General features: G+C 51.7%; 7 protein-coding genes across 15 annotated transcripts; 3 read left to right on the forward strand and 4 right to left on the reverse strand.

Moving 5' to 3' along the window:
* Window positions 1-5,415: 5,415 nt before the first annotated feature.
* HIGD1B (HIG1 hypoxia inducible domain family member 1B) lies at window positions 5,416-9,445 on the forward strand. 3 transcript variants are annotated; one of them, XM_027625567.2, is made up of 4 exons: window positions 5,416-6,392; window positions 7,251-7,399; window positions 8,021-8,155; window positions 8,795-9,445. In XM_027625567.2, exons 2-4 carry the CDS (start codon window positions 7,300-7,302, stop codon window positions 8,857-8,859), a joined length of 300 nt encoding a protein of 99 aa, XP_027481368.1. In that variant the 5' UTR covers window positions 5,416-6,392; window positions 7,251-7,299; the 3' UTR covers window positions 8,860-9,445. The 3 variants fall into 3 exon arrangements, 2 of the variants coding, with proteins under 2 accessions (XP_027481368.1, XP_027481367.1); XM_027625566.2 differs by having other exon boundaries at window positions 5,418-7,148; XR_003525240.2 differs by lacking the exon at window positions 8,021-8,155 and having other exon boundaries at window positions 5,419-7,399.
* Window positions 9,298-52,049, reverse strand: EFTUD2 (elongation factor Tu GTP binding domain containing 2). The gene is made up of 28 exons (XM_027625565.1): window positions 51,973-52,049; window positions 48,823-48,931; window positions 40,643-40,808; window positions 39,315-39,393; window positions 37,579-37,654; window positions 37,033-37,098; window positions 36,227-36,262; window positions 34,162-34,252; window positions 33,151-33,233; window positions 30,199-30,365; window positions 27,021-27,145; window positions 21,383-21,446; window positions 20,915-21,005; window positions 19,305-19,440; window positions 18,056-18,183; window positions 16,982-17,175; window positions 15,651-15,762; window positions 15,124-15,264; window positions 14,366-14,467; window positions 13,324-13,406; window positions 12,654-12,740; window positions 12,344-12,470; window positions 12,059-12,146; window positions 11,296-11,414; window positions 11,046-11,140; window positions 10,410-10,563; window positions 10,168-10,275; window positions 9,298-9,842 (listed from the first exon to the last, which is right to left on the reverse strand). Exons 2-28 carry the CDS (start codon window positions 48,925-48,927, stop codon window positions 9,747-9,749), a joined length of 2,919 nt encoding a protein of 972 aa, XP_027481366.1. The 5' UTR covers window positions 48,928-48,931; window positions 51,973-52,049; the 3' UTR covers window positions 9,298-9,746.
* Window positions 52,050-52,135: 86 nt separating this feature from the next.
* CCDC103 (coiled-coil domain containing 103) lies at window positions 52,136-55,713 on the forward strand. 4 transcript variants are annotated; one of them, XM_027626303.1, is made up of 4 exons: window positions 52,136-52,237; window positions 53,543-53,694; window positions 54,031-54,250; window positions 54,933-55,713. In XM_027626303.1, the coding sequence occupies exons 1-4, from the start codon at window positions 52,229-52,231 to the stop codon at window positions 55,383-55,385; spliced, it is 834 nt and encodes a 277-aa protein (XP_027482104.1). In that variant the 5' UTR covers window positions 52,136-52,228; the 3' UTR covers window positions 55,386-55,713. The 4 variants fall into 4 exon arrangements, with proteins under 4 accessions (XP_027482104.1, XP_027482108.1, XP_027482105.1 ...); XM_027626307.2 differs by having other exon boundaries at window positions 52,214-52,237; window positions 54,118-54,250; XM_027626304.2 differs by lacking the exon at window positions 52,136-52,237 and adding an exon at window positions 52,318-52,436.
* A 525-nt stretch (window positions 55,714-56,238) lies between these two features.
* Window positions 56,239-58,024, forward strand: FAM187A (family with sequence similarity 187 member A). Its single transcript, XM_027626302.2, has 2 exons — window positions 56,239-56,252; window positions 56,427-58,024. Exon 2 carries the CDS (start codon window positions 56,429-56,431, stop codon window positions 57,665-57,667), a length of 1,239 nt encoding a protein of 412 aa, XP_027482103.1. The 5' UTR covers window positions 56,239-56,252; window positions 56,427-56,428; the 3' UTR covers window positions 57,668-58,024.
* A 344-nt stretch (window positions 58,025-58,368) lies between these two features.
* Window positions 58,369-67,774, reverse strand: LOC113907962 (glial fibrillary acidic protein). Of its 2 annotated transcripts, XM_027567785.2 has the most exons (10): window positions 67,286-67,774; window positions 66,253-66,313; window positions 65,963-66,058; window positions 65,055-65,216; window positions 63,475-63,600; window positions 63,051-63,271; window positions 62,446-62,489; window positions 61,964-62,083; window positions 60,588-60,673; window positions 58,369-59,946 (listed from the first exon to the last, which is right to left on the reverse strand). In XM_027567785.2, the coding sequence occupies exons 1-10, from the start codon at window positions 67,750-67,752 to the stop codon at window positions 59,905-59,907; spliced, it is 1,425 nt and encodes a 474-aa protein (XP_027423586.1). In that variant the 5' UTR covers window positions 67,753-67,774; the 3' UTR covers window positions 58,369-59,904. The 2 variants fall into 2 exon arrangements, with proteins under 2 accessions (XP_027423586.1, XP_027423587.1); XM_027567786.2 differs by lacking the exon at window positions 61,964-62,083.
* Window positions 67,775-75,722: 7,948 nt separating this feature from the next.
* Window positions 75,723-95,093, reverse strand: KIF18B (kinesin family member 18B). Of its 3 annotated transcripts, XM_027626462.2 has the most exons (17): window positions 94,966-95,066; window positions 89,188-89,257; window positions 85,632-85,958; window positions 84,860-85,017; window positions 84,413-84,517; window positions 84,126-84,236; window positions 83,847-84,044; window positions 83,513-83,689; window positions 82,867-82,941; window positions 82,635-82,735; window positions 81,985-82,165; window positions 81,522-81,637; window positions 78,711-78,910; window positions 77,951-78,473; window positions 76,907-76,996; window positions 76,318-76,421; window positions 76,000-76,118 (listed from the first exon to the last, which is right to left on the reverse strand). In XM_027626462.2, exons 2-17 carry the CDS (start codon window positions 89,228-89,230, stop codon window positions 76,006-76,008), a joined length of 2,622 nt encoding a protein of 873 aa, XP_027482263.2. In that variant the 5' UTR covers window positions 89,231-89,257; window positions 94,966-95,066; the 3' UTR covers window positions 76,000-76,005. The 3 variants fall into 3 exon arrangements, with proteins under 3 accessions (XP_027482265.2, XP_027482263.2, XP_027482264.2); XM_027626464.2 differs by lacking the exons at window positions 81,522-81,637; window positions 81,985-82,165 and adding an exon at window positions 92,191-92,315 and having other exon boundaries at window positions 75,723-76,118; window positions 94,966-95,093; XM_027626463.2 differs by lacking the exon at window positions 89,188-89,257 and having other exon boundaries at window positions 94,966-95,062.
* A 9,409-nt stretch (window positions 95,094-104,502) lies between these two features.
* C1QL1 (complement C1q like 1) lies at window positions 104,503-111,710 on the reverse strand. Its single transcript, XM_027626341.1, has 2 exons — window positions 110,856-111,710; window positions 104,503-105,187 (listed from the first exon to the last, which is right to left on the reverse strand). The coding sequence occupies exons 1-2, from the start codon at window positions 111,450-111,452 to the stop codon at window positions 105,008-105,010; spliced, it is 777 nt and encodes a 258-aa protein (XP_027482142.1). The 5' UTR covers window positions 111,453-111,710; the 3' UTR covers window positions 104,503-105,007.
* Window positions 111,711-138,116: the final 26,406 nt, after the last annotated feature.

The following is a 138,116-nucleotide window of genomic DNA, read 5'->3' on the forward strand; positions in this document are numbered from 1 at the left end:
CCCAGGTGCCCCCATATTAAGATTTCAACAAAAACCTTTAAAGTGGTGGGACGCCTGGGTGGCTCAGTTGGTTGGGCGTCCAACTCTTGGTTTCTACTCAGGTCGTGGTCTCAGAGTTGTGGAATCGAGCCCTGCGTCAAGCTCTGCGCTGGGCAGGGAGTCTGCATGACGTTCTCTCCCTCTGCCCCTTGCCCCACACCCTCTCTCACTCAAATGAATAAATCTTAAAAAAAAAAAAAAAAAGCCCAGGGCACCTGGGTGGCTCAGTCGGTTAAGTGACTGCCTTCGGCTCAGGTCATGATCCTGGAGTCCCGGGATTGAGTCCCACATCGGGCTCCCTGTTCAGCAGGGAGTCTGCTTCTCCCTCTGACCTCTCCCCTCTCATGCTCTCTCTCTGTCTCATTCTCTCTCTCTCAAATAAATAAATAAAATCTTAAAAAAAAAACCCAAAACTTTGAAGTGGTGTGAAAACATTTGATTATATATGTATATTTCATATATTAATAATACCTATTAAATGTTCATTAGGTATTATTTTCCTATAAGTTCATGGATGAAACTGCTGAGGAAGGCTTCCTATCTTTTACCATTGACCATTCTTCATGGAGATTGGGAACAATATACTTTCTGTATTTGTTACCTTACTACCAAGCCTGTAGCCCCGTCTCTCTTCTGGTAGAGAAACCTTTTAAAGATGGAAATAATAAGGGGCGCCTGGGTGGCTCAGTCGGTTAAGCGTCTGTCTTCGGCTCAGGTCATGATCCCAGAGTCCTGGGATCAAGCCCCACGTCAGGCTCCCTGCTCAGCAGGGGAGTCTGCTTCTCCCCTTCCCTCTGCCCCAGACCCCCGCTCATGCCGTCTGTCTCTCTTGCTCATTCTCTCTCTAAAATAAAAACATGAAATCTTAAAAAAAAGAAAAGGAAATAAGACCCGTGGAAGCTAAGCACCTGCAGATAGTTTAAAAAAACAAACAAACAAATATAACTCTTCTTTTATCACCTTGCCAGCTAGTGACATCTTTTAATCCAGTTATAGGTGGTAAACTGAAGCCAGAAACCTAAGCCAGAGGATCTCTGATCCAGACAGTCATCAGTGATGTAGGAAAGATGTTAGGGTTTGAAGCCGACAGCCAAGAAAGAATTCTTGAGATGTCTCTGGTGCAAAAAGATGGTTTTATTAAAGTACCAGGACGGGATCCTTGGGCAGAAAGAGGGGCACTGGGGTTGTGAGGAGCAATTGATGATATACTTGGGAGTTGGGGGAGGTAAGGGAAAAGGGAGGTTTTCAGAAGAACTTTCATATGCTAAACAGGACCTACAAGATAGTGGAGGCCTTGCCCTTGTCAAGTTAAGATTGTTTTTCCCTCTAGCAAGGCATTACCATTAAGACAGTTGGGAGCTTCCTGGAAGAACTTTATACTACGCCTGCCTCAAGTATTGGTCAATGGGCTGCAGGTTATAAGGACATTTAATTTTATCTACATTTCCTCCTGGAAGCTAGGTTATTGATAAGAATGCTTTTTTTCTTGTAAATCACTAAGACAATTGTAAACTGAGGGAGACTCCTGCCTTGAAGGAGTGTAATCTCTATAAATTGACTGTTTTGTTTTTCATTCTCTTGGCTTTAGGGCTGAGGAATGTCACATATATCCCACCTGCGGGGGAGGGGGGTGTCGGGTGTCAGCTTGTGCCTTGTCCTCAGCTTGCCTTCTGCTCCCTCATCAACCAGGATCTAGCAACCGCTAGAATGTGAGTTCCCTGAAGGCAGGACCATTGCCTCTCAGCTTCTAGAGCAGAGCGCCGCACATGGTAGGTGCTTAGCAAGTACATGCAGAGTGAATGAGTGACGGAGAGCTTGCCATGGCTAGCACAGAAAGGGTGCTACCCGGGGGAAGGAAAAAAAAAAAGCCCCAGGCTTCAAACAGGGAAGGGGTCTGGTTTCCAAGCCTCTGGCACAGAGTGGTGGAGGCGGGTGCTGTGAGAACCGCATCACTTTTTATTCACATGGGGCCCAGGCAGGAAAGGATCAAAAACCAGTTTGAGAACTTGAGAGTCACCCTGGGGCTCTGTGGTTTGGGAACTGCAGGGTCAACTTGAAGACTCCAGTGTGTCACTATTTCCATTACACATTTTCCAGGGTCCCCACTTGGCTGATAAACTCAGAGTAGATTGCTATGTCCTGGGGGATGGGAGCAAAGGCTCAGAGAGGTAGGATTTTCGGAAAGCTCCCTGTTGGCAACAGAAAGGCCTGTGGGCCCCAGACTGGCTGGATAGGGAGGAAGCTTCTCGTTAAAGCAGCTCTTGATCGCATTGATCGCATGTGCTAATGGGGGAGGCAGGTATGAGTAGCACACCCCTTTTCCCAGAACCCCCAGCAGTTTTAGTTGACCTGTGGGACACATTATACTGTTTCTTTCTGCCACAGGGGTGGTGGGTGAGGCAGATTTTTTTGTTGTTGTCAAAATTTTTTTTTGAATATGTTAATACAAGTAGTATAAGAAAGAACAGTAGGATGACCCCCAGCAGTGCTTCGTGGAGCCCAGTTAGCAGTTCCTATGTATTAAGGCAGAATTTTAAATTAAGGTCAATTTACTTGCAAATGAGGGATAGGTGAAGTGTGTGCAGGAGATGGGGGTGGGGGGACGTGTATGGGAGAGGATCCATTCTGTGCTGGCTCAGGAACTACCCTGCGTTGGTGAGAGAGGACCCATTCTGTGCTGGTTCAGGAACTACCCCGCGTTGGTGAGAAGCAGTGCAGTAGGTGCAGTCTTTGAATTTCTGGAAGTTCTCTCTGCCCAGCTGTTTGTACTTGTTTACTCATATTTCGACGATGGTGTGAGAATGTGATGGTGAAATGTACATGAAGTCCCATTATTACTTGCTATGTTAACTTTCCACTGTAAGCTGGTCTATAGCGGTTAACATTATTGGTTGGATAGCTCAGCCATTTATTTACTTGCTGTGCGATCTGGCTGTTACTTCACCTCTCTGAGCCATGGTTTCCTCATCTGTAAAATAGGGATGAGATCCATCTGTTGGGATTTTTGTGAAGATGAAATAAAATATGTGAAGTGCCTAAAACTTGTAGGCTCCAAAGGCATTAGTCCTCTCCCACAGTGTTCTTTGGAGGAAGCCAGGTAATTTGGGTATTCAAAAGCACCCAACACAAGGATCTTGGCAACCCATTTCAAATCCCTGTGCATCCATTCATCATCTGAGACAGGTGTGTCTTAATACGCAGCTCAAAATTGGTCCTTCACAAGATGTGATCCTAGGACGTCAGCATTACTACATTCGGATGCAGCCTTCCAATCACTACCATCCACACCCTCTTTAGAAGCTTTTTAAATGTGTGAGTAGTCTCCCCAGAAAGATTAGTGGTAACAAAGGCAGTTTCCTGGCCCCAGGCCTGTGGCTCTTGGGGCTGTCCTTGGACAAAAACTGCAGGGTCCTTTGAACTTACTGCCTGCTTTTAGGGGAGAGGATGTCTTACCCTCCCTACCCCAGGCACCTTCTAGAGGCTGCCTCAGCCTAGTCCTGTTATTTGGAAACTTCCAGCCCCAGCCTGCTCCTGTTACCCCCACTCCTGGCACCTCCAGTCCCTGAGACACTACTATATATGGCCTAATGTTTCCGCTCCTGTGATTCCCCCAGTCCTTCAGCCTGGGTCCTCCCCATTCCAACCCCAATTCAAGCATCTTCTGTTCCTTGTCCAGTTCATTCTTCAGCATCTCCTCACTCACAGCACTCCTTTAGCTCAAGGCAAGAGTTGCTGGCCCTCCTTTCCCTGCCTGGTCCCTCAGCTCCCTTGGGCTATATATAGCATAGCAATGCCTTAATTTGTGTAGCGCTTCAAGTTCTGGCCACCCCCTCCCAACACAATAGGGAGAAAAAGCCTGAAGAAGGTTGGAAAGGGACAAGGGGGTGCTGAACTGGGACCACCCGGAACGTGGCAACCTTTTCATCTGTTGTCAGGGAACTTCTACTTCTCCCCCAGCCTGCTACCCGTTTCCTGACACTTGCTCATTCTGGAGGGAAGAGGAGCAGGCCATGTGCAGGGGAATTCTAACAATCATCTTATTTAACTCTTACAATGATCCTGTGGGGAGATGCTACCTCCATTTTACAGATGATGGCATAGACTCAAAAGACATTGAGTGGCAAAAGACCAAGTATTCAGAGAGTGGTCATTCAAGCAGCTAACTGATCCCATGTCTGCCCGTGGCCTACGCTCCGGATCCATTAAGTCTGCCTGCATCACTCAATTAGACCCTTCTAAATTAGAATGTCTATGAGTGTGACATGACCTGGAAGGAAAAAAGGTTTACTAAGTAAATTACTAATGTAGAAATGCTTAAATAGAAATAATTATTGAAGACTTGGCATAGTAACAAAAATATTATAATTTGTCTTAGCTGTTTGCTGAAGCGATAGTCTACAGAAATCTGTTCTTGAAGTTTTAGTGTGTTCTCAAAAGTAAAATGCAATTTTATTTCTTCTATTTCAGGACTTTCCCTCCAGTTTGCAATACTTCTCCCATTAGTCCAGAGCAGTGAGCTTTGATTTTAGGAAGTTATTAGTCTGGTTCTTTCTTCTGTCACTTACTGTGACCCGGAGCAAGACATTTAACCCAAGCCTGTTTTTCATCTGTGAAATGGGGATAATAGTACCTACCTTAGAGAATTGTGAGGATTAAATAAAAATAACCTACTTAAAGCAACTAGCACATTTCTTGCCCCATAGGTGCTCAGAAAATCGTATTCTTTTCTCAATTCTGGGCTGAGATGTTATAGGAGCATCAACAGAAGCCCAATAAGGGAGAACCTCTCGAGGAAGTTGAACTTCACTCTGCATAGCTTGGACCGTATTCTCCAAAGGGCTTGGAGTTGATCCTGATTCTTGCTCTGTCTCATCCAGGCATTTCATCCCCCTGCCTCTGGCCCAGACCATCCATCTCTTGAGAATTCAGGCCACCGTTGGGACCAGGAGAGGCAGCCTGGGAGAGTGTGTGTGAATGACTGGGAGGAGAGTTCCCATGGACGCTGGGGATATGTGAAGGCCCTGGGGAGCTGCTGTGACCCTGGGTCTTTCCCTAGGGCAGTGAGTGCTGGGGAGAGAAAAGAAAGACTTCAGCTGCTGGACAGATTTCCAGTGCCGAAAAGCCCCTTTCAGATAGACACATGGGGCTGCGGATCTAGGGAGGGAACAAAGGCCTGGGATGGAGTGGGCCTCTCCATAGTGTACTCCAGTCTTTTTCCACTTGCTTATCAACAAGAAGGTTCTTGGGCGCCTGGGTGGCTCAGTTGGTTAAACAACTGCCTTCGGCTCAGGTCATGGTCCTGGAGTCCCGGGATCGAGTCCCGCGTCGGGCTCCTTGCTCAGCGGGGGGTCTGCTTCTCCCTCTGACCCTCTTCCCTCTCGTGCTCTCTCTCATTCTCTCTCTCTCAGATAAATAAATAAAATCTTAAAAAACAAAACAAACAAACAAAAAAACCCCAAGAAGGTTCTTTCCTCCTCTTCTCTGAATCCAAGGTGCCACACTTGATTAGCATTCCTAAGCTTCAGCCTGGATGGAGAGGTTCTGCTTGGCCAGCCTATGGGAAGCAGTCTACAAGTACAAACTCTGGAGCCAGTCAGACCTAGATTCAGATGACACTGCCATTTACTAGCTGTACACCCCTGGATAAGTCTTTTAGCCTCTCAGAAGCTCAGTTTCCGGTCTATGAACAAACTACTAATTACTGTATAGAACAATTGAAAAGCCTGAAATGTAAATACCTCAAATTAGGTGATAATGAAGGTCAATTGTCATCTCTGTCCTGAATGAGCATGAGTGAGCATCTCACCCCTGTAGGCAGTATAAGGAGCACTGGAGATGTGAGGAAGTCCTAGTGGTTATAAACTGGATGCATCTCCTTGGTCCAGAAAGCATTCTTGAAAGGATCAAGACCGCAATTGGGAATAGGGTCATTTTATTTACATCCCACATTGTTCGTGTTTGAAGCAGTATAGCTTGCGGGAGAACAGAGGATCTCTCTCGTTTCTTGCCTCTGTATTTCCAGCTCAGTTCTCCGTAGCAAGTCCCTGTTCTGATCCAGCCCCTTACATCCATGAGAATTAACAGACTGAATCTAGTTAAGGGCTCCCGCCATCTGATCTTTCATTACTTTCCGGTGCTTGGAGCTTTGGCCTGGAACTCAGCAAATGGGGGGTTAAGACTGATGCCCTGGCCTATCTCCTCCCCTCTCCATTCCTGACTTCAAAGTCCCCATTAAAGCTTGCTTCCCTGACCCTACAGTGGCAGCTCCATCATCAGCTCCTGGCCGGTTCAAAACAGCAGATGCTGAGCCCTGGCCGGACTGCTCGCACTCTACTTTCTAGCCATCTCCTAGGGTAAGCAACAGCATGCTGAGAACCTGTGGGGCTGACAGTCCTTGCTCCTCCAGGAGAGAAGAAGCAACTAAGAACAGAGGTCACCTCATGTAGGGAGTCTGTCTTACGGTCGGACCTAAAAGGCACCGCGTAGGCAGAAGCCCTGGTCTATGGACCAGGACTCTGGGGTTCCGTCTAGTTTGTGATCAGAGCAGATGTTTACTGGGGTTAGCAAGTAGAGCAATAGGGGTCACCTGCCCAGAGAGGGAGGCAGGGGTTCGGCAATGGCAAAGAACCTGGCAAGAGATGGAAATGTGAGCAGTTCAGGGACCAGAATTAGTTCCATTAGTACTAATGTCCAAAATCTATGCTAAATTATTCACAAATCAATCTTTGGCTCCGGTGATTCAGTAACCAGAGCTGGGACACTGGGTTGGCTCTGGCTCTCTGGGGCCAGATCCTTTTCTGTAGCTCCCTCAGGGAACTGTCACAGATTCAAGGCCAGTGGGGTGCCCAAGCCTCAAGGCCTGTTCCTCCCACCCTCATCTGTGGATTTTTCCAGCTGCTTTTCTTGACCCAAGGATCACATAGGGATACAGATGGAAGGGGGGGAGGGGGAGCAGGGAAAACAATGAAGTCAGAATGAGATGGGGAAGAGGCAAACGTTAGAAAGAGATGGGAGAGAAAAAAAAAAAAAGAAAGAAAGAGATGGGAGAAATGGCACTAGTGGTCCAGCCATCTGAGACAGGACACTTGGGACAACTTTTCAAGTAGCAGGTGTGTTGGGGCATGGTAAGAGAGGGTCTTAGCAGGCAACTCCCTCCTTTACCCCAGACTGAGGGGAATCGGGAGTTCTTATTGTGGGGTGCCTCTTTCTAGGACTGTGCTGAAGCCTCAGAGCCCCAGCTGATAACCCTGGGGCCAGATCATGTCTGCTAACAAAGGCTGGTGGGTACCACCTGAGGGCGAAGACAGTGTGTCTCAGAAGTTCCTGAGGAAGACCAGGGAGTCTCCGCTGGTGCCTGTAGGTGAGTAGGAAAGTAAGGAAAAAGGGCAAGAAGGGTCCTTCCCTCAGAGAACAGGTCTCTTAGTCTTTTCAAATGAAGCAGAGAACTCAAGTGTCATACTCACTGAGCAGTCACCAGCCAGGAAAGGAGTGAACCAGCAGCAAAGCTGCCAAGGGACGAAGGGACACGCCTGACAATGAAATAAAGGAATCTGGATGGGTGGAGGTGGTGGCCGAGGGCTTGGGGTGCGGGAAAACACGGGGCATCAACACCTGCGTGAGGAGAGGGAGGAGCAGTTTGGGGTCTCCCAGGGCTTCCTTCAAGGTCTTGGGAGAGTGGGAAAGTAGCTGTGGGAGCCAACAGCAGTTGGAGAAGGGCCTGAGCAGAGCCAATGGGTGTAGGAGGCTCAGAACGGGCTATTTGTACACAGAGGAGGGCTCATTGGAGGGAGGCAGCCACTTTGAAAATGCCACAGAGAGGAAACAACTCAATATTCTGATGATGGTCCCCCCCTCCTGCCATGAAGTGGCAGGAAAGTAGGGGTTTATCCAGATGCCCAGGATACCTAAGTGAGGGGGTCTGTCATCAGGGGAACCATGTGATTGGTGACTGAGGCCCAACAGTCATGTTCTCTGCCCACAGGCTTAGGAGGCTGCCTGGCAGTGGCAGCCTACCGGATTTATCGGCTTAAGGCCCGTGGTTCCACCAAGATGTCCATACACCTGATTCACACCCGAGTGGCAGCGCAGGCTTGTGCCGTGGGTGCAGTCATGCTAGGTGAGTGGCTGCCAGGGTCCCAGGAGAATACCAACAGAGCTGATTAGGCAAAATCTGGCTGTGAGTCCTGACAGTTAAGGGATGGTGATTTTAGTCCCTGTTCCCTACAGTAAGCTCCACAGCAAGTCTTGGGTGACGCTCTCAAACCAAGCCATTTTCAGGGTTCCTTGTTTTATCTCTTGTCCCGGGGCCTGTGGGGATGGTGCAGTTGGGTGTCGTGAGAGTTTGTTCTAGATGTGAGAAAAATCACACAGCAGAACATATGCTTAACTTCTTTTCCTCTCTGGGTCAAGAGGCAGGCAGCTACGGACTAGCTGTGTGACAGTGGACAAATCCTTCTCTGAGCCTCAGTTTCCCCATGTCCAACATGCTGATAAGCACCCTGGCTTGCCTACCTCAGAGGTTGCTGTGAGGTTTCTCAGATAGGTAATCTATGTGGAAGGGCTTTGTGAACTGTCAACGGGGTGTTTGCCTAGGCCGTGTGGTCAGGTGCTCATGGCAGCTGGTGAGACCCAGAGCAAAAAGATGAGCAGAGAAGCTGGACTCTCAGGGGAACGGCTGGAGTCAGACTCCTGGGAAAGCCAGAGGATGGGTGCAGGGTTTGGTGTTACGGGATGTTTTCCCTTCTTCTTCCTGCAGGTGCTGTGTACACGATGTTTAGAGATTACATCAAGAGAACAGCACAGGATCCCAGGGAGAAGTAGGACTCTGTAGAGCCTGGGGCCACCAGAGCCTCCTCCACCAATCCCTGGTACGTTCCTAATAAAGCCGTTTTGAGGAAAATCACGTCTCTTCTTCACATGGAGGACAGCAGAGAAAAGGACCAGTAGCGGGGTGGGTGGGTGGGTGTTAGTTTTAGAGAAAGGGCTAGAAATCAGAGTTCTGGCCCCCAGCTCCAGGGCAAGGGAGGTTCTCCAGAGGCAACAGCTTCTGGTTCCAAAAGCCTAACACCTCCAAGGCCAGCCCAGGTCCCACCCAGCAGCAGCAGAGTAGAGAGGCAGGAAGGTGGAGGCAAGAAAGTGGCCTCAACGTTCATGGGAGCACTGAATTGAGAGGCAGGCATCCCTCCCATCACAGGCTGCTGCCCTGGGGACCCAGGCAGGAAGACTGCAGCTGGGAGAAGAGACACAGGAGACAACATATATTCAGGACCCAAGTGCCAGGGCCAGACTGTGTTGGAGGGAAGGGGACAGGGGTGGGGATGAAAGGAACAGAGCAAGGCAGAGGTCAGAATGTTCTGTTCACTTAAAAACCATGTCTAAGGTCAAACTTGTAAAAAAAAAAAAAAAATTCCACGTAAATCCTGAAGACAGGGCCCCTTGGGGTTAAACACTTTGTCCCCTTCTTCTCTGAGTCCAAGCTCCACTCTGTTCCCTGGGAATGGAGCCAGGCAGAGGCCACAGAGGAACCAGGAGGCCAAATACTCCTCCCTTGCTGGGACTCTGGGTTGGAGGGTTTGGGGTTGTTAAAAATGGCCACAGCAGCTCTCAGATGCTCTCTGACAACATGGAGTCCGGGTCACACCAGGTCCCAGCTTCAAGTCCAGGATACAGCCCGCTGCAGGGAGCAGGGCCGCCAGGAGTCCCAGCACTCACATGGGGTAATTGAGCACAACATCCTGCTTGGCGAGCTCCAGCAACATGGGATCATCGAAGAACTTGCTGATGCTTACGTCCTCACTCAGGCCCTGCAAAGAGTGGGAGCGATGCAGGAAAGAGCCCTATGTGGTGACCAACAGAGCTGAAAGGCCGTCCGAGACCTGTGCTGGAGGGGGAGGCTGATGGGGGTGGAACTTGGGTCCAGCTATTTCAGGAATCGCCACTGGGGAGAAGGTGCCCACTTGCCAGCCAGACTGGCGGCCTGAGGCCTGTACAGACTGCACCTCTCTGCACTGTGCAGTGAACTGCTCTCAGTCTTTGGGAGAAAGGTCCCAGAGGAAGAAATGAAGAGATCCAACTCCTGCCAAGAGCCCTGGGGACTGAGGGTTGGCCATGGGCCCCAGGGACGCATACCTTCCTGCGACGGGTTTTGATCATGAATTCCCGGGCCAGGTGAGGAGCAGGCTGTGGCTCCAGGGGACGGATGACAATGCTCTTGTCCAGAGGATCGCCGGGTACAATCTGAAAGGTAAAGTGATGGTCTAGGACTCTTCTCTAGGATATTAGAAATCTCACCTGAGAAGGGGAACAGGCCAGAGGGGACTGGCTTTGAATGGGTGGGAGGGCACACTGGCCAGCCTGCACCATTTTCTCACCTGCCAATGGTGGAAGACAGACAAGGAAAAGGCCTGCCCTTGGGTGTGAGTTCGCAGATCAGTCTCAAAGCCAAAAGAATCAATGGCGGGGATGAAAGCTTTGATGGTGTAGAGAGGGGAGCCTGGGATAGGTGCATCCTGAGTCACATGCCCCCTGTGACAGAAAAAGAAAGGCTGAGACCTTGTCCTACAGAGACCAAAAGCAAAGAATCTGGCCCCAAATGTACCATCAAGGAAAGTTACCATCAAGGAAAGAATAACCACAATCATACTATAGTGGGCAGAAAAGGCTTGGGGCCCTCAGTGTCATTTCCAGGGGCAATGACCTCTAGGCAAGAGTGGAAACACTGACGAGACAAGGTCCTATAGACATTCCCCCCACTGACACATTTCAGTACTTTCCCCAAGGGCTCTCCAAGGAGAGAGGGCCCAAGAAGGAATCTCAAAATTTTTATCTGCAGTGAAGCTGAGGATTGCCTCAAATCTTTCCTACGTCCTTCTGAAAAACCAGCTCAGTTGGTTTTTAGGAGCAGAAACTGTGCAGGAGGCCCATCTCCTCCCCCACGGGAGCCCAATAATTTCTTGCTGTGCTCCTGCTCTCTGCACCCTCCCTAACATGCCCTGCTGGTGGCTCACCTGCGCCTGGCCAGGACAGTGTACACAGCAGAGACACAATCCGCAGGAGCCTGGACCTCCACAAAGTAGTAAGGCTCCATCAGGCGAGGAGTGGCCTGCAATGGGGGCAATAAGAAAGGCTTCCTCAGCTTGGGGAAGGCTGAGGACTGAGGATCCGGGTAAAGAAAAGGCTGGAGGGACTGTAGTCCTGATGCCCCCAAAGGCTGGACCTCCACTTAATGTCCTGGAGCAGGTCAGCCCCACCACTCACCATGAGGAAGGCAGAATAGACGACTCTCCTTGCTGTGGGGATGATCTGGCCCCCGCCCCGGTGCAGGGGCTCTTGGGCAACCACTGCATCGAGGATCTTAAACTTGACATTTCGAATCACTGAAACAGAGATGGGGGAGCTGCTGAGTGAGGAGCAGTTGCAGGGCTAGTCAAGGGCCCAAGGGCAAAGCAGCAAGGAGTCTCTAGCTTGCACGGCAGCTGTCTTGAGGCCACAAAAGATATGGCTCACAATCACCCTGCAAATGGGTGTTGTGATAGGATGCCAAGGCCTACAACAGAGAACGCAAGTTAAGCACACATTCTTTGTGTTGGTTTCAGGTCATGCTCAGGCATCGTAAAGGCTTCCTAGATGTGTATGTGTTCTTCTTGCAGATATTTAATAATTTTTGAATGTAGAATAAGTTCTAGGAATTGCATATTTCTTCCCACTAAATCCAATCGTGGTCTATAAACCACTCTGATCCCACCTCCCTCCTGATACCTCTCCTCGAACACATTCCTTCTCAGGACTGAGGAGCAAATGTCAGCCTAGAAATAACTTCATTTCGGACGTCCCGAGCAATAGCACTAGGACAGGGAGGGAGAGGAGGAGAGGACGCTGCTCCAGGACAAGGGATGGTCCCGTGTGCCCCGAGCTGCTTCTCCTGCCAGGGCCCATAGATGAGCCCAGCCCACCCCACACGCCCAGGCATGAGGACCCTAGAGGGCTGGGCAGGGGAGGCCGAGGCACGGGTGGAACTTACGCTCATCACAGAGGGGCCCCTCCCGGGTTCCCCACTGGAAACCTTGAACGATGCTGTCCTTCACTGAACCAAGAAGAGCCTTGTCCACCTGCACAGAACACAAGGGCACACGTGAGCAGCGACTGTGGCAGCAACCAGAGTTTAGAGGGAGGAGAAGGTAGGTATACTGGTAAGAAGATTCACCAGAAGCCACAAAATACTTTGGGGAAAAGAAGTACACTTTGTAGTTTCTTCCACTCAACGGTGAAGAAACCACCCCAGTGGCTCCCATTAGTTCTGCTGTACCTCAGAGGGCAGGGTATCATCCACCAGGATGTTGGGGCCGGTGGCATCAGGGCCGAAAGCCCAGATAGAACGTGCAGCCAGCAGATCCCAATCATACTTGGTCTGGAAGAATTCTCCCAGTTTCTTCCTGCAGGGGAAAGAGGAGACAAGGAGGTATCCAGCAGCTCTGCGGTTACTGCCTGCTGGGGTCACAGATCCGGCCTTCCTGGAGGACAGTTCACTTCCCAGGACAGGTGGCATTAGAGACTGGGCGGGCAGGCTGTGGCGCCTCGTCTCCTTTCAAGCCTTGGAACCACAGCCACATTCTCACCTGTTCCAGGTGATCTGGACCACCTCATTCTCTATGTCCTCGGCGAGGCCCTTCTCAAGAGGCTCGGCAATCATGGTGATCTTGTTCCTAGTCAGACAGGACACGGGTAATGATGAGGATCAGCAGGACTCAGAGAAGGCGCATTCCTAAGAAAAGGCTGGCAAGGCAGTGACACCAGTAGAAGCCAGATGGGCCAGAGTAGAGCAAAAAGGGTTCATCTTCTGTCTTCTTCATTCAAATCTACCACTCTTTAAAAAAGTGAGGTCTCAGGGCGCCTGCCTGGCTCCCTCAGTGGAGCATGTGGCTCCTGATCTCAGGGTCGTGAGTTTGAGCCCCATGCTGGGTGTAGAGATTACTTAAAAATAGAATCTTAAAAAAACAAAAAACAGTGGAGCTGCTGCTAGGGCAAGATTTTAAGACGATCATATTACAAAGAAAGAAGTGGCAACGTGGACACTCATCCTTGGGGTACTTTTGGCAAAGAATCCCACAGCATCATGTCTACAGGCCTAAGGAATGAGAGTGCTGGGGTAAAACTCCAGCATCCTAAGACCCCATCCCAAGACTCAGGGGGTCTCTGTTTCCACAATGCTTGTGATTAGGGTGGAGTGGCGCAGGGAGAGGAGAGTGTCCCCTGTCAGTCCCAGGGTCACTCAGACCCCCAGCTCACTTCTTATTGGGCGTTTCAGCAAAGCACTTGAGGGAAGATGTTTCCACCACCGTCTCACAAAACGTGACAACAGGGTCAGCCACCTGGGAAACAGAATAAATTGTTAGGCAAGGTCTCGATTTGTTGGAAGGACAATCTTCTGCCAAAGGGAATTCTGAGGTCCCCTTGGCACCACCCCTGCAGTAACACCCCGTTCTTAATCAGCATCAGCAACAAGTCCCATAGTGGGCTAAAAGTCCGTACCAGCACTAAGTAGCCTGAGAAAGCTTAGCCGAGTGCGGAGTTGGTGTTCCTCAGCCAAGAGTTAAGTGCAAGTCGAACCTGGGCCTAAATGATAGTCCCCCAAGGTCTCTTCCAACATCTGTTCAGCCACCCCCCCCACCGCTCACTGAACAGCTCCCGTGGCTGTCACAGCGGGCACTAGGGACTGCCTGGACCTGCCAGGTCCCTGTTCCATTCTGAACCCCTGGCTCTGGGTAGCACAGCTCCTCCCTGAGGCTCCCACACGGCCTGCTCCCAGGGAACTCAGTATCTTCTAGAGCACCAGTCCTCGGCACATCAGAAGGAGCATCTAAGACAGGTACGTAAGGGCACTCACTCCCACCACCACAGGAACTAGGAGAAAATGTGTGTACCAAGAAGGCGCACTTGAACTGAGGGGCCACATCATGACCTGACAGCAAACCCAGGAGGGCCAGTCCTCACTCCCTGAAATGATCCACTGAGCCCTAATCACCAAAGATGGGTTGTGTAACAGTTTTCTTAACAAAAAACCAAGAATCATTTTGGCTTGGGAGCCTTGACTTTAAACATATGACATTGAGAATAACCCTGCAGGAAGGGGCAAACCAGATCTCAAATACCTTCCCATATAGGGAGCAACAGGTCATGCTTTTCCCAAACACGTCTCTTCTCCTGGTGCCCCCCTCTTCCCTCAGGCCTTCCAGGCCAATCAAGGGTTTGGCTGCCTGTAAAATCAGACTGGAGCCGTGAGTCAAGCTCCTGGCCGGGCAGGCGCTGAAGAAAGAGGACGCCGATTTACCTTGATGTCGATCTCTGAGTACATCTTCCGCAAGTCGTGCATCACACAGTCCAAGTAGAGCTCCCCAGTACCTAGAATCACATGCTCCCCAGACTCTTCCACCTGAAATGCAACAGCTCTGGCAGTCACAGCCTGGACCTCCTGTGCCAGCAACAACAGCCAGCACCAGAATCAACATGAGACCCCAGGCAGCAGTGCCCGAACCCACTCTGGAAAGCCACTGCTCAGCAGCAGTTCTAGCCTCTTCAAGGACCACTGCGGAACAGGGACCTATGAGTTAATCCTCAAGACATCTGGACCATTCAGCAACAGTGCTACTGGGCATAAGGTCACCAATTTATTTCTGTCACAACCGTTTAGGGAACACCCTGCCCTATGTCTACAGACATAAGTTGACGTTTTAGCCCTGGCCAACTACTCAGAAAAGTATGCTAGAAGGCTCAAGAATGTAGAAGAATCAGAATGACTCACTTTTCCCTCTATATTTTCTGGAAAAATCAATTCAAAGTGTACTCTCCAGGACACCTCTCTTTCCCATTGAAAGATACTGTGGGATATGAACACACACATGTGCACTCTCACTGCCCCCCGCGCCCCCACGTCCTGCTTTGAAATGATAGCGGCAGACGGGGATACTTGCTCCTGACATAGGCTGCTGGAAGCAGATCAGGCACACCTGGTGGACAAGAGGCCGTGGGCAGCACAGAGCCATCAGCTGGGCAATGGGGCCTGGCAGCTCCCACACACCCTGAGCGTACCTTGGTGGTGAGGGATGGATAGCTCTTGTTGACCTTGCGCAGACCATCCAGCATCTTGGGCAGCTCTGAGGGGTTGACCGGTTCCACAGCAATCTTGATAACAGATGTGGTGTTGAACTTCAAGGGCCGGAAAATCTGAGCCTGAGATTCAAAATGCAGAAGAATGTGGGCACCTGGACTGAGTAGGCACCAAAGATGCAGAGGTCAGAGAGGAGCAGACCATTGCCCCAACAGAAGCCATAGTGCTGCTTGGAGGCAGCCTGAAGGGCTGTTTATTCTGTGCATTTGGGCAGAATAGAGAGAGAGGGAAAGATAAAGGAACTCCTCCTAATTCCTAGCATCCGAGCAGAGTGCAGGGAGAATTGAGCAGGGTCAGATCGAGAACACTGCAGAGGCCCGGAACCAGGAAGTGGTCATGACTCTGGGTTAGTACCCCGTGAGTTCTGTTGCTGGTTGCTCCCGTGTGGTCTGGCTCCGTGTGACCCTCTAGGTTAAACTAATCCAGCTGCTTTTTCAAAAAACTCTACCTCCTCATTGCCTCGGGGTTCAGTTATGGTCGCTGTCTTCACAATTGGTTGATCAACACCTTCAATCAGAACCCAGTTGCCAGCAGGAACACGATTCACCTCAATGTGGTACCTGGAGCAACAGATATGTGAAATAAAGAGGGGTGCCAGGCACTGAGCCAGGCGCAGGGCTGAACCAGACAGACATATTCCAGCAGGGAAGGACACAATAAACAACCAATCATATAACCTCACATATACGTACAGGTAACTCTTGAACAATGTGGAGGTTAGGGGCGCCGACCCCCCATGCAGTTGAAACTCCACGTGTATGTCCTGACTCCTCCCAAAACTTAACTACTAACAGCCTACTGTTCGCTGGAAGCCTTATTGATAACATAAACACAGTCGATTAACACATATTCTGTGTTACATGTATTCTACACTGTATTCTTACAATAAAGTAAGCTAAAAAAAAATACTAAGTCCTAAAGAAGAAAAAATATGTTTACAGGACTATAGTGTATTTATTGAAAAAAAAAATTACCCACATTAAAGTGGACCCATGTAGCTCAAACCTGTGCTGTTCAACTGGAGTTACAAACTGATTAGCACATGAAAGAAAAGTGCGTGGTACTGTGAGAGGACAAAACAGGAAAACCCAGTTCCAGTTGGATACTAGTGGTAAGCAAGGCACTGCCCAAGGGGTAGAATGTAAGTTAATGCCAGAAGCATCCTAGAAGACACTGTGACTGTCCCAGCTCATCAGTCTTCTGCCTTCTAGGGAACGGGTGGATCTGGGAGAGGGGACGGGGGCTGGCGGCAAGGTGCGGCAGCAATGGCAGGAACAGGACTGCCTCCACTCTGCTTGCTAGCTGAGAAGCCAGGCTTAGGAACTCACAGGCAGCCCAGAGGCCCAAGCTAACTCTGATTCTGAAGATGGGGAAGCTATAAGGGATCCAGCAAAATCTTCTGTCTTGGTCAAAGAATAGTCAGTGGAGGCTGGGAGACAACTTCTTTTGGGAAGGAACATAAAGGTTATGACTTAGGAACACAGAAAAGGAAGAGAGAATTAAGAGTAAAAATAGAAATCCTGTTTCAAAAGTTTATACAAGCCATTCAAAACGCGAAAGCAAGGCTCTTGGCATTATCCCAACAGTAGCTGCCTTTTGGCCCTAGCAACTCTGGGTAGTAAGAACTGAAAGTCAACAGATGTGAGGGAGGGTCAGCTGATCTACTGTAGGGGGCCACGCAGCCGCTGTGCTTCCAAGGAGGACTACTCCTTCCAGCTCCTTGTGGCAGCTCCAGTGACAAGACCAAGGGATGCCTCTATAGGCTGTGGTTGGCGGTACCTGGCCACAGAGATCCAGAGGCGGCCCACGGTGCATATCTGGGAGTCTTCCTCATCCTCCAGGGTGTAGTTCTCCCCCAATACCTTCACAGGCTGCCCAGCGTGGATGGTGCCACTTAGCACCCGGCCGAAGGCATGAAACTGAACTCCATCATCTGTGCTGTACATCTTGGTAGTGTGGCACATCAGGGGACCCTGGAGATGGGGACAGAGTGTGGGCTCAACCACACATATTCCCATGGTAAATACCACGGTCTCTATCTCCCTTGACAGCAATGACATGAGCTCTGGGAAGAGGCTGCCCAGACCTGGAGGAAGATAAGTCAATCTCCTGGGAAAATCCCAAACCATGCCCTACCCCCTGCTTAGTTAATAAATGTCACAGGCATAGCAAGAAAACTCTTTTCCTTTTCTCTAGGGGGATGAGGGCAATGGCAAAGAAAAGTAGGTTTACGATAGCAGCCTGGCACTGTTAACTTGAAGATTACAAGACGTGCTTGCCCCAAATTCCTGCCGAAGACATAACTCACAATTCTCAACTGGTTGTATGTTTATGCCGAGAAACTCGACTGACTTAGGAATGGCTGGGAAAGACTGTTCTATTTTTTAATTTTTAGTTTTATTTATTGACTTATTTTTAAAGTAAGCTGAACACTCAATGTGGGACTTGAACTCATGACCCCAAGATCAACAGTCACACGCTCTGCTGATGGAGCCAGTCAGGCGCCCCTGGGAAAGATCTTTTTAAAGCCCAAGGCTGACAAGGTTAGCTCCCATTTGTTGACTCTTTACTGTCAGGCACCATGCTGAACACAAATGTAATACTTTCTCTTATTCAATTCTTGTAACAATCACATATGTATTATTACCTTCATTTCATAGACCAAGACTCTTAGAAAGACTGAATAATGTTCCCAAGATCATACCATTAGGCTTTGAATGCAGGTCTGTTTGGCTTTGCTCATGGGGAGTGAGTGGCAAACAAGGGTAGAAAGGCGGCATTCTTCCTATGACCAGACAACAGCATCCCCACACAGGAGGGGAAAAATCAAGACAAATGGGGGCTTTCCCTTACATCAGGGTCACAGTCGCTCATGGCCTCGCCGAGATCAGAATCCACACCACCGGTGTAGGTATGCTCTATCTTGGGCTTGGCGCCCACCTTTGGAGAGGGGATATGCTGCACACACATGTCCACAAAACCTGTGGAGGGAGAAGAGCAAGCCATTACCATACACTCTCACAGGGGGAAGTGAGCAGTGAGTTACGGATGTACTTGTGATAGCCAGAGCGCTAAAAGCCAGAGGACTGATGTTCGGGTCTAAAAGTTATGGCACCACACCTATGTCAGAGAAGAGCAAGAAGCAGGGCTCAGTGGTTCCTTGGAACTCAGCTGACAAAAATTTTCAAGTAGCTCTACCAATCCACGATCTTTTATTGAATATGAGCACTTACTGAGCGCTTACACTAAGTAAGTACCCTCTCTCTTTAAATCTACTTAGAACAATCCCTAAATTGACTCTTTTCCTTTGGCAAACACTGCACACGTCTCCGTTCTATACACGATCCTGTTTTTCTAATGGCTAATGAGCCATGCAAGAGAGGACTCCATGAGCACCTTGGGGAAGGCAGATGTGTTTTCAGTTGGTATCTCCTAGGTCAGACTGATGGCCAGCCCATAATAAACTGCTAAAATTATGTACTTGGGAGGATTCAGACATCTAATTCCCACCAGACTGCTGAGGGGGCCCTTAGACATTACCTTTCCCGCCTCACTTATTTTACAGATGAGAAATTGAGTCACAGAAGAATTGGGTGGCTGCCCCAGGGTCTCACCACATGGAAGGGTCAGGGCCACAATAGGAGCAAGACTCAGGTCTTTTCTCAACTGGTCTGGGTCTTGTTCTACTGTATCACCTGCCTTCCCTGCCACTCAAATAGAGGAGACAGGAGCTCGGAGGAAAGAGAAATCGGGCCTGGTGTTTTCCCCACTACTTCCCATCACTCATGAGTCTATCTTCCTAACACCCTGGCAAAAATACTAGAACCTCAGAATCTGCTTCCCCATCTCTTTTATTTAAATGCATGCTCCTCCTGATAGGGAAATTTAATTGCTTCTGTTTTCCAAGACAGACTTCTTGGTACCGTCCACTGAAGAAGACAGCTAGGAAGAAAATCCAGGTGCTGGACATCCCGACTTGCAGTTTCTTTAAAAGAGCCTCACATCTCTGAACACCGCCGTGGGATGAGGAAAAGCTCCACAGGATACATGTGGCAGAACATGATGATGGGGATGGGAAAGGGGCCGTGAGCTCTTTTGTTACCTGTGAACTCGCCAAAGAATTTTTTGCAGACCAGCCTGAGCAGGGGGCGGATGTTCAGCTTCAGCTCCTCCTTGGTCAGGTGAATGCCAAGCTCGTCCAGAGTCCTGGGGAGGCTGGTGTCCACGTCACCTACAACCTGTGTGGGTAGCAGACACGTCAGCTGTAGTGACAGCCCTGGTGTGGTGCCTGCCATAGAGGGCAAGGGCAGAGGGCAATTTGAAGGGTCACTGCACTAAGTTCTCTTCTACAGGAAGAGCTCCTGGCAAGGACAACTATTTGGTTTCCCAGAAATCTTTGGTACCCACTCTTCAAACCAACCCCGGGTGAAAAGGGCTTGGTTAAATGCCCACACCAGCCAATAAACCTGGACCTCTCAAATGGACCTTCAGTGCTGCCCCCTGGTGTCTGAAAAGCAGCACCTCAGCCCACTCAGGAGATCCTTACCCTACCCTTCCCTATTTTAGAGACTTCTCAGATTTAGAGGATCACTGCACCGGAAGGAACCAAAAAAGGTCACCAGCAGTCCATCTATTGGTAGGGCAAGGCCAAGCTAAATCATCCTTAGCAGACTCAAGGTCTCTACCGAGACAGATTCTATAAATTTCTTTTATTAATCCATTCCAGTCTGACACAGGATACTAATTATTTTTCAGCACTAATAAATTTTAATCATGCTCTTTTGTCTTTTTGCTATGTTTTATTTTTTTGTCAGCTGGAATGGCCACACATATTTTGTGTATGTGTGTGTGTTCACTGTGCCCAGGGCTTATTAAACACTTGAATATTTTATAACTGTCTTGGAAAAAAGATCTATGAAAATTCCCATACAATGTTACCCTTCTACTTCTGCCTTTTAGGTAGCACAAATTCATGTAACGCAACACTATGCTCTCTTCTTCGAAGCATCCCACATGTTTAACTACATCCTTACCACTGTCTGACGCATCCTTTTTTCTTTTTTCAAGTCAGCTCTATGCCCAACATGGGGCTTGAACTCATGACCCAGAGATCAAGAGTCGCATGCTCTACTGACCGAGCCAGCCAGGTGCCCCATGATGCATCCTTTTCAATTTGATAAACATCACATACATACAGGCCCAGAAAAGTCATTAAAAGCAAGCTCATACACCCATTCTGTTAATGGATGCAAAACACTTCATTTGAGAAGTACCATAATTCATTTAATCAGATTCTCATTGGTAAACATTTAACTTATTTCCAGTTTTTCCCCCTGGTGTTGTAAATAATGCTTTAACATATATGTTACATATATGTTAAACCTGGAGTACCTTCTTAATTTGATCTGTAAATCAAATCCCCACAGCTGAAATTATTAGTTCTCAAGTGTCATATTCTTTTGAATAGACAAAATCTTTACACAAATTTCTCCAAGGCCTTTTCCTTCTTCCATATCTTCTCCCTTCACTCTGAATTCAACAGCATTTAGAGGACTATAGTGTTCTAGATCTAGAAGACTGGTGATCAACTAACCTCACACTTAGTAATATGAAACTGAGCAGGTTTAGGGGCAAGGGTAAGTGTGAGTTCACTAGCTTTTCCACCTCATGCTTACAAAGGCAGACCTGAACCAGGCAGCCTGACACACTCACCTGAGCAAGGATCTTATAAAGGGGCTCCAAGATAAACTCCACAAAGCTCCTCTGGGAGCTGCTGGTTGGGGCCTTTTTGGTGAACTTTCGTCTAAAGAGGAAAAAAAAGAGTTATGGGTGAGCCAGCAGGGAGAAGGCATGTCACTGACCCCAAGGGTGAATCTCCTAAGTTCTGAATCTGAGCAGGGTCAAGGGGAAGGAACGTGTGTGTGATCATATTTCCAAAGAGAGATTCCTGAGAGGGTACATGGTTATGACTTGCGTGCACACCTAAGCTGAACTGTGAAGACCTCAAGAGAAACAGCCTCGTCCTGTTAAGAGCTCATGAAGCCAACCCACTTAGAGGAGGAAAGATGACTGTCATGGCGAATAACAAAGTAGGTTTTAATCTTAGGAACTCTTTCTCTGTCTTCACTTCCTGGGAAAATGGATCCCCCCTCTAAAGAGTCATTTCCCCATTCTACTTACGTTTTGGGGTTGAAATAAATGTCACCCCAGAGTCTTTTAGCAAATTCCTGGTAGTTAATGTCACCTGTAAGAGAAGATATACGATTATAATCTATCTAAGTACTGTTTGAAAGTCTGTTCCAGGTGCATAAGTGGTTTACAGCTGAGGAATTCTAGCACCTTCCTTTCCAAGGTCCGGACATTTCCTTCTACCCAGGCAGGCAGGCAAAGACATTGAGGCACACACAAGGGTAGAACTGGCCCAAAGTTGACAAGACTACGCTGGAGCCAAAACAAGCACCTAGAAGTGGCTCCAGGTCTAGTCCATGTCTAGCAAACAAAAAACTGAGCTATGGACAAGGGTATGGTTTATACTCTTTCCTTTGATAAAACAGGCTCAACTGCCCACATGTTATGCTCTGCAACCCAGTTCCTTCTAGAAGTGCAGCTTAATGGCTCCCTCATTCTTTTTTTTTTTTTTAAAGATTGATTTATTTATTTTGAGAGAGTGAGAATGAGAGAGAGAGAGCGAGCACATGAGAGGGGGGAGGGCCAGAGGGAGAAGCAGGTTCCTCGCTGAGCAGGGAGCCTGATGCGGGACTCGATCCTGGGACTCCAGGATCATGACCTGAGCCGAAGGCAGTCGCTTAACCAACTGAGCCACCCAGGCGCCCTCCCTCATTCTTTCTCGATCTCTGCTGCCAGTGGGGCAGTCTCCCAGCTGCGGTGCCATGCTAAAGCTCCGACTAGCCCTAAGCCTCTGGAAGGCAGACATCTAGTCCTCTGGTGAGAAAACACCAAAGCCAACCTTTGTCTCATCTTTTACCAATTAATCTTTTTAGTTTGATTGTAACCCTTAATCCTGGTCAGACTGAGCCAAGCAATGGGGGCTTTTAAAATTCAAGATCTCACTCAAGAGCTCCTGTAACAGTCAATTGGATCACTGACATCACCAACTAGCTCATGAGTATTTCTATCCAGATTTCAGACTGTTCTCACTCACTCACGATGGCAAACACGGAATTCATCACCTTTTCCCTACAGCTGTGTTCCCCTTCAGACTGTTCTTTCAGTGAGGCTACCCTTGGCACTTCATCCAGGCTCACAATCTTTTTCTTCCCCACTTTGTTAATTACCAAATTCTTCCCTTCTTTCCCACATTAGTGAAGCTCTCTCCTCTGAATCACTATGTCCATCACACACCTCTACTACTACACTTAATGTATGGTATAGCATACTCACAGTACTCACAAGAACCAGGCCTAGCGTGCTACAGAAGTGTAATAAATGCTCACTGAAAGAAGGGGTGAACGTCTCTCCAACCCATCTCCGCCTTTTCGATCTCACAGATAACAGGAATCCAATATTTGCAATCCTGTTATCTGAATATTGGTAAAAATGTCTAAATGGGTGTTCCTTCCTGCACTCTCTCCTCTCTCTAGCCTACCTTCCATCAGCTTTGCACACGTCAGCCCACTCCCACCTTTATTTTCATTAATTTTTTAAATGTAACTTTGTGGCATTTTTTCATTTATTTATATGTGTATCTCTCTTTTTCTTTTTAAAGATTTTATTTATTCACTTGAGACACAGAGAGAGAGGGAGCATGAGCAGGGAGAGAGGCAGAGGGAGAGGAAAAACAGGCTCCCTGCTGAGCCAGGAGCCCAATGTGGGGCTCAATCCCAGGACCCTGGGATCATGACCTGAGCTGAAGGCAGACGCTCAACCATCTGAGCCACCCAGGTGCCCCATATGTGTATCTTTCTTAAGCAGGTTGTGAGAGAGAACTTGGATCCTGGGAAACACCTACAGACCCCAGGATACTACAGGGGCTGGGAAAGTGGCCTTGGGACATGAATTTCATGTTTCGTTTGCTTGAGACTGACTGGGGAAGGAAGCCATCCTGGGACACAGGTTTTTGTTCTGCCTAGGAGCACCGTTCTTACTCAAGGATTTTGGGGTAGGTGTGTGAATACGGGGAACAGGGTGGAGGGTATGTTGCTGAAGCACACAGAGTCAGGAAGTTTTAGGTTGGCCACCATGCACGAAGTCTAGCTCCTGAAAGGAGAATTAGTTGAGGTAGTTGATTTATGCAAGAAATCTTCCCCGTCCCACCTCAGAGCATTCTCTGGATGTTTGACAAAGTAGGGTCAGTGCCTCAGGCTGCTGCGGGGTAGCCTTGTGCAGGTACTGCCCCTGAGGGTTAAGTTCAGTCCACAGCCTATGCATGTCCTTTAGCAAAGCACAGGTTCTGTCCGCAGGTTTATTTTTTTTAAATACTTTGTTCATTTGAGAGCGAAAGAGCACAAGCAGGGGGAAGGGGCAGAGGGAGAGGGAGAAGCAGGCTCCCTGCTGAGCAGGGAGCCCGACGTGGGACTCGATCCCAGGACGCCGGGACCATGACCTGGGCTGAAGGCAGACACTTAACCAACTGAGCCACCCAGGTGCCCCTGTCCGCAGGTTTAAATGGTTGACTAAACTAAAAGAAGAGTATTTTGTGACACGTGCAGCTCATATTTCACTGCTCATAAAGTTTTATAGGAACGTAGTCTCATTCATTTACATATCGTCTGTGGCTGCCTTTGTGCTCTATCAGGGAAGTTAAATAGTTGTGACAGAGACCACGTGGCCTACAGCCCCCATTAGCCCACCCCAATCTTTATTCATTTTTTTTTAAAGATTTTATTTATTTATTTGAGAGAGAGAGAATGAGAGCTAGAGAGCATGAGAGGGAAGAGGGTCAGAGGGAGAAGCAGACTCCCCGCTGAGCAGGGAGCCCGATGCGGGACTCGATCCGGGACTCCAGGATCATGACCTGAGCCGAAGGCAGTCGCTTAACCAACTGAGCCACCCAGGCGCCCCCACCCCAATCTTTAATAGCTCCCAACTGCCTACCGAATAAAGTCAAAATTCCTTAATCTGGCATTCCAAACCCTCCTCAATGTGGTCCCACCCCTGCCTGCCCAGTTTTACTTCAACTCTTCCCCTTGGTGAGACGGTCCACCATTATTAAACAGGCCATGGGTCCAAACCACCTGCCTCTGTGCCTCCTTGCCCAATGCTGCGAGTCTGGAATGCCCAGCTCCTCACTCCCCACCTGTCCACCAAACCCTATCTCCTCCTGCCCAAGTTAATGCTATACATTGTTGTTCATCACTCTGTGGATTTCTGTCTACCCCCAGACAGTGTTTCTACAAGTCACAGATTGTTTCCCATGCCCTGCCAGATTCCTAGTTAAGATGACAGGGCACCAACTGTGGCAGTACGGTGTGAGAGAAAAAACCCCAAGTAGATTCCAGTCCCAAGCCCATCAGGAGGTTCTGGAACGCTGGGCATAGTTTCCCATATATGAAATTAAGGGAAAGGACTCAGAATCTCTGATATTCCTTCCAGAGCTTTTATATAAGTCCATACACGGCTTTTCATGATGATGATGTCAGAGCCCTCAGCTGGCTCCTCTAAATGAACAGTGGGTTCCAAGCATGGGTAATACTCTCCTGAGGCTTAGGGCCACCTTCAATCAGAAACTGAATCATTAATACATTGTAGTTACAGAAACGGTCTTGGGTTTTGCTTCACATGCTGTTATAAAGAACATTCAGAAACCTATAAACTAGAACCCTGCTCAGAGGAGTTTCATTTATTGTCCATTTCTCCCTTTTTATTTTTTTTTTAAGATTTTTATTTATTTATTTGAGAGAGAGAGACAGCGGGAGAGGGAACACAAGCAGGGGGAGTGGGAGAGGGAGAAGCAGGCTTCTGCTGAGCAGGGAGCCCGATGTGGGACTCGATCCCAGGACCCTGGGATCATGACCTGAGCTGAAGGCAGACACTTAACGACTGAGCCACCCAGGTGCCCCTATTTCCCCCTCTTTAAAAGAGCCAGCTAGGGGCGCCTGGGTGGCTCAGTCGTTGAGCATCTGCCTTCGGCTAGGGTCATGATCCCAGGGTCCTGGGATCAAGCCCCACATCGGGCTCCCTGCTCCGTGGGAAGCCTACTTCTCTCTCTCCCGCTCCCCCTGCTTGTGTTCCCTCTCTCACTGTGTCTCTCTCTGTCAAATAAATAAATAAAAATCTTTAAAAAAAATAAATAAATAAAAATAAATAAATAAAATAAAAGAGCCAGCTACAGGGGCGCCTGGGTGGCTCAGATGGTTAAGCGTCTGTCTTCGGCTCAGGTCATGATCCCAGGGTCCTGGGATCGAGCCCCATGTCGGGCTCCCGGCTCAGTGGGGAGCCTGCTCCTCCCTCTCCCTCTGCCTCTCCCCCTGCTCATGCTATCTCTGTGTCTCAAATGAATAAATAAAATCTTTAAAAGAGCCAGCTACAGACAGCTAAAACATATGTCTAATGGGCTAAGTTATAACACACCTATGTATACGTGGAGCACTAGGCAATTACAGAAAATAATTTTTAGAAATGAACTTTAATAAAATAGGCAAATGCTTATAATCCAATACTGAGTGAAAATTTATCTTGTATTATATATTTTATATCTGTTATATTTTTCTCTATAAAATGTGATCTCATTTATGTAGAAAACCAAACAAAGAAAGGACTCTAACAAACATTTGCAATGGTTATGGTTATGAGGTTACGGGTGAACTTGTGTGCTTGACTAGATTTTACTGTATTTTCCAGTTCTCTACAATGAGACTGCAGTAAATATGTATATATTTAAAAAAAAAAAGTTGTATTTGCCCATTTCTTTCCTTTTTTTTTTTTTTAAAGATTTTATTTATTTATTTGACAGAGAGAGACACAGCGAGAGCAGGAACACAAGCAGGGGGAGTGGGAGACGGAGAAGCAGCTTCCCATGGAGCAGGGAGCCGGACGCGGGGCTCGATCCCAGGACCCTGGGATCATGACCTGAGAGGAAGGCAGATGCTTAACGACTGAGCCACCCAGGCCCCCTGCCCATTTCTTTCACAAGAGCAAGCAAAGGACAACTGAGTGGGGAGAATAGAAACACTGGAGCTGCAGCACCTGTCAGCTGCGAGACCTCTCACAGAGCCTCTCCTCAGCTCTCAAAACGGGTGATCATGACCCCCCAAGGGGGTACAGCGTTTGACACTCAGGACATAGTTGTTATCATCGGAATCTAAGGGAACTGGGAGGCACAAAGGCGGAGAGCGCCAGAGTCTCTTGAGTTGGGAAGCGGGTCCCAAGGCTCTGGTATCAAGGTTCCAGGGACCTGTAAAATCACTCAGCCAGAAATCCCAGTGGACTGCAAATCCAATGTGAGCTCTCGAGTAGGCCTATAAAATGTCGATGTGCCTAGATATGGTCGGAAAGACAGCTAGAAGCACCACTAGTAAGAGATCCCACCTTTGAGGAAGAGGTCTGAGGGGGCTGTGTGGTGAGCGTGGATCATTCCTTTCTGACAGTACCTGTCTCACACTGGGAGAGATTATTCCTAAAATAAGCTCCCCTTCACCCACTTCTTCCACAGGTACCTTTATTTTTCTGTTCTTTAGAAACCACTTAGCCAAAAAAGGGTTAGGGGCCAAAGAGAGTAAAAATAATGGTTCTGACAGTAAGAGTTGATAAAATGCTCCCAACAGGGGACTCTGGCATGAAGCCACTTCTAAACTCTTCAGCAGGAAAGGCACACATGACTCTGGGGAAGCTGGGAGGCAGACTGCCAGCCAGAGCTTACCAAAGGTGTCAGCATAGATCTTGGCAAAGGAGCCCAGCGTGAAGCAGATGCTGTACTGGGAGCTGGAGAAGCAGACGTTGCCCAGGAGCGGGGAAAGGATCAGGTTTTCATCCGTGGAATACATGCTGAAACAGAGATGAAAGAGAGAGAGTTGTGAGTGCAGAGCCAGGCTGAGCAGCAACACTGACACAACGCCGGGGGGAAGGGCAGGGACTCAGGGTCCCAGCCTCTTTCCAGCACTCGCCCTCAGCACGCACTTGCATCACACACCCAGCTTTGCCAGAGGCCTGGCCCAAGAAAGTGACACAGTGGAGTTGTCCCCTAACTCCCAATAACGAGCTGATTTCCCAGAGCTGGGAACTTCATGCACGATCCTGGAGAAGATCCTGGAGAAGTTAACCGCACCGGACAGACAAGGGGAAATTTGGAGGTCAGAGACAAAGATCTTGGAACACAAGAAATCAATCTAATGTGAAAGAGGAGTGCATTTTAGAGAAATCTCAATTTCACAAATACAAGCAGACATAAATACTAGAAATGGATAAATAACAAAAGATAAGGGTAACTTTGCTCCCCACTCTCATTGCCCTGTTCTTCTTTATTGTTTTATTTGGCTTTGTTATACAAATTCGTGTTAAAATTTTGTCTTAAAAGCCATGCATGCAGAAACCACAGCATCCCAAGTTCACTAATGTTTAGGAGAAAACCAGTTGTACACAGGAAACCAATCCACAACCCTAGCCTTACCGACAGATTGTTTTACAGAATTTCTTTCTCCCCCTTTATTCTTAAAGACTTTATTTATCTATCTGACAGGGGGGCGGGTAGAGCACGTGCGCACAAGCAGGGGCAGCGGCAGGCAGAGGGAGAGGGAGAAGCAGCCTCTCCAAGCAGGGAACCTGATGGGGGGCTCGATCCCAGGACCCCAGGATCACAACCTGAGCCAAAGGCAGATGCTTAACTGACTGAGCCACCCAGGCACCCTGTTTTACAGAATTCCTTAATTTTTTTCTTTAAATTTTTTGTTATGTTAATTACCATACACTACATCATTAGTTTTTGATGTAATGTTCCATGATTCATTGTTTGTGCATTACACCCAGTGCTCCACGCAGAACGTGCCCTTTAATACCCATCACCAGGCTAACCCATCCCCCCACCCCCTCCCCTCTAGAACCCTCAGTTTTTTTTTTTCAGAGTCCATCGTCTCTCATGATTCATCTCCCCCTCCGATTTACCCTTCATTCTTCCCCTCCTGCTATCTTCTTTTTTTTCCCTTAACATATATTGCATTATTTGTTTCAGAGGTACAGATCTGTGATTCAACAGTCTTGCACACTTCACAGCGCTCACCATAGCACATACCCTCCCCAATGTCTATCACCCAGCTGCCCCATCCCTCCCACCCTTAAATTAACAAGTCAGGAAACGACAGATGTTGGTGGGGATGCAGAGAAAGGGGAACCCTCCTACACTGTTGGTGGGAATGCAAGCTGGTGCAGCCACTCTGGAAAACAGTATGGAGATTCCTCAAACAGTTGAAAATAGAGCTACCCTATGACCCAGCAATTGCACTACTGGGTATTTACCCCAAAGATACAAATGTAGGGATCCGAAGGGGTACGTGCACCCCAATGTTTATAGCAGCAATGTCCACAATAGCCAAACTGTGGAAAGAGCCAAGATGTCCATCGACAGATGAATGGATAAAGAAGATGTGGTATATATACACAATGGAATATTATGCGGCCATCAAAAGGAATGAGATCTTGCCAGTTGCAATGATGTGGATGGAACTGGAGGGTGTTATGCTGAGTGAAATAAGTCAATCAGAGAAAGACATGTATCATGTGACCTCACTGATATGAGGAATTCTTAATCTCAATTTTTTAAAAAAGATTTTATTTATTTGACAGAGATACAGCAAGAGAGGGAACACAAGCAGAGGGAGTGGGAGAGGGAGAAGCAGGCTTCCCGCTGAGCAGGGAGCCCGATGCGGGGCTCGATCCCCAGGACCCTGGGATCATGACCTGAGCCGAAGGCAGACGCTTAACGACTAAGTCACCCAGGCGCCCCTAGAATTTAATTTAGAAGTGAAAGTACTGGCTTATAAATAGCAGTCCCCTACCTATTCTACCCTCTCTCAAGTTATGCTCCCCAGAGGTAACTGCTTTCAAATTTTTTAAAACTTTCAGTGCACTTGTCCCATATTCCTAAAGAAAATGTTTGTGTTGCTGTTACTTGTTTAGAGGCTGAGATCTGCCCTCCTATTTTGGTGATCAGGATTTCCCTGCACCCCCCACTTTAAAGGGGATACATAAAGAAGTCTAACATTTCATTTTGGGGGCTCCTGATGTTATGTCAGTCTCCAGTCATTCTTAGCCCTTCTAGGCTGTTGAGAATTAGGGCTACACACCGAGGAGGCTCCTGAACGTAAATCTGTCTCTGGCCACGGGGATACTATCCTTAACTGGAGAGGTGTTCTCTCAAAAGGACAGCCTTGTCCTGGGCCCTTTGAGGGGTCTCAAGAAGTCCTCCAGTCCATCTGTCAGCCTGCAGATAAGACCGTGGTTAGGATATACTTAACCTATTCTTCCAAGTCACCTTGATACTGTGTTCTAAGGTCTCCCAGCCATCACTCATACTAATATAAGCCCAAGATGCATCTTGCTGAAAAGCAACTACGTCCACAGAAACAACAGCCAACAGTTCCTTCATTTACTGAGTCTGCATTAGAAGGTAACAGCAACTAACATGATTCACTGAGCAGGTACTGTATGCTAAGCAGAGTGCTAAGTGTGTAGCATCAAATATCTATCTAATTTCTTATAACATCCCATTAGGCAAACATTATTATACCCCTTTCATAGAGATGGAAGCTGAGGTTCTAGGAGGGTAAGTCACTTGCCCAGGTTCACACACTTGGTATCCCAGGTATTAAGCACGACGCAGAAGTGAAGATGCGTCTTAAGCTGCACAGCTGGTTAAGGCCCGGGGTCGATGAGGCCAAGGCTGTGGAGTAAAACCCTGTAGGGCCCTGGAATGTGCCCCTCGTCTGGTCCAAAAAGCTCATTATGCACCCCAAGAAATCCGAGTTGCCTCCCAAAGGTGTTCAACGTTAAGATTTATAAAACACAGAGTTCCTGAGGACAGGAAATCCACGCCCGGCATCCTATACCTTATGAGCCCATTGACCTCATCTACGATGTGCCGTAGCTTGTAATAAGCGTCGGTGGGAGGCAGCTTGAGCTCCAGGATCAGCCGGTCAATCTTGTTGATGCACACGGTGACCGCCAGCCTCTCCTGCACTGCGTGCTTGATCAGTCGCTCGGTGTTCAGCATCACCTGACACACAAGGCCCAGAAGGTGGTGAGAAGAGCAAAGGGCAGTAAAGTCCACAGCAGAGCCAAAGAGGGTACTATCTGAAAATACGAAGTATGAGGAAAAGAGGACCTGGGGAAATAGATTGTTGGGTGGAAGCAGAGGGTATCTTGGCTAAAGGCTGATTCAGGACCTTGAAGAGGGCACCTGGCAGGACTGAGACACTGATAAACACACGGATGATGCTGGGAGCCAGGTCTCCCAGTGCTGGAAAAGGGGCGGAGGCAGGCTCAGGAGCACCTGTGGTGCTGGATGGAAGTGTGGGTATTAGGATGGACACATGATTTCTTCTTTTTTTATTGTTAATCACATTTCATATACATGTGTAGAAATAGTGATGGATGTGTGCGGGGATGCACTGTCTGTGTTCAGTGAAAGGGTCTAGAAGTAATGGACCCCAAAGCAGTGAACACACCCTGACCTTTGTTTCTAAATACCAGTCCCCATTACAAGGATCCAGAACTCCTTGAAGAAATGGCTGATTCCAGGACTGGGGCAGAGAAAGCACAAAATGAGTCTAAAACATTGGGTGCTGAAGAATAAGGAAGTACTTAAAAAAGGATGGGACATGTCAAAAGGACAAAGAAGCCAACCTGAAGGAGCTCTATCTAACCGAATCTGGGATAGCTAGAGGATCAAGATATGTAAGGATAGCGATGGATTATAACTCACTGAATGAAATAAAAATCCATGTATCCACACATGTGACAATAAGTAAGCAATGAGGGAGAAGAGGAAGTCCTTCCTCACAACAGAATTCCAACCAAAAAATATAGAAGGAATAATAAAAGTTAGAAAATCACCATTTGCAACTACTACGGAAATAAACTAGGAATGCTCAATGGAGGATAAAACTTGGGGTGCCAGCCTGGCTCAGTTGGTGGAGTGTGCGATTCTTGGTCTTGGGGTCATGAGTTTGAGCCCCATGTTGGGTGTAGAGATTTAAAAAATGGGGGGCGCCTGGGTGGCTCCGTCAGTTAAGCATCCGACTCTTGGTTTCGGCTTAGGTTGTGAATTCATGAGTCATGGGACTGGGCCTAGCATCGGCCTCTGAACTCGGTGGGGAATCTGCTTGAGATTCGCTCCCTCTGCCCTTCCCCCAACTTGCACTCACTCTTTCTCTCTCAAATGAATAAATAAATCTTAAAAAAAAAGTAATAGAAGGTAAAACCAGCATGCAAAGTTTGCAAAGAAGTATAATGTATATATAGACTCAAGGTGTATCTCCACGAATTATTACTAAGGGAAAATACTAACTTTACACTGGGGAAACCTGGCAAACCCACCTTAACCAAGCAACGAAAGTTAGTATCACCAGTAATGGGATAAGGTGACACGCAGGGCCTCCTGATGTGATGGACTAAGAAGAACACAACTACGTTCATGTAGCATTCCTGCCAAAAATAACCTGAACATAACCATGAGCAAACATTCAACAAACCAAATGGAGACATTCTACAAAACAAATATAGCTTATGCTCTTCAAAAATGCCGTCATAAAGGACCAAGAAAAGCTATCAAACAGTTCTAATTAAGAGACTAAGGTAGACATGAGGACTGAATGCTAGGCAGCATCCTTGATCAGGAAAAAAAAAAATTTTTTTTTTTTAAGATTTTATCTATTAATTTGACAGAGAGAGAGTATAAGCCCAAGCAGGGGGAGTAGCAGAGGGAGAGGGAGAAGCAGGCTCCCCGTGGAGCAGAGAGCCCAACGCGGGGCTCGATCCCAGAACCCTGGGATCATGACCTGAGCTGAAGGCAGACACTTAACCGAATGAGCCACCCCGGTGCCCCAGGGAAAAAAAAATTCTATAAAGGACACTACTGGGATAGTTAGTGACATTCAATAAGGTCTAGAGAAAAAGATCTATACAGCATATTGTATCAGTGTTAAATTCCCTGATTTTGGTAACTGTATTTTGGTCATGTAAGTAAAATGCCCTTGTTCTGAGATAACGTTGAAATATTTTACTTTCAAACAATTCAAGGGAAAATATGCACACACTCACATATGCATGAGTACATGTACAGAAAAAGAATTACGAAGCAAATGAGAGTGTACTCCTGTACTGTTCTTGCAACTTTTCAATAAATTTGAAATTATTCCAAAATGAAGTCAAATGGGGGAGAGGGGAGGGAGCAACTCTGGCTCCCTCTGCTGGCTATCTCATCAATGACCACATGAATAAAGTTAGCCAAATTACCTCATCTTTCAGTTTAGAAATATATAAGACACCTTGGGTCTTTTAACTCTAATCTCTCTAGTTTAGAAAAACGCATCAATATTTAAAATCCATTTACACGAATATACTCTCCTTCTCTTTTTAATTACATTAGTCATTTTATTTTGGGTCCTATCATTTTGAGCCTCACTGAGCAGGGAGTGAGGGACCCGTACTGAGAACTAATTTTGTCTTTTTTTTAAACAGATTTTATTTATTTATTTGACAGAGAGAGACCCAGCAAGAGAGGGAACACAAGCAGGGGGAGTGGGAGAGGGAGAAGCAGGCTTCCCACTAAGCAGGGAGCCCGATGCGGGGCTCAATCCCAGGACCCTGGGATCATGACCTGAGCCGAAGGCAGATGCTTAACGACTAAGCTACCCAAGTTCCCCCTGAGAACTAATTCTGAACTTCATATGCTGCCTTAATTTCAAAGCAAATTGTGAGCCTGAATCCCACAGACATTTAATCGTGTGGGGCAAACCTAACAGGGAGGAGGGGTCATAAGGGAGTAGAGGCAGACTCACGCCTTCAGCAGCATCGATAAAAAGGACAACTCCATCTGAGATGCGCAAGCCAGCCGTGACCTCATCAGAAAAATTCACATGTCCTGTAAGACAAATACCAAGTAAGTCACTACGTGCGTGGTGCCAGGATGAGGCACAATTAACTTGTAGGTGGTCTGAGGGAACACTGAAAACCATGTGAACCCCCAAATATGCCCTTTCCCTTCTTCCCACAGCTCCCCGCCGTGTATAAAATCCCACCAGTTAGAGTCACATGCTTGGATTAAACTTTCATACAGCAGGTCCCCAAACATAAAAAGAACGAAGTGTTCTGTATGCCCTAGGAGGGCGTAACATATTGACATTCATACACCAGCTCGGCCTCAACAGCAGTCAGCAGAGTTCTGCGAGGGCAAAGGACAATTCAGAGGCAGGAGAAAGGGCAAGAAGGGCCTGGGGCACAGGAGACAATTCCTGGCAAGGTGCTGCTGGTGGTGGAAAGGGCTAAGAGGTATCAGGGCGCTGGGCACCTGAGGCTGAGAAGGTCAATTTGTCAAAACTCCAATGTTTCTATTTAAAACTCTGCCCTGAGTTGGTCCTTTCCGTAAGATGAAGACAGAGTCAGCCACAGGGCAAGGTACGCTGCTCCTACGGTGACTTGTTTGTGTGTTGACCCCCTGGCCTCCTTCAAAGGACTGAGAGCGCCTGAGACCAGGGCCTTGTCTGACTCACCCTTGTTACCAAGCTCCTAGCATGGGGCCTGACACAGGCTGAAATGAGTCAATGAATGAGATTCCCCAGTATTTAAATATTTTAGAGCAAAGAGAGGAGTGAAACAGAAAACCTGGCGCACAATGCCTGCTAATTAACTAGTCAGAAGCAAAGGAGACCGTGGAAAATGGAAATTATCTCAATGAGACGGGAAGTGAAGGGAATGTAAACAAAAAGATGAAGTGTTCTGTTCTGTTCTGGAAGCGTGAGAGCACAAAAAACAAAGAGGGTAAGGTTCTGATAGTAAAAGGAATGTCCTACCTGGAGTGTCCATGATATTGAAAAGGTAAGATTTTCCTTTGGTATCTGGCAAGACCACCGTCACAGGAGTGCTTTTGATGCCAACACCTCTCTGAAAGTCACAAAGACAGAGACAGCAGTCAAGACTTCTTCCTCTGCAAGAGAGCTTCCTTCTGCTCTTGGGGCTTGCCGGCTGCTATTAAGTTACACTGACATCTCTCCTTGAGTGTGATTTTTATCTAGGCCTCTAACCAGAATGACGCTTGAAGATGAAATATCTTGGTGTTAAACATCATTTTTGCAGGGGTTTGGTTCAAATACAAAAAAAAAGTAAAAATAAAACTGAACAAGCAAGTAAAGCAGGATTAAACCTAACAGAGAATCCAGCGTCCTACAATCTTATCTTCATACACTGCTAACAAAAATAATAACTGAAGCATCATCTAAGTAAAAAGAAACCTCCTGGGGCATTTTAGGGTTTAAAAAAACATGATGCCCTTTCTGCCCCTGCTGGAGTTTACCTTGACTGCCCCCACCCAGTGGAAGATGGAATCATGGACGCTGCCATTTTTGAAAAGTTTCTTCAAGAGAGAATCAAAGTGAATGGCAAAGCTGGGAATCTTGGTGGAGGGGTTGTAAGCACTGAAAGGTGCAAGAGCAAGATTACTATAACTTCCGACGTGCCTTTTTCCAAAAGATATTTGAAATATCTCCCCCCAAAATATGTGAAGAATAATAATCTACGTGTAGTTGCCAAATGCAAAGAGAGTTGTGAATTGTGTTCCTTCCAGATTAACCAGGATGAAGAGGAAGATTAAAACGCATTTATCTGAAATATTTTGTATGAGTTCTTGATTAAACTTTGGGAGCCAAAAAAAAAAAAATTATACACACACATATAAAAGCTATAAAAAGAGGGGCTCCTGGCTGGCTCAGTCAGTACAGCACGCAACTCTTTACCTTGGGGATGTGAGTACGAGCCCCACTTTGGTTGTGGAGATTACTTTAAAAAGAAAAAAAAAATCTATATAAAAAAAAAAAAAAGCTAGGGGTGCCTGGGTGGCTCAGTTGGTTAATTATCCAACTTTTTTTTTAATGGATTTTTTTTTAAGATTTTATTTATTTATCTGACAGACAGAGCACAAGCAGGGGGAATGGCAGGCAGAGGGAGAAGCAGGCTCCCCGCAGACCAGGGGGAGCCTGACGTGGGACTTGATCCCAGGACCCTGGGACCATGACCTGAGCTGAAGGCAGTTGCTCAACCAACTGAGCCACGCAGGCGCCCTAAGTATCCAACTCTTGACTCAGGGTTGTGAGCTCAAGCGCAGAGTTGGGGTCCATGCTGGGGGTGGAGCCTACTTTTAAAAAGAAAGTTGTAACCAGAAATAAGTATTAAAAAAATCTAGCCAAACATATTAAAAAACAATAATAGCTAACATATGTTGATTGCTTATCATAAACCTGCACTGTTCAAAGTTCCTTTAGTAAACCACACTTACGAACTTGAGCTCTCCATATGGTGATTTAAAAAAAGGGACAGAAACAAAGGAGAGAGAAAAGAGAGGGGTCAGAGAGTAGGGGAAAGATCCAGATGGAAGAAACACCCACCACCTGGAATGGGAAAGACAGCGATATATGCTCACTACTTTACATAGAAGAGAAGCACAAAGACAGAGGAACCCACTCTCAAAGAGAAACTACTCCTAGAAAGAGATCATCATATGGATGGAATCATCATACAGATTTAAGGATGATGTCATTTAAAAAATTCTACTGAGTTTCTGTGTAACTGAGAGCGTTAATGTAGACATCACCTCTTAGCATTTGCCCTACTAGGCCAAATTAAATCCAGTCAAGGGAAGGAAGGTCCCTCCACCTACCCTACCGCTTACCTGCCCCGCTCTCTTTCAAGTACTAGATCAGAGGATGACCGGCAGAAGCTATGAGATAAAGAGGTGTGAGATGGGAAAGAGAGAGGGGGTGCAGTGCAGAGCAAAGTGTTAACATAAAGGCTCCCCCCCATTCCCTGCAGAACTCCTGCTGGGTCCAGTGTGGGCAACAGTCAGATTTCCCCAGGCACACTTACCTCTTGCTCTGTGAAGAGGATGTCAGTATAGCACAGCTTAAAAAAAAAAAAAAGAAGCGCTGTTACCACCTGACTCCAGACTCCTCTCCCACACAAACCATTAATCGCTCTCCTCCACCAGCTCCCCACTCAAGGCTTTCTGCCTCAGGAGGCTACATGGAAGACAGAAGGGTATCCTACAGAAATTCCAGACAATAAAACCAGTGCCCTCTCAGATGGAAAATGTTCCTGGATGGGTGTTTTTTTTGGGGGGGTCAGGGTGATCAATGAGGACCAGGTATGGCTGGAGAGCTAAATTTTATCAAATGCATCGAATTCTAAAGTGATAAAGGGAGACACATCCGGCCTTTATGGAACCCCCCCCCCCGCATGTCAAAACACTCAATCTAGCAGACATGGAGCATTTATTGTGCTGAGACTTGCAGCCACATTTGGCCTCATTCACAGGCATTTAAATTTATCATGGAAACAACAAGGTCCAATTGTATTATATTTATAGAGTAGGCTATTAATACCATGACAGGAAAGAATAGGCTATAAAAGTCAGGATATATCAGAACAGAGGAAAGATCCCAAGTGCAGAACAGATCATCCAAAAATACTGCAGGTTAATATTCTCTATGCTCCTAAGAAAGTTAAAATTACTTTCTTTAAAGCTATGAATAGAGATTACAATTATAAAGCAGCACTTTGTAGGCGCCATTATTTATAATGAGAGTGGGAAGGTGGAAGGAAGGGGAAGGAGAGAGACACCCCTGTATATTATGAATGGTTCATCCTAAACCTTCCACAGATTTTCTACTTACATCTTGGTCATAGCGCTTCCTGATTTCCGGGTGAGTCTGCTCTATTAAACAATCTACAAAACACGTCTGAAAGGGAAGAGAAGATTAAGATCTGCCAAGCACAAAGGAAAATCTACTCTACCCTTCTCTCAGCGCCCAATATACCACATAATTTCGGGATAAGGAGAGGAAGAGGGGAGCAAGGAGGATTATGGGACAGCAAGGGATTAACACTGAAGCCGTAGGATTATTTTCAAATGAAAGATGAAATCTTTCTTGGACAAGCATTCCCCCAGGAAATGAAAACTTATAAAGTCAGAGTAAGGCTCAATTTCCCCTCTTCTGTCCAGATGTAGGCACAAGGCTGCAAGTGGCTTAGAAACAGGCTCCATCTGCTGCTCAGGAAAAGCTAGAATTTCACAGCAGGTTTCCCACTAGGCCCGGAGGCCCCCCCGAGTCAGGAGATCCAGCATTACGGCCTCAAACCCCAACCTGTGACTCTGAGGGCTGAAAAAATGAGCAGGAACAAAGAGAAATCCTGTTTCCAGTAGCTGAAAGTTCTCTCACCTTGCCATGGTGGAGATGGCCACAGAGGGTCACATTTCTGATGAGTTCCGAGTTATCCATCAGATCTGCCAAGAAACTGAAAGGAGAAAGTTAAAGAGAAAAAGGACTTTGGCAAAAGCTTCCAAATGGGAAGTGGCGCAAAGGTGTTTCACATATTTTGTCAGGAACAACTTTCAGACCAACTGGAGAATGCTCAGAGGCAGACACGAATTTCTGTATCTACACTGGTCTGGCTCTGGAAATGGAAGACACTTTTCCATGAAGTAACACAACCCACGAAATGAGATTTCAAAAGCAAGCAAGAAGAAAAGCAAAACCAAATACCAGCGTGCACGCACACACATACACAAGCACTGTCCCTTTCAAAATCCTCAGGTTAGATTTCTTCCATTTATGCATTTATTCTATCAATGCAAAGGGGACTTAAAATTACTTTGAGAGCTTCTAAGATTTAAAAAATTTTAGAGATAGAGATAGAGAGAAGGGGGGTGGGGGAGGGAGGAGCAGAGAGAGGGATAAGCGGAGTCCGTGCTGAGCGCAGAGTCTGACATGGGGCCCAATCCCGTGACTCTGACATCACGACCTGGGCCAAAATCAAGAGTGGAACGCTTAACCAACTGAGCCACCCAGGCACCCCAGCTTCTATTTTGAAATTGCCCTCAGAGCTAGTTAACAAAACCTTTCAGAAAACTCCATCTCATTAATGATGCTGAGGAGTTCCAACTTGATCAAAACCAGTGCTGTCTTTCTTGCTTATCACCCACATTACCTCATGGCACGTAGCCTTCAGAGAACTTTGGCTCTTTGAAACATCTACCCCACTTTCAAAGATTTCAGATTTTTAAAAAAACCACCATTGAGAACACAAGGGAATCTGAAGAAAGTTCTGAAGACAACTGAAAAGTTGTTTCAAAAATGGCTGAATGTTGGCAGGTGAGCTGACCATTCAGAAGAGACCCCACTCTTTTGGACATACTAAATGTCAATATGCTTTAAAAAAAAAAAAAAGGAATTTCATTATCTAATAATGAGTCCCAAACACTTCATTTTTTTTTTAAGATTTTATTTATTTATTTGAGAGAGAGAATGAGATAGAGAGCGAGCATGAGAGGGGGGAGGGTCTGAGGGAGAAGCAGACTCCCCGCTGAGCAGGGAGTCCGATGCGGGACTCGATCCCGGGACTCCAGGATCATGACCTGAGCCGAAGGCAGTTGCTTAACCAACTGAGCCACTTAGGTGCCCATGAGTCCCAAACACTTCAATATATGAGGACCTTACAAGTGCATTTCATCAATGAAAATATTTTCAGAAAGCCTGCAGTATGAAGAGTCTAAACTACTCTACACATGTATCCACCTACTTGTACCCTCCTCTCCAAAATAAAGAGTTGTTATATTCCCCAAACACTAAGCAATCTTACCAAGTCAAAATAGGCTCTGGTGGCCCCAACGCTGATGATTACAATACCCAGTTCTGCCTCAAAGGCCAGCTTCATTTAATACCCAACTAAAGGGTTGGAAGAGAAAAGGCCGAGTTCTGAATGAGATCCAAGAAAAAATTTAAGATGGGCTTAACTTTTTCAGCAACCGTATGCTCAAGGAAAATTCTGACAAATTGTAGGAGAATTTTTACTTTTTCAATTCACTAGCTACTTCAACCACAAACCACATCCTACCTCCAGAGAAAAATGAACCCACACTATTTGTGCAGAGAGGCAGAGAGACCTTATAACTTACTCCATTTCATACACCGTGACAGGTAATGTCTGCTCCATCAGAGTGAATTTCTTGGTTTTCACTGGCTTAATAATAGGTTCTAGTGGGGGGGAGGAAAAAAAGTAGTGATGTGCAGGTTGGCATAAAACATAAAAATACAGAGCCCCATTCCATTAGACTGAGCTTTCATTTTTTTTTTTAGTATTTATTTATTTGAGAGAGAGAGAGAGACCACATGCAGGGGGAAGGGCTGAGGAAGGAGAAAGAGAATCTCAAGCAGACTCCTCGCTGAGTATGGAGCCTGACGCAGGGCTTGATCTCACCACCCTGAGGCCATGACCTGAACTAAAACCAAAAGTCAGACGCTCAACCGACTAAGCCACGCAGGTGCCCCTAGACTGAGCTTTCATAATGTATATGTGACATCAATTTATGTTATTCTCAAGGACTACTCATACGTTGAAATAAGGTCTGGAAATGCTGTTTGGCATTAGACAGTGAAGGATCTGGAACTGTGGACTGAGAAGTTTGGACTTCATTTTGTGGGAGGAAGGGAGAGGGACTAGATATAGGCTGAGGTCAATGTCAGTTCAAAACCTCCTTGCATTTATAAAATCTAACCACTTCTCAGAAGATCAATGAAAAGGATATAAGAAGTAGAAAATTGGCACTGTGAGGACTGGTTAAAGGAGTTAGGATTATTTCGATAGAAAAACAGATCACACCAGAGGGAGAACTTAAAAAAAGTCTTTAACTTGGGGCACCTGGGTGGCTCAGTCAGTTAAGTGTCCAACTCTTGATCTCAGCTCAGGTCTTAATCTCGGAGTCATAAGCTCAAGCCCGTTGGGTTCCATGCCGGGCATGGAGCCTACATGAAAAACAAAACAGGTGCGCCTGGGTGGCTCAGTCAATTAAGTGTCTGCCTTCAGCACAGGTCATGATCCCAGGGTCTGGAGATCAAGTCCCGCATCAGGCTCCCTGCTCAGCGGGGAGCCTGCTTTCTCCCTCTGCTTGTGCTCTCTCTCTGACAAAGAAATAAATAAAATCTTTAAAAATAAATAATAAACAAAACAAAAACCCAAAACCCCAAAACAAAACAAACAAAAATAGTCTTTAAGCACCTAAACAGATATTCAGTAAATAAAGAAGCAACTCCCATTTGCTTCGTAACAAGCTACGAGTTGTACTGAATATTAAAACAGGGTGAAAGGAATCTCAATCCAGAAGCAGTACCTGGTAGAGAGAAGAAAATCAGTTCATTCAGTGAACTTTCAACACTGCTGACGGCTATGACCTGAAGTTTTCCAGACTCCATCTCATCTCTCCCAACCCGGTGCCTCCTGACTTACCGGTGAGGGGCTGGGTGTCTTCTTCCTGAACAATGGTCTCCACCTCGGGGCCGTACACCTCCTCAGCTGTGGGGTAGTACTTCTTGTCCTCATGCAGCACCACCTCCATCCCAGGGTGGTCCTCATCATGGTCTCCTACATCGTCGTCATCATCGTCATCGTCCATCTAAGAGCAAGAGAGGGGAGGAGGGCAGGAGAAGTGTGCACCTTCCTTCTCAGTGACTATCTACATTATACGAGTTAAGAGCAATGACTCCCCAGGCTTGGCAGCTTCTTATTTTCAGTTCTGTGCCAAAGAGTCAGCAGGGCAGGTCCTGCTCTTGTGTGATCCTTCACAGTAAGCCATGGCTACCGACGGCTCTCCAGCTTCAAGCTAGCCCCTTCTTAAATGTGGGCCACCGGTCACAAGTGGATCGAGACTGAAGAAAACAAATGGCTTATCATAGCATATCCTTTTTTTTTTTTTTAAAGATTTTATTTATTCATTTGACACACAGAGAGAGAGAGAGAGAGAGCACAAGCAAGGGGAGCTGCAGGCAGAGGGAGAAGCAGATCCCCCGCTGAGCAAGCAGCCCGAAGTGGGACTTGATCCCAAGCCCTGAGATCATGACCTGAGCCAAAGGCAGATGCTCAACCGACTGAGCCACCCAGGCGCCCATAACCAACCACTTTTTGTACACCCGTATTGAACATCACTCATTATTTCTTTAGGATAATTTCTATTAGCAAAACTGCTGGGCCGAAGGGTCTGTATACTTCAAAGTTCTGACACATGTCTCTGCTCTGCAGCAATGTCTCATCGGCGCACTCACATGGGCAGCACACAAGACCACGGCACAGTTTGGAATCAGATGAGAGGAAATGTAGCCTGATTGTCAAATCGTTCACTCAGTAAATAGTTAACAGCCATCGACCACACGCAGGCACTTTTTTTTCCTTCTCTCTCTTTTTTAAGATTTTACTTATTTATATGACAGAGACACACAGAGTGAGAGAGGGAACACAAGCAGGGGGAGAGGGAGAAGCAGGCTTTCTGCAAAGCAAAGAGCCCAACGCAGGGCTCAATCCCAGGACCCTGGGATCACGACCTGAGCTAAAGGCAGACAGTGAACGACTGAGCCACCCAGGTGCCCCCATGCAAGCCCTTTTCTGAACACTGTGCTAAAGCTCCTTACACTTTCGGAATCCCATTTGATGGGAGTTCTTTGAGTGCTATTCGTCTGTGTGTCCTCAGTGCACATCACAGAGCCTGGCACACAGGAGATTCTGTGGGAAGAATGAATTCTTTCTACATATTCCTGCCCCTGCGGAATACTTGCAGCAACATGGCACTCGCTCACAAGATGGCTCATTTCCCTGCTGGAAAGCAGAGCTAGAAAGTTAGTCTTTGTAAAGGACTTTAAAAACACCTCCTTATAAGTGAGCCATGGTCATAAGCAACACTGAATGAAGCTATGCCCTCTTCTGCTAAAGAGTCCTTTGAAGAGGGGCACCTGGGTGGCTCTGGTTAAGTGTCTGCCTTCAGCTCGGGTCATGATCCCAGCGTCCCAGGATCGAGCTCCACATCGGACTTCCTGCTCAGCCAGGAGTCTGCTTCTCTCTCTGCCCCTTGCCCAGCTCATGCTCTCTCTCTCTCAAATAAATAAATAAAATCTTTAAAAAAAAAAAAGAGTCCTTTGAATTAGAAGTGGCTACTACAACACCTTTTATGTTCCAAAACATCCTGGTTTCTTCACTTATTCAACAAATACCTTATTTATTTATTTATTTATTTATTTATTTATTTAAGATTTTATTTATTTATTTGACAGAGACCCAGCGAGAGAGGGAACACAGGCAGGGGGAGTGGGAGAGGGAGAAGCAGTCTTCCCGCGGAGCGGGGAGCCCAATGCGGGGCTCGATCCCAGCACCCTGGGATCATGACCTGAGCCGAAGGCAGACGCTTAACGACTGAGCTAAGATCAAGAGTTGGACACTTAAACCGACTGAGCTACCCAGGCACCCCAAATACCTTTAAAAAAAAAAAAGATTTATTTATTTGAGAGAGAGTGAGTGAGGATAAGCGAGCAGGGGGAGGGGCAAAGGGAGGAGGAGAGATAGTCTGAAGCAGACTCCGTGTGAAGCCTGACAAGGGGCTCAATCTCACAACGCTGAGATCACTTGTGAGATCATGACCTGAGCCAAAACCCAAGAGTCAGAGCTTAACCGACTGTGACACGCAGGCGCCCCTCAACAAATACTTCCCGGGCACTTACTGTGTACCAGACGCTGCTCTAGTATTGATAATATAGCAATGGAAAAAAAAAGAGGTGATGACATTTGAGTAAAACTCTGAAGGAAGAGAGAAGCTCTACAAATGGCTGAGGAAGAGCATTCTAGTTGACTGGAACAACAAATGCGAAGGACCTGGGCCAAGAGGATTAGCAAGGAAGCCAGGATGAGGAGAACAGCATAGAAGTTTGAGAGTCCTTTGTGAACAGAATGCATCTGATAGAGTGGATGAGATCACCAGGGAGTGAGTGTACTAAGAGAAGAGGTATGAGGAACAGAGCCTTGGGGTCTGTTGACACTTAGAGGTCAGGGAGATGAGGAGGCCCCAGCAGCAAAGATGGAGAAGGAATGGGCCAGTGAGGAGAAGGAAAACCAGGGGGTTCCATGGAAGCCAATGGAAGAGGAGATTTTAAGGAGGGAGTGATCAGCCAGGTCGGTCAGAGGCTGCAGACCCGTCAAGTAAGCGGAGGACGGGGCCTTGGGCTGAGGTCAGCGGTGCTGTGGAACGGGAGAGGCAGAGGACAGAAACGGGCTTGAGAGAAAATGGGTCTGAGAGGATGTGGAGACAGCAAGTATCAAAAACTGTTCTGAGGCATGCTGCAGTGGGAAGCAGAGTAATGGGATGAATTCAGAGAAATACCAGCATGTCTGTATGCTGACGGGGATGATCTAGCAGAGCGAAAACTGACACAGGAGCGGGGGGATGGGGGCGGACTGCTGGGGTGCTGGCCTCGTGCAGGTGAGAAGGGGGGGACCTAGTTTCTAGTAGATAACAACACGAACAAACCATCCCTAAGAACGGGAGGGAAGGCATATGGCACCGACGCAGGGAGGCAGGTAGAGGTACTGGTGGGAGCCCGTTTTCCTTCACACAAATCCCAGCATGTCAAATGCTTTCTTAAAAAGAACAAAAAACCCTCCAGTGGTGTGCTGACTGGCTACCTCCTACCATCCTTACGCTCTTCTTCAATTAACGCCGTCTAACATTACGTCAGCTCTTTGGGTAGCCGTATATACCCTTCTCACGCGCCCCAAAACAGCTATCAAGCCAGTTTCCTCCTGCCCCATACTGCTGAATGCATTTTGCATCTAACTGTAGGATTTTATGTACTAATTTCCAAGTACCTGTAATTATTTCTAGCTGGTTGTGTTGGTAACTCAAACTTGAGAAGTCTAAAATAAAACTATGCAAGCATCTTTTCCTCATTTCTATTCATCTGTTAATAACCAGTGTCCTGCTAATCATCCCACCCACCCCAATTTCTCCCCCTCTAACTCCACACCTGTGCACCCTCACTGTGATGTGCTCCTGGCCTCCTGACTCTCCCTTCACTAAAGGAAGGGTCCCAGCATCTTGCTTTGATCGTGTTACCCCTTCCTCCCGGTTCTCCACTCGACGCCTTAGGGTCTGGTCCCTCCTCTGTGCTTCACCCCTACAGCCGTCCTCCAGGGACTGCGCTTTGGCAATTGGGAGGAGGAATCATTTCCTCTTAACATGCTACCTCTGGGCCCCTGCTCACTGCACTCCTTTCGAGAATGTCCTTCCTTCTCTCCTGTCTCCATTATCAAAATCCTACACATCTCTTTACTATTATATACTTCAATAAAAAATGTTTTTAGGGGCACCTGGGTGGCTCAGTCGGTTGGGCATCTGCCTTCGGCTCAGGTCATGATCTCAGGGTCCTGGGATCAGGCCCTGCATCGGGCTCTCTGCTTGGCGGTGAGTCTGCTTCTCCCTCTCCCTTTGTGACCTCTCTTGCTTTTGCTCTCTCTCAAATAAATCTTTTTTTAAAATTTTTTATTGTTTTGTTAATCACCACACATTACATCATTAGTTTTTGATGTAGTGTTCATGATTCATTGTTTGTGCATAACACCCAGTGCTCCACGCAGAACATGCCCTCTTTAATACCGATCACCAGGCTAACCCATCCCCCCACCCCCTCCCCTCTAGAACCCTCAGTTTGTTTTTCAGAGTCCATCGTCTCTCATGGTTCGTCTCCCCCTCCGATTTACTCCCCTTCATTCTTCCCCTCCTGCTATCTTTTTTTTTCTTAACATATATTGCATTATCAAATAAATAAAATCTTTTTCTGTGCTGGATGCCTGGCTGGCTCAGTCAGTTAAGTGTCTGTCTTCGGCTCGGGTTGTGATCCCAGGGTCCTGGGATTGAGTCCCTGCTTGGCAGGGAGCCTGCTTCTCCCTCTCCCCGCTGCTCAGGCTCTCTCCCTATCTTTCTCTCTCAAATAAATAAAATCTTAAAAAAAGGTAAAAATAAAAAAATCTGTGCATGCAAATCTTCCGTGTGGACTGGGAGGCTACAGGAACTCTCATTCTGCTGGGAGGCGTTATGGACTAGTGCTGGTAAGTGGAGGAGCAATCTGACTGCACTTAGTAAAAACCCCTTAACTAAGTATAAACACATTCAGTATGTACATGATCCTGTGATCAGCAACTCTGCTTTTGGGAATATAACTCAAAGACATCTTCACATGGTGCGGGAGGGACATATCTGCGATTATCCACCACAACGTTATCTGTCTGAGGGGAGGCTGGTGGCAGGTCACCCTGGTGCCCATTGATAAGAAAGTAATGCACACCAGGGATTACTGAGCAGCAGTCAGAAGCCAGACCAGACACACAGCACCAGAGGTGGATCCTAAACCACAACACTTACCACAATGCGGGGTGGCAAAAGTGAGAAGCAGAATGATGCAGACAAGCCACTACTATTTACAGTATTTACATTAATAATGCAACCATTCACATTTTGTAGCCCATACAAAAATTCACATGCACATGCTACAATTACTACAGTAATAGCATGAGAAAGAGATACAAAGGAATTAGTAAGTTAATTAAACAAGAGCAGAGCCCTGCACAAGCAACAATACCGAGGAGCATGAACCAGAGTGGGATGAACTCAACACTCGGTACTGAGGTGAAAATGTTCACACAGGGCCTAAGTGGTCCTTCTGCTTTAAAGGACTTCTAACAGCTTTAGTGAAATAGAATTCACACTTCACATAGTTCACCCATTTTCAATGCACAATTCAGTGGTTTTTAGTATATTCAGAGCTGTGCAACCATCACCACAAACGATGTCAGATTGTCACCCCAAAAAGAAACCCTGTACCCTTTGGCCATCACTCCCCAATTCCATGCCCCAAAATGAAGGCAACCATTAATCACTCCACTTCCTATCCCTATAGATGCCTAGTCAGTCTTCGGCTCCACTATGAATGTCACTTCCTCAGATACCCTTCTCGGTCATCCCAGCCAGAAATGATCCCCCCTTATTAATTATTACTATATTACTAAGTTGAAATGATCTGAATGGGGCACCTGACTGGTTGAGTTGGTGGAGCACACAACTCTTGACTCAGGATTGTGAGTTTGAGTCCCACGTTGGGTGTGGAGATTACTTAAAAATAAAATCTTAAAAAAAAAAAAAAAAGATGATAAAATAATCTAAATGGCACTTGCCCTTCCCTGCTTCATACTATATTTTTTTGTACTTCATCTCCCCTGGTGAACAGTAGGTTCCTGGAGGGCAGGGATAGTGCCTTGGCTCTCTCTGTATCATGATTCCTTGGAAATAGTCAGTGATTACAAATATAAGTGAGGGGCGCCTGGGTGGCTCAGTTGGTTAAGCGACTGCCTTCGGCTCAGGTCATGATCCCGGAGTCTTGGGATCGAGTCCCACGTCAGGCTCCCTGCTCTGCAGGGAGTCTGCTTCTCCCTCTGACCCTCCCCCCCATGCTCTCTCTCTCAAATAAATAAATAAAATATTTTAAAAAAATATAAGTGATTACAAATACTTAATGAATGAATTTCTTTATTTACTTAGCCTGGAATTCAAGTATGTTGAGATCACTCTGAATTTAGAATCCCTTATCCAGTGTGTTAGCTTATGTCATGTGTGAATTTTATAAACTTCCCTTCTCTATCTTCACCTACGCCATTGATAAAAAGTTTGAAAAGAGGGGCACCTGGGTGGCTCAGTTGTTAAGCATCTGCCTTCGGCTCAGGTCATGATTCCAGGGTCCTGGGATCAAGCCCCGCATCGGGCTCCCTGCTCAGCGGGGAAACCTGCTTCTCCCTCTCCCACTCCCCCTGCTGTGTTCCTTCTCTCGCTTTGTCTCTCTCAGTCAAATAAATAAAATCTTGAAAACAAAACAAAACAAAAGGTTGAAAAGAATGGGACCAAGCATGATGCCTGGGGCATGTCACCTCTGGTGGTGATCCATTAATCAACACTCTTTGGGTCTCACTGTTCTATCAGCTGTGACCTCTCCTACCGTGATTATGACCCAACCCCTATTCTTTCCACAGGGACAACATGAGTTACAATGATTACCTTAGGAAAAGTGAAATGGAATAAGGACCAAGAAGACTTTCTATTTGATCTGCATAAGAATATATTCACAAATTGCTTATAAAATGAAAACACCTACAGCATAGCCCTGACCTATATTTCAATCTAGTAATCATATCGAGAAAATCATTTTTATAAAACTCACATGAGCTTCCTGAGTTTAACAATCATTTGTTTTAAAATTCCTTCCATCATTTTTACCGTGGATGTACATCACACATACTAGCTGGTAGTTTCTGAAACATAGTGCCATTATCTTCATCTTTGAAAAGTAGAAAAGTTGCCTGATTCACTTGCTAGCACCACAGCCATTCCCCAGTTCATTAAAGATGGCCACAATGGCTCTCTCGGCTTCCCTCTGCCAGGTCTCCCCTACCACACCGACCCAGGAAATAATTCATCTGAACCCGAAGACTTGAACACACCTAAAACTGCAAGATGCTCTCTTTTCACCTCACCTAGAAGGCTTCAATTTTCTTCTTCCAGTGTTTATTCTGTTTTTTCCAATTTGAAGCACATTTTCCCTAATGGAGCAGATAGACTGTTCTGCTTTCCCGCCGTCCTGTTAATATCACACCTCCATCAATAAGCAGTGGGCCCATCCACCTCTTGTTCATCTTGTTCTGGACATTGCTAACACATGAAAGCCACCGTTGATGTCTTTTGCAAGCCTCAGACCACTCTGGACCCATCCTCCATAGCTCTCCTGAAGGGAGTCATAAGAATCTGTACCTCCCCCCTCCTTTTTTTTTTTTATTAGAGAGAGAGTGTGAGCATAAGTGGGGGGGGGAGCGCAGAGGGAGAAACAGACTCCCCGCTGAGCAGGGAGCCCGACATGGGGCTCCATCCCAGGACCCTGGGACCATGACCTGAGCCAAAGGTAAACGTTTAGGTGACTGAGCCACCCAGGCGCCCCTGTATCTTCCCTTTCTATTGCTTTAATTCACTTTTCAAAACCTAAGCTTATGAGGAAGTTGCAGTGCAGCTGCACTTGGAAAAACTGACCACCTTTTCTAAGTTCCTATTACTCATAACCGTCAAAAAGAACTTCAGGTAGGGGCGCCTGGGTGGCTCAGTTGTTAAGCGTCTGCCTTCGGCTCAGGTCATGATCCTGGGGTCCTGGGATCGAGCCCCGCATCGGGCTCCCTGCTCGGTGGGAAGCCTGCTTCTCCCTCTCCCACTCCCCCTGCTTGTGTTCCCTCTCTCGCTGTGTCTCTGTCAAATAAATAAATAAAAATCTTAAAAAAAAAAAAAAAAAAGAACTTCAGGTAAATGGAAGGAGAGCTACTACCAGATAAACCAGAGTTCGTATTATAACACCACCCCACCCATGAAACTACTTTATATCCCCTTTTGGAAATTCAGTAGCTAAGCTTTCTTAGGGGCAGCATAAGACCCCAACAAGTCATATATTTAAAAGGTGCAATGTGAGAGATATACACAGAATATTATGGGAGCACAGAGGATTCACTGCCCCCCCCCCCCCATTTTTTTAAAGAGAGAGATGAAAACAGTAATATATTTGTTTTACCTCATCAAGATCTTTGGTCTCTCTGCCCAATTCATCATCATCTTCATCAGAATCAAGCTCTGGTCCAATATAATTCCCAAACTCATCATACAAGTCAGTATCCATGATGCTAAAATTCAAGGAAAAGAGGTGTTAGAGTCTAGCGAGGTAACCAAGGCCTCCACAACACGGCCCCACATTTCTAACCTTATGGTTGACCATATCCCCTTCAACACATCTCCTCTCAGGACTGCTGACTGCTCCTCCTCACTGCTTACATTCTCTTCTCCCACTCTTATTATACTAAAAAAATTTTAACTTAAAATACCAGAGAGTTGCAAAGTAGCACAAATATTTTTCTTTTTCCTAAATTACTCGAGGATAAGTTGCTGACACAGTGCTTCATCACCTCCTAATACTTGAATGCAGGAGCTGGCAAACTACGGCCTGGGGCTAACCTGGCCTGCTGCCTGTTCTCATACAGCCCCCAAGCTAGAAATGTCTTTTACATTTTTTTTTGTCTTTTACATTTTTAAATAGTTGAAAAATATCAAAAGAATATTTCATGATATGTGCAAATTATATAAAATTCAAATTTCAGTGTCTATAAAAACAGCTTTATTGGAACACAGCCAGGCTCATTCATTTATAATGTCTGTGGCTGCTTTCACACTGTAACAAACTTGAGTAGTTCTGAGACCATATGACCCACAAAGCCTAAAATATTTACTATCTGGCCCTTGATAGCAAGTTTGTCAACCCCTGCTTTAGTGTGTGTGATTCCTACAAACAAGGACATTTTCCCACATGACTACAGTATGACAATCAAAATCAGAAAATTAATAGTGACACATTACTACCACCTAATCCACAGACCTCCATTATTAAAACAAACTGTACTTTTTTTTTTTTTTTTTAAGTAGGCTCTGCACGCTCAGCGTGGAGCTCAATGCCAGGCTTGAACTCATGACCCTGAGATCAAGACCTGAGCTGAGATCAAGAGTTGGATACTTAACCAACAGAGCCACCCAGGCGCCCCTAGAACAAACTATCCTAATAATGTCCTGCGCAGCAAAGGATCCAATCCAGAATCACATGTTTGCATTTAACGGTCACGTGTTTAGTCTCCTGCACTTAAGAACGGCTCCTCAGTCTCTCCTTGACTTTTACGACCTGATGCTTTTGAAGATTACAGGCGATTAATTTTTGTATAATGTCCCTTAATTTGGGTATATCTGGTGTCTCCTCATGACTGGAGTCAGGTTTTGCATTTTTAGCAGGAATCTCTCAGAAGCAATGCGGTGTTCTTTTCAGTACATCTCCTATCAGGTGGTACAAGATTTTAATCTGTCCCATTAGTGGTGACGTTCATTTAATTACTTGATTATGGTGGTGTCTGCCAGGCTTTTCCAATGTAAAGTTCTTGTTTTCTCTTTGTAATTAATAAGTATTCCGTGGTTTTCTCCACTTCAATTACTGAAATTCTATTCAAAGTAACAATTCAAATGGCACCTCCTTCAAGCTTTTCTAGATCCTCAATTTCTCACTCCCCTACACTCCTATAGCCTTTTGTACCTTAATCAGCATTTAACTCTGCCTTGAATGGCAGTTAACTACTAATTACCCTCCCCAACAACCCTACAGTTTATAAGTAATAAACAACAAACCAGAGGTGGTGTAAGGGTTAGGGCTCTGGGGTTGAAAGGCCTACATCTGAATCCTAACTTTGTCACTTACTAACTAGGTACTTTCAGGTTAGTTACTTCACTTCTCCAAATCTATATCCTCAACTGGAAAATGGAGTAATCCCCATTGTGTGAAGTTATGAGATTTAAACAAAACAGTCTCTGTAAACAATTTATCAAAGTCACTGGCTCAATAAATGTCAGCAAGCATTATTTTTTGGCTCTTCTTGAATACAGGAACCCTGTGTTCCTTGTGCCTTCCTGCCAATGCCCAACATAGCAGGAACGCAATGTTAACAGAATGGAATATTTTATTTTGAGATAGTGGTATTCATCTCAAGTAAAGGACTCCAGGGACTTGTAATTAAATGTAAATTACAATGGAAACTTTCATATGCATATTCTTTTTATTTCCTAAGAGTTATCACATCTGTGCTCATTTCACTCCCCCAAGATCCATGAAGTGCCTGCACACATTTTTATAAAAGGCTGCTCGCGGAACAAATCAAGCTCATTTCTGCTCCAGGGCCTTTATACTTGAAATTCTCTTCTGAAATGCTCTTCCCTTGGATATTTATACCTTGTTCCTTCATTTCACTCAGGTCCCTACTAAAAGGTCACCTCTGTTGGGGCGCCTGGGTGGCTTAGTCGTTAAGCGTCTGCCTTGGGCTCAGGTCATGATCTCAGGGTCCCGGCATCAAGCCCCGCATCAGGCTCCCTGCTTGGCGGGAGGCCTGCTTCTCCCGCTCCCACTCCCCCTGCTTGTGTTCCCTCTCTTGCTGTCTCTGTCAAATACATAAAATATTTAAAAATAAAACAAAATAAAATGTCACCTCTGAGAATGTCACTCTAAAACAGTCCTCCCTACACACACTCTCCAATCCCCACTTTCACTGTTTTATTATTACTTTATTGGTAGTACTAGTCTCTCGCTCACATATATCTATTCACGTCACTTTCACTATCATCTCCCCATCTACAGTGTTAAGACTTTTTTTTTTTTTTCCCCACGTAGAACTGTGCTGGCACAAAACAAGACCTCGATAACTATTTGTTGAATGATGAGTGAATAACTCCTACAAGGCACAGAGAAGGTAGAAGACTTGCCCACAGTTGCACAAAACTAGTGGCCAAACCTCATTGTAGCTTCCCGCTATAACGCAGGCTCCCAAACGAATACAGAATAATGACGGAGTAAGCTTAGTAGAGAAGGGATGAAGAAGGCACAGATGGAAGAGGGAGTAAGACAACGACCCTCGCCCAGGGAAGGAATTTTACGGATGGTCGACACTGAGGGAATCCCGGAATCGAGGTATGTGCTGTGGGAGAGGGGGCCATCTTTCATTCCCTTTCCCGCTCCACCCTTCAGTTTACCCATCTGTAAAGTGAAAGGGGGCAGAAAACCTACAACGTCTCTTCCAGATTTGACATTATTTAATTTCCCATCCCAGCAACTTTCTCCTGCCGTTGACCCGCGCCAGCTCACCTGTCGCCCGCTCAGCCTAAAGCTCCTAGTCCGCCGCCCGAGACCGCGCTTCCGCCCCACGCCGCCGCACCGCTGCGCCCGCCGTCCGGAAGGACCCCGCCGACGCTGCCGTCGCGTTTCTGCCCCGAGGACAGCCCTCTGCCTGAGGACCGGCTAGGAGGAATGCCGGCCGCGGACCCAGGAACCAGCCACGTGGAGTCGAGAGCCCCCAAACCAAGGCGTGGGTTGCTCCAAAGAGACTAAGGCCGGAGGAGGCATGAATCTGGTCAGGCGCCTCGGAGCCACCCTGAAAGGGGGGGGGGGGCCTTTCTGGACGATCACGTGGTCAGGCTGTTGGAGCAGTTGCTGAGCAACCACCGCTCCTCTACGCTGAGCTGTGCGGTTCCGGAGTATCTGAGTATTCCCAAAGAAAGCAAGGAAGCCTAGGCCTGAGGTCCTGGGGTGAAGGGCTGGGGAGCGGAAGGGTTAGTTGTCCTCTCTCTTCAATGACTGGGGAGGGCATAGAACTGGACAGGAGCCGAGACACCTGAGTTAAGTTCCTGGCCTGCCCCGCCCCTTTCTCGGTGTTCAGTTTACCCACGCTGGGGTGGAGGGAAAGGGCTGTGGGGTTGGTCGCAGACCTCCTGCTTCCCTGCCCTAGGGCTGTTGATGATGACACCACCACAAAATCTAGGTCAACGCACCACAAGTCTGAGGTTCAGAGAGGTCTCACAGCAAGTAAATGCCAGAGCCACTACTAGAACCCATATAGATGAGTTCCCTGTTGAACGGATCAATCAGCCTCACATACGCAGAGGCTGCAGAAGTACAGTGGCAGAGCTAAAGAGGTTGCTCGAGTACCTACAGACCTGTGCTCCAGCCCTGGTCTGCACGGAGGGATTTGGGAACAGAGATCCCTGAACCCCTTCCTCTGCCACTTCTGCTTGATTTCCTACTCAGTCATTGCATCTGGTTTGGGTGAAAAGTATCATTCCCCATTGAAAACACTGAATGATGGGTGAAATTTTATTCCTGGACTCAGAAGTATAGTTAACAATAGCTCTGCGTTTGTGGGAGGTCCTCTGTCACTCGCTATAGAGTGAACCCATATGAAAGAGTGAAGGGACTGGATTCTGAGATCCAAATGTCTCCTCAGCAGAAGCACCAGAATTAAAATACTTTTAGAGGTAGAGAACAAAATTAAGACAGGACTCCATGGTGATGGGTATTAAAGAGGGCACATTCTGCATGGAGCGCAGGGTGTTATACGCAAACAATGAATCATGGAACACTACATCAAAAACTAATGATGTAATGTATGGTGATTAACATAACATAAAAAAAAAAAGACAGGGCTCCAAACTGAAAGTCAGACTCTGTGTTCTATTTTCAGTGACAAGTCTTAAGCAAGTCCTCACTGTGCAACTCAGCTCCCCTCTATAGAGAACTAGATTGTTGTAACACCCTGCAAGATAAGTAGAAAGATATCCAGAGCGCTTTGGGGTCGTTCTGTAGGCTGGCAAAGAAGGCAGACACATCCTCCTCCCTGATATTGATCCTCCAGTGACGTCCATTTCCTTTGCCTTCCTAGAAACAGACCATGGAGAGGAAAGACATCATTGACTTCAAGGCTTTGGAGAAAGAGCTGCAGGCTGCACTCAGTGCTGATGAGAAATACAAACGGGAGAATGCTGCCAAGTTACGGGCCGTGGAGCAGAAGGTGGCCTCCTACGAGGAGTTCAGGTTGGCTTAATGCAATTTCTTTCTTTTTTTTCAGCTTAATGCAGTTTTTCTCAGACCCTCCTGTTATGGTGGACTGTAGCGGATAAGAGCATGTGCTTTGAAGTCAGGCAATTCTGGGCTCAGTCCTGGCCCTACCTTCTGCTACCTGTGTGATCTTATGCAAGTTATTTAACCTCTCGGAACCTCTAGTCCTCATCTGTAAAAGAGAGTGACTATTGTTACGATTAAAGAAATTGTTCCATGTAAGATTTTGAGCACAGTGTCTGGTACATGGGAAGTGCTCAAAAGCCGTCAGCCATTGTTGCTGTTATTATTGTCATATTGACTTGCTGGTAGGTTTCGCCTCGATCATGCAAAGTGCAGCCACCTCACATCCGCAGAGAGCGTGAAGTCTATCCTCCGATCCCTGTCCTTTGCCTGCAGGAGTATTGTCCTTGCATCACATCTGAAGCCACTGGAGCGGGAGGCCAGGACAGGAGGGAGGAGGGCTGTGGCCTGGAACTGTCACACTACTCAGACGGGGACCTCTCAGGACGAGACCACTGAAATCTCCCAGGTAGGTGAGGCCCAGCCTCTTCAGCCCCGTCGGAGTCTCTGCCCTAAACCTCCAACCCTGTCTTCTTACGACACATACTTCTTCCTTCTTTCTCATGTTAAACTGACAAGAGGCAGGTTTCTGCCTCCAATCCCAGAGAGAAAAGCAACCAGCAGACGGTGAGAGTGAGTTAAGCTGGGCAGAACCAGTCAGGAAGGTGGGCTAGACAGGTCTTCTTCACTCAGTCCGTTGGCTTGCACTCCCAGATCAGATTTGAGCTGCTCTGCCCCCAGGTTATATGGCATATAGTGTAATGATACTGTGGCAGCATTGGGAGAGAGACCCAGCCTGTCAGATTTCTAACACTCACCTTGAATTCCTTTCTCTCTTCCTGAGGTTTCCAGTCATCCCCTGACTTACTCTCATAGAGCAGTGCACATATGTGCACATTCATCAGTGGGAAAATCCTAGTGCAACTGAGATTCTCAAATCATGGCCTGGGTTCCTTGGGGCCCTCCCTCCCTGTCCCATTCCCAGTTCCCTGATCTGAAAACCAGGCCCACAGGGACCACAGCCTACCTAGTGCTCCGAAAGCAACACTAGAGCTAAGATGAAAACCCACAGGCTCCCGTCACCGTCACTCTCTTCCTGCCGCAGAGCAGCTGGAAGAGCTCGGGACTTTCTTTCCTTCCTTGTGATCCAGGAGAAAACACTTTTCCAGCCTGAGACCTCTGCAGAGTTCTACCGTGATTGGCGGCGGCACTTGCAGAGCGGGCCAGAGCGCTACCAGGCCCTGCTGCGGCTCGGAGGTCCAAAGCTGGGTCACCTCTTCCGGACGGACGTGGGGTTTGGACTTCTAGGGGAGCTGCTGGTGGCACTGGCGGATCATGTGAGGCCAGCCGACCGGTTGGTGGTGCTAGGGATCCTGCACAGCCTGGCCAGCACCGGGCGCTTCACCCTGAACCTGAGCCTGCTGAGCCGTGCGGAGAGAGAGAGCTGCAGAGGCCTGTTTCAGAAGCTGCAAGCCACGAGTGCTCCCAGACCCACAAAGGAGGGGCTGAGCCAGAAGGAGCGGGGTCTGGAGGAGCAGCCTGGTGGGATCCAGGAGGAGGAGAGGCTCCTGCAAGAGCTGCTAGGGCTGTACAAGGTGGATTGACAGGACCATTTACCTTCAGAGGCCCCCCCGTGGCCACTGGAGGCATTTTTTGCTTGTTGTCCTGGGGGCTCTGCAGGACTGTCATGAGAAGCCCACACCTAATTCCCTTCTCAACCTGGAGTTGGCAGAACGTATGCAAGAATCGAATCTTCCCCACTTCTCCAGCCACCTAGGTTGCTCAATATTCTGAACTGTGTAGATCAACAGAATGGTCAAGGGCCCAAGAACTTGAGTTTTGCTTCCCACCCTCAGAGTCTGCCAAGCCTCTAGCCCGTGGCCCTGAGAGACGAGTGTGTACCCAACCAAATGCTGGCTATTACCAGTTAAAGCCTCTACTCAAAAATAAATAAATAAATAAATAAATAAATAAATAAATAAATAAGAAAAATCATCAGTCTTCCATGTTAAACAAATACTGATCTCCATAGCTCTTAACAAGAATACTCCAAATCAATGAATGCATATTTAATTGACAAATAATCAGATGCTACCTCATTGAGGTGTAGTATTTTCCTCAGGGGCTGAATTCCTGGGCAGTTTGTGTCTGGGAAAGCCCCAAGCCATCAGCTTGGGTCTGGCCAGCCTCCCAGGCTTCAGATGGCCAGATGTGCAGGCAGGTGGGTCTTCTTCAACTCCCGGATTAACCAAAGGGAAGACCTTTCCACCAAGCGGGCAGGCAGGACCTGAAGCAGGAAGGCAGAGATTTTCCTGTTCTAGCACCTGTGCCCTTGCTTCTCATTCCGGTTTCCCCTGACCCATTCTTGGGTGAGTGCCAGTGTTCTAGAAAGGAGAGAGAGGGCCAGGTTCTAGAATGGTCTTTCCCTCAAGATAACGTCTGGAGCGTGAGAAGGGCATCTTCTACATCAGGTGGGAATAAATTGCCTTGCCTTTGGCCGTGTCCTCTGCAGATTCTTGCTTCTCTTCTGGCTGCTCAGTCCTTTCTCCTATAGATACCTGCTCTTGGCAGTGATCTCTAGAAGCCCCGTGAAGCCTTGAGTGCCTTGGTTTTGCCCCGCCCCCTCTGACCATTGCCTCTTGCAGGCATGAACCTGGCCCACACCACTTTGCTCCTGTGGGTGTGGGGGAGTCTCCAGGCCTTCGAAATTGTGGAGAAGGAGAACATTTTTCAGAGGACCCCCTGCCCAGCCTTTCTGATGTTTGACAATGCAGCCTACCTGGCAGACATGAGCTTCGAACTTCCCTGCCACTGCAAGCCCGAGGAGGTGTCTGCCGTGGTCTGGTACTATCAGAAGCACCTGGGTAGCAGCCACACCAAAGTGCTGACGGACTTCGATGGGCGGGTGCTGACAGAGGAGTCCCAGGTGCGCGCGGGCAGCGACATGCTGGTTCGCTTCAGCATCCGCATGTTCAGCCTGTTGGTTTTCCGGGCCCAGCCCGAGGACTCGGGCTTGTATTTTTGTGGCACCCGCAAGGGGGACTACTTTTATGCCTACGATGTGGACATCCAGAGCGGCGAGGGAATGGTGGCCACCTTCAAGGACCAGGGCCAGGAGCCCTTTGCCGATGAGCACCACGGGAGCCTCCACATCTTCACCACCTTCTGGGAGTGGACCCCTTGCGACCGCTGCGGGGTCCGAGGAGAGCAGTGGCGCATCGGCCTGTGCTACCTGCAGAGCCCGGGTCTCTCCCCCCGCTACCGCAAGACGCTGCCGGAGGTGGTGTCCTGCGGCTCGCAGGCCGTGCCCAGGAAGCTTCGGGCCCAGGCCAGGGAGCACACCCCCGAACTACTGGTCCAGAGCTGCGTGGTGCCGTGTGAGAAGAAGGTTCACGAGGGCGTGATGGCCATCCTCAGCTATGTGTCCAAGGTGGGCAGCCGGCCCTGGTTGCCTCAGGTGCCCATCCAGTACCACCAGCAGAGGCTCGGCCACGGACTCATTATCTCCTGTCCCGGGGCCCGGCCAGAGCACGCCGTGGCCTGGGACAAGGACCGCCAGTACTTGTACCGCACGCAGTACCTGAGGGGCGTCAACAGGTCCATGAGGGTGTTCATCGACCACGGCAACCACCTCCACATCCGCTTCACCCAGCTGAGTGACCGGGGCATCTACTATTGCTGGCGGCAGGGGGTGCGCGTCGCCGGCTTGCGGCTGGGTGTCATGTCTTGGGGCCGCTACCGGGCCTCGTTCTCGGACCCTGAGACTCGCTCCGCCGTGGAGCTCACCCTGGTGGGCTACCTGTTCATCACGGCGGTCTTTATCACCATTCACCTCTGCCGGTGCTGCTGTTACTTATTTCGCTGTTGCCCCAAATTCTCCCCCTAGCCGCCCGCCTCCCCCCCCCCCCCCCGCTCGGAAGACCAGTTGCGCTCAGATGTGTTTGTTAGATGACACCGGATGCCTCTGGGTGGGCATCCCGGGCTGGGCTGTGTGGCAAGTGGGGGGTGTGTGTGTGGACAGACCTGTTACTTATAACCTGCTCCTGGCGGGTGGAGCAGCCTGAGGCGGGCAGGAGATGGGGGACTGGGGCCAGTACCGAAGCAGCCAGAGTGCGCATCTTCCAACCTCATGCTCAGAGAAGGAAGAAGTGAACCTAATATTCATCAAATGACCTTTTTGATGTTGGAACAGTGTTTGAGGTGCTTTCTTTTCTTGCCTTGGGGGATTGCCAAGTGGGCACTGGTTGAAATGGGGGGCAGCCGGGAGAGGAAGGGGGAGTAGAGGAGCCTAGTATATGTCCTCGTCTCTGGAATGGCCGGTTTGGGAATAAAGGTAAAGACTAGAACAGGGGAAATGGGAGGGGGAAGTGAGGTCAAGGTCAGGGCTTTCCCCAGGGCTGGGAACTGGGTGAGAAGAAGGGCCGGGGGGCACGGGGGCTGCCATGTGGAGCAGGGTTGGAGTTGGAGTTTGCTGGGGGGCTTGGGGTCCCAAGATGATCAGCGAGAAGAAGCAAGTTGAGTCTTGTCCCAGGCCGTTTCCTGCCCTCTCCCCCAGCCCCAGCCTCTCCTGAACAGATCAGAGTCCACTCTGGGAAAGGCCACGGCCATTGTCTTTATTTACCTTAGTGAGTAAAGGCTGCAGTGGTGCTCTGAAGGTTAGCAGCAGTGGGTGGCAGGAGGGAGTGGGGGAAAGGGCACCAGGTCTTGGAAAGAGGGAGGGACTCTCACTTCTCTGGCCTTAGAACGGCGAGGGGTACCCTGGAGTGGGCCCTTTCAGCCCTACTTCTGGGCACAGATAGTCCTGTGCCTGCCCCCCACAGTCTTCCCATGGAAAGCAGAGCACAAACCAGAGCCTTCACTCTGCTCATGCCTCCATTTCCCGAATGATAAACTAGAGTACTACCTACAAAATGAGCGTACACTTTGTATTTGAGTAAGAGGAGAACCACAAGGGCCCTTGGTTAGGGGAAAGCAGCAGGTCACTGTAGGGTGGAGAGTGTCAGATGAATGGGGGTGGCTTCGCCCAGCAGTGTTTGCTGGGGTCTCGAGGCAGCAGCTACAGTAGCTCCGACGCCTGGGTGGAGGGATTATGCAGCAAGGAAGGGGCCTTTAGCATGGGACAAAGTGTGCCCTGCCCCCGGGGACGGCTGCCTCTCTCTCCTGTTTGAGCATCTTCAAGAGGATGAGTCACTTCCTTGATTCCCCATGACCCAGAGGCCAGGTGTACCTGGTTGCCCACAACCCCCAACTCTGATGTCTAGCATCATCCCAACTGCCTCCCCTACCATCTCCACCTGCCTCCCCTCCAGCCTTATGGAGGGTCGACTCCTGGGCTTGACCTCTCTGTAGCCAACCTAGGGGCCAGGCAGCTCCCCTCTACTCCTTCCCAGCACCCATTCCCTCTCCACTTACACTATAGATCCCGCAAGTGCTGAGAATCAAGCTCCCACATGCCCATGGCATGCCCACAGCGTGCCCACATGTCAGCTCTGTGGGACTGAGACATTTGAATCGTCACTCAGAGGGCCCCTCTGGGATCTGGGCAGGCCAGGCATTCTGTCTGGGCACCACTCCAAGTGGCAGGATGTCCCCACCCGCTCTCAGACTGCTCGGGGTCAGTCTAGAAGAAGACACCTCTGGCCAGGACTACCTTGCCTGTGGGGGTTCCTGTCTCAGAGTCTTGGTTGTCCGCCAGCAGCCTGACGAAACCCCAAGGCCCACTTCCCAGTTACCCCCAGGGACCCCCAGCTCTGGCAATAGTTGCCATGACAGTGGGGGTTAGGGATGTCGAGGAGGGCAATTTTTTGGGTCCTTGGCCCTCCCCAACTTCTCTCCTTCCTCCCAGTTCTAACCCAAGCTGCTGGCCATGCCCCTCCAGGCCGCCCCTTTGGGGTAAGTGCCTTGTTAGTTGGAGTTACTGGGTGTAGGGTGGGTGCTGTCTGGCAGGTCTGGTACCCACGGAGCCTAGGGCAGCAAGCTGGTGTAGAGGTGGAGGGACGAGGGGAGCAGCCGGGGTGAGTGGGAACTCGGGTCTGGGGGAGTCCACCATCAGAAGAGGGGCAACAATCCCATCTGCTCAGGCCCCTCACACTGTGGGACAGGGGCCACCTGGAGGGTCCTGCCTCACATCACGTCCTTGTGCTCCTGCTTGGATTCCTTTATGACCTGCAGGGGGCACAGAAGTGCACAGCGCAATAGTTAGGGACTCACACAGATATCAGGCCCACCACTTCAAGGCCCTACAACTTTGGAGAAGTCCCCAGCCTTCCCAGGTCTTTCTTCTCTATGGGAGCAACCAGCACTCCCCCTCAAGAAGCTGCCAGGAAATGAGGTAACACTCGTAAGCATTTAGCGCGGGGCCTGGCACCTGGCGAGCTGATGTGGTAAGATTAGCTAGTAGTGTCGCGGGTGTGACAGGGAGGGCTTATGCCAAATCCCCCCTTCCTATTCCTCCAGCAGGTTCCTTTTATCAAGCCGGAAATTGAAAGTTGGGAGTGAAAGCTACTAACTTTAATTTTCTTTCTCTCTCTCCCCAGGCCTGGTGCTGGGGGCACCTGCGTCTGAGGGTGAGACAGGGAGAAAGTCCAAATCAGGACTCCACCCAGTGGCCTGGGCACCCAGTCTCCCTGGAACTGCCAGCGGAGGGGATAGGGAGTTGAATTACATCCAGGTTCCTTCCCCTCTTCCAGAGCCTCCCTGGGAAGCTCTTCCGAGTGATTGAGAACCTTCTATGTGCAGTTTAGGCTTTCTTCCAAAGCCTGGTCTCAATTCTGCCAGGGCCAGAATCTCAGGTCTGCTCTCCTTACCTCTCCGTCCCGCATCTCCACGGTCTTTACCACGATGTTTCTCTTGAGGTGGCCCTCTGACACGGACTTGGTGTCCAGGCTAGTTTCTGCAGGCACGGGGACAGGAGGCCTCCTGTTGGCTCCTGGGCCACTAAACATCATTCCCCACCCCCAGCTTCCCCATGAAACCCACAGTCATAGGGATTGAAAGTCTATCCAACTAGGCAGAGAGGACCTAGGCTCTTTCAAAGGGGCTGGAGCCCCCCAAGTCCCCATGGTGCTAGGTAAGGCCTGGCTGCTCCATCCAGTGCTTTGCTCACTTTCCTGGCCTGGCTGCATTTCAGTCCCTCTGCAAGCTCTCGCCTGGTCCCTGGCTTTCTGACACCCCAGCGATGTGCCGAGGAAGGAGCACATGGGCTTTGAAATCAGGCAGGCCAGAGCTCGAGTCTCAGCTCAGCCACAAGGCTGTGGGCAAGTTAATTTACCTCTCCCAGCTTCAGTTTCCTATCTGCAAAATGGGGATGATGGTGTTTACTTCTCTAGGTGGGAGCAAGGAGTCAGTTCACTGAAATAATACATGTTAAGTGCCTAGCACATATGAGTGCCCAATACACGTGGGTCCCTTTCCTGTTCCCCTGCCCCTCCCTTACTTCTCTCTGCCACTTCTCTGGGCTCTACTGACCCTTTACTGTTTGGCACTTGGCAGTATTACCTCAACCTGCTCTGCCTGGTTAAACTTCTGATGCTGAACTAGCCCCAGGACATGTATAGCTCATGTTCCTAAATTTCTAGAGCAGAAGAAGGTTTTGTTTTTTCCCCCCTTAGATAAGAAGCATTTGAGGGCCACATCCAAGTCAGAAGTAATTTAGTTCCCCCCCCCCCCCCGAGAGAGAAATGTAACATGTCACACTCACTAATATTTAAAATTAAGAGCAGGGAGCATAAAACTTTATTCACTACAAGAGCTGCAGTCCAGGGGGAAATAATCCTCTGGGCTGAATCAGCACTGAGCTGAGCCGTGGAGCCTCGGGGACAGACGAATTGAGCAGAGAACCTGGCCACCAGGCACGGCAAGCCCCGAGGGGCCCTCCCAGTGACGGGGAGGAGGTGAGGTGGAGGCTGGCATTCGCCCAGGGGCCCCATAGCCTCTCAGCTGAGCACCAGAGGACACATCACTTTGAATACCAACCAGCTCTGCTAGTTTAACCTACATTTACCCTGTGCCAGGTCCTGGGCTGGGCACTGAGGTCGCTGGGAAAATGACACAAGCTTGGCCCTTTAGGGAAACCTGGGAGGAAGGAGCCCAGGAGGGCAGGGAAAACAGGCTTGGTGAGGCTCACTCTCTGCCAAGCTGAGAAAAGCACTGTGTCTGAGAGTCTGAGAGGCAGGCTGCTAACCGAGAGCCGGCGGGGCTCCATTTACAATCTGGTGAGCCTGTATTGGTATAACTTGTATTGTGAGGCTTTTGAGATGTCTTGTGACCTTGTGACTTTCCCCTTCTTTGGTGCGTTTGCCCCCTGTAGTGACAAGCAGTTAAAAAAAACACAAAAACATAAAACACTCAGATGGGCTGAGCTTGATCAGGGCTCTGTGGACAGGGCAGAGGTTGAGATCTTCACCCAGTTCTGCTATAGGAGGGGGTGCAAGGTTAGGGAAGGGGGCACAGGGCAGAGCAGGGCAGGAGCAGCCGCAAGCCCCACCTGGAATGCCCTGGGCTGCTGTGTTCTGGCTGGAAGCTCTGCAGTGAATTATGGTCCCCAAGGCGATCCCTGGACCGGACCCCTTTGCCCTGGTCCTCGGCCCCAGGCCAGAGTAGCAGCCCACCTGGGGGAGAGGGCAGGAATCCAACACCCTGCCCACAAAGCCCTGCTCTACTGACCTCGGATCTGCAGGTTGGAGAAGGTCTGCACGGGAATGGTGATGCTGAAAGACAGCAAAGGCAGAAGAGTGACCGGGCAGCCCAGGGACATCCCCGGGGCCAGGCCCTGGTCCAGGGGGTTATCCTGACAGCCTCAAGGCCCATCTCTTGGCTTTCTCCAGCAGCCAACACGCTCCCTGAGGCTCCAAGAGTCTGCAAGGGGCTTGGGTGTTGTCCGCCAGGGGAGCATCTCTATTTGAAAGCTTGGAGGACTGGAGGAAGGCAGAGGGGAGGAGGAAGTGGTGAAGAAAGTTCCAAGACCAAAGAGACGGGTCAGGGGAAAAGAAGTCCAATCTTCATTGGGAGGGTGGGGAGTGAGCCTCTTAGTTTGGGGGGGTGACCCAAGTCCTCGCTCTGCGACCTCATCAACATTGCTTGAATCGAATCCATTCATTTATTCACCAAACGTTTATTGAACACCTACTGGGTGTTGGGCGAGCACTGTGCTGAGCACTGGGATAGGAGAGGGCAGGACACAAGCTGAATATGACAGTCCCTGAAGGGAGCAAGGAGACTCCGGGGAGGGGCAGCAGGGAGGACTCCCCAGGGCCGCGGTGGCAGCTCACCGGTTCTCCTCGCCCTCCAGCAGCTTCCTGTAGGTGGCGATCTCGATGTCCAGGGCCAGCTTGACGTTTAGCAGGTCCTGGTACTCCTGCAGGTGGCGGGCCATCTCGTCTTTGAGGCTCTGCCCCTCCTCCTCCAGCCGAGCTAGTGCCTCCTGGTAACTCGCCGCCTCCCGCGCGTGCCGCTCCTCCTGCTCCCGCATCTGCCTCTCCAGGGACTCGTTCTGTAGGGTGGAGCCGGCAGGTGCCTCGGGGAGGGGTCACACTGCCCGCCCTCCCCCCACCCCCCGGCCTGTCCCCGGCCTCCAAGTAACTTTTCAGAGCCCCCGCCCGCAGTGCCGGTCCCCGTCCCCGGCTTGCGTGTCCCCCGGGGGCTCCAGCTCGCGCGCACCCGCTTCCGCCCCGCTGCGGCCCCGCCCGCGCTCACCGTGCCGCGCAAGGACTCCAGGTCGCAGGTCAAGGCCTGCAGCTGGCGCCGGTAGTCGTTGGCCTCATGCTTGGCCTGGCGGAGCAGCTCGGCGTTGCGGGCGGCTGCGTCGTTCAGGTCCGCAAACTAGGGGTGAGAGGGCCCTACGCTCAGGGGTGGCTGGGCCGCACCTCTCTGGAGCCGTGTGGGCTGATGGGTCTCTGGGAACTCAGGGAGATGGGCAGGACCCCGGGCTTGGTGTCCAGGTCTGCCCAGGACTCTGGCCCTGGGTGGGATTATTCCCAGCGACTGTGACCCATGGGCAGAGGGCACAGAAGGCCCCTGCCACGTCTCCAGCACCTAGCACAGTGCCTGGGCAGGGAATGAAGGACCAAATGGCGTTTGCCACAGAATCCAGAATCTTCTGCACTGGCAGCTCTATCCAGGAGACTGAACCCTGACCTCCAGCACCGTGGCCAGGGGGTTCTGGTGAGCAGTACCCTGGGTTCTAATCGTGCTCTCTCCACCAGCTTGCAGTGACGCTCTCGTGGCTCCATCCGGGCTTGACCTGCTCAGAGCCATGACCAGCTTCTGCCACTCTTGCTCCTCAGCTCGGCCCCTGGGCTGGCATCTCAGGGCCCTTGCCCTGTGCTTTCTTGCACCCCAAATGCCCCTTCCCTCTTCTCTTCATGTTCTTTGGCTGCCAGTCCCACCTAGCCCACAAGCCCCTAGCCCTCCCTTCTACGATACTCTCCCGGTCCCCCACATTACATCTATATAAACCCTGCCCAGCAATGTTCTCTCTAGACAATGTATTTGGGTGCACATCACGTCTCCTTGGTGGGACAGGTCTCTGGATCCTTGGCAGTGCTGGCATGCAGTGGGTGCTCGGTAACCCGGGACACAAACAGCAGAAGCATCAGGAAGTGCAACGGCTGGGATTAGACATCCGGCTCTACCATTTAGGAACTGTGTGAGTTTGGGCAAACTGGTTAACCTCTCTGGACTTCAGTTCTCTCATCTGTCAAAGAATAGTACTTTCTTCACAGTGAGTAAGATAGATAATGCATGTAAAGCACAGGGCCTGGCACACATCAATGTTGGCTAATAATAACAGTAATAGTAACAATAATAATGATAATAATAGTAATAAGAAGTACTTATCGGAGGGACGCCTGGGTGGCTCAGTTGGTTAAGTGTCTGACTCTTGGTTTCAGCTCAGGTCATGAGCTCAGGGTGGTGAGATTGAGCCCTGCATGGGGCTCCATGCTCAGCATGGAGTCTGCTTGAGATTTTTCCCCCTCCATCTCCCTCCCCCTCGGCTCCTCCCCCTGCTCATGCTCTCTCTCTCTCTCTCTCTCTCTATCTCTCTAAAATAAATAAATAAAATCTTAAAAAGAAAGAAAGAAAGAAAGAAAGAAATACTCATTGGCAGTAATGGTGTCTGTGTGACCCTGGGCAAGCCACCTCGTTTCTCTGGTGAAGGTCAATCACCCAGAGAGGATCCTCTCCCAGCTTCCTCCACCCTTGTTCCCCAATTCTCTTGTATGGAGCCAGTAGGGCTGCCCAGAGGAGGCAGGCTGGCCCACAGTCAGGGCTACCTTGGACCGGTACCACTCCTCGGCCTCATGCATGTTGCTGGACGCCATGGCCTCGTACTGCGTGCGGATCTCTCTCAGGGCCGCCGTGAGGTCGGGCTTGGCCACATCCAGCTCCACGTGGACCTGCTGCTGGGCTAGCTGCTCCTGGAGCTCCTGCACCTCCTGGGCAAGATGAGAGAAGGCGATGCCAGGACCGGGGGCCCGGGCTGCCACTGGGGTTTCCCCACAGTATTCTGCCCTGGTCGGCCTGCCCCTTGGACGCTGACGTTGGCTAAGGGAAATGGGGCAGTTCTAGTTAGAGGAAGTGGCATGGCCCAGGCTAGGGGAGCAGAGGGTCGTTTGGGGGCCTCATGGTGTCCTCCTCCCAGGTTCGGCCAGGCAGGAGCACTGAATGCGTGCCTGTGTTCTTGTGGGAGAGTGACCGAGTCCCCGTGGTGTGGGTGTGTCTATGGGTTCCCAGGTTCCTTGGCATCATGGACTCTGAATCCATAATCTGAAGTCAGAGAGCTCAGTGGTATCTTTTTAAAATGAAGGGCTCTCATTTAAATGGAGACAGATGGCAGTGGGGGTGATGTCAGAGAGACGAACTATGTGACCTTAGCAAGTTCTTTAAGCTGGCTGGGCTTCGGTGTCCTTTGTTTCACAGAGATCATACTGGGAGATCATACTGGGAGGGTCCCTATCTCACAAGACTGTAGTGAAATAAAAAATGAGGCAACAAGGTCTGTTATAATGCTTAGTAAGTGGTGTGTGTCTGTATGAATTTCACCAGGGACTGAGGATGCTCTGTTGTCTCTATGTCTGTCTCCCTCAGTCTCTCTCTCTCATTTTCTTTCTCTCTGTCTGTGAGTATTTCTCAATCTCAGGCTCTCTGTCTCTATCCATTCCAGTCTCTATGTTGGCCTTACCTCCTCGTGGATCTTCCTCAAAAACCGGATTTCCTCCCCTAGAGACTCAATCTTCCTCTCCAGATCCAGACGGGCTAGGGTGGCTTCATCTGCCTCCTGGAGCAAGGAGGGGCAAAAGGCTGCTCTGACCCCAGACTCCTCCTCCCCGCTCCCTAGCCTTGTCTGATCCCTCCTTCTGTGGCGGGGGAGAGCAGCACTTGTTCTGGAGGGCTGGGCTTGGGGGCTATTTGTGTGACCTGCCATCAACCCTTTACCCCCCCATCCCTCCCCCTCCCCTCCACCTCCCTGACCTGTCGATAGGTGGCCAGGTTGTTCTCAGCCTCCAGCCTCAGGTTGGTTTCATCCTGGAGCCTGGGGTAGGGGGACACATTCCTGGGTCCAGGCTCTTCTGAGGATCTTGGACCCCTGCCCCCCAATCTCCCTGGAGGTGGCTGCCAGAGAGAATCCCCACCCCCAGGACCAGTGGAATGGCAGGAGGAGTGAAGGGCATAGGGTCTCAGACAGAGCCTTGGCCAGGAGGGTGAGCAGACAAGGACCTCTGCTTTAACTCATTACTAAGGTGCTTTATCAAGGCTGGTCCCCTGTTCCTACTCACACAGGTGCTTTCACCAACATACACTCACTGCTGCATGGCATCCACAAACACACTCATCCTCCTGCACTTGAGGGCACACACACGCACACACACACACACACACACGTGCGTGCCCTGCCAGCTCAGCAAAACACCCGTCCCTGGGGTTTCCCCTGACCTTTGGAAATGGGTTTTATTAGAATCTCTGCTTCACAGCTCTGCAGGCTGAAGTGGCTTGACCAGGGTCATAAGCTGGTAACAGGGAGCATCATCTGTGTTCCCGAAGCCGGGCCTGCTCTTTCCCGCACCTCCTTTCCCCTGGGAGCCCAGTCCTCCTACTGCCCACCAATCTTCTCTTCCCATTCCTCCTCTCTACGGACCCAAAAGGCCACCAGGCCCTGCAGTGAATGAAACGCGAAGACCCTGCCTGCGGGGTCCCTGACTCTTCCCGCACAGCTCTCCCCAACGGGGACGTGCTGAGAGTACGCTGGCTCCTTGGCCAGAGGTCTTCGGGATTCAGATCCCTGAGACTCTGGGCTCCTCCCAGTCCCTCCCATCATCTTGGGGAGCAAGGACAGCCCTCCCCTCCCAGAGATGGGGAAACAGAGGAGCCAAGGATCATGGAGGCAAAACCCCCTGCCTGACATCCTTGCGGGTCTGCGGCACTCCCGCTGGGCCGGGGGTGGGGGTGGGGGGCATCGGGCATCTTCCCTGTTCATGAGGCCCCTCTCCCCGGGCCCCCTCCTCACTTCTGCCTCAGGGTGCCCAGGTCCTGCGTCAGATTGTCTCTCTCCACCTCGAGCCGGGCGCTGCTGGCTGTGAGCTGGTCGAGCCGCAGCCTTAGCTCACGCAGCTCAGCCTGGTAGACATCGGCCAGCTTGGTGGGCTCCTTGGCCCGCAGCTGGTTCAGCTCCGCAGCCAGCGCCTTGTTCTGCTGCTCCAGGAAGCGCACCTTCTCGATGTAGCTGGCAAAGCGGTCGTTGAGCTCCATCATCTCTGCCCGCTCACTGGCCCGCGTCTCCTTGAAGCCGGTGTTGAGGGCCCCGGCCAGCGAGAAGTCCACCCGGGCTGGGAGAAGAAGCGGCATCCTGGCCAGGGAGAGGCGGGTGCCCGGGCCCGGGCCCAGGCGGCGGCCGGAGACCAGGCCTCCCCCGAGCACGTCCGAGGAGGAGCTGTAGGAGCGGCGAGCCGCTGAGGTGACCCGTCTCCTCTCCATGCTGGCCAGACTCCGGCCGCTCCTGGGAAGTGAGGGCTTTATGGAGGCGTGGGCCGGCCTGGCGCTGCCCCAGCCGCCCCGGGCAACGCCCCCTGGCATGGCCTGAGGGGGAGGGGCCGGGCCACAGCTCGGCCATGGGGAGAGCCCTTCTCACCCCACCGAGGTCACCGTGCCCAGAGGCAGGGCCTCCCGGGCCTGCCAGCCCCAGTCTGGCCACAGACAGAGACCCTCCTGGTGCCTGGGGCTGGATGCTCCCTCTGCGGCCCTGACCACTGGGCAGGGAGGCCCTTTCCCCAGGAAAGGTCTGGATCAGATGACCTCTGACCTGCTTTCCACCTCTTAGAGCCCATCGCAGCACTCTTCCTTCGAGTGCCTGCTAAGTGCTGGGAACTTGCAAAGAACAAACGTGTTCCAGCCCACGTTGCAGTTTCCTGCTGAGCCGCATTCCCAGCAGACTGTTGGACTCTTCCCCTCTGAACATGGGCGTCCTGCATTCCTGCTTTCTCCCCCTTCCCTGGAGGTCTGGGGCTGTGGGCTGCAACTGGACACCAGCCCTTTGTCTAGAGGGTCAGTTGAGGCCTCTGTCTAGCAGGGAGGCGGGGGAGGATGAAGGAAGGAACATGGAAGCTTTGAGGGAGAAAGAGGGGCAGGCGCCGCACTCCCTGGCCTTCTCCCTGGACCCCAGTTAAGCCCCTGCCTCAGTCCCAGGGGGCTCGCTTGCCCCTTGCCCAGCCTCTCTGCACCCCGGTCTGGAGCCGGGCCTTGACAGCCACACAAAAGCAATTATGGATGCGCTGGCTGTCCTGGCTCCCATCTTTGTTCCCGCATCACCCTGTTTTCCCGGCCACCCCTCACCTCACTTTCACACTGGAGATTTATCTCCTTTGAGTTCCCACACATCAGGCTGAGAGGACGGAAAGGCCTCTGGGGATGAGTCAGTGTGGGAACCCGGGAGCCACTGGGTCCATACTAGGAGCCCAGGGCCAGGCGTCCTGGGGCCTGACCCTTCAGATCCATCCACCCTTCTGTTCTGGTTCCACGGGGGGCCAGAACCTCACCCAGGCCCCTCACCCATCTGTGTCCTTGGACTTCTGGGAAGCCCTCATCTCCCCACCCCCCCTGCTGCCCATGCTTGGGCCTCTGATCCCCTTCTCCTGGACACTTGCTGAATAGAGCCTTGTTTTCCACCACTGGTCAGGGCGCCACACGGAGAGGGCAGCCCCTGGGGGGCTGTGCTGTTTTTATCCCAAGATGCCAGGCTATTAGGCAGAGTACAGCCCAAGCCCCCAGCTCAAAGAGCTTCTCGGAAGCCTCTGAGGGGGCCGGGGTGCAGTGGGGGGCAGGCTCTGTGCCCACCCCTGACCATTGTGTCTGTGCCAAGGTGAGTCATGCAGTGGGCACAAGGGGAAGGCCCGGGGGGGGGTGCGGCCCGCCCGGCACTGCCAGGTCTCTGGCTCTGCAGACAAGGCCTGGCTGCTTGCCCCCTCCCCAGCTCCCAGAGCCAGCTTCACCCCTGAGCTCCAGACGGGGCAATGCCTCTTACCCCACGCTGGGGAGACGCACTCCATTTGGGCATGTTATCAGCTGCCTGCCGAGGTTTTCCCTGGTGAGTCCCAGCAAGAGAGGGAAGGTGAGGGTCTCGAAGTCTTCAGCCACGCTTGACCCTGGACCTGAGCAGTAACATGGGGAGGGGACTCTTGGGGAGGGGATACCCCATGACTTTTGATCCTGCTATGGGTGGAGGAACTGGGAAAGTCAGGGGGCATTAAAAGGAGAAAAAGATGGGACAAACCCTCATCCCAATTACTCTCTGTGACTAGGAGTGGCTGTCCTTCTAGCTTGCCGGGAAAGTCACAATGTACGGCCTTCTCTCTTTGTTCCAGTGAAATCTAGTTGAAATGAGGGTAAAGCAGTCTGGGGGGTGGGGCGGGAGAGATGGAACGAGAGCAGGAAGGGCTTGTCAGTGAGGCTCAGTGACTGGTCCCTCTGTGTGTGTCACCCAGGCTTATTTCAGCAGCAGCAGAGAGAGGTCCCCCCTTCACCCCCTTCAGCCACCTCCCCGGACCTGTGTCACCCAGGCTCCTTGGCTCCATCCTCAACCTCCATCAGACCCTAGACCCATTCCCCACACTCAGCCCTTAACTATCCAAAGATGTCCACACAAGAACCGGAGAGGTAGATAGACATGGTCGTGGTTGTTTGCCAAACTTTCATTATTTTGTATGACACATTCGCTGTAGAAAAATCAGAAAATATAGATAAGCAAAACGAAAAAATTTAATTAGCCATGATTTCACCACCTGGAGATAAACACTACCAGATTTCCCTCCATATATATGTTCATTTTTTTTTACAAGTGGCCTCATGCTGCACAAATTATTTTGTAATTTGTTTTTTCCAGTCAGCAATATGTTGTGAACATCTTTCCATATCAATAAATATTTATCTACATCATCATTTTAACAGCTGCATGGTTTTCCACTGTATGCATTAATTTACCCAAGCCCTATTGTTAGACACACAGTTGTCCCCCCCCCCCCCCTCTGTTCTAGATCACACTATGCTGCACAGTTGCTTCAGGCAGATGCAGCTCCCAGCCTCCACGACTACTCCCATCCTCCTGGCCTGGCTCAGGCCCCATCTCTGTGGTCCCTCCTCTCCTGCTTCCCTAATCTAAGGGCCTCAATGTCCAAAGCCTCAAGCCAATCCCTAGACTGACTTCTGCATGGACAGCAGAAAGCTGCCGGCCTTGGGGAGAGGATGCCTGATGCCTCTCCGAAGGGCCTTCAGCCAAGCCATGCCCCACTTCAAGCCGAGGTGGAGACAAGATGGTCTCCCACCTCCACGCCCCGCCCCCGTGTCAGAATCCGCCAGGATGCCCTCCTGCCTCCTGGGACAGATCAGTACCACACCTGGCCTCAACGCACACACAAGGGTGCCCAGCATTTTCTAAATTTGCCAGTCTCTAATTCAAGCCACTAGACTGCTGCCCACTGGCTCCCCTTGTGCCCCGGCCCCGTTCCCAGTGCCTGGCGCAGCATGTTGGTCCGCATGCGCCGGTGGGATGAGGAGAAGTTGGGACTCTCCCTTGGACTCCTTGGCTACCACTGAGTCCATCCACCCCACGTGGGCCCCCTCCCTGAGCAAGGGAACCGGGCCCTGGTGGCCACTAGATGGCAGTGCTCAGCTGCCCAGCTCCGAGCGGCCGCAGGGTCCCGCAGAGGGGACAGAGCGGGTCTCACAGCGGCAGGCAGGCTTTCTAAAACCCGGATTTCTATCCCCCAGAGGGATCACCTCATGTATGCTCTGGAGTTGCTTCAGACTGCTCTGACAGTGCCCTCTAGAGGAGAGAGGGGCCACGGCCATTCAATAGATACAGGATCTTAGACGACTTCAGGAACTTCTCTGAGTCTCCATTTGCACACCTGTAAAATGGGGACTCACGACACTTAGGTCCAAGGTAGCAGAGAGGATAAATTCAGGGAAAGCCAGACACAGCAGCTGCTCGACAAATCACAGCTTCCGTTTAACAATACCCACCCGGTGCTTTACCTAATCTGTGTTAGCGATGGCCTGGGCCTGGAGGGGCAGGAGCTGGGCCTGCCTCGGGGGGGGGGGGGGGGGGGGGCGCTGCTGTGTCTTGTTGACCCCGCTGGGGGCGGGCAGGGGACAGCGTATAGGAACCTCCCCAGGACAGTTACCTGGGAGTGTGGACAGGACACAGGGGGCAGCAGCCAGGGGAGAGAGGGTGGGAGGCGGCACCGTTTGCCCCCAGACCACTAGCTGGGTCTGCCAGGGACCACGCGTGAGTCATCTCTGCGTGCCCCGGAGGAGACTCAGAGTAGAGCCTGTTTCCCAGCCTGCTTTCTCACCTCCCTGACTCCCCCTGGGGCTCTGTCCCTCCATCCTTGCCCTTCCCCAGCGGCAGACTTGAGGCCCAAAGCTCCATCGGTTTGAGAAGCTCTTGGTGTGTTATCATGTCCCGTGGGAGGGGGTCCCTCCTGCCCCTCAGCCTGAGGCTTCCCCAGGAGAAGGGCCCCCATGGAGAGGGACTTCCTGATGTTACGACCTATGTCCTCCCATCAGAATGGAGTCTCCCTAAGGACAGGGTCCCCCAGGACACCCTCTCTTCTGTGGGAGCTCCCTGATGCGAGCACCCATGGTTCGCTGTCAGATAGGAGCCCCTTGAGGGCAGGGGCTCTCTCCCCGTCTCAGCGCGGAGGAGGGCTGCCTGAGGCCAGGGCCGGTTCCCTCTCCTCTCATCTGTCAGCTGGTGCCGAGGCAGCCCCTGGTGAGAAGAGCCCAGCTCCTGTGGCTGTGGAAGGGTTCCTAGATGAACCCCCAGACTCTTTCCCCTTCCTCCTTCCTGGCCTTCTCCTACCTTCACACACCCAGGGGCCAGGCTGCTTCATTGGGGTTAAGAAGCGCAGGCCCTTTCTCTCCAACCCCCCTCTCCCCGCCCTCCTGGGCGCTCCAGCCTGCCCCCTACTTTCCAGCCTCTAACCCTGAGACCTGCTTTTTAAATGCTTTCCCTGATCTGTTCTGTTCTCTGCTCCCCTCCTTCTCCCTGCCTGACTGCATCCCTCTGGGAGGGTGGGGGGGGGGGGCAGATGTGTCCCTGGTGGGAGGAGAGGGCTGGCGGGCAGCCTGTTATTTCCAATCCAGTGGTCCTCCAAATGGACAGGATGAGCCAGGGAACAGGGGTGGCAAGGCTGCGGGCGAGCTGGGGGGAATGTTTCTGGAGAACCGGAAACCACAGCCATGGTCTCCAGGCCCCATGACATGGCTCTGGTCCCTTTCTCCCCCCACAGCCTCCATCCCAAGCCCTCTGAGATCCCTCTTCACAAAAGAACCGTGGAGGAGGGGAGGGCGTCTGGGTGGCTCAGTCGTTAAGCGTCTGCCTTCGGCTCAGGTCATGATCCCGGGGTCCTGGGATCGAGCCCCGCGTCGGGCTCCCTGCTCCGCGGGAAGCCTGCTTCTCCCTCTCCCACTCCCCCTGCTTGTGTTCCTGCTCTCGCTGTGTCTCTCTCTCTCTGTCAAATAAATAAATAAATAATCTAAAAAAAAAAAAAGATGTAAGAACCATGGAGGAGGGGAAGACAAGCACGAACTAGATTTCATCTGGGACCCACCATCCCCCAAACTTAGCTAAGAGCCAGAGGGACATTCCTGGGAAAACTCTAGACGAGCAGGGGGGTGAGAGGGAGGACTCCTGAGCTAGCAGCGGCCAAGGGGCACCCCATGTGGTGAGAGTCCCCTGGCGGGGGGGCGGGAGACAGAGCTGATGGCTGAGCGTGGGAGGACCCAGAAGGGAGAGCCCAGTCCCCTTGCCCTTGACAGGTCCCAACACCAAAGGAGGTTTGGGCTTACCCTCAGGTGACAGGGACAGCCTCTGTCCCGACTCCCCACATGAAGGGACAGTGTCTTGTTCTCCGTGTCTGCAGCTCCTGGCACTGAGTCTGGTTCTCTGAACTGGGCAGGACTTTGGACTCCAGGGTAGGGTCCAGACACAAGCTTCGGGCCAGAGGTGGGCAAGGAGGTGAGCGCAAAGGGCCTGGGAAGAGAGTACTTCTGAACTCCCAGACGTGGAGTGAGGGGCTCTGCGCAGACCCCCCAAGGTAGGAGAGGCCGGATGAAGCAGGAAGAGGGGCCTTAGATCAGGCCGGGCCTGCAGTGGGTGGGGGATGACTCTCTTTATGTAAGAACAATCCAATCTCAGAGCCTCGTCGCTGCCCACAGAGGTCAGCTGGGAGCTGGCTGTCGGCTCGCGGCCCCCTCAGCCCCTGTCAGCTCGCTGTGAAGCTGGGGCCAGCCAGGCTGCCTGCCGGCCTGCAGGACACCATGCAGCGAGCACTTGCAGCCTGACCTCCTGTGATTGAGGGCAGGAGCCACACGTCCTTAACTCCATTGGCAGAGTCTTTGTACATTTAATGGGTCACCCGAGAGCACATTTTGCACCACGGAGCCACAGATGTTTGCTGAGCCAATGGCCGGTTGCAGAACAGCCTTGTCAAGAGTGACCCCTGCCACTGGCAAGATGCCCCCAGCCTAGGCGAATTCTGCCTCGTGCAACGGACCCCATTGCGCGAGGCTTGCCCTTTTGGCCCTCGTTACCAGCCACCTTGCCCTGTGCCTGCTGCCTCGGTGCTTGCAGGGGTGATGGTGACCATCAAATGAGATAATGTATGTGAGCGCCCCAGGAAATGGGCAAGTTATTCAATTTGAATCCGACCAGCGCTCGGCGAGGCCTCCGAAGGTCAAGGCACCACGCCAGGCCGCTGGGGGCTACAGATGGGAGGCTGTAGCGGCTTCTGTGGGAATCACGGCGCACCGGGGGAAAAAAAAAAACAACTCATTAAGACTAATTGGAGAGGCGGGAACCCCAGGCACGCGGAAAGAAAAGATGCCTGTTCGCTTCTAAAGGGAAGCAGCTCGGTGTCACGTGAAGAACCAGACCTTGGTCTGAATCCTGGCACCGCCACTTGCTGTCTAACCCTGGATGTGTTCCGTGAACCTTCTCGAGTCTCTCTCCTCGTTATACCTTGTAGGGTCGCGAAGTTTTGTGCGCTGCCTGCAGCAGGGAGGGACCCAGGGGTCCTCTTGGGTGTTCTTCTCTCTCCTCCTCCAAAAAGGAGGCAAAACTGGATGGGGCAGGGCTCACTAGGTAGAGGGGGAAGCTGCTCCCCCAGCACAGCGAGGACTCATTTGAAACTAGCAGCGTTATTTACACACTGCTTACACACACTTACACACACTGCTAAATGCCTTTAACATGTTTGTTTTCTGAAGCAAGTTAAACACAGACTCCCATCATCCTGTTGACACTACTGATTCAGCCAGCTGCACCTTCCTAGAGAGACAGAGGTAAACTTGGGTTGAACCCTCACAATCCGAACGGGTGCAAAGCCACGAACTGAACCAGGGTGGGAGTGGGGCTTCCAGAGCTGCGGGAAGACTACGCAAGGTTCCAGTGGTCCGGGCTTAGCCTAGGGCCTCACCTGAGACCCAGGGCCCCTCGACACTGTCGTCTCTGACAGCAACTTACGCCCAAGGCCGCAGAAGGATGGAGCAGGCCTGTCAGTGTGATGGCTTCTTCACCCGCTCAGGAACAGAGGCCCTTAGGGGAAGATGGGGCCGCAGAGTAAAGAGCAGGGCTCACCCCTTAGGCCCCAGCCTAAGGCCCTGGGAGGAGGCAGTGGGGGACGTTTTCTATACTCAGAAGTTTCTTGAAGTCTGGAAGAGTGGGGAGGTGTTGCTATCCCGCGTAGGTACACAGAAAGACACATACACTGAGGTTGGAGATGGTTTATTAATCATTATAATAAAAAATATATCTATATCTACATGTACATATATATGTATATATGCAGAAATAAAGGGTCAGAGAATAGAAACCCAAGATTAACCATGCTCACATCCAGGTGGGAGCCTTAAAGCTGAATGTCCCTTTCTTCTTTATACTTCTTTTTACACGGAGTATGCATCCTGTTCACAATAGGGCAGAAACAATAAAGCTGTCTTCATTTGGAAATCAAGACACTACTATCATCTGTATCATCACCAGGATGGTGGCCTGGGGCTGGGGCCCCTGCTCCAGGCCGCAGGGATGAGGCTGAAGGTGCCTCCCTCTCTCATCAACCAGGGAGAGTCGAGCTGGGAGCCCCTGCCACATCCCCATCCCTTCCCTACTGCACAGAGGCCATGAGTGCACAGAGCTCTCTGTCAGATGGGAGGTGGGGAGCAAAGACCCCCAGAGCCACCTGTTTTCATGGAGAGTGTTGTGAACTGGGGGGGGGAGGGGTATGATGGCTGCACCTTTATTTTTTTTCTTTTCTTTATTTTTAAAAAGATTTTATTTATTTATTGGACACAGAAGGAAAGAGCACAAGCAGGGGGAGTGGCAGGCAGAGGGAGAGGGAGAAGCAGGTTCTCTGCTGAGCGGAGAGCCCCACGTGGGGCTCGATCCCAGGACCCCAGGATCACGACCTGAGCTGAAGGCAGACACTTAAACGACGGAGCCACCCAGGCGCCCCAGTGGTTGCACCTTCAAAATGTTACCCCTCGAGATGAATATATACATGCTGAGAAGCTGAATATAACAAGAGATTGATAAAGAGGGCAGGTATCAGGATGAATGGCTGGCGACGAATGTTAATAAAGGAAGAGGGCGTTGGCATTAACTGCTCCGAGCGGAGGAAGGCAGGTCAGGGCCCCTGGTGCAGGCGGTTCTGGGGACCAAGAGGCGCCGGTGGGTCAGGACACTTTGGCGACACAGCTCCCAGATGACAGGGCTCTCCTAATCCCCATCAGTTCCTGCTGGTTGCCAGGGCAGCGGGGACTGGAAGGGGGCTCTGCAGGCCAGTTGGCTGGGGCAGGCAGGCAGGAAGACAGTGAGGCTCGGTCCTGCGGCTCCCCGCCCCCACCTCTCTCATCAGGGTCCCTGCGATGCTGGGTAATACCCCAGGCCCTCCTTTCACCTGGGTCTTGGCCCACCCTGTCCCCTCCGACTTCCCGTCTTCATCTGCCACCAGGGCCCCGACCATCCCGGTCCCCAGTGCCAGTCACCTGGGATCGCGAGGGGCCCAGCTGGTCTCTTCAAGGTACTGCTGGGGAGGCGCGCGATGCGGCTGCGGCCTCGGGCCACTCCCAGTGAGCGGGAGACTGAGGAACTGAGGGAGGGAAGGAAGGATGGACGGTAGGAAGGTCACAGCCGTGCCTGGGGATACAGGTCGGGGTAGGGGGTACAGCTGGATACTAAGCCTTGAGAGCAGGGCGAGGCTAAGCACCAAGGCCATATCTGAGGGCAGGAGAAGCAGTGGGGAGAGAGCTCAGTGGGGTGTGGGAGGGAAGTAGAGGTGAGGGGTGAGTGGTCTGTCCCCCAGTTTAACCAGTGAACACCGAATGTCCCCCTGAAGGAGAGGGAGCCTGTAGCCTTTCAATGAAGAAGGGAGATACCGTTCCCTCTGGTGTAATCCTGTACTAGCGAGGGCCAAAGGAACCTCCTTCAGTCAGGGAACCCGATGCTGGCCCTGCCCATGAGACCCCTGCTACCGGTTCCCAGGGGTCCAGAGACATAGCCGAGGCCTGTAGCTAGCTCAGTGCCCACTGCGCTGGTGAAAATTCTGTCTCTCCCGGTCTACCACCCCAGCCTCACCTGGCAGCTCGCCTCTTCTTGCGGGCTGAGGTCCCAGGGAAGGAAGGTGTTGGTTTGGGGCCTTTCATGGTGAACAGGGACTCAGGTCCACTGCGGGAGGGAGGAAGGTGAAGGAAGGCAGATCAGGAGGGAACCAGAAAAGGGCACCTCCTCCCTCCAGCCCCCAGCTTGGCGGGTGCGGAGGTTGGACAAGATGACCTCTGAGGTTTTTTCCTACTCAGAGGTGGATTCCTCTCCCTGCCTCACTTGGCCTGGGCTGACAGCTGAGTGACAGGCCTGTTCTGGGAGAACATCCACATGTCAGTTTCTGAAACGTTCAGGGAACTGGAGTTCAAACAATTTGACCCTTCCACCTGCCTAGCTGTGAGCTTGTTACCGAGAGGTGGTTCAGGACGTAGGAGGGGCAGGGGGTGCGGGGGGCAGCCTGCTGCCCTCAGCCTCACAAGTACAAGGTCAGTCTGCTGTTTGTTCTTCGCCTTGGACTGTCCTGAGCTGGTCACTGTTCCCCTACCCTGGCAGGTGGGTGGAAGGCGAAGGTGAGAGCTTCACCTTCTCACCGAAAAATGCTGAATAAAGTTTTCCAAGGATCCCCTTCCCAGTTCCAGATGCTGGACTGGAAGGTAAAATCTGGGGTGGAAATGGCAGAAACATGCATTTCTCAGTGGGACGTGAAACTAAGACTGGGCCAGCGGGTGTGAGTGTGCAGAGGAATAGAGAAGACTAGCCCCCCTCCTTATTCCTGCTCCTGCTGAGCCTCCCCGAGGTGGGGTGGGTCCCGTTAGCCACTCGTGGGCATGCCACAAACCACCCAGAGCTGGCGGCTTTGAAGGTGGACAGACAAGGCAGGGCCCCTGAGAGGGGCAGCCCTCCTGGGCCTGGGGACTGACACCGGTCAGGCCGAAGGGAGGGAGACAGCAAACATAGCTCCGAGAGTCAGGCCGGCTTCCATTCCTCTTGGCAGCACACCTCTGTCCCTCGCTGACCCCAGGGAGCCCCTGCCTGGAGGGCCGGGAGGGAGGTTGGGTGGGAGGCTGGGACACCCACCTGGGGATGAAGGGCTGATCCAGCCTGTTCAGCTCCTGGGGGGCATTCTCCCAGCCAACACATTCATGGAAACTCGGCTTCGAGGGGGCCTCCTCTGAGAGATCAAAAGTGGCGTTGAGGTCCCGAGCAGGCAGGGCCAGAGGGGTGGAGCAGTTCTGCACAGCAGAGGGGCCCAGGGGCACCCGGCTTTTGGTGACTGTGGCTGGGCAGACGCGAGGGGAGTGGCAGAGCGAGGAGGGGGCTTTGGGGGGCGTGGGCCCAAGTGAGGGCTGAGCCTCAGGCAGGGACCCCCTCCTCAGGCAGGGCAGGAAGGACTGGCGCTGGCGCTTGGTCCCCGGCTTCGGGGCTGGGGGGCTGTCAGGCTGCGACGGGCTTGGTCTCCTCCTCCTCTTCTTCCCTGTGGGCCGCCGGGATGCCTGGGCTGGGGTGCGGTCGGGCCCCGGTAGGACCCCCAGGGTGTGCATGAGGCCGCTCAGTTGCCTTGCCACGGTCCGGGTCACGGGGCCAGAATAGCCTGGAGAATCTGGGGCACAGAGAAGGCGGGTGCTGAGGGAGATCCGGGACTGGCCAGAAGGAAGGCGCATCTGGAGAATTTGGGGAGAGAGACCCTGGAGCCACGCGGGAGCCCCTAACTCCACAGGTGGGCCGCGAGCCCTGTGTACCCCAGCACAACCCAGCATCGGAGGTCCCCAGCCGCCCCTGGGTGCCAGCTGGGCCTTCGAGAGGGCACTGCTAGAGACAGAGCAGGGGCGAGACTCACCTGACTCGGAACACGGCTCCCGAGGTGCCTCCCTGGCCGGGCCAGGTGCGCCTGAGGCCTTTGCTCCCGGTTCAGCTTTTCCCTCTTGCACCAGCTGCTGCAGGGTCTCAAACTCTGCGATCATGTCGGGGGTCAGCAGGTTGGCCGCTTGGAGCAGGGAGTACTGTCGCCGTGCCAGGCACAGCACCTTCAGGGCCAACCTGGAGGAGAGGGAAGGGGACCCCGGCCCTCCTCAGACCCAGCCCCATTGCTCCAGGTGTGGTGAGGAGCACGCGAGGGCAGGCCTCCCGGCTCCCTCCTGCTGTGCCTCGCTCCACCCTCCCAGCTGCGCTTCCTGCTCTGCCAGGCCCCCGCTGAAGCCCGAGGCTGGCAGAGACGGCCACAAGTAAGGTGGCGGGGGGGGGGGGGCTTCGTCCCTAAATATGCCCCCCAACAAAGACAGGGACCTGGGAAGTAGAGAAAGGACACTAAATGGCCTCGGACCAGAACGTCCGCGTCTCCTCTCAGCCCTGCCACTCACTGGCACTGTGATCTTGAGTAAGTTCATTGACCCAAGGGGCAACGTAAGGTAGCAGCAGGGAAGAGCTAGGCTCAAGTCAGCCTGCCGGCTCAAATCCAGGCTCCGACACTTCCCGCTGCGTGATCTTGGAAGCACTTCTTAACCTCAGTCTCCACATCCTTAAAACGGGGAAAACCAATGCACCCACGTCTTAGGGTTGTGGGAAGATGAAATGAATTTTGATATATACAGTATTTAATGAATACCTGACACACAAGAAGCACTGTAAGATTAATTATTTTCTGTAAAATGAAAACATCGACCTTGTGAGGGCAAGAGGAGATGGAATGAGATAGGCTGTGTTGGTCCTGGTTCTGAGAGGTCCCTCAAAATCGCACGCGGTCTGCACTCCCCACTTAGTGGTTGGGATCCCGAAAGAGCCCGTGTGAATCAATGCACACTTCACATGCACCGAGGGGCTATTTAAAGGGAATTATGAGGGTAATGCGATTGTTGATGGTATAAATTTAGATTCTAATAAAGCAAATTTCCTTCCTGTGAGGCACACCTATGATAAAAGAATGAACACAATTATCTCGGTGGGGATTATTCATGGCCAATAATTTATCCTCAGGTAGCGCTACCTGCCTGGACATCCCTGAGCCCCCTCCTCTGCCTTCAGTGTGTGCTCAGGGAATCCAAACTCATTTTTAAAGCAGCCTCCAGGCCTTTCTGAAAGAAGGCAGGATATAAATTAAAAAGGACATAGCAGAAACTCATTCGACGTCTGCCTGAGCCACACATTATAAGAAGATTAGACCACTGAGAGAAGTAGGTGTCTAGGGAGAAAGGCACTGGCCTGGATGTTGGGTGACCCAGGCCTCACCCTGTCCCTCTGGCCACGTGGCCCTGGGCGAATGCCTCAGAACCCGATCTGGCGAACGGGGAGCAGGTCTATACCGGGGGTTTCCAAACTAGATTTCAAGAAACCCAACAGAGGACATTGAAAATGGAGTTGCTCTGCTTTATCTGTTCTACATATTAAACTTCAGCATAAGATTCCATTTGAAGAAAGGACTTTGTAGCTAAAAAAATTCTGAAAAATCCACCGAACTAGAAAATCTAAGATCCACCCAGTGCCCCAGTGGTCTAAAGATTCTAAAGTCTAGAGCCAAAGAGAAATGATTTTCCATTATCTGGTTGTTAGGGTGTCTCCAAGTATGGAGATGATCTAGCATGTTCTGCAGCCCCTGATACATGGGGTCTTCTGTCACATTTTATTAGTATCTATTATTAGCGCTCCTAAGAAGTAGGGAGAATGGAGACTATAATCCCCAAATCATAGCTAAGACCGAAGCACCTTGTCAGGGACCACAGAACCAGAGGCAAAGCGGGAACGAGAACCCTGGTGTCCTCTGTCTTCACAACGGTGGGGGGGGGGGGGGGAGGGCGGGAACACCAGGGCCAGAGACCCTGACTCATCGGTGGGAGCCCTGGGGCCAAGGGGACCTCCCGCCAGTGCATCCCTGCCACTCCAGGGCCCTGGGGAGTCAGCAGCAGGAGACAGATAATGAGCTGCTGATTATTCAGGCTGCAACATTTTTGCTGAGTCGGGAACAGACACTCCCCAACAAGAAATAAAATTAAACAGGCCCTTCTGTCCGGAAGCTTTAAATATACTGCCTAGCGTGAAGCGTGCTGGGGAGGCACGAGTGGGCCCGGCAGCAGCAAAGCTAAGTGGCAGGGGATTTATGTTCTAGGGGCCAAGGAAAAACATACTAGCAGCACCTCTCTATTAAGCACAGAAAGAAGGATCCAGAATCCATTTCTCTTTGGCTTTGGGTGGTGGTCTGTATTTACTTCTGAGAAGAAATGGCCATGATCTGTTGGCGAAGACACATGATAAACACCTGGCTCGGGAGGGCGGTCCCTTCCTCAGCCTGCCACCCAACTTCTCTTGGCTGCTTGGTTCCTCCCTGCAGAGGACAGGCAGCTCAGCCCCCAGACCGGGAAGCAAAGCGCTAGCCTGGGCAGCCCCGTGTTAACTTGGGGCTTGCCAGCCAAATTTGGGATGGAACTTGGTGTTTTGCTTGCCAGTTATGTAGAAGAATAGAAAGGACAGTAAGTAGACAGAGTAGGTGATAATGTCCAGTTCGCTGAAAGCAGATAAGGGACAGTGTTGAGGAAAAAAAGATGCAGGTCTTAACTAGGGCAGAACCAGAGCTTTTGCGATGTACTTAACACCGGCTCCTCCCCCAGGAGGATGGAACCCATCACCTCCCACCTTGAACCCCGGAGAAGAAGACACCTACTGCTTAGAATGGTCCCTGTCCAAGTTCTGTGGTGAGAGGCAGCCCACATCTGGCTTGGGCTGCAGGCTCAGGCCAGGGGACCCTGGCAGTGAGTGTCTGAGGGTCTGGATTGGAACCTAAGGAGGAAGGAAGTCACAGGTAGAGGGCCCAGGATGACCACCCTCCCCTACATAAGCAGATCTTAAAATCTTTTCCTCCTCCAAGGGTGGGAAGAATGGCTCTTGGACTGACTGGGTCCCAGTTGAGAATCTCTTTCCCAGGCCCTACCCTCCTCCCCGCTCTCCTTCTGGTAACAGGTTTGCCCCTCACTGCAGACACAGAGGAGTTCCCCTTCCTGTACAGGATCTGAAAGCCCCCTAATGACTAGGATGCAAGACATCCAGGTAGGGAACCCAGAACTGAAGGGAGTCTACGAGTTGGGGAGGGCCATTGCTTCCAACATTCTACCACCTCCAAGTCCTACCTCCTCCTCCACTGGGCCTTTGTCCTTGTCTCCTTGGGGCAGCTCCTGGTCTGGAGAGTTCCCTTCCACAGCCCTCCCGACCTGGGTCTCTAGCCCCAGGCTCTCCTCTTGAAGGACGGCAGACCCTGGGCGGCGCTCCGGGGTGCAGGGCTGGCTGGGCAGGCGGGATGGTGAGGGGCAGCTGGGAAGCCCCGGAGGGGACAGGAGTGGGTTTTGAGAGGTGGGAAAGCAGGGAGGGGCAGGGTCTCTGTGGCACCAGGTGGTATAGGGCCCAGCTTGGGTAACAAGGGGGCAGTAGCAGAGGGTGGGAGGAGTTGGTGATTTCCTGGTTTAGGAAACAATGATGCCTCCCCCTTAACTACACCTTCTTTTAAGTAGTATATGCTGCTTATATGGGCTGGGGGTGTCACGTACTCATCTGACATGGAGGATTTTTTTCTATTTTGATGTTACTGTCTAGAATGCACTGTGTCACATGAGAGAGCACTAGCAGTGACAATCAGTGTCTTGTCACCTAGAGTGTCACCAAGAGTGACGATCAGTGTGCTGGATACGGGCTGGGAACCCCGGACCCCGGGTGGCAGCACAGAGCTTGAGAAGGGGGGCTTTCCCTGCTGAGCTGAAGGGGCAAGCATGGCTGCAGGACTCACAGTTGCTGGGAAGGGCCCGATTTGGGGGATTTCGGGAGGCCCTGCGCTGGGGTCCTGGCTCTCGCCTCATATACTTGGAGCTTCTCCCTCAGGGCGGCCACCTGCAATCAAAGCAACGCAGCCCCTCAGAGCCCCAGGTGGGTGCAGACGACCCCACGGCTCGTCTCTGGCTCTCCTGTACCTGAGCCGGGCGCCCTGCCTCCCGGTCAGGCTCTCCAGGCGGGCTCCTCACCTCAGCCTGCAGCTGCTGACAGATGGTGGCATACTGACTGATGTGACAGTCCAGGCTGATCACGTTGCTCTTAAGCTGAGATGGCGGCACAGGGGAGAGTTTCGTGTGTTCATTCACAGCAGCTTTTGGCAACCACTTCCAATGGCCAGGCACTGTGCGAGGCGCTTCCCTCACATTCCTTAGACTCACCCTCCCGAGGGGGAACAGACTGGGGAAGGGCAGTGAGTGGCTTGCCTGACACCACAGCAAGAGGCAGAAGGATGCTTTTGAACCCAAGACCCCTGACTCCCTGACCAATACACCCTCCCTAGGCCAGGGCAACTCACCGGACGGCACTTGGCCACCCCCTTCTGTTGTCACCCTCTTGAGACAATTCTGCCCCGGGCAGCCCACTGCTATGGTATCTTACTCTTTTTGTCAAGTCTGGAGACTGTCCTGCCTCTACCCCCCAAGTTGGAGTCTTCCCAAGGATGGGGACTGCGTCGCTTCTATCACAAAGAATTTCCCTGAAGACGGAGGCTAGGGAACTTCTTCCCCCTGCCTTGGGGGAATGCGTGCTCCAGGTATTGGAGGAAGCTGTGTGGGTCCCGTCCCTTCCTCCTCCTGCCCCCCTGCACCAGGTTGGCCATTTCTGGCCGGCACACACCGCGAGCTTGATCTCCTTGGCGCGGTTGGCGTATTTGAGGGTGTTGTAGGTGTCCTCGTAGGTCAGACTGGAGGGGCTGACGGTAGCGATCATGACCGTGTGGCAGTTGCCCCCGATGGAGTCCTTGAGCAGACGGGTCAGCTTGCTGTCCCGGTAGGGCACGTGAGACTTGCGGCCCTGGGGCGACAGCAAGAGGGCATGGGGGGAGGTGGCTGGACCAGAGAGATCCAGGCTGAGACCCGGCAGCCGTTGACCCAGGGCCGGAGGGAAGGACCCCAGGCTTCGGGCACTCAGTTGCTGTCCTGGGCAGGCCCCTGGGTCTGTGCAGTTTTACCTTTGCGTCGGCCAGGGCATTGAGGACATTGATGAGGGCCAGCAGGGAACGGTTGATGTTGGCACCCTCCCGCAGCCGCTCCCCCTTTGCATGGGTGCTGGAGGCCCGCTCTGAACCGGCCAGGTCAATCAGGCTCATCTTGGCCACTCGAAGGGCCTGAGTCAGGCCTGGAACCCGGTCCTGCTGCTTCACGAAGATCTGGGGGGCAGACGGCAGGGGTGAGGGGGTGCTGGGCATCAGGAGCCCCAGCTTCAGGCTCTGAGCCGCCACTGCTCTCACCTGGAAGATGGCGTGGGAGCGGGACGAAGTTGCGTTGGCGTCGGTCGGGTGCTGCGTGCGGTTGCGGTTCCCCCTGGTCAGCAGCTCCAGCAGCTGCTCAGCGGAGGTGGGCTGCAGAGGAGATGCCCGGGCAGGGTGCTGTGGTCTCCCCGGCCAGGGCTTTTCTCCCAACCGGAAGAGCTGCTCTTCAGAACCACCCCTGGATTCAGGGCACCCCCAAACTGCCTGGTGAGAGAACCCTGGGGAACCAATGCTGCTCCTGCCACCCAGGGGCACCCATCTCTCACCTGGTGGAAGGAGAGTCCTTGCACCACCACACCCTTGTCGGGGTCCTCCCGGATGGCAAGGGGCCCCTTGGGCTCCAGGAGGTCGTGGATCTGCTCATTGTACACCTGAGGAGAAAGGAGGCAAGGGAGAAGCCTGAGAGAAGGCCCTTCAGGAAACCTCTCCCCAGAGGCCGGGTGAGGGGCCGAGGTGCAGACAGGGAAGCACGGCAGGACGCCGTGCCAGGAGTGGCCCTCTGCAGGACAATGGTACGCAGTGAGAGTGGGACAGGCAGGCTTAGTCCCAATGCAGTCTCTCTCAGAGCCTCATCTGTGCCCCTGGGCTCTCAGCGGGCCCGTCTGCCCACTTCCTCCCACCCTCTCTCCCCACTCTCAGTCTCCTCCCCCCATCTTCAGCGGTGCTGAGAATGAGAAGTGGGGCTGCCCACGTCTGGGAGGGAACAGCCCTACCTCCTGGTAGCTGATGAGCACCTCGAACCGCTTCTCCTCCTGGTGGGCCTCAAGCCGCCTGTAGAGTTCCATGGTCGTCAGGTACATGATGCCGGGGTCCCCCTCTCTTCCCAGCATGGTGTGTGTCTTCCCAGCCCCCGTGGCCCCATAGGCAAACACTGTGGAGGACAGAGTCGGGGGACGGTGGCGGCAGGGCCGGATCCACCTTCCCTAGGGGTCCCCCTGTGCAACCCAGCCCAGGCCCCCTTCTCCCCAGGCCCCTTCCTTTGCCTTCCTGTGCACAGTTCCACGGCTCCTACCCACTCGCATCCCGCCGCGTTCACACTGCAGCTTTGCAGGTCCCCGTGCCTATGGCCTGGCTCCCCGTGGCCCTGTGGATTCCGTGGGCCTGTGGGAGCTTCTCCCTCCCCCGGGGGAGACTTCTCCAGGCTAGGCAGCTGCCTCTGACGAAGGCCTGCCGTTCTGTCCCCTCATATCACTGACCTCAGTTTACAGTCACACATTTGTGGGGGTGATTTGTGATTAGTATCTTCTCCCCCCTCTAGAATACAAGCAGCTAGAGGACAGGAACCACATCTGTGTGATCCCCTCCTTAGAGCCCAGGAGGGCGTGTCACACACGGGAGAACGAAAGGGCCAGCACCCTCATCAGCAAGTGCCCAGCCGAGGGGAAGGAGGGCACAGTGACGTGACGCACGAAGCCCTCAGAGGGAAGCAGGGAGGCCAGGCCGCTCGCAGCTGGGGCTTTGCCTCCTCCCTGTCCCGGCTCTCACCTGAGCAGTTGTAGCCCTGGAGGAAGCTGTCCAGAACGCTGTGGGTGGTGTGCTGGAACACATCCTGTTGAGTGGCCCCCTCACCAAAGATCCGGTCAAAGACAAACGTCAAGTCTCTGCCCTTCTTCTTGGGGCCATCATGGGTGCTGCCACACTTCAGGCCAAGGAAGCCCCTGTCGGGCTCCTCAGGGTCAAACACCAGCACCCGCTCATCCACCACCTGAACCACAGGCCGCCGCTGACTCTCCAACTCCCGCAGGGTGGGGGGCCGGACCCGCACCACCACCCGCACCTTGCTGTCCTCCACCAGCGTCACCATGGCGACACCTGGGGGACACACAACAGAGAGGAGGACTGATCTGACCCCAGCCCTGACGAGGTGCACCCTCAGCCTAGCTGGCGTTTGAGGACCTTCTCCCACTCCCTCCCCAACGGCCGATCTCCATGTGATACCTCAAGAGAATAAGAATATTATTATTAATAAATCTCTCTTTCTCACTTGAAATGCCACCTTTGTCATATACAGATGACTTGAATTTTTCCAGAGGTGAATGGCTGGGCCATTATGTTCCACTGATCTGTCTACTCCTGTGCTACACTCTTTCTTTTTTTTTAAAGACTTTATTTATCTGACAGAGAGAGAGACACAGTGAGAGAGGGAACACAAGCAGGGAGAGTGGGAGAGGGAGAAGCAGGCTTCCCGCCAAGCAGGGAGCCCGATGTAGGGGCTCGATCCCAGGACCCTGGGTATCATGACCTGAGCCGAAGGCAGACGCTTAACGACTGAGCCACCCAGGCGCCCCTCTTTCTCAACTTTCTTAACTATTTTCAGGCATTTATTGTTCTACTTGCCTTTAAGAAAATGTTATCAATTCCATCCCCAACCCAGAACACCACCCCCTCCCACCCTATTGGAATTACAAGCAGAATAGTATTGTTTACATATTTATTTTATATTAAAATTTTTCACGCAGGGCGCCTAGGTGCCTCAGTCGGTTAGGCGGCCGACTCTTGATGTTGGCTCAGGTCATGATTTTATTTTATTTATTTATTTATTTTTAGGATTTTATTTATTTATTCATTTGAGAGAGCGAGAATGAGAAAGAGAGAGAGCACATGAGAGGCGGGAGGGTCAGAGGGAGAAGCAGACTCCCCGCCGAGCAGGGAGCCCGATGTGGGACTCGATCCCGGGACTCCAGGATCATGACCTGAGCCGAAGGCAGTCGCTTAACCAACTGAGCCACCCAGGCGCCCTTTATTTATTTTTTTAAAGATTTTTATTTATTCATTTGAGACACAGAGTTACAGAGAGAGAGAGAGCGAGAGAGAGCAGGAGCAGGGAGAGAGGCAGAGGGAGAGGGAGAGGGAGAAGCAGGCTTCCCGCTGAGCAGGGAGCCCGATGTGGGGCTCGATCCCAGGACCCTGGGATCATGACCTGAGCCGAAGGCAGATGCTTAACAGACTGAGCCACCCAGGTGCCCCTCAGGTCATGATTTTAGGGTCGTGGGATTGAGCCCCATGTCAGGCTCCGCACTCAGTGGGGAGTCTGCTTGGGATTCTCTCTCCCTCTCCCCCATCCCGCCAAAATAAATAAATAATTCTTTGGGGCACCTGGGTGGCTCAGTCGTTAAGCATCTGCCTTCGGCTCAGGTCGTGATCCCAGGGTCCTGGGATCGAGCCCCGCATCGGGCTCCCTGCTCCGCGGGAAGCCTGCTTCCCCCTCTCCCACTCCCTCTGCTTGTGTTCCCTCTCTTGCTGCGTCTCTCAAATAAATGAATAAAATCTTTAAAAAAAATAAAAAAAACTTCATGCTAGAATATGTCTATCGCCTTTTATTCATTCAGATATTTCTTATGTCCCTAAGATTTTATAGTTTTTTTTTTTAAGATTTTATTTATTTGGCAGAGAGAGACAAAGCGAGAGAGGGAACACAAGCAGGGGGAGTGGGAGAGGGGGAAGCAGGCTTCCCGCAGAGCAGGGAGCCCAATGCGGGGCTCGATCCCAGGACCCTGGGATCACGAATTGAGCCAAAGGCAGACGCTTAACGACCGAGCCACCCAGGCGCCCTGCCACACTCTTTCTATTCCAGTCCTTGACAGTATGCTTCTTATCCAGTGAGACAAGAACCGCCTCCCCTCCCAACCACTACCGTTGGTCTTTCTCATAATTTGCTTTTTCATTTTTTAAGATTTTATTTATTTATTTGACAGAGAGAGACAGCGAGAGAGGGAACACAAGCAGGGGGAGTGGGAGAGGGAGAAGCAGACTCCCTGCTGAGCAGGGAGCCTGACACGGGGCTCAATCCCAGGACCCTGGGATCATGACCTGAGCTGAAGGCAGATGCTTAAGGACAGAGCCACCCAGGCACCCCCTAAGATTTTATAGTTTTTCATCTCTTTAGATAGGTTCTGTAATTGTCTTTTTAATATAATTTCCAAGTAGTTTAATTGCTCTTATGAACGGAGCACCTTTCCCCTTTTCCATACTGATTGCTAGTATGGAGAAACACAATTGATAATTATAGATTTGCCTTCGACCCACCACCCTTAAACTTTCTGATTAATTCAATTGTTTTTTATTAAAGCTTATTGGGTTTTCTGAGTACACAATTATATATCAGGGAGAAAAAAACACTTCTTTTTTTACTTTTCTTCTCCATGGTTATACCAACTATTTTATTTCTTATGTATTGCACTCCCTAGAACTTCCAAAACAATGTTGAATAGTGATAATGGGCATCCTGTCTTTCTCTTGATCTTAAAGGAACTGGCGTTAGTGCTTCACTAATTAGAAATTAATTTTGGACAAATAGTTAATTATCATCATAGGAATTTCCTCTGCTCTTATTTAACTTAGACTTATCAGGAATGTCTAGAATTTTATTTAATGAGCTTTCAGCATCTCCTGACATGTTTATGTGGGTTTTTTTTTCTCCTTTATTTTGTTGATGTGGTAAACTTTTTGATATTATTTTTGGCATCAAACCAACCATGCATTCTTGGGAAAAAATCCTACCCTGGACATACAGAAGTTTTCCATTTTTAAATGGCTAAATGTGTCAACCTTCTCTTTTATGGTTCTTATATCACGTTTAAGAAGACCTTCCCCAAAAATGAATTCCATCATTTTTTTATGAATGAGGTTTCTAAATATCTTTTCTTTCCAAATGATAAGCAATTATATCACTTATTTTATTTTTTTTTTTAAGGATTTTACTTATTTGACAAAGAGATCAAGAGCACAAGTAGGCAGAGCAGCAGGAAGAAGGAGAGGGAGAAGCAGGCTCCCCACTGAGCAGGGAGCCCGATGCGGGGCTCGATCCCAGGACTCTGGGATCGTGACCTGAGCTGAAGGCAGCCGCTTAACCGACTGAGCCACCCAGGGACCCCATCGATTTTATCTTTTATTGAAGTGCATTCTTTCTCTACCCGCTTGAAATGGCACATTTAACAGAATTAAATTCTCATATGAACATGAATTTATTTCTGGGCGCTCCATTCTTCCCTACTGATATGTTCCTTTTGCAGGAACTTGCTGTAGTTCTATTACACCTCACCTTGTTCTTTTTCTTGACTGTTCTTGGGCATCTGGTCTTGCATATGATTTTGGAATCAGCTTACAGAATTCTGTGAAAAAAACCTGCTTAAGATTTTAATTGGGATTATTTTGAGTTTATAAATTAATATGAGGACAACTGACATCTTTACAATATCAAGCCTTTCTATCTAGGAACATTGTATCTCTTTTCATTATTCACTTTATAATCCTCAGTAAAATTTCAAAGCTTTCCTCATATGAGTTTTGTCTATTTCTTGATAGGTTTATTACTGGTTATTGTCTAGTCTTTATTATATTGTGAATCAGCCCTTTTTTAAAATTGCATTTTCAGGGGAGCCTGGCTGGCTCAGTCAGTAGAATGTGCGACCCTTAATCTCAGGGCTGTGGGTTCGAGTCCCGCACTAGGTGTAGAGATTACTTAAAATTTTAAATCTTTAATGGGGCGCCTGGGTGGCTCAGTTGGTTGAGTGACTGACTCTTGACTTTGGCTCAGGCTGTGATCTCAGGGTTGAGCCCTGTGTCAGGCTCCCTGCTTAGCAGCGTGTCTGCTTGGGATTCTCCTCTCCTCTGCCCCTCCCCCTGTGCTCTCTCTCTCTCTCTCTCTCTCACACACACACACACACACACACACACACACACACACACGCTCTCTCTCTCAAAATAAAATAAATAAATCTTAAAAAAATAAAATCTTTAAAAAATAAATGAAAATAAAAAATAAGTAAAATTACATTTTCTAATTCATTTTTTTATTTGCCAGAATATAGGAAAGCAACGGCTTTCTGGATGCAGATCTTGTACCTGGCCACATTACTGATCTCTCTAATAGATTGTCATTGATTCTCTTAGGTTTTTCAATTAAATGATGATATAGTTTGCAAATAATGACAGTTACTTCCTATTTTTAGCTCTTCTTTATTTAGTTCTCTACTCTCCACTGCCCATTAGGAATGGGCATTAAATTTTATCAAATGCTTTTTTGGCACAGGCTGAGATGATAACAGTGCTTCTCCTTTAATCTGTTTTTTTTGGGGGGGGGTTGTTTTTCTTTTTGTTTTTTGTAGGCTCTGTACCCAATGTGGGGCTCAAACTCTCAACCCTGAGATCAAGAGTCCCATGCTCAACCGACTGAGCCAGCCAGGTGTGCCATCCTTTAATCTGTTAATACAGGGGGTGACATAGACAGATTTCCTAATGTTGACCCCGTAATATTTCCAAACATTTATCTATTCCCTCTTGTATCCCCCTCACACCTCTCTCCCTGCTTTTTTCATTTCTCTTTCAAGCCAGCCTACCAAGGGTAGAGATGGAATTTCTGGAATGCAGGAGTCATGGCTATTCTGGAAAAGTTCAGCCCAACTCTTGGGATATATTAAGAGCGCTAAGGAACAGGGGCTGTTTCTGAAGGATATGAATAGACGAATGTTTTCCCGGGAAAGATTAGGTCCCACTGATAGGACCCAGGTCATTCAGCAAAGAAAAGTGAGATTTCTCCCCAGTACTCCAGTAAGTAACTCGTGTTTTCCCTTGAGAATGAGGCAGATTTGAGCTGATTTGAAACTCTTGTCCCCTACCCCATGTCTTAAATTCTTCCTCAAGCAGAATAAGGGAAAGATATCAACCAATAATCATCTTGTTACATTGTGTATTTCTTTCCCTGTCCCAGCCATCGGATTGCCATAATAAACAGAAGAGCTAAGTGCTCTCTATGGCAGGGGCTGTTTTTGAGCACCTTATGCGTACCATCTCCTTTTCCGCTCCATTGCAATCCCACAAGACAGATACTATTATTAGACTCATTTTTCAACGAGAAAATTGAGACAGAGAGGGGTAAGCAACTTTCCCAAGATCCCAAGGCTAGTAAGTGATGGAGCTTCGTTCCAACCCAGGCAGTCTGACTGCAGAACCTGCTCTACTCTGCCTTATAATGATATTATATATTACACTCTCATGATCACACTGTTGTACTATTCCCATGTTTGTATAATAATTATAATCCCTTTTATGTAACTGGCATTATGTATTCTGCAAACACTTTCAGATATATGGACTGTAGCTAATTTTCAACACCCGGAGAGAGTTCCTGTCTCCCATCTTTGCATTCCTGCCCCCAGGGAGCCCCACTCTTGTACCCAGAGAAGTGAGGGCAGAGGGTGCCTGGCCCCACTGTCTAGGTCTACGCTGTCTGGCTTAATGGCAGTCCCAAGCTCCCCACGGGGAGGGTTTGAGCTGAGGAGGAGCCACAGAGCAGCCTAACATTCTAAGCAGGAAATTAAAAAGGGCACTGGCAACGGAGTGCGCATAACCTTTACAGTCCTCTCCTCTCCGCCTCCTGAGGGCCAGTGAGGCAGACTGTTCGCCTAATGAGATGTTTTCCTTCTTCCTGAGACTGCGCTGGGGGCACAGGGTTGGGGGGGTGGGTAGGGTGACACTTGGCAGGGCTGCAGCTGGAATGCCTGGGTCCTGGTGTCAGCTCTGCATCTGACCGGTGGGGAGCTCTTTCCACCAGCCACACCACGTCAATGTCACCTCAGCTTCCCCACTTTGAGAGCCAGAGAGAACACCTACTGATCTGCTCCCACCCCAGGGGGATGGGGAGATTAATGAGAGAACGTTTGTCAAGTTTGCTTTGATCCCCGGTTGGAAAGAGCATTTCAGCCCAAAGTACAAGGGAGATGATTCTTTAATAAGATCTTCAGGGTTCTGAGCCAGCCACAGTCATGTCCTGTTTCTAACCCAGGGCAGCTCATTAAAACCCAGAGGCTAGTTCGCTGCTGAGCTGGGGCTGGGAAGCCAAGATTCAGTTGTTTTCGGGGTAGGCTCCTCTGCCCACTCTCTAGGGACAGGCTGAACAAGCCCCACCTCCCTAGAAGCCCCTGGAGAATTTCTGAGGACTTGGGATCTGCCTACAGACATTGGGAGCTGGGAAGGTGAAGGTGGCTAGCCCTTGGATGTTCTGTTTTCACAGGGGTTGCTGCAGCCCCCTTCCTCATTCCCTTACATCTCTCATGTGTGTTTCTTGTCCACAAGCTTCAAGAGAGCAGGACCCCCGTCTGATGTAGTCTGTGCACCCCAGATAACTAGGCAACAGATCCAGCACACAGTAGATGCTGTATGGTGTTTGTCCTAGGAATGAATAAAAGCCAGAGAAGAGCAGGGTCTGAATCCAAAAGTTTAAAAATAATTACTATTATAGCTACCATTTATTGAGCACATAACTATGCATCAGGCACTATGCTAACAGCTTTACAAATGGTGTCATTTAACTTCTACAACAATCTCATTCTGTAGTTGCTGATACAATTGTTACAATCCTACTCTACAAGGGAAACTGAGGCTCAGGAAGGAACTTGTCACAGGGATGGTAAGTAGCAAGGCCAGAACCTGACCTTGTTCTGACTGTCACCAGAGGCATTACTCGTCAGTCATCCTAGGCTATTCTGCCCTGTAGCCCGGCTTTTGCAATTCCTACCTCCCCTTACTTTAGCACCCAGAGGGCACCATCCAAAGACCACTGGTTCTTTCTACAGGTGTCGTTCTGAGGAAGGAGCTGTATTCTTTTGCTTTTTAAATAGACAATCATAAGGCTGTAACTGATGATAATTTTGTTTATTTCTTTCTAACTTTATTTGTATTTCTTTCTCTTGTCTTACGGTTCTAGCTAGGACCTCCAGTACAACCCTGACTGGCGGCAACAATAGTGAACAATCTTATCTTTTTCCTAATTGTATAGGGGATGCTCCTGTTATTTCACTTTCTGTTGGTTTGAGGAAATTTACCTCTATTTCTAGTTTACGAAAAAAATTTTTTAAAAGATTTTATTTATTTATTTATTTGAGAGAAAGAGTGAGTGAGCACAAGCAGGGGGAGCGGCAGAGGGAGAGGGAGAAGCAGGCTCCTTGCGGAGCAGGGGGCCCGACACAGAGCTCCATTCCAGGACCCTGAGATCATGACCTGAGCTGAAGGCAGACGCTTAACCAACTGAGCCACCCAGGCGCCCCTTAAAGATTTTATTTACTTATTTTGAGAGAGAGAGAGAGAGAGAGAGCGTGAGTGAGCAGGGGCAAGGGGAAAGAATCTCAAGCAGACTCCACTCGGAGCCTGAGGTGGGGATCGATCTCATGACCCTGAGAACATGACCTGAGCTGAAATCAAGAGCCAGACATTCAACCAACTGAGCCACCCAGGCATCCCTAGTTTACCAAATTTTTAAAAATTCATGGATGGGTACTGAATTTTATTGAATTCTATTTCTGCGCCTAATGGGATATGTTTTCTCCTTTAATCTGTAAATGTCTAAATTGTATTAGATTTTCTAATCTTAAACCATTTTCATATTCCTGAGATAAAAGGTCATGATATATATATATATATATTTTATATATATTGCTGGCTTCTGATTGCTAATATTTTATTTGAGATTTTCACAACTACATTTATAAAGGAAGATTGGCTGGTAACTTTGTCTGATTATTGGTATCACAAAATAGACTGGAACTGTTTTCTCTTTTTTTAAGGGAGAGTTTGTGTAAGATTAGAATAATTTCTTCCAATTGCTTATAAACTTCTGGTGGAGTTTCATGGGTGTTTTTTTGTTTTGTTTAATGGGGAGATTTTAAATGAATTCAATTCATTTGAATGGGGGGCGCCTGGGTGGCTCAGTTGTTAAGCATTTGCCTTCGGCTCAGGTCATGAACCCGGGGTCCTGGGATGGAGCCCGGCATCGGGCTCCCTGCTCAGCAGGAAGCCTCCTTCTCCCTCTTCCACTCCCCCTGCTTGTGTTCCCTCTCTCGCTGTCTGTCTCTCTCTGTCATATAGATACATAAAATCTTTAAAAAAATAAATAAATAAAAATAAATGAATTCAATTCCTCAATGGTCCTAGGTGTGTTCAAAATTTCCATAACTTGAGTCAGTTTCCTGTTTTTTTTTCCTAGAAAATTGTCCAAAAGCATTGTCAAAAGGGTGTTCCACTGAAGTCTCTCTTTCTCTTTAATCCCCAAGTAACTTAAGTTATGCCCCTATTTTCATTCCTAAGATCATTCTATGTTTCTTTTCCTTATATCACAATCAATATTGCCAGAGGTTTGGTTTTTTTTTTTTACAGTCTTTTCCAAGATACAGCTTTTGGTTAAGTTAATTCTATTACATAGTAAAATTCTATTTCATTAGTTTCTTCGAACTCCTTTTTTAAAAATTTCCTACACGTGTGTTCTGTTGTTTTGTTCTATCTTAAAGGGCCAAAAGTGCCAAAGCTAGGAGGAGAGGCATCCTAGGAGCAGTAGCACAAGGCATGGTTTTCTGTCATACGGATAGCCTTTCCATGCCTTCCTTTATTCAATCAAATATTTACTGAGTGCCCCAATAACTAAGTTTCGGCCGCTGGCACAGCTCTGCAATCAGTTCTTCCGTATGGATGTGCGGAGAGGGTCTTAGCTACTCCACACAGATGTGCAGGGGTCCCAGGTCGCCAGTTCTAGCGAGGAGGAGGGCCTTCCACAGAGCGGGTGCACAGAGGGCCGGACCCCGTGCAGTTGTGTGGACTCAGTCCAGGTCCCGTACAAACGAGAAGGATCCCGATCTCCATGCAGATGTGGAAGGAAGAGCCCTGCTCCCCGCACCGCCCCCCGTCCTGTTCAGAAGGAACCACCCAGAACCGGCTCGGTCTCCACGCTGCACCTTTACGTCTGGCACAAAAACTGCTTCCGCCCCGGGCGGCGGGATCCACCTGAGCGCTGGCGCCCGCGGGGCAGACTCCGCCGTGGGCCAGAGCTTACCCTTCGTCGGTTCCCCGCCGCTGCTGTCGCCGCTCGCAGCCGGGTCCCTCCGCCGCAGTCCGGAGCCCCAGACCACCCGAAAGCGCGCCCCACACCCTCCTCCCCACCCGCGCCAAGCTGGGTCCCGCGCCGCGCGTTCAAATTAGCCGGGTCGGCTCAACCGCCTTCCCATTGGTCCCCGTCCGGATCGCTGATTGGCTGTTTCCTAAGTAACAAAGTAGCTCCGAGGCGGCGGGTGCCGTCAACTGTGCGCCTGCGCACTTCCCCTCCCTGCCTGCTGGTTTTGAGATCATCTCGGGGGCTGGCCTCCCCAGACCCGCAGAAACCTGTAGGGGGTTGGGGTGCCGGGGAAGCACGGCCCACCCTGTCGTACCTGGGGCTGGGTTCATCACCAGCTGCAGCAACCAGATATCAAATACATTTTCAGATCTTTTTCTGTGGGCTAAGACGGCATCTACTGATTCAAGGTGGACTTTTTAGCCGCTGTCCAGGGGCTCTTCTCGCTCCGCGACCATCTCAAGAATGAACTTTGAGAACAACCTTAGTGTGGAAAAGCCGGCGGAGACAGAGAATGGCAATTCCACCCATTCGACGGTGTCAGGAATATCATGGACTGATTGTTAAATACGAGGCTCGGCCCCTTAGGGCACCGCCGGGTACCACTGCCTCCATCCATCATAACCGCTCGCCGCATGGATTCTGGTGGGCCAACCTCATACTGATCCTCAACGCTGGAGGTTGTGGAGGTCAAAGAGAGCCCTGCACTGAAATCAGGAAGCCTGATTCCAGTCACTAGTGCCTGAATCGCCAATTAGTGCTGAGACTGCGGAAGCCACTGCTGCCCTCAGTTTCCTCATCCATAAAATGGGGTAAATATCCTGCCGTTCCTACTCACCTAACACGGCATGGATGTGAAAGCCCTCCAAACCCCCAACATTTGTAAGGGGATAGCTTTGTATGAATCTGATCAGGAGGAAACGGGCGGTGGCTGCCAGGAAGCCAGTTGCTCACCAGTTTCATTCACCTGATCTGTCCCCACTGGGACAATGAACAGGCATGCGAGAAGGCAAGAGGCAAACTTCCCTGGACCTGACATCAAGATAGTGGAGTCACTATTTAATACCTGGTTGATTTGACTCAAACTCTTCATTCACCTTCCTGGACCTCCCTTGCCTGCTATACAGTGGGATAGCATTGTTGTTTGGGGGAGAATAAAATAAGAAAACGATGCAAAGGTGCTGTCACTGTAAAGCTACAAGAAAACTAGGGTATTCTTGCCATCTGCACTACCCAAGAGAAATATAACTGTTAAAGAATGGATTCCAGCTTAGGGGTCCCCTCCCCTCTCACAGGGGTATGCATTTTAACAGAAGTTAGGGGTGTGGTTGAGGAGCCAACAGGGGAACAAATTCCTCTTGTGTCCTTGTCAGCCAGGTCTTGCTTTGGTCAACTTTTGGTTTGAACAATTAGGTGGAGAAAGTGAGGTGAGGCAGGGAGCTGAGACTGTCCCAGCTGTGGGCATCTTGTTACAAAGTTTAGAAATAATATAAGTGTAGCACATTGCAGACATTCAGTGAAATGGTCCTAGGTGTTCTTGTGTTCATTCATCCAATAAGTATTTATTGGTGGACCCAGAAGATAGAGTGGTGAGTGATAAATGCCACCTCCTACCTTCACAGAACTTGCACTCTATGGGAGAAAATAGACAATTAAGCAAGTACTAAAAACGATGTGATATATGGGCTATCATGAGAACAGTAAAGGGGGTCAGGAGGAATTGGCATGCAAGTTGGAGCAAAAGCAGCTGTTCCTTGGATCTCAGAAGCCAAGGAAAAGGAATTTTGCAGGAGAGTCAAAGGAGCCCATGACACTGAGAAGCCTTGGTAGGGCCTGGCCAGGCCCACCTTAGTGGACACAAATGGAAAACCCCTGGACCCTACACTACCGATGTCGATAAAGGGAGATTAGCCTGGCATTGACCTAATCAGAATTTCAAGGCCTAGAACCCAGATGTGAGGGTTAGGTGAAGAATTTTTGCCTTGTATGGTGGCAGATATTTTTGAGCTGATATGGCCAATATGTTGTGGATATCTCACAATCCGCAACTGGCAAGATCCCCGACCCTAGATGCTCAGAGGAGGGGGGGCATGTTCTCTCCCCTGCACATTTCTCACTGCACATCCTTTGCACCCAGGTATGGCATTTGCTGCTTCAGATATAGAGCGATTTTATTTATTTTTTTTAAGATTTTTTAAAAATTTATTTGACAGAGAGAGCACAACAGGGGAAGCGGCAGGCAGAGGGAGAGGGAGAAGCAGGCTTCCTGCCGAGCAGGGAGCCCAATGCGGGGCTCGATCCCAGGACCCCGGGATCATGATCTGAGCTGAAGGCAGACACTTAACCAACTGAGCCACCCAGGCCCCTAGAGCGATTTATTTATTTTTTTTAAAACATGTTTTTTAAATGTTTTATTTATTTATTTGAGAGAGCGAGAAACCACATGAGAGGGGGTAGGGTCAGAGGGAGAAGCAGACTCCCTGTCAAGCAGGGAACCTGATGTGGGACTCGATCCCGGGACTCCAGGATCATGACCTGAGCCTAAGGCAGTCGCTCAACCAACTGAGCCACCCAGGCGCCCGCCCTAGAGCGATTTAAAAAGATCCTTTAACCAAGTCCAAGACCTCGTTCAAGGTCTGGTCTAGCATGGAAGTCAAGCACAATGAAGATGGAAAAGTGTCCCCTCGGTTTATCAACAAGGAGGTCGTGGGTGGCCTTGGCAGGAGGAGTTGCAGTAGAGAGACAACAGCGGAGTGGGAGGTGGGGAAGTAGTAACTACTCTTTTAAGGCATCTGGCTGTCAAGGGGAGCAGAGGAAGGAGGTAGAGGCTGGGCGGAGAGGTGGGGTCAAGGGAGGATTTTTAAGGAGAGATTTAAATGATGATGGGAGGGAGCTGATACTGAGTGAGCAGCTGAAGAGTAAGGAGAGGTGTGATTTTCAATTAGGTGAAGTCCCCAAGAAGGTGGGAGATACAGTGATCAACCATACCTGTTAGCGCAGTTGGGACTGAGGGGTTTACTGAATATGGGACTTTCAGTTTGAAAACCAGGACAGTCCTGGGCAAACAAGGACAGATTTGGTCATCCTGGTGGGAGGGCCTTGGATGCAGAGCACAGTGGCAGACTGGGCCCTGGAAGAAGGGGACGGCTCTCCCATGGAGGCAAAAGGAGGAGAGGAGAGGCCCGGATGCAGAGAAGTTTGTGGATTTTACGGTAGAGGTCGGTGGGAGATAGGAGATATGATTACCCATTGGATAGTTAGCTTCATGTTCCATCTCCTGCCTTTGCTGCCAGGCCTGACACATAATAGGTACTCAATAAAACAGGCCGAAGGAATCAGTGAGTGGAAGAGATCAGGGGTAGGCATCACAAGTTGGGTACCCTGTGGAGCAGACTCTGAGGCAGGGATCAGTGTGCAGGAAGTTTACTGGGGTGTGCTCTTGGAACGAACACACATGGAAGAGAAGGAAGGGAGGCAGGACCGGGCAGAGAGGGAAATTGAGCTGGGAGCTCTGAAGCTGGGGAGAGTCTTCAGAGTTGTCCTGAGTGTTAAGGGCCCTGCTAGGGGACCAGGCCTTTAAACCCCCATGTTGATCTGTCACTGGAAACAGGGTGCCCTGAGAAGTGGCCGGGACAGTGGGCAAGGCAGCTCCCATCAGCAGATGCCATCCCTGAAGGGGGCTGCTAGCTGCGAGCCACCTGCTGGCAGCACTCTCAGCAGCCGGGGATCTTCTGGTCCTGAAGGAGACCTGGGCAGTGCTCCATCATCAGGAGGTAGAAGTGTCACAGATGTTCGAATAGCTGCTCTTATGGTAGAATGGTTATTATGTGGCGGGCACAGTGTTATGCACCCGAGTCAGCCATTGTTATGTGGAAGATGCTCTCAGTAGGGCCTTGGCGACCCGCAGATGTCTGCCGGGGGGAGTTCAGGAAGCTTCATGGAAGAGCGGGCAAAGGACCTGGGCTTTGAATAATGAGCAGGTGTTCTGCATGCCGTGGAAGTAGCCCAGGGCCTAGAGGACCCATCCTTGGCTCTGGACAGGCAGGAGAGGTCTGTCACATCCAGGCTGGGGTCCTTACTCAGGGAGCAAAGGGGCCTGTGCCCTGGGGGCCTGGGAAGGAACCCTCAAATTTGCCCTTCACTATCTGGGGAAAGGCAGGAGCCCTGCCCCTGCACAAGCCAGCCAGGCAGCAAGCACTGTGGGAAGGGGTGCTGGGTGAGCTGGTTGGGGAGACGGCTCTGGCTGGAGGGGGTGAGATTCAACCCCTCTCCTACTCCGGAGAATTGGCCAGTCAAGAGGGCTGTTCCAGGAGGGTAAGCCATGTGACCTTGGGTGAATTAATTCACCTCTCTGTGCCTCAGTTTTCTCCTCCCCAAAAAGGGTGTGACAATGGTAACTACCTTCTGGGATTACTGTGAGGTTTAAATGAATGAATGCATTCAAAATTCTTAGAATAGGGGCACCTGGGCAGCTCAGGTCATGATCCCAGCGTCCTGGGATCAAGTCTCGCATCGGGCTCCTTGCTCCGCATGGAGCCTGCTTTTCCCTCTGCCTGCCGCTCCCCCTGCTTGTGTTCTCTCTCTCTCTCTCTCTCTCTCTCTGACAAATAAATAAATAAAATCTTTTAAAAAAATTCTTAGGATAGTACATAAGCTGTTCTTATAACTTAGGGGTTGATACAGAGATGAGGATATATGTCATTCCTCCAGCTCCATTATTTCCCAAGTCCTTGGACAAGAGAAGAGAAAACACTCAGCTCCCTGGTTTTACCCCCACCAACCCCATCACCAAGAGGACAGCTTCAGCAACAACTTGGGAAAGGGGCACTGGTGGGGGCGGGGCAGGGCTCAGATTTCGAAGGGATAGACACTTTGTAAAACCTTTCCAAACGTTATGTAAGTAAAACTGTAAGCCTCCACTCAGTGGAGCTCCCTCAGAGTAACCCCTCCTGACAGTTTGAGAGACCTCCCCTGCCCCTCCAATAGCACTATGTCCAGGATGTGTCTGTTTGATCCCTGTGGGTGTCTTGAATCTCTGGATGGTTTCTTAGGCATCTCTGGATCCACACAAGCTAGGGCCTGACCCATTGAAGATGTTCAGTAATGTTGAAACAAGCAGAGCAAGTAGAGACAGGTGGACCACGGTCTCGGGGTATCCCTGTGCTCTCATTCCAAATTGGAGGCCGTAGAACAGAAGGGGGGGGTCCACATTGGACATGGGAGGACTCAGTGTGCCTATTCTCAACAGCTCCACATCTTGGGTACACCAAACTGACCCTTTCCATAGTGCCCCACATTTGCTTTGGGGTTACCAGGGTGGGAGAACACCCCAGGAATCTTTGTCTTCTTTGATGGTCATCATGACCATCCCAGGCATTGAAGTGCAACCAAAAGATGTTTGAATCACGGGGCTCAGGAGACTTGGGTGGTCATACTAATAACGCATTTGCATTTTGCTTTATAACTTATAAAACAGGTTCTTATGCACTGCCTCACAATCGCCCTCCAAGTAGATATTTTGATTGGCCCAATTATATAGACGAAGAAACTGAGGCTCAGAGAGGTCATGTGTCTTTTCCTGAAATGCCGAGCATGGCCAGGACTTGAACCCACTTCTTTCATCTCCACTTGCTGCCTGTCTACTGGGTTCTGCTGTCTCTGAACCAACCTGAGCAACCTTGGCTCCCTCTCTGGGTCTCAGTTTTCCTGGCTGTGTAATGGGAGTTACCCATTCAGTGGTTTAGAGTCTCAGTTTTGGTGGATGGAACAAATGGGGAGCATGTTGAAAGCATGCGGGGTAGCCCCCCTCCCTTTTTCCCTCCAGCCCCCAGCTGCCACCTCTCAGTAACCCTATCACCTCCTCCCAGTTCCCAACATGTGTAGACTTTTCGCTTCCACTTTATTATCACCTCATTTGTAGGATTTTAAGGTTTGTTCCCCGGAAGGGAGTGAGGACCTCACACCTCCAGTTCCGCTTTTCAAATATACTTTCATTGCTTGTGAAAATAACCTTATTAACAGCATCTAACCTGCTACAGCTTATGGGGGCACTCAGATAAATAAATGCAGAAGGAACCAGGGCAGGGGATATAGCAGAGCTAGCTGGGGTAGGACAGCCTCTGGGTCCCTGGGATTTTCTCCTGACCCATGGGGTCCTGTCCGGGTCAAGAGAACACAGGTGAGACCCCAGTAGCCTGGAGCAATCGGCTGCCTTCTCTGGGACTTTGCCTCCTGCCTCCTCCTCTGGCGCTCAGAGATCCTCTGGGGAAACAGCTCCCATGCCTCTGCAGCTCCCCTGTCTCCTGGATGCTTGTCCGGGATTGATTCTCCGGGCAGCTTCCCCTCCAAGCAGTAAATGGAATATCGGTTACCAGGAGTGAGACGGGAGGCAATTAACCCCCAGACCTCACCGTGGCAGATGTGTTTGTAGCAAGCTGAAGCGGCGAGCTGAGCGCACCTGCCTGGCCGTCCTGCCAAGTCATCCAATTAAGACAGTTCCCAGCGGTGGGCTCCTGCTGTCCCCTCTGGTGCCCATGACCCCAGAAAGCGGGGCAGCCCTAGCTCCTAGGGCTAGCAGCTGCCTGGGCACAGGATGGCCTACCGTTCCTTGTGTGGGTGAGCTCCAGGACCACCTCCATCCTAAGAGCCCCCTGGCAGGGACGTTATTCGTTAATTAATCACACATCTTTCTAAAGGGGAGGCAGTCTGGGGAGCTTTCATCCTTCCTTCCTCCAGAGTGGGACCGCCATTCTGCCTGGCCAGCCTCCTTTCTACCACCCAGCCGGCCCTACCCCCTTGGAATGTTCTTGTGCCAGAAAGCCCTTGACTGAGGAGGAGGAGAGACACATGCCCTGCTTTCAGGGAGCCCCCAGTCTGAGGGGAGACACAGCTCTTGCTCTCAGAGATCCCCCAGTTGGATGAAGAGCCAGAGTCTGTCCTTCAGGGTACCCCCAGTCCCAGGGGCTGGTCTTAGAATGCCCCAGTTTAATAGAAAAAGCAGTATCTAACCTTCAATCTACCCTCCTGAGAGGAGAGCCGCAATCTCTGCATCTAGGAAACCCCCAATCCTGGTCTCAGTGGAGATACATACCATAACCTCAGCTTACTCAAAACACTGTCTTTGAGGACCCCCAGTCTGATGGAGGACACAAAGATCTTGCCTTCAGGAAGCTTCCCATTCTGATGGTGGAGACACAGTCCTTGCCCTCAGGTATCCCCTGTCTGATGGGGGAGACACTTTCCCAACAGTTTTCCCTGCTGCCTGAGTGACTGCAGGATACCCTGGGTGCCCTGCAAAGGGGGAAAAAAAAAAAGTCCTTGGCTTCAGTCCAGTCCTAGTTATGCCACACACTTGCTGCATGACCATGGGCAAGTCACGAATTTTCATCAGACTATGATTTGCTCATCTGCAAAATGGAAATATTAGGCCCATCTCTCAAAACGACATGAGGATTGTCTGGTCACCAGAAGTAAAAGCAAACAAGCCAGCCAGGCACTCCCTACAGAAATGATTAACATGCTTTTTATTGTAGCTGAGGTCCCAGACCAGTCCCTGTGTTCTCTGGGGAGGGGTGGGGAGCCCCCCAGGTATGTGGCTGGGTGATTCCAGGCCAATGTGGCCATTAAAGAATCACAGAGGGCTGTGGGGGGCACTGGGGGCAGGGGAGAGTGCCTTCTAATCTAATCGCTTTTCCCGAGGAAACTCTCATTCCAGCCAGACCTGCCAGGGGTTTTATTGGGTTTGTGGGGACCCGTGGATTTCAATCTCCAGACCCCACAGGGAAGGAACAGGCATTAAGCTAATTTTATTAAATGGCCACAGCTGGCAGTTGGGGGAAGTAGGGGAGAGAAGGGAGAATAAAGAAAGCCATTCAAGGCTGCCAGCCCTGACAAGGGTCCATACATGGGGCCTGACTGGGAAGGAGGCCACCCCTCCTTCCTGTCTCTCCAGCTGAGCTGGCTGGGGGAGGGGAGGCCAGATGGGACTCTTCCTCAATATAGAGCCTTGGGACTCTCCAAGAGGCTCACCCCAGGGTTGCTGCCCAGGGCAGATGCTTGTAAGTATATCAACCCTCTGCAGGGCAGGGGTGGGAGTGGGAGGGCTGGGCACAGCAGGGAGGGAGCTGCCTCAGAGCCTTCCCCAGCTCTGCTTTAGAGATCCCAAATCTTTATGAAATAGGGCATATGGGCTAAGAGCAAGGTCTTTGGTTCAAATACTGACATTTGCCTTTTCCTAGCTCTGTGACCCTGGCAAGTTATTAACCTCTCTAAATCTCAGTTTCCCCACCTGAAATGGATAAAATAACAGTGCCCATGTTATAGGGCACGTGAGCATTTCCTGCCAGTCCACCCTACCCCACCCTACCCACATATCGGTGAGATAGTATTTATAAAGTTCTCATGTGGTGCCTGACACAGAGTGGTGCTCTCTAAATCTTAACTCTTATTTTTTTAAAGATTTATTTATTTTATTTATTTGAGAGAGAGCGCACATGAGCAAGAGTGGGGGGAAGGGAGGGGCAGGGGAGAGGGAGAGAGAGAATCCCTAGCAGCCTCCACACCCAGGACCCGATGTGGGGCTCGATCTCAGGATCCCGAGATCATGACCTGAGCTGAAACCAAGAGTCGGATGCTTAACTGACTGTGCCCCTGAATATTAGCTATTATTATTTAGGCGTGCCGTAACTGCAACTGTCAAGGGTCCCAGTTATAGAAGGTAAAGGAGGCAGAGGCAGGGCAAGGAGACTCAGCGTGTTGTCTTCAAGGAGCCGGTCTTCTTGGATTCAAGTGCAATCACAGAACTTAGTGACTAGGTCACATGAAGCAAGATATTTCACCTCCCTGGAAGAACAAAATCTACTCACCCAGCCTCTCAGGCTCTCGGGAGGCTTGAGCCAGATGTCATACCATTGTGCAAGCTTTCAGTGATGTATAAATAATAAAAGCTGTGTTTATTGGACACTTACATGATACCTCTTGAATCCTCATTCAAGCGAGGTAGGTCTTGTCACATTTTATAGGATGAGAAAACTGAGGCCCAGAGGTGAAGCACTTGGGCCAAAGTCAACTAGTTTTTAGTGCAAAGTGTGTTCCTGTCATTGCTGTCACTAACCCAGAACTGAAGGAGGAGTGACTTGCCCAAGATCATGCACAGTGGTACTGGATTGAGAACCTAGGTGTCCCAGTTTAAACCTTGCTCATGCCGCTTTCAAGGACAAATAAATGGAACTTTTCCACGATGGAAGGTGATGATGGCACTGGGCTCCCATTTCTGCTGCCCAGGCCCGCTTGGGCTGTGGTGAGCATCGGGCCCCTTGGCCCACCTCCTTCTGGAGCAGCTCTGATTCTGGCACCTGGCTGCCTGCCCCCAGATTCACGGGAAACTTCCAGCAGACCCCTTTCCTTTCTGGAAGAGGGCAGGGTTCATGGTCCCCTTCTGCAACTCCTCTCCAGGGCACAGACCCAAAGCCAGCGGGGTGGAAGTGTTTTTATTAGAGCTTTGGTCAGACGCGGGGGGGCGCAGCCGGGCTGGGGCTTTAGCAGGTGCTGGGACGCTATCCAGCCCCGATCCACCCCTCTCCCAGGAGGCGCCACCCCGGAGCGGGAGGGCAGCGCATCCGAGCACGGGAAGGGTCGCCGCCGAGACCTGTCCCCAGTCTGGGGCCGGCTGGCGAGCAGGGTGGGCAGTAAACAGTCCTATAGTACAAATATACAGCGCGGGCCGGGGGGCGGGGGCGGTCGACACCGCCTCCCGGGGACCGGGACGGACGCGCTCTGGACCTGGCTCTGCGGCGAGCGGGCAGGAGAGCGTAGCTTGCGGCCCGGGTGGTGGTGAGGGCGGGCCGGGGGCGTCATAGCCGGGGAGGGCCGGCGGCCGGGGCTGGGCAGCGAGGGGTTGGGTGGTCCTCAGCCCGTCCGGAGGGGAGCCCCCCGGGGGGTGGTGGTGTGGGCGGGTGGATAGGGGATGGAGAGGGACGCGGGGAGCTCAATCGGAGTAGATGATGAAGCCGGAGAATGTGCTGTATTTGTTGCTGTTTCCGCCGTGAGCTTTGCCCCCGTCGAGCTTGATGAAGACCTCATCGCCCACGTCCAGGTGCAGGATCACGCTGTTGCTGGCGTAGTCGTAGTTCTGGTCTGCGTCCTGGGCTATGGCGCTGGCCCGCACCTGCGGGGGGGTCAGGGGGTGGTGTGTGGGAGAGGGGAGGGGGGAGGAGGGAGAGAAGTAGGGTCGGGGAGGGAGGGGGACTGTCAGAGGTAAGGCAGTCACCTGGGGAGGATCTTGGGGGCCCTAAAAGCCCCGCCTTCAGCTCTCAGCCGGCTTCTCTCCCGTCATCCCCCCACACTTTCCAATCCTAACTGTGTGTTTTGGGACCGGGTTATAGAGGAGCCCTGGATTTCTAGGGCAGGTGTAATCTGGGTCGGAATTAGGAATCAAGGTGGAGTTGGCCTCCTTCACGCTTCTAGGTCTAACCGTCTGGCCTGCCGAGGACCTCAACAATGCCTCCAGGATGTCCCAGCCTGGAACTCCCTCCTTGCAAAGAGGAATTCTCTGGAATACCAGGGGATGGAGGGCCATCCCTTCCCTCCTTATCATTCCGTCCTCTCTGCTTTAATTGTAACAGTGCCTTACATTTCAGCCATAACCCACCTCTTCTTACGTCAGTGGATGGACACAAGGGTGCACCTTGGCCCCAAAGGTCAGGTGGCTAGACTAGCACCAGGCTGCTACTAAGCAACCACCTAGTACCAGAAACCAATATTTAAACTCCTTGTCTGTAGTTCATTCTGGAGTCTTTCACAGTGGAGCAGTGGAGATGGAAGTTCTGGTAATTATTTCCCCTCCCAAGGCTCGGACTGAGCCTGCATATTGGCCTCCAAAGAGCTGTAGCTCTACCTGTGACTGTTACCCTACCCAAAGAGGACTTCTGGCTCCGCCTATCTCGCCCCACGGTGATAGAAAGGAAGTAGGTGGGAAGAAGAGAATCCAGGCTTTACATCTTTCTGTGAGCCTCAGTCTGATCTGATATCCTTGCTGGTCCTTGTTTTGTTGGGGGAGGGGAGGGACTGGCAGGACTATGAAGCAAGAGAGCACCAGCATTTGGATGTGAAGCCTGCTGTCACTTTTGGGGGCTCTGTTTATAATCATAAGATATTGAGAGTGGGTGGTGGTGGGCAAATTCCCTCCAGGCATACCTCACCAACAACTGAGGCAACACAAGTCCTGAGCCATGGGATCTGGGGCCTCTCCTGGATAGCCTGGGTGGAGAACGGGAAGACAGGGGCCATCTCCAAGGTGCAGGCTTGTGTTGCGGGGGGTAGGCTGCATTGAGTGGGGTTCTCTCAGCTGGGCTCCTCAACAGCCCCTCTCCATCCTGGCCCTTCCCTGAAGGCAGCTCTCCCAAGGGCTGAAGGTCTGGGCTGGCCCAAGCCAAATTAGGGGAAGGGCCCCTTCTCCTTCCTGGGCGGGAGGCAGAATTTGCAGCTCAGCTGTCCCACGGCCGCTGACTCAGCAGCAACGCTGCAACAGGAGGGCCCGACGCATTTGCATGCTGTCTGCCATTCAAAGTCCAGATCCTTCTAACCCCTTCCCTCCCCCCAGGGAAGGCACTGTTTGGGGGACACTTAGTTGGGAAAACTCGTAGTTCAGCTAAAGGTAGAGAAAATCAAATGAGGGGAAGATGCTGTCTATCAAGAAGCTCAGTTTCTCTGTTCAGAAGATGGATACGAAGATCCTGCCTCACCACTGCAACCTTTGTAAAAAGCCTTTTGATGGTGAAGAAAAAGAATTTTAATCTTGATGGGGCTTTGTGCTACTAGGCAAGTGTTCAAAGCAAGCAGCCAACTTCTGTATTGTTCCCTGAGCCCTAATCCTCGTAGTATTTATTAATACGCATGCATTTCATTATCTTTGCTAATAAATTACTACTAATAACAATTATTTTTATTACCCAGATTAATTTAGCCTTGAGTCATTAAAACAGTGTGCTTCTTAATAGCCAGATCCATTAGAATACAGTCATCTGTCATCAGGAATCTCCTGGTGATGTGACAGGCATCAGAACTGTTATGCTTATGTTTATTATTTATTCATCACCATGATTGTTGCTGTGATTATCCTAATTATCCATGGAGGCAGGGAGAATTTACGCCCTTCCATGCTTAGACGGTGGGGGATCCAGGAACGGAACGCAGGGGTCCTGATTCTCTGCCTGGGACTGGAAATAGTTGAGGCATCCAACTCCTCCTGGGGGCCAAGGGAAAATTTGGGGAATTGAGGTTGCCATGCAAGCAGGAAAGCAAGTCTGGGACTTGTCACGAGGGGGCGCTGTAGAGTCACCTCTATGAGTGCTGCCAGAAGGGAAACTGAGGCAGTGGTCTGACCCTGGAAGGATCAGGGCCCTGGAAAGAGGAGGGGGGAGAACCCAGGAAGCATGCCCCTGCCCCCAGGTCAATGTGGGGTGGCAGATGTGCAGGAGTGCCTCCCACAGGCAGCCAGCTGGGCCCATTGGGGACACTTGTGCTGTCACACATTGACTGGGTCCCTACTGTGCTAGCCACTAGGCTCTGTGCCGTGAAAGGTATTCAAGGCAAGAAAAGGACAGCAGGAACCCCTCTCCGGCTGTCAGGCGCCAGGCTGAGCTCCAGTGAGGCCTTTCCACAGGAGTCTCAGTTTATACACTACCCCACCTCTCACCGCACTCAGGCTCTGTTGTCTGAGCCCTTCCCCATTTGTAATACACTCACCTTCCCAAAGCCCCTGCCCTGGACAGTTGGCACTCTGGCCATGGGCCCTGGCCCATTCCCACACCGCTCCCTCTCTCCCGGCCCAGTTTCTTAATTTCTTGTCTTCCTTCACCCATCTGAACTGGGGACCTTCGAGGCAGCCTCAGGGAGCGTACCTCACTCACGGCACCACCCCCAATCTAGAGCCCCTTCCTCAGGCTCCTCAGATCCCCATGTCCCAATGACCAGGGCTTGGGGCCATCAGGCTGGGCAGTGGTGACTCCAGGCTCCCTTAGGGAGAGGGACTGGTGGTGGGCCTCAGGCAAGGACAGACAGGGGGGCCTCCATATCAGGCAGGAAGGTAGTGCAACCTCCCCCTGTCTTGCCCAGGGAAAGGCCAGGGAGCAATTTCAGCTCATCCTTCCTGAGAAAATTCTGGAAGCCTTTCTGCAGGCAGGAAGCCAGAGAGGAAAAGCACAGAGCCCAGCATTGCCCCTGGTCTTGAAGTCAGGGGAGGCAGCAGCCCCTCTGTTCTGTTCCCGTCCATGGCCCAGGGCCATCATTCTTTCTCTGCTGGCTTGAATGTCCTCTTCTACCTCTAGGGCAGCCTTTTCCTACACTTGATCTTTTTATTTTCTCCCTACCCATGTCTTCTCACCTTGGGGACCGACCTGGGTTCGCCTCTCCCCTGACCAGGTTGGTCGGAGTTGGGGCAGGCCCCCCTGAATCATTCCCTCCAGCTAACACATCTGGGGACGGGAGTAGCCCCTGGGCTCCCGGTCCTCCTCTAACACACTAATCGCTGGGGTGTGTTGTCCTGTGGTTACTACGGTCTCCCCTGCATAGACCGTGAGGTCCTGGAGGGCAGGCGGATCAAACCCCTGCTACCTAGCTCCAAACCTGGCTCCTAGTAGGGGTTCAAAATGAATACGTGGAATGACTCGTGAGATTTAATGAGTCTCTTGAGCAATCTGGAAGGAGAAGTCACAAAGGATGTAGGGGAGAGGGGTACAGGCCCCACTTTTTTGTGGGGGAGAATGGTCTGAGTAACTGTTAAAATGCTGGGTCTGTTGGGGCGCCTGGGTGGCTCAGTTGGTTAAGCGACTGCCTTCGGCTCAGGTCATGGTCCTGGAGTCCCGGGATCGAGTCCCACATTGGGCTCCCTGCTCAGCGGGGGGTCTGCTTCTCCCTCTGGCCCTCTTCCCTCTCATGCTCTCTGTCTCTCATTCTGTCTCTCGCAAATAAAATAAGTAAAGTCTTAAAAAAAATGAAAAAAGAAATGCTGGGTCTGTGAAACCCTTAGTTAAAGCCGTCTCCTTTTTTCTACTAGCCTGTGGTCCCACCTCTAGGGAGTCCCTCCTCATCAGGCTCTGCCAATGCCCTGCCCCTGCTGAAGGGGAAAGGAGAAGCTCTGAGGCTCTGAGACAGTTTCACCTCCCAGTGACTAGAGCTAGTGCCCCTGCCTGAGTACACATCACCTTCGGGGCCACCTCGGGCCTCATATCTGGGGCCCTGCTGCAACCTCCTGAGCTGGTGCAAGGTCTAGGGCCCACTGGGCATCTGGTGACTGGCTCCCTATCCAGGCAAAATGGGCCCCCAGCCCCCTGAAACCTCAGCTCAGGACCAGCCCAAACTTTCCTTGGGAAAGGAAGATATTCCATCAATGAAGGTGACATTGCTTCATCCCTTATTGGTGATTAATAAAGGGAATCGTGGGGCTGTCTGCAGAATGAGCCCTCACTGGATACTGAGGCCTCCCATTTGGTGAGGAACCAAGGACAAAGATGAGAGATGCAGGAAGCCTGACAGAGAAAAGTGGGAGAGAGACCCTCAGGGAATAAAGAGGGGTGTGCTGCCCAGGGGAGAGAGGCCAGAAACTCCGGAGAGGCAGGTAGGACCGGTGGACACCGGAGAGAGACAGGGACAAGAGACAGAGTAGAAAAAAGAGGCAGGCAGGAGAGAAAGAGGGGGTAGACTTACAAGTGCCTGTAGTCTTTGTGCTGACCCCCAGGCCTGTCCTTTCCCCCACCTCCAAGCCAGGTTCTACCTCAGGGTAATACTGCAGTGGGAAGGGTTCCAACAGGGTCTTGGGTCCCAGGCGTCGAGATTCCTTGCCAACTCCCACCATCCCAGCTTTTACTTTACCCCTGCTGGTCTCCTTTTTCCACAGGAATGCTCAGCCTCACCAACCCCCCACCCCCACTGGGCCACCGTGGTCTGGGAGCACTGGAAAGGGAGGGTGTTATCAAAAGGGAAGGGAGCTGGGCAAAACTGTCACTCTGGGGCAGAGTTAGGTCGAGGTTGCTCTGGGGGCAGCAGTTCCAGAAAGAGCACAATGCACTACCCTCCCAGTACCACCAGCTTGGCGCCAGCCTGGATCTCTGAGATGGAGATAGGGAACGAAGATCCCCTGACACTCCAGGAGTCAAGAGCGGCAGCTGCAAGATCCAGGGAGGGGGAGTTTCCACCTCTTTGCCCCGCCTCAGGAGGAAAAACTTTTCCCCCCCGAGGCCGCTTTCTTGCGCCTGTAGCTCTGACACAGCGGGAAGCGACTGGGATGTCCCGGGTTTTGCAAGGGTGTCAGATCGGCCCAGTGGACCCTTCTCAGGGACAGAGTATGTACTGCAGCTAAGGCTTTGCGCCCCTGGCTTCCTTTGCCTCTGTGCCCCAAACGTCTCCTACAGCTCGCATTCTCGGCTTGCAGGCGGAGCGGTGCGCCTGGACGCCCGCGGGCGCCAGAGGCTGCCTTTCCCCAGAGCCTATCTTTGCCCTCCCCTTAATCGCCCGCTGGTATCAACCACAATCCCAGCTCTCAGCGCTTCCCAAGGGCCAAGCCCCCAAGGCCCAGTCCGCGCGCCTGGGAGCCCTGCGCTCTGGTTATTTGGTTTTATCTCCCGCATTTCCATGCCGCGCGCGGGTGCCCAGCAGCGTCTGCCTTGCAGCCAGTGCCCAGGAACCGAGGAGTTAGTGCCAACCGGTCCACCTTCCCCGCATGTGATGCCTAAGCGGGGCCGCTGTAGGGTCTCCACCTGTGCCCGCCGGTATCCTTACGTCCCGGGCTCCCTGGGTGCCCTGCCCCCAGGCCAGCCCCATGCCCCCGCCGGGCCCACCTGGCCGTTCTTGCAGAGGTCCGCCCACATACTGGTGCCGTCGCCGCCGCGCATGAGGACGTGGTAGGTGAAAAAGTAGGTGCCGGGAATGTTGCACGTAAACTTGCCGCTGGTCGCGTCGTAGTTGTTGCCTAGGTTGGTGACCACGTCGTCGAACTTGAGCACCTCGTAACCCTCGTGAGGGTTCTTGAGGCCGGCGTAGAAGGCCACGCGTGGCACCGTGGTGTAGGTGGCCGTGCTGATGGCGCCGCTGCCCCCAGCACCCGGCAGCCCCGGAGGGCCGGTCTTGCCCGGCTCACCCTTCTCCCCGGGTGGCCCCACAGGACCCGGAGGACCTGGGTCTCCGGGGGGTCCGGGGGGGCCCGGCTTGCCTGTGCGGCCCGGCTTCCCCTGGGGGCCCTGCACCAGCGTGGAAGGCGGGGGCGCGCCGCTCTGCTCGCTCAGGGCGTCGCCGCCGTCGGGCCGCGCGCCGGCGCCGGGGCCCCGCGCGGGGTAGGGGTCGCATACCATGCGGCAGGTGCCCAGCATCTCATAGTGGCCGTCCGGGCCGCCCGAGCTCACCAGCACGGGGATGAGCACCACCAGCACCAGCAGCATCACCACGCCCGCAGCGGCCGCCAGCAGCGTTTTCCGGCCGGCGCGGAGCCTGGGGAGCGCCGGGCCGCCCGGCCGCGCCGTCGGGGCAATGGTGCCGGCGGGCGGGGGGCGCGGGCAGGGCGCCCGCGCTCAAGGGCGGTCCGGCGGGGCTGCGGGCATGGGGCCGGGCCCGGAGCGCCGCGCTGCGCTGGATGCGCTGCGGAGCCCAGCCGCCGGCTCCTGCCTCGCGCCTCCCTCCCGCTGCGCGGCCGGACTGAGAGCGGCGGCAGCCGCGTCCTGCCCCGCTCCTCCCGCCTCCTAGCTCTCCGGCCACCGCCCCCTCCGCCCCGCCCCGCCCCACCAGCTCCTCGCCGCTCGGCGCCCGCGAGGGGTGGGGCTGCGGACGGGGCCGGCATCTAATTGGGCCGCTGGCTGTAGAGCTCTGCCTACCTAGGGGGGCGGGGCCGCGGGGATGAAGGCCAGACTCAGGGAGCTCTATAGAGACTGAGATTCGGAAATGGGGAGGATGCTAGAGTCTGAGAAACAGTAGAGTCTCCAATAGGGAAGGGGAGAGTAGGGACCAAAGACCGAATGGAAGAGGGCCACAGGGAGAGCTAGAGAGCGCCGAGGGAGACTGAGAGAGGAGAGGCCTCGAGGGTCGGTTGCAAAGAAAACTGAGAGGGAGGCTCTAGGGGCCACCGCACGCAGGCGGCGGAGGCCGGGGTGGACGGTTCCCCAGTCTGCTGGGGACAAAGAGCAATTGAGGGGAATATGGAGTGGGGAGCAAAAATGGGACAAGGAAGACGGTGAAAGGGAAGAAGAGAGGAAAGGAAAAGGAAGATGGGGAGGGGGCCATTCTGCACTCAATCCCCGCAGGCCACCCGTCCAGGAGATCTGGGGATCGCGTGCCTATCCGGGTGCCCAGCGAGTTCCCGAGTAACTGACAGCAGCTGCTCCTGCTCTTTTCTGGCTCCTGGCTGTTCCCTGGCCCCGTCTTCCTCCGGGACGGGAGGGATCTTCTACCCATACCTCTTGCCTCTGCTCCTTCCTCCCCGAGCTCCAGGCCAGACAAGGCTGCTTTTTCCTGGGGGTGGGGCCGTCCTCCATTTTGCTCTAATCACTCCCCTTATCCCTGCTTTTAGACCAGGGAGAAATGAGGGCCCTAAGAAAGTGGGCATCCCATCTCATTTCTTCATTCCGGCCAATACAAACATTCCTTGGGTGGTAGCTCCCTTTTCCAGCCTCCAAGAGAGGAGATTGGTCTCACCCAGCCCCTCAGCTCCTCCTCCACCCTAGCCTCCTCAGCAGCCCCCTAACTCTTCTCCCCATCAGGTTGCATGAGCCAATCCTCTTCCTCAAGTGCAGTAAAGTGTTTAGGTTGCATAAACGGAAATGTGTCTGCTTCCATCAAAATATTTGTCACATTATTTGAGGCCCCACTGGTGCTGCCCCACTGCTCCTCCTTCACCCTGCTTTATCCAGCCCACCGGGGAGGGCTCTGCCTTGGGGGGCCTCTGGCCGCTGCTAAAGGATCACCCTTCAGCCTCTTTCTTTTCTCCTGAGAGGGCCCTCCCACCTCCCACTACCCACCCCCAACACCCACCCACCCCCCGCCCCGAGCTGACTGGTCACAACTGTCCTTATGATTCTCTTGCTATCTCTACCTTAGGATGAGACTGCTTACCCCCACCCAGAGCTGGGAGGGGGAAAGGGACGTGAGAATATCAAATGAGGGGCTACGAGAGAGGACCTTCCAAGCACTGATGGCAGAACCCAGCTGGAGGGACCCCCAACCACCAAGGAGGGGGCTAAACCAATTCAATAAATAGCATTTCTTCTGGGCTTACTGCGTGCCAGGCCCTGTATTGAATGCTTTACGTACATGATCACTCGGATCTTCACATCAAGCCCTAGAGGTAAAGCCCATCATTTTTCTCATTTTACAGAGGGAAAACCGGGGCTTTGGCAAGTTAAGAGGTTTGCCCAAAGTCACACAACTAATAAGCGGTAGAGTCGGGATTCACACCGGCAGCCCGACTCCAGGCTCTTCCAACGCCGGGCGTGATTGGGTCTCTCCGTACTGTTCAATGTCCAAAGGGAGGAAAGTGTTAAGTCCGGGAGGAGGGGGGCGCTAGGCTGAGCAGCTAGACCTCCCAGGCTCAGAAAGAGTCGTCTTCAGCTGTCAGTCAGCCTCCTGTCTCCCACCTTGGTCTCCCTCAATATGTCTCTTCGAAGAGCGACAGGGCTGGTGACCCGAGGGACAAATGCGCGGTCTTTAGCGTGTGATTTGCACGTCCCCCTCCCCCAGGTTCTCACGCACATGGGTCTCTCCCCTGCTGTGCAGCTGGGACTCGGCTGTCACCCGCCCCCCTCCCAGGACCCGCCAGGAAAGTGCGGCGGACGCCCCAGGCCGAGGACAAGGCGGGAGCTCCCGCCCCCCGCCCCCGAGCTCTCGCCTCGTCCGTGGGGCGCGCTCCGCGCCGCGAGGCTGCCTGTCCCCCGCCCCCCGAAAGAGCGCCCGCTCCCTGGCTCGGTGTGGCGTCTCTGTCAGCCCAGCCGGATTCTCCCCGCTTCGCTGGAGTGGAAAATAACGGCTTCAAACTTTGCGGAGAGGAGCTGGTGCCAGCACTTTAATTAACAGCCATCTTGGCCTGTGAGCCTGGGCCACTGGCTCCCGCCACTCCCCCCACCCCGGGGCCCCCCAGGCTCCGCCTCGGCCCCGCCCAGGACCCCGCCGAGAGAGACGAACCCCCACCACGGCGCCCCTTTTCCGTGGGGAAGTGAGGACCTGGCCGATTGGGGGGTGGGCGCTGCCTTGGGGGAAGTCCCCCAGTTTACTGACTGAGGACCCCCTCCAGCCCTCCCACTCCACCCACCCCAAATTCTCTAGAACTTGGTGGTTGAGGATTCTGGAATTAAATACCTGCATGCCAGTCCCAGCTGGTGATTTGAGCATGGTCTAACCTGCAGCGCCTCAAGTGTCCTCCTCTGGAGAAAGGGTTGTGAGAATTCAATGAGACATAATGTTTGTAAAGCACTGGGCTCAGTATCTGGTTCTGCACCCAGTAAATGGTGGCTAATATAATTATTTCACCCCCAGGCTAAGAAGTCCCTTCCACCACCCTAGGCCTTGGGTCTCCTCCTGACTTCTTTCTACAGGTTGCTGTGCTTGGAGCTAGGATAGGAGTACAATGGCCTATGCATCCAGGTTCAGAGATAAGACTAGATGAGCAAAGAAGGACCCCTTGTGTTCTGGCTTTTTGGCCTCTTCCTCAGCCACCTGCCAAGGCCAGGCACCCAGGCTTACAGAATGGGGAAGAGGTGAGCCCTGATGGAAGAGGGGGAGAGCAGCACTCTCCGTGGCTGGGATGTTGCCATGCTGGGGGCTGAGGACCCAGCTTTGCTTTCCCTCCTGTGAGGGGGAGCCCCCTCACTCCTACGGTCCCTATGATTTTGGGGGAGGGGGCTGCTGGGCATTGTGGTGGTGTGTGGAGGGTGCAGTATAATGAGTAAGACTCTTCATTTACACATGGTGGATTTTAGGAAACCAGGTGGCTGCTCCGTGGTATTTTGGGGTTCTTCAAATGAATGTGAGTGGATGTGAATGTGTAAGAGATGGTCTGTGTTAGCGTATGTCTGGGTTTCTGAGTGATGACGAGGGTGCTGTACCCTGAATCATCGGCTGGCAAATCTGCATTCATTTGTCCCCTTATTGCGAACATCGAGCTAGGCACTGTGATGTGGTTGTGCTGGTGTGCCCCCAAATGAGGAAGACCTAAACCATACCCTTAAGGAGCTCACTCTTTGACAGGTGACTTAGGTGGCAAGCAATGGTAAATGTTATGATAGTTATTAATGTTCTTTGAGCACTTACTAAGGGCGAGATCTTGTTCTAAGCACTTTAAGTGGATTATCTTATTTAAATTTAACAACCTATTATCCTGGACTTAAAACTGTTACATGGCTTATATCATTTAATATCAGTAACCCCATGAGGTAGGCAGTGTTATTTTCCCCATTTTATAGCTGAGGAAAAAGTAAGGTTTGGGAGGAGGTTTGCACTGTTATGAAGCACAGATGAAAAACGCCCTGCCCAGAGGAGGACCCCAGGAAGGCCTCACAGGGGAGGTGTCACTTTTTTTCCATCTGTCTAACCACCCATGCATCCATCCTCCATCCATTCTATAAGCTCATATTAACTGACTGTCCATCACATCTCTTGTTATCACAGGACACAGTGATGAGCATGCAAAGGCTTCTGACCCTTCGTAGTTTACACTGTATGGCAGGAACCTGGACAACTACACAAGCAACTGCTGTGTAGCTTGACAAGCTGCCTGGGAATATGTGGGGTGCTGTAGGACCATGCAGCTCGGTCGGCTAAATTCACCTGGAGGGAGGGGAGCACGGGAAGCTTCCTGGGGGAGGCGATATGTAAGTTAAGCCCTGATGGAAGGCTGGCGAGGTGAAGAGGAAGGTTACCAGAGGTGGAGTAACAGGGACGGTGTGAAAGATTATTCCAGGCCTAGGGAACAGCATGGGCTAAGGACAAGCTTGCAGGACATTGTGGGCCGTGACAAGGAGTGTATCATTCGTCCTAAGGGCCATTAGAAACTACTGAAAGGTGTTGAGTGAGTGATATAATCAGATTTTTCAGACTAGAAGGCTCACTCTAGCTACTGTGAGGTGGAGGGGTTAAAATCGAGTAAGAGTATCACAGGCGGATTAGGTAGGAGGTAGTTGCAGCGATCCAGGTGAGAGCTGATGGGGCCTGATCTGGATGGGATAGGAGTGGGGTGGGGAGCAGGGAATTTCCAGGTTTCTAGAAGGATCTTGAAATTTTATGAAACGAGTGAAGATGGATGAATGTTTCTGTCATTACCTGGGTACTAATGTACCTACTCTATTTCATTTAATCATCACTGGAAGGCTAGGGAATAAGCATGATCATCTTCACGCTGGAGATGAGGATGTGGAGGCTCAGAGAAGTTAGGTAACTTGCTAGGGGTCACACAACTGGTAAGAGAGAGAGTCAGGATTAGAACTCAAGTCAGCTTGACCCCAGGTAGGGGCTCTTTATCACAGGCCCAACAGGTACATACCTGGTAGGAAAAGCAAGGAAAGGCACTTGAGTGAGAAAGAACAGCTTGGATCAAGGTCCAGTTGTATAAAAGGCATATTTTTGGTTTTGGGTTGAAGCCACTGGCCTACGGCCCTGGCTTGGGCAGGAAAGAGAGCCAGGCAGGAAGAGGAAGACTGGCTCTCCAAGCTGTTAGGCCATCAACTTGCCCTGTGTGTTTGGGGAAGTCTCATCACATTTTAGGGCTTTCATTTCTTTCTCTGGGCTGGAGAATGGTCCAGGGCAGCTCTGAGAGCCTGTGATTCTCATATTGAAGAAAACTCCTCATTGCCATCCATTCAAATATTTTAAATCCCTTTATGACATTTTAACTCACTTTTCCAGATCCTCCATGGGAAAAGCCTCCATAATTTCATCCCCCTTTGGAGAGGGAACATTTGGTCAGAAAGTGTGGGAGAATGCAGGTTGTGTTGTGATCTGGGGTGAAGGGCCAGGACACACCTCTGTGGGCTGAACCAGGCTGGGACTCAGAATTCCTCCGTCTGGCTGGGTCTCAGAGGCTGGTGAGGAACCTTCTTCAGGAGCCCCTCCCCCAGCCCCATATCCGGACGAAGAGTGAATGGGATTAAGGGGGGCAGAGCCCAAGTCCCCAAGTCGTGGGTTTTCACATGTTCCCTCTCCAGAGAAGTCTGGCCTTTGTGCCTGGGGGCTCCAGAGACCTGCTCAGCCTTGGACCTCCTTCTCTTCCCGCCTCAGACCAGGAGTTGCCTGATGCCCATCCCAACCCAACACTGGGGAGGCAGCTCTGAAAAGGCCCCAGCTGTGGGACAGGAGACCTGAGAGGAGGTGCATCTCCCCTAAGCCCAGCCTGCATCTCCCAGCTGCATGTATAAGTAATGAGGCTCTGCAGCCCCAACAGGAACCAATATAATGGCGGGTGCGCAGGGTCAGCCTGAGAGACAGATAGCAGGACGCGGGAGTGACAGGCAGTGCAATTATGCTGAGTCTCTTGCAAAGGCAGCAGGGTCCACATGCTTCTCGCCTCCTGCAGGCATCGACTATTCCAGAACCCCCAGCTCCCAGTCCAGGTAGTAGAAGGCAGGGGGAAGAGAGGGCAGTGGAGGAGGACCTGGGCTGATGGGGGGGGGCAGCTGGTTTTCCTGGGTTCTGGGGAGAAAGCCTCCTACTCCCCGGATTGACTGGGGAGGGCCTTTTCTTTGGAAGCCCTGTTTCTTCCAGGAAAAGCCTTCCCCACGTTCTTCCCCAGGAGACTTAGAACTTAAGGTCTGGAAAGCTCTTAGAGACCTCTCCTTTGACAGATGGGGAAACTGAGGCCCGGAGAGGAGAAGCGGCTTGCCCAAGGTCATATCTATCTGAGGCAGAGCCAGATGGGAGCCCCTTGAGCTCTTTTCAGGACCCCACTGGTGGGGGTCAGGAGGCAGGGGGAAGAGGGGCTGATTGCTCACCCCTGTACTAGGCAGTCCCCACAAACCCTCTGAGGGGAGTCCTGTAGGGTACAGCTCAGAGAGGTCCGGCAGCTGGGTGTGGCGGTTGGAACTCTATCCTTGGAGGGCCAGGGTGAGGGGTGGCCCTGTCCCACTTTCATATTCAGGTGCTCATACTGGAGCACCTCGCTTCCATGCCTTTGAGTGACTGAGACGGGAGCTCCAAGGTGGCAGAGCCCGTAAAGAAGAGAGCAGAGCCGCGGGTGCTTAGTAAATGCTCATTAAACCAAACCCCCGAAATAGGCCCAGCTCCAAAGATGTGCAACCTGTGCGCTGGAAAAGGCCCTGCGCTCAGAAGGGACCTGCACTTGCTTTTATGCTTTGCTGTCACTGTCTCGAAGCTCTTTTTTGAACAGGGGCTCCACAGGGTCCTCTCAGCCTGGGTCCTGTAAATTACACAGCTGCTCCTGCCACGGAAGCAGAGATGTGGTTTATTCTCGGAGGGGCTCCCCTGGCTTCTCCCTGCCCCAACCTCACCCCAGGGTGTCCCAAGCGGAGGGGAGCACAGAGCTAGGGGAAGCTGGCATTTGAGGGCATTTGAGGGCCCCTACCCTACCAAGGCGGACTGTGCCTGGGGAGGGGGCGGGGCGTTGGGAGAACCTGGCTGCTCTGACCTGTCAGTCTCCCTCTCATCCATAGGCCTGCACTTTGCCCGTCTATCCATCCGCGTGCCCATCCCTGACCCCGGCGGGGGGGGGGAGCGGGGGCGGGGTGTATGGAGGTGGGTGCCAGGACACAGAACTCCTGGTCCCAGCCGGAGTTCCCTGGCCCCTGGGGAGACATGGGCCCTCTGCTGGTGTGCACCCGGCCCCCACTAGGGCAGAAGGGGCTGGCGAGGGGTGGGGTGGGCTGCGAGGCTTAATTAGCAGCTTGAGCCAGGCAGCGGGCGGTGGGCGCAGAGCAGGCTGACTTTTCCCCCACTATAGATCTGCTCTCCAGGAGAGGCACTAGCCGGCTGGTTTAGGCTCTGGCTGGGCTATTTTAGGAATATTCTTAACTCTTCCCGTGCCACTGCCATCACCGGCCCTCTCTGCCAGCTCCAGACCATTCTCCTCCTGATTCCTCCTCCCCTCGTCCCTGCTTTTCCTCTCTGGCAGCTGAGAAGGTCACAGTTTTCTCCGAGGTGAGGCCAGATGGTTTTCACCAAGGAAAGCTCCCATCTCTGGCCCCCTGAGCTCCCCTTTTTGCCCTGCCCTGTGTCTTCTTCCTCTTCCCTTCATCATGGCTCTGGCCTAAGGAGACCGGCAGATTTCAGCATTTCCCTAGCTCCTTCTTCTCACCCTATGCAATTGGGATGGTTAGGCTCCCCGGCCATAGTGAAAACAGCTGACTTGGGCCCCCGGGGCGAAGACAGGAAACCACAGTTGTGGCCTCTCCCCCCTGGCAGGCCCCCGCCTGCTTGACTTTAGTGCCCCATGAGGGCCAAGTTTCCAGTTGGGTGTCCCACACAAGCAGCCAGAACCCCACAATGTCATGGGGTTCCCACTCCCTACTTTTTTCTCCCACTCCAATGCCTGGCTTCTTGGACAAATCTAGGGCCAAAATACAGGCATTACCTGGGCAAGGCCAAGGGGAGTCCCACTGGGGCCCAGGAAGGTCCACCATTAATAAATCTGAAATTCTAAAATAATCAATCAATCAATCAATCAATCTGAAATTCTAGTTAAGATAGGGGAAGAGATCTCAGCTCACTTGGTGCTGGGGATTCCTGTGTCTGTGCTGGGCCTGTCTGAGCTGGGAGACCCAGATCACCTTGGACTTTGGTGCCAACCCACAGGCACAATGCCTTCTGGATCTAGGCGTTGGAAGTCGCCACCAAGTGCCATTGGGAAACCTCGACTTGGAGATCCTGGCATATGGCTGATGATCTCACACCAATGCTCCGGGGCCTATGTTATGCCTGATACTGCACTGGACACCAGGCATAGAGGATCAATAATTGATAATCTCTGCCTGAGAAGGGATACTCTCCCCCTAGGTCTCACCTAACATAACCTCCTCCAGGCCCCACGCCGGCCCAGCTCCTGAAGTGACTGGGCTGGCTGGGGTGGAGCGTGAGGTCAGATGGAAATGCTTTAGCTCCTGCGGGGTCTACAGAAGGGACTCTCATGATTGGAATCCCCAAGCTGCAAGTCCTCATCCTCCGGTTTAGAAAGATCCAGATAGATTTATCAAGGTGTCCTGGGGAAGATTTTGAGTTCAGAGAGACTACACCCTCCAGGGACTCAGGGAGAATTCTGTATCTTTTAAAAAGTAAGACCCCCTCCTTTTACCCCTAACTGAGAGACATTAATAGGAGGCAGGAGGTTGGCTAGAAAGGAGGGCCCCCCCGCCCCTCCTGTCAGGTAGGGATGGTGCCAGCTTCCAGAAGCAGAGGCGCTGAGGAGACTGAGGAGATTTCTGGCTCCACAGTTCCTGATGAGGACTCACTGGGGCACACAGGCTCACCTTTGGCAAAACTAGGAGCTGAACCCAGGAGTCCTGGCCGCCAGCCCCTCCAGTGCAGCCCTGCCTTTCCATCCCCCACATTCCCTCCCTTTCAGCTTCCAGGCTGGGAGCCCCAGCTGGTGGAGGATGTCTTGCTCCTCGGCAGCTGGGATTTGTAAATATTTATAGGAACATGGAACAGATCAGTGGCTGACAGGCCCAAGGAGCAGGCAGGGGCCCTGCCTGGAGCTCCGTGGCTTCGTTCCCCCTTCCCCACACCCTGACCTGATTTGAGGGAGCCCAGGATGACAGAGATGGGGGTGATCAAGCAGGGCATGGGGCCGGCAGCCTCCACGTTCAGAACCGCAGGCTCAAAAGATGCATTTGTCTCTCTGCCGCTGGGCTCTGCTTCCACACTGAGAGTTGTTCTCCTTCCAGCCCCAGCCCAGCTCCACACTGACCCGCCCTCACATACACTCTTTCAGCACTCATGTACATTCGCTGTCACGCTCACATGTGTACATACACGCTTTCTAACATCCACACTGATCTCACTCCCTCACACACGTGCTAACACTTTTGCACACACACCAACTCACACTTAACGATCCCACTGGATTCCCAGGTCCCAGCCACTCCCCACAGGTCTTAGGCATGGGTCCTGAGAGGGAACCTCCTACTTCCTGTGTGAGGTGGGCTGTGTGTGTGTGTGTGTGTGTGTGTGTGTGTGTGTGTGTGTGTAGGGAGCAGTGGGGGCATCAGCCTTGAGGTCAGGGGTTGGGGAAGAGGGTGGAGGCGTGGATAGAGGTGTGGACCAAGAGCCATTCAGAGCTGGTATCAGCCTGGAACAGAAGCAAGACAGAGAAATGGAGACTGAGCGGGGTCAGGACAGATGGGGCAGGAACTGGGGACCGAGGGCCCCCCTGGGTGAGAAGCTGTCACATTCTTGCTCCAGTGGCCTGTGAGATCAGCACCAGCCCCCCAGCTGGAGACTCTCTCCTCTGGATCTTGTCACTGTGGCTTTGCTTTGCTGCTTGGGCAGCCGGGAGTGGTGACAAGCAGAGAAGACAGTGCCCAGGGCGGCTGGCTGTGCCACTCTGGCCCACTTGCCATCTCAACCATCAGCGCCCATCTCATCACCCACAGGGGCCCAGCTGAGACCAGTGACCGGCCCAGCCACCCTTACCTCACTGGACTTCAGCAAGGGGAGGGAGGCAACTGGACCCTCCTCTCCGAAAGACCTTGCCCAGGCCCCCTGGCCACTGAATCTGAGCTTGGGAACCATGAGCTCTCTGCTCCTGGACACCCACGACCCACCAGACATGGACAGGAACCTGTGTGTCAGGCAGGGGCTTGAGGAGGGGTTGGGGAAGAAAGCCACTATGAGGAACCAAACATATTTCTGGTATAAACGTTTTATTTCATCTGCTTTACCATGCACCAGAATGATGTCTTCACACCTTGGGCCTCTGGGTGCTGTGTTAAATAATCATCCCTCTCGCCTCGGGTCTGTCTCAGGGTATTAGCTCTGGGGCATCAATCAGTCACTGTGTGCTCTGAAATCTGGGAATGACCATTTCTATAAAATCAGAAAGGCAAACAAATAATAGTAATAATAAAAACCAGGGGAAATTGCACTGGCTGCCGTTTTCCTGTTTTTCAATCGTCGGTGCAGCCTTCCACCCAGGTTTTGACGTCCTGATTGATTCATGCTTTCACGGGTTCATTCATATATTTGCTCAATGGCCATGATTCATCCAGGTGCCAGGCTCTGTGCTGTGTCCTGGGAGCCAGGGCAAAAGCCAGACAGGGCTCTTGCCTGTGCAGTATTTAGAGTTGATCGAAGAAGACAAACAAATGCACAACAAAGCATCATGCCCCCAGGAGGCCAGGGAGCAGTGTCCAAGTGACCTGCCTGGGGACCCAGATGTCCTGCTCTTCCAGCTGAATGCTTGAAAGTGACGCAGAATCCTTCTCTCATCCCAGGGTCAACATCCCCCCCTGCCCCCTGCATCTCCTGCATCTACAGGTCTGGCCTCCTGGGCAACCAGACCATCTGAGGATGGTGGACAGAGTGTGAAGGTGGGACTGAATCTCAACTGCCCGGGTGATCTCAGGCAAATCATTCATCCCTCCCAGTTGCAGTGTCCTTCTCTGTTAAAAGGCAGTAACTAGTACCCATTATGGTGGTACCATCAGCATCAAATAAGATTAAGTATATAAAGCACCAAAGATGGTGCCTGGCACACAGTAGGATCTCAGCTTATACTAGCCCCCCGACCCTGCCCCTTTTCCAGTGTTATACACTGCATCCCTCCTCACTGGCAGGGGGAAGAAGCTGGGGTCGGGGGTACAGGAGAACCCGGGGGTCTATGCACTATGAAGCAATGCTTCACGCCATCCTCCCAGGAAGTCCAGTTCTGCTCTGAGGGGAGCCTCTTATTTGAGGGGAAGAGGGTGGAGAGGCCTGGCTTTGCCTCCTGGCCTAGCTGAACATTCCAGAGAAACAGCCCTTTTCTTCATCCTGTTTCCCCTCTCTCTGGCTCTCAAGTTTAAAAAAGCATTGTGTGTGTGTGGTGGTGATACAGAGGTGGTGATGGTGATGGTGGAGGTGTTGATGGTATTGGTGGTGGCAGAGGTGATGATGGTGAAAGTGGTGGTAGAGATGATAATGGTATTGGTGGTGGTAAAAGTGGTGTTGATGGTGATGGAGGTAGTGATGATGACAGTGAAGGTGGTGTTGGATGTGATGATGGTATGGCTGGGGGTAGACGATGGTGGTGTAGGAGCTCGGTTCAGAATCCTATGCTCAGATTTTGAGAGCTAGGGGAGAGCTCAGTTCTAGCTAATCCACCGAGGGCCTACTATGTGCCAGGTCCTGTGGTACTTGCATCGTCTTCATAGCAATGCACAGAGATTACTATCTCCTTTTGCAAATAAGGACACACCTTGACCCACCAGGTGTTAGAGAAAAAAGAAAGAAGAGCAGAAGAATTGTGCCTAGGTTGCACACTGTTCACAAACTTCCTCCCCCAGGAAGCCTTCCAGGATTCATCCCATAGTTTCATTCCCTTTGACTCGTCTGACCATTCCTTCCATCTCAAAACTATGTATCTGACTCTAAGTCTCGGGTCATGGTGATGATGACGTTGGAGGTGCTGGTGGTGGTGGTGGTGAGTGCAGGGTGGTGGAGGTGGTGGTGATGTTGTTGGTTGTGGAGATGGTGGTTATGGTGGTGGAGATGGTGGTTATGGTGGAGGTGGTAGTGGTGCTAGTGGAGGTGGTGGTGATGGTGGTAGAGGTGGTAGAGGTGATGGAGATGGCGGTGACGGTGGTGCTGTAGGGCCTGTGATAGTAGCTCTTGGATGATTAGAATAAGGTAAGGCCTCCTGGAAGGAGGGGGGGAGCTTGGCTGACCACTACCTTCCTCTACCTCTTTCCCCACCTCTTTAATAACAGCTACTATTTATTGCATGTCGCCCATAAAACAAGTGCCTGTTCAGTACTTGATGTGTAATCATTCATTTAATCCTCCCAACAGCCCAGTGAGGCAGGCACGAATATTTTAGAGAAAAGATAGTTGAGGCACAGGGAGGTTAAGTAACTTGCCTGAGGTCATGCAGCTAGCAAGTAGCAGAACCTAGACTCAGACTCAGCCGCAGCCCCACACCAGAGTCTTGACTCCAGAGGCAGAACTCTATACCTACAAGAGCTGGTGTGTGTGTGTGTGTGTGTGTGTGTGTGTGTGTGTGTGTGTGTGTGTGTGTGTGTGTGTGGAGGGGGGGCGGTTTAAGGGGCTCCACTATCTTGAGGTTTCTGTGGCCAAGCAGTGCCATCTGACTATTTTCTTGCCTTCGTCTCTCTTGGAAGCTCTGATGGGAGGTGGAGATCTGTGGAAGAAGTCTAGGTCCCACCAGTTGGTGGTCACAGAATGGGGGAGGGGAGCCACTTTTCCTCGCCCACGGCTGGCAGCTCACCCCAGCTCCTGCCTAGGGCTCCCGCCCTCGGGAGCTCCATGCTGCCGGCCTCCCTCCCTCCCAGGATCTCATTATATCCCTAAGAGAAACTGACAGCCTCAATATCTTACTTTGCAAATATAGTTTATTCCTTCAATAAAGCCGCCTGCGCGGGGGAATGTTTAAGCACCGCTCTCCCCCGAGAGCCTCATTTGAATTTCTAAAGTCTTCAGTCCTCCAATGGGGCAGCCGGGTAATGAAAACGCAGCCGCTTACCCGGAATTCATTTCCTGTCCGGTCTGATCGCGGCTACTGCCACCTGCGCGTCCGCCACGGAGAAGCAGGACTGACCCACCGAAAGGAGAACTGCTGGCTACCTGGATGCTGGGGGCAGGGGGCAGAGAGGCCTTGGCATGGGCCTGTGTCCCCAGGGACCCCTCCGCAGGGTCTCTAGGCCCAGGGGCCCCTAGACAGCGTCTCTTAGACCAGGGTGCTCCCCTAGGGACCCCGCCCACCAGCCCCTGGGGGTGAGGTCTGCTCCCTGGCTGGACCCCACTCACTCCAGGGCAGTCCCTACCCCAGCCCCCATGGGAGTCTCTAATTAAAGGACTGGCACGCCCCTCGGGGACTCATTAGGCCCGCTGTGCAGAGAACATTTAATCATTGCTCAGAGCATCGATTGGAAAATCAATTTCTTTGTCTCTCCGCACGCGGCGCTGGAGAAGTGGGGGGAGCGCTGACCTCCTTCTGCTGCCATGTAAAGTGCCGCACATTTAATCAGGGAACAGAAATCAATTAGCCACTTACGAGGTTGGCTTTAGTTACCGAGTCGGCAGGGCCCGCGCCAGAGCTCAGCCGCTGACAGTAGCGAATCTCTCACACCCCACCAGGCCGGCTGCTCTGTGCATCCCACCAGCTCTCCCGGGGGGGGGGGGGGGGGGGGGGGCCCTCCCGGGGGCCCTCCCCCTGCTGGGCACCTCTCATCCAGAAAGACCCCTGAGAACCCCACAAAAGCCCTGCAAGTTTCTCTAAACTCCCAGCTCATGGTCACAGCCTCCGTGGCTGACCCCTTCCCATTGACCCAGACCATGGGCTCGGCTCTGCAAACTCTGGAGGCCACAAGCACATGGAGACTCAGCAGAGGCTGGTTCAAATCCCCGCTCAGCTCCCTGCCAGCTTCTGGGAGGTCAGGATTGCTTTTGAACCCCTCTGAGACTCAGCTACCTTGTGAGCACTTTACTCATGAACTAGAAAGGATGATAGTCCCTGCCTCACCAGAGGGCAGTGGAAAGCCAAGGAGATCTCCCGCGGTGCCTACCAAAGCACTGAGGTTGGCACCAGTGGGGCAGGGACCCTCCATCCGCATAGTCAGCCAGGTCAACGGGGGACAGGGCAGGTGGGCCCAGTGTCCCCCTCGCTTCTCCTGTTTCCCCATCACCTTCTGGGGGCGTGACTCTGAATCACCTCAGCACCCGTTTTCCTCTCCTATCTGTGCACCCCCACCCTGCTGGACAGCCCCGTCGTCCCCTTACCCGGGACGCTGCGCCCTCCCTCACCCCCATGCCCACCCCACCCAGCTCCGGTGGGGGGGGAGATACAAGCTTCACAGCACCGTCTCACGCACCCAGAGTTATACACACCCAATTACACAGAGTTGTACACAGTCTGCATGCCCCATTACACACAGTTCCGCAGAGTCTCCCCCAGAGTGACAGTCACGGGGCTCCCGTCCCCTCACGCAGTGCACACGCTGCCTTCACATACGCACGGCCCCCCCCCCCCCCCCCGCTGCCCACACACACGAGCACGCTGGCCCGGTGTCACCCACGTGGGCTTACCAGGTTCACCGGAGGGCCCCCCATCCCACAGGGCTGCACACCACTGGCACACTCACTCACGTGCACGCGCACACACACACACACATGCACACCCATTCCTTAATAATATTAGACATGCCATTTCTTTCGCATGACAGTTCCAGCGGAGATGCTCAGAGCTGTCACTTGGATGAAAAATAATGCATAATCCTCGTCTTCCTTCCTTCCCTTCCCTTTCTTTCTTCCCTGTTTAATGAGCTCCTAAAAATATTCCCTGCTGTCTCCACGAGGCTGTGGGCTAAGTGTGAGTCAAGCCTCCCGCCCCCTCCCCCGCCCCTGCCTCGGCCCCCTGAGTGGGCTGCGGGATGAAGGGGTTGCAGCCAGACTCAGTGCTTGGCTAAGCCCAGGTCAGGTGGAAGACTCTTGCCCAGGCTCCACAGGTCTCTGACTCACCGCCCCCGCGTCAGCTGGCCCACCTGAGCTGGGAATGAGACACGGGTGGGAGCCGGAAGAAAGGCAGAAGTCCCTTCTGCTACCTGACCACCCTCAGCAACGCCCCCCTCCCCCAGCTCCTGACCAATTTCACACCGACGGTCCCATCCACCATCCTGCCCACCTGGACGGAGAGGCCTCCATGTAGACAAGGTCCAAGCTCCGTGAATACCTGCTTCATTCTCCCACCCAGAACTCAGAGGAGAAAGGAGGAAGGGCCTCCCTGAAACCCCAGCTTCTAGCAGCACCCGAGCCTGGCTCTGCTGGGAAAGTTGCGATTATCACAGCTTCCTCTAATTCATCCTTCAGGCCTCGCACTGAAGTCACCTCCTCCCCAAAGCCGCCCTGATGCACACAGCAGGAGGTATTTGTTCACAGTACATATTGACACACTTTCATAATATTAAATTTACAGAGGAGAGGCAATCATGCCTGGTGGGAACTTTGACTCTCCGTGGGACTCTTTCCATCCTGTGTTTTGTTTCCTTGTGCTATCGCCCCAACCATATCCTAATTCCTTCAGACTGGGAACCCGGCTGGCCTGCTTAGAGAGATAGATGAATGGATGGCTGGATGGATGGATGGATGGGCGGATGGATGGGCGGATGGATAGATGGATGGGTGGATAGGTGGATGGATGGTTGGATGGAGAGACAGAGGGATGGATGGGAAGTGATAGAGAGGGAAGAGCTCAGCATCTTGAGGTCAGGAACCTAAATGCTCACCTGGTTTCTGTGAGCATTTGCCGTGACTTTGGGAGAGGCAAAAGCCCTCTCTGGGTCTCAGTTTCCCTATCTGTAAAGTGGGAGAGCTGGGCCATGTGGTGTCCAAGGCCTGTTGTAGCTCTGCAATCCTCATTCTACAACTCTCCACAGCGACAGATGGAGAAAACCTGTCTGTGACTTCTGACATCCCATCTGACTGTGCGAAGGGGCAGTGTGCTCTGACCCCTGTGAGGAGCTTGCAGCACAGCTCTGGGCTTTATTTTCCTAGCCTCTCTCAGCCTCCCACTCTCCCATACCTATTTCCTTGCTCCAGTCTCCTTCATTCTTTTTTTTTTTTTTTTAAAGATTTTATTTATTTATTTGACAGAGAGAGACACACTGAGAGAGGGAACGCAAGCAGGGGGAATAGGAGAGGGAGAAGCAGGCTCCCCACTGAGCAGGGAGCCCGATGCGGAGCTCGATCCCGGGACCCCGGGACCATGACCTGAGCCGAAGGCAGACGCTTAACCGACTGAGCCACCCAGGCGCCCCCAGTCTTCTTCATTCTACTTCCATGTCTTCTTTTCATTCTCTGTCCCTTTTCTTGCTTTTTCTGGGCCTGCATCCTACCCATTAGTAGCTCAAAGCAAGTGTGCCCCACCCCCCGCCTCCCTTCCTCTGCCTTCCCTCTCCCAGCCCCACCTGCTCCAGGAGCCCCCTCTCCATGGGCCTCCCCACATCGTCCCAGCAGCTCTAGTCCCGAAAGGTTAAGCTAATAGCAGCTACTTTCCCATCAGCTGCTCTTGTTTGCTCTACATAATTGCAGGAGAGGGGGGCCAGGACTGAGCCCTCCGTGCGGTAGGAGTTACGGGTGCATAGGGAGGGGACTGCACAGGCTTGTCCCTGGGAAGGGGAGCCGGGTGAAGGTGGCACTTATGGAAACAGGGCGGCAGGCTGTGCAGGCGCTGATCACGTGGGACGAGAATTGGGCAGAAGGCCCAGCTGTGGCCGAGCTGCCTGGAGAAGGGAAATGGGGTCCAAAGAAGAGTGGTCAGAGATATTACTACTCCTGGCAGGAGAATCATAACAACAACAAGAGCCATAAATATAATGTTTATCAAGCAGGTGACCACGTGGCAGGCCCTGTATCAAGTACTTTCCTGCTTTTATCTCCTTGCTCTTCACCATGATTCCAGGAGGCAAATGCAGCTCTTGGGCTCATTTTTCTCCCCTTGTGCCCATTTTACAGGAAACAGGGGCTCCAGGAGGTTAAGTCACTGCCCGAGGTCACAGGTTGCTCAGGTAGAGCCTCAAGCAGAGACGGCTCCTAATCACTCCTGCTCAGAGAGGGTCTGTGCTTGCAGGGACCTAGGAGGCCAACCCACTCATTGTCCAGAGGGACACAGGGAAAGAGACTTGTCCAAAGTCCCAAAGCAAGTTGCCAGAACTCAGCTGCAGATTCAGGTCTGTGGCACCTTCTGAGCTGAAATCCCCCTGGAGACTTCCTGTGGGTGGGGTGCTTGGGAGAGGGGTGACTAGGTGGACAAGACGGGCCTCCTGGGAGGTGGTGTGGAGACAGAGCGGGCAGGGTGCGTGCGCGTGGCGGAGGGAGGCACTCAGAGAGGCCACCTCTCTGCCAGGGAGGGGCAGCCCCGGCCTCCTGCTGGTTTGAGTATATTCAATAATTTATCAGGGACAGAGAGGAGCCCGGAACAGCAAGCAGAAGGGGGGTGGGTAGAGAGTGTCACAGCAAGTGGTGGTGAATTAAGGCCAGCCCCGGGAAGTTAGAGACAGCAAGTCAGCGTGCTTGGGTCCTCAGCCCGCCCCTCTCCCTACAGACTCGGCACCATGCTGGCCTCCACATTCCTGCCTCCAGTCCCAGGTCTGGGGCCCCACCATCTCCTCCAATCAGGACAACCTGCCTCTTCCCCCCCCCCCAAAGATTTTATTTTTAAGTAATCTCTATACCCATGGTGGGGCTTAAACTGACAACCTTGAGATCAAGAGTCGCCAGCTCCACCGACTGAGCCAGCCCGGTGCCCGGGGACAACCTGCGTCTTGTTTCCTCAGGGCAGGCACAGTCTGTCTTGTTTCCTTGCTTCCTTGTGAATACACTCAGGGCAGGCACAGTCTTTCTTTCCCTTTAGACTTCGGGGCTCTTGAGTGGGGTCTTCCAAACTCTGCTGGACACTCAGTCCAGGGCACTCCATGAGTCTGGAAGTAGGGAAGCTTTCTCTTACAGAGAACGACTTTTTAGAAAAACTTCTGACAGGCGGTCGAACTTCATCTCCTGTGACAGCCGCCTGCAAACCTGATGCTCCCTGCACATCTGCCTGCAAGTCTGCAGCTTGCCCAGAGCTGGGGTGATGCACCCAAGAGTTGTAGCCCACTGCTGACCTTGGGTCCCCCGGCACCCCCATCTGCAGTTCAGTGCATGCCCCCACCTCTCATCAGCACCGCCGGGGGCACCCGTGAAGGGCCAGGTGAGCAGATGGGCCTTATTTGTATTCTGAGCGGCCAGGCGGTGCTGTGGTTTTCTCCGGGAGAACTCCATCCTCTCCCACAGCTCCAACTTTTGAAACTTCTCCAAGCAGCATCAATAATGGGAATCGATTCATCAATGAGCCTCCTGGCCTTGAGGCCCACAGCCCCTGTGGAGCTTTGCTGCATCTCTAAGCACTTCAGCTCCCTGCCCTCCCCCTATGCCCCCCCCATCACTTCTCAGGACCTTGACCTGCCTTCTGGCACTAAGTCCCCACCTCAGCCCCAGGACAGCTTCGCTTTGACAAAGGCAGGAATGTAGCCTGGGACTGGAGGAATTCCTGGGACAGAGAACCAGGGGCTGAGCTCAGAGTTGCTTTATCACGCATCACGCAGAATGGGAAAGGGGGTGCCATGTCCCAGCCTCCAAATACCGACCATTCCACGTGTGCCTCTTTAACACTGACTAGCCAAGTGACTATCTCCAGCAGTCCTGACCACCCTTTCACCCAGCCCAGCCTCCCAACACTGGTAGCCCAGCCCAACCAGCTCTTCCGTGTCAACAATCCATCACTGACCGGCCACACCTAATGGCCCAACATCAATATGTTAATACATCCTTTCCACACTGGCCACCCATACCAACCCTTTACCCCAACATCCAGTAGTGACCCTCAATGCAGAGCTCCCCAGACTAACCAGTCCAACCCACTCTCCACTGGCCATCTAAGATTGTATCCAATGAGGACCCTGCTACCCCTTAGTCACTGACTGTCACCTGTTGCTCTCTGCTGGATCCTGTGCTTTACCTACCACTCGTCAGATGTCTGCTGGTCACAGCTGGACTGCCCTAACCCTGACTGGGCACTAATCCAAACTTCTTCTGACTCCTGGGACCTGTCCTGTCAGCCAGTGGTGGACTGTTGGATCTCTAGTCTTGCTCCTTTTCATCTGACGAGGCCCTGAGGACTCCTCCCACGCAGCACTGACCAGCTGCAGAGTTTGGCTGGGAGGGTTTTTTCCTCACCGTCTCTGGGCTGTCCCCAGAAAAGTTTGGTTGCTGCTTGCTGGATGCCTCCATCACCCCATCCCCCACCCCCAAGCCAGGGTGTTGGTTGTTAGGAGTGACAGTCTGTGGAGGGTCATGGCTCTGGCCTGGGCTGATCTCACAGGGAAAGCCCCTAGACTGCCGCCCTCTATGCGAGCTCTGGGTGGAAGGTGGCACCTCTCCCTGCCCACTCCCTTCCTGAAGCCAGGCAAGCGGGGGGGAGGGTGGGGGCTCAAGGTGAAGGAGTTAGGGGCAGGCTCTGAGGGGGGGCAGGTGATAAGGTGAACTGGAAGCAGAGGAGGCCTGTAAGGGCAGCGGATGGATGGCAGCATGGCCAAGGGGAGGAGGAAGTGAGGAGCTGAGGAGTGGCAGGGGCAGAGAAGAGGGTGAGAGGCCGGAAGGGGGTGCGGTCCTCGGCATGGTGGGCCTGCGCGCTCCCTCGGCTGCTCCCGGTCCCTCTTGGTTCCCTGCTTAATGGAAAGCTCCATGGAGGCTCATAGAGAGTGACTGCTTATGATCCCCCTTCATCAAGGACTTGGAACCGGGGCCATTAATTAGACGTGGGAGCAGGGGCTCTGGGCCTAGGGGGCCAAGTGACAGGAAATCAGTCTGTCCCTGGAAGCTCTGTCGGGAGGCTTTCTGTCCACCCGCATCCTCTGTGGGGCTCGCCCAGGGAGCCGCACGTGCCATCGTGATACCCTGACTGCTGCCGACCTTGGAGCCGGGGCGCAGCGGACCCCACACCCTAGGTGGGAAACTGGCTCCTGGATTGGGCTCCGACATGTGCGTCCATGGTCAAGTCACGTCCCTTCCCCAGGCCTCAGTTTCCCCATCATTCCAAGGAGGAAGCCTGCTGCCCCCACTGCCCCGAGGGGTGATGTCTGGGCTCCTCTCCTCCTCTCCTGGGCCCAGCCAGAGGGCCCGTAACTTGTCCCGAGCTGATAACAAGGCTGAGCCTGATGGCAATGGCTTCTCCTGGCTTCTCCTACCCTTTTCTGCTCTCTAGCCCCATCTCAGGGATCCAGGGAGAGTCACCATCCTCCCGTGGCACAGAGGCAGGGTGGGCTTGGGGCCCACTGGGTCATGACAGAGGACGGGTCAGGGGAATCATAGGGGGCCTTGGGAGCTGAAGGAGTTGGAGATGGAGGAGATGAAAGGCAGACCAAGGTCAAGATATCTGTCAATCCCAGATGACGGGGCAGAAGTTCCTGGAGTGATGCAAGGACAGCCCTCCATTGCTAGAACTTTCTGAGCAGGGGTAAGGGGACAAGATGCTGCTGTGGTTCCTTCCAGCTGCAGGGGTTTCTGAGGCCATGAGTCTAAGGCTGACTGGGCAGCATCTGCGTGCTGTTCTGTCTGCTGTGGGAGGGGCATGATGGGGATGGTTAAGGTGTAGCTCCTGGCGCCCAGGCCCCTACTGTCCAGTGGGGGAAACGGGACTCCTGCCCAAGAAACCCCAGGAGGTTTCACTGAGCCTCCTCTTGTACACACACACACACGCACACGCACACGCACACGCACACAAAGGAGACAGCAGGTGTGAGGTTCTTCAGGGGAGGAAGAACTCCAGAAAGCTATTGACCACTAGGGAGGTTTGGGCGGGAAGCAGAGTTAGTCTGGGTCTTCAGGATGGCCCAGAGCATGGATTGGTGGAGAGGCGATGGAGAAGATGCTCCAAGGCAGAAGGAAGAGCCTGTGCAGAGACACGGAGGGGCTGGGGTGGGGGAGGCATGCGGAACACGTAACCAACTCCGAGGAGCCTGGAGTGCCTGCCGGCAGGACGTGGAAGACTTTTAGGGGACCTCTCCAATGCTCTTTCCAGGCAAGCAGGTTATTTTCTGATCCCTAAATCTAGGCATTTGGTGTGACCGGTCTGTGTGCTTAAGGGTCTAATGGGGTAGATGTTTGAAATACGGGTCATCTTGGAAAAGCAGGTATTTTGGGCAGTGGAACATTTGGGCAACTCTTGCATTTTCCTCACCCGTTCCCCGGTTACAGATCATACCAGTTGGATCCTGGGGCCAGCCTCCAGGATCCCGCATCCTCGGCGGGGGGGGGGGGGGGGCCTGGTACCTAAGGGGCACAGGGGCCCTGGTATCTTGCCTGCTGACTTTGCACGCCTGCCCTTTCCACTTCCCTAGTTAAACCCAATCCCATCCTTGCTGGTCCCAGGGCTCCCCCCAACAGGACAGAAATCAATGAGCAATTTGCTGTTATTTGTAGATCCTCTTTCCCTGCCAGCTCCCAACCCTAGTCCGTCCTGACCAGGTTTGGTCCTGCCTCCCTCCCCAGTCAAATGGACTGGCACTGTGCCCGGCCAAACGGAGCTTGGTTTTCAGTACCTGGGGGTGGGGGGCGTCTCGGCGCAGAGGGGCCAGTGCTGATCCTCTACCTGGCTACACTCCTGAGAATCTAGAGGAAATAAGGACAAGGCAAAGCATCAGTCCAGGAATCTGTATTTTTTAAAAAAGATTTTATTTATTTATTTGTCAGAGAAAATGAGAGAGACAGAGCATGAACAGGGGGAGCAGCAGGCAGAGGGAGAAGCAGGCTCCCCGCTGAGCAAGGAGACCGATGTGGGACCCGATCCCAGGACCCTGGGATCATGACCTGAGCCGAGGGCAGACGTTGAACCGACAGAGCCACCCAGACGTCCCAGAAATCTGTATTTTTTAAAAAAAACCCTTCAAGGGATCTGAATGGGGCTGGTGCAGGTGTGGCTGGGAGATGAAATGCATTGGCTGCTGTCAGATTTCCTCCCACCCACTGGCTGTGTGCCCTTACTTACCCTCTCTGTGCTTCAGCATCATCGTCTGTAACACGAGGGCAGTAACAGCTTTAGCCTCCTAGGGTTGCCCAGGGGATTACTGGAGAAAACACAGGCGTAAGGCTTAATTCAAAGCCTAGCACCCAATAGGCATTCAAGAAAAGATTGATGAGGAGCACCTGGGTGGCTCAGTCACTTAAGCATCTGCCTTCGGCTCAGGTCATGATCCCAGGGTCCTGGGATTGAGCCCCAAGTTCGGGTCCCTGCTGAGCAGGGAGCCTGCTTCTCCCCCTCCGCCTGCTTATGCACATGCTCTCTCTCTCTCTCTGTCTCTGTCAAATGGATAAATAAAATCTTAAAAAAAAGAAACAATTGCTGATAATAGCAAGGACCAAGGGCTCTGAGCACGGGCACGCTCGCCTCTCCTGGGGGTTCCTAGGTGGGTGAGCCTGATGCCTGCCCCAGAGCAGAGTGCCCATGTCCCCTCCCATGGCACTGGAGGCCCAGCACCAACCAGTCCCCTGGGTGGTGGGGAGGAGGGGCCTCTCAGGGGGGATACGCAGGTTGGACTTGATCGGGTGGAAGGAAACAAAATACTGACGCCCTGGGGATTCCTGACCCACCAAAGAGGATGCTGTGAGTCAAAGAGGGGACCCCCGGCAGGAGGCTAGACACCCCCAGGGGGTCAGTTCCCCAGATTCTGGGAAAGCCACAGACAGCCTGAGTGGTAGGGGGCAGTAAGGCAAAGGAAAGCTCGAAACTTCCTCCCAGTGGGGGCAAGTAATCAATTCTAAATCTCCAGGTCTTTCTCTTCTTCCTACTCACCTGCCTGCCCACTACTCACCTGCCACTATCTCAGGAGACACAGAACATAATGGTTGCAGGTGTGGATTTCAGCTCAGCTTACCTGGGTTTCTTTTTTCAATTTTATTGAAGTACAATTTTTTTTAAAGATTTTATTTATTTATTTGACCGAGAGAGAGACAGCGAGAGCAGGAACACAAGCAGGGGGAGTGGGAGAGGGAGAAGCAGGCTTCCCGCTGAGCGGGGAGCCCGACGTGGGGCTCGATCCCAGGACCCTGGGATCATGACCTGAGCCGAAGGCAGACGCTTAATGACTGAGCCACCCAGGCGCCCTGAAGTATAATTTATATACAACGAAATGCACATATTTTAAGTGTTCAATTTGATGAGTCTTGACAAATTTATATGCACATATAACCACCACTACAATCAGGATATAGAACATTTCCATCATCCCCAAAATCTCCCTCATGCTCCTTCCCAGTCAATCCCTAGGCTTCCCCCAGCCCCAGGCAACAACTGATCTGCTTTCTGTCACTATAGATTAGGTTTGTCTCTTCTAGAGTTTCATATAAATGGAATTATGTAATATGTACTCTTTGGTGTCTGGCTGCTTTTCACTTTTCATAATGTTTATGAGATTCATCTGTGTTGCTGTTTTGTCAGTGGTTTATACCTTTTTATCACCGAGTCGGAGCCCACTGTATGAATATGTGATAATTTGGCCACCTGTTGATGGACATTCGTGTTGTTTTCAGGTTTGGGATGTTTGTGAATAAAGCTGCTACGAACGTGTGTGTACAAGTCTTTGCGTGAATGTCTATTTTCACTTTTCTGGGGTAAATACCTAAGAGTGGAACGACTGGGTCCTACCGTCATTGAACGTTGAACTTTTTAAGAGCCCGACAGACTGCTTTCTAAAGCAGTTGTACCCTTGTACATTTCTGCCTTCGGTGTGTGGGAGTTCTAGCTGCTCCACAACCTCCCCAACACTTAGCGTGGTCAGACTTCTAATGGATGTATAGTGGTATCTCATTGTTTTAATTTGAATTTTGATAATTCATTATCATTCATGATAATGAATGATGTTGAAAATCTTTTTCATGTGCATATCAGTCATTCTCTATCTTCTCCTGACCATTTAAAAAGTTAGGTTATCTTCTTATTTTTATTTATTTATTTGAGAGAGAGAGCAAGAACACAAGCAAGGGGTCGTGGGTGGAGAGAAAGAAGCAGGCTCCCCGCTGAGCAGGGACCCCGATGCAGGACTCGATCCTGGGACTCTAGGATCATGACCTGAGCTGAAGGCAGACGCTTAACGACTGAGCCACCCAGGTGCCCCTTTGCTTAGCCTTTCTGACCCTTAGCTTCCTTATCAGTAGAATGGGGATAATAGTACGTATGGTACAGAGGTGTTGTGACATTTAACTCTATTCCTATATGTAAAATGTCTGAACCCAGAGGAGGTCCTCCACTCATAGTGGCCCTTACTGCCATTATTCTCAGGCAGTTAACAGCCTATCCTTCACTTCTCCTGTGTCTGGTCCTGATGAGGTAATATATCCTTTCTGTCCATCTGGCTCCTGAGGATCCCACCACCAGCCAAGGCAGGATGACTTGTGGTATCATCCCATGTGAATCTGGCCTCCATTCATCCTGGATGTTGGCCTCAAACACAGATTGGGAGACCACAAGGTGCTGGGCCAGCACCATCCTGGAGCTTCTGAGAGAGAGAACCTATATGTCCTACCTGCAAACCCACAATTATTCATTCACACCCACAATCCTTTGGTCACAAACTTTACATTATCACATGCATGCAACCACATCACATTCCTTCTGGTATGGGCACAAACTCAGAACACTTGAGCCCAAAGTGAAACGCAGTGATCGCCGCCTACGCCCAATCCCCACTGCTACGGATCAGGAGTGATGGCCTCACTGGCCAGAGCATGTATAATTCAGAAGTTTGGCCTGAAATAGTTCTGTTCAGGCCCAGCCTCTCAGACAGGGGAGGAGGAATAGCCGGGGCAGCAAATGGAGTGGGGCCAGTGACCTCAACCCTGGGGGAGATCCTGGAGTCGGCCTTCAGCTCTGCCTGGGCAGAGCCTGGGGAGGAAAGAGGAAGCTTTAAGAGCCACCCGCAGGGCTCCCTTCCCAAGCTGATGGGCCCCTCGTTCTCCCTTCCCCACTCATATTCCCAAATCTTCCAGCCTGGGGGGGCATAATCCCTCAAGGGGCGGCTGGGAGAGTAGTCTAGAGAGTTGCATGGCCCACGTTGGGCCATTTACAGGTCGGGGGGCCTGGAGTCCCCGTCTGTGTGTCTCCAGCTCCCGAACACTTCCCTGGGGCCCAGGATGGGAGGGACACTGCTCAGCTGAGATGTCTTTGTCCCAGGCCTCCTGCCTTCACTCCCCAGTCCATCAGTAGATAAGTCCACAAATATTTACGAGCGCTCGCCCGGGCAAGGCTGAGTTCCTAGGACATCAGAGGGCACCTGGGCTGTGCACAGAGAGACTCACAACTTGCTGAGGAGGCAGAACATTCACAGAAAGGAGGAGGACTGGCCACAGGCTGTGGAGGTCAGCGATGGGGCTACGGGAAGGCTTCCAGCTGAAGGCCTGCTTTGAACCAGGCCTGTCTGGATGAAGGGTTGGATTTGGGGAGACGGAAAAGCAGGAAAGAGAGGTGTGAGCTGGGCGAGGGGGCTGGAAGGTACAAGACTGTCTAAGTGTTAATAAGACTGGCTGATGGAAGCAGGGTCATGTGAGGAAATCATGGGGCTGGCCTGACGTGTCCTTCATCCTTCCATAGTTCAACAAGGACAGGGACTGTACCATGTACAATCCCCTGGAGGTTTCCCTCAAGATTCTGTCATATGGTGTTAAACATCTTGTTTTGGAGTCAGCCTGCTTGGGTTCAAATCCCAACATTGCTACTTCATTGCCCCATGGCCTTGGGCAAGTGACTTAACACCTGTTTCCTCACCTATTAAATGGGGGAAAGAGTAGTTCCTACTTCATGGCCTTGTTGAAGAGAGAGAGAGAAATGCACATAAGGTGCTTTGCCTAGCAGCCATCCCCCCTGTCTTGTCTTTCTCAATCCACCTGTGCAAAGAAGCATCCTTACAGAGTGTCTCCGTGACCCAGAGAGCTGAGCAGGAGAGGGCGCTACTGCCCAAAGGTGGGGAGGTAGTGCTGCCAGATGGAAAGCAGGAGGGCTTCCTGGCAGAGGAGGCCTTTGAGCTATGATTTGATTCCAAGTGACTGACTCCAGAACATCTATAGGCAAAGTGGACTATGGGCTCCATGTTATTGATGGGACACAGTACTCCCGTGATCCTGTTGGGTGCCACAGGGCTTTGGTGTTCCTGTGAACAAAGTCAGTGTGTGGGCTGCTCCAACCCTAGATTCCGAAGGGCTCCCTCCCTCCTCTTCCACCTCATTTCCATCCATCTCCTTGGGCCTCTGGCCCAATCTCCCCATCACTTTGCCTCCACCTCTCTTAGTCTTGCTAATTTTGTCTCTCCCCCCACCCCCACCCCGGTCTCAGCCTCCCTCCCTCTCTTGTTCCAAGTCTCTCAGGCTCTGATTCTGCCTTCCCT

This window comes from Zalophus californianus, chromosome 16 (assembly GCF_009762305.2).
Source record: "Zalophus californianus isolate mZalCal1 chromosome 16, mZalCal1.pri.v2, whole genome shotgun sequence".
Lineage (NCBI taxonomy): Eukaryota > Metazoa > Chordata > Mammalia > Carnivora > Otariidae > Zalophus > Zalophus californianus.

Coding starts and splice junctions, on each gene's coding strand:
- C1QL1 (XM_027626341.1), bottom strand. CDS start 111,452: ATGCTGCTGGTGCTGGTGGTGCTCATCCCCGTGCTGGTGAGCTCGGGC. Junction 105,188..110,855: donor ACCTCTGCAAGAACGGCCAG/GTGGGCCCGGCG, acceptor ACCCCCCCGCAG/GTGCGGGCCAGCGCCATAGC.
- EFTUD2 (XM_027625565.1), bottom strand. CDS start 48,927: ATGGATACTGACTTGTATGATGAGTTTGGGAATTATATTGGACCAGAG. Junction 37,099..37,578: donor GCCATCTCCACCATGGCAAG/GTGAGAGAACTT, acceptor CTTCCCTTTCAG/ACGTGTTTTGTAGATTGTTT. Junction 11,141..11,295: donor TCTATTCTGCCTTCCTCATG/GTGAGTGGTGGG, acceptor CCCCCATTGCAG/GCCACTCCTCGCCTGATGGA.
- KIF18B (XM_027626462.2), bottom strand. CDS start 89,230: ATGCAAGACCAGATGCCCAAGAACAGTCAAGAAAAAGAACAAG. Junction 83,690..83,846: donor ATGCCCTGGCCGACGCAAAG/GTAAAACTGCAC, acceptor CTGTCGCCCCAG/GGCCGCAAGTCTCACGTGCC. Junction 78,474..78,710: donor GGAGCCGTGTTCCGAGTCAG/GTGAGTCTCGCC, acceptor TCTGTGCCCCAG/ATTCTCCAGGCTATTCTGGC.
- LOC113907962 (XM_027567785.2), bottom strand. CDS start 67,752: ATGGAGAGGAGACGGGTCACCTCAGCGGCTCGCCGCTCCTACAGCTCC. Junction 63,272..63,474: donor TGGAGTCCTTGCGCGGCACG/GTGAGCGCGGGC, acceptor TCCACCCTACAG/AACGAGTCCCTGGAGAGGCA. Junction 62,084..62,445: donor CTCCAACCTGCAGATCCGAG/GTCAGTAGAGCA, acceptor TTGTCACTACAG/GGGGCAAACGCACCAAAGAA.
- FAM187A (XM_027626302.2), top strand. CDS start 56,429: ATGAACCTGGCCCACACCACTTTGCTCCTGTGGGTGTGGGGGAGTCTC.
- HIGD1B (XM_027625567.2), top strand. CDS start 7,300: ATGTCTGCTAACAAAGGCTGGTGGGTACCACCTGAGGGCGAAGACAGT. Junction 7,400..8,020: donor GTCTCCGCTGGTGCCTGTAG/GTGAGTAGGAAA, acceptor CTCTGCCCACAG/GCTTAGGAGGCTGCCTGGCA. Junction 8,156..8,794: donor CGTGGGTGCAGTCATGCTAG/GTGAGTGGCTGC, acceptor TTCTTCCTGCAG/GTGCTGTGTACACGATGTTT.
- CCDC103 (XM_027626303.1), top strand. Junction 53,695..54,030: donor GCCTCCTACGAGGAGTTCAG/GTTGGCTTAATG, acceptor ACTTGCTGGTAG/GTTTCGCCTCGATCATGCAA. Junction 54,251..54,932: donor AGACCACTGAAATCTCCCAG/GTAGGTGAGGCC, acceptor CTTGTGATCCAG/GAGAAAACACTTTTCCAGCC.